The following is a 144,179-nucleotide window of genomic DNA, read 5'->3' as shown; positions in this document are numbered from 1 at the left end:
GGAATAAAAGAAAACTCTGTACAAATAATGAAGTCCAATGAAATGTAGTCATATTTGAAAATTGAATGCAAAGAAATTATTCTAAATATAGTTTCTAATACTTTGAGAAGATTCCATAGAAGCTGACTATTTTGCATGACTTTGCTTGAAGTACATCATGAGGAAAAAAGAAAGATAAAGTACAAAATTTCCTATCTTTTTGATACTACTAATGCATTACTTTAAGTAACATCACTTATAAACTTCTAATTTTCTGAACTAGAAAAAAATACAGAAATGGGTTTTAAAATGTGCAGCAGTATCTTTCTATACTCTGTGAAACTTACTGGAATTACAGCTTCATAGGAACTGCCTCACCAATTTCAAAGCCCTAACCTTTCCTTCTTGAGAAGATATTAGTAGTATTAATCCAGTGATAGAAAGGAGACTGCAATGTAATGTAACAATTCTGATTATAATTTTCTTATGGAATTTAAAAGCTTATTTTCTAGCTGTAGCTTTTGTCTTTGTCAGTAAAATTAACATGAAAGAAATAAGAACTTTGGCATTTAAGTATATTTCTGTTGTGGTTGTTGTTAATGGAAGCATAGAATAAACTAAATGTAATCACACCCATTAATCTCAGAGTTTTAGACTTCTGGAATTTAAAAACAACCATTTTTGCACTGTTGATTGAGTAATCAGAGTGCTTATTGAGTACTTAGAAGATATTAATGAAAAGCCAGCATGTGAAAAACTGAACTAACCTTTCACTAATTAGTTTTGCTGACCTATATGACATTCACTAAGAGAATAAAAGCAAAGCATATAGTAACAAATGCCTTCTTTTTCATTGGATAGTGCTTGATCTATGTATTTTTGCTTTAAACTTTCTTAGACTTCCAGAAAATCCACCAAAATAAAGAATAATTTGCAAATATACAACTTGGTCATTAACAGTTCTTAATAATCTTAAAATAGGCAAAGTCCTATGTTACTTAAAAAACTAGACTGAAAATTCTAAGTTTATAGTGACTATCAAGGGCAAAGTAAACTAGTGTCACCTAAGACTTTTATCAGGTAGGTGAGTTGAGTGACTTATAGAATTGGGTACATCTTACCCAGAGATAACCATGATTCTTTTTTTTATCACCATTGTGGACAGATCTAAAAATATTACTTTTCAAAAGTTATGTTTTAAACTGCTAATAGTTCTTGTACTTTTCCTCTATAGTTGATTCAAGTTTTCATAATGTTTTTAGTATATATATTCACACATATAAAATTCTATCCAATGATGACACAAAGCTCAAGTGAAACCAAGTGAGAGGCTCAGAAGCCTTCAGACCTTCAGAGAGTAATTTGAGATTTCTGTCTTTGTTTTCTAGCTTTCTTTTAGCTTTTTCTTCTTAATCCAAAATTATGTACACATATAACCAATCCTAAGAGAAATACCTAGACTAGATTCCATTTCCCCTACAAGATCCTATTACTTTTGTGTTTTTTCAATAGCATTAAAAAAAATTAACACACCTGCTACCTTCATATCTTCACACACTCTCACTATTACATATCCTTGTTTGTTTGTTTGCTTTTTCTGGAACTTTATCTTGATTAATTACTCTCAACATCCTAAAACTTTCTCTTTTTTGGCTTTATAACAAAACCATGTTGATTCTCTGGCCTTAAGGGTCTCTGAACTTAATTTCTTTTGGTGTCTCTACTTCTTTTGCCAATGATTGGCAACTTTGTGAGACAAAAAAAAAAAAAAGGTCAAGTTTTAGAATAGAAATCATACAAAGTATATTCTCAGGTCACAATGGAATGAACTCACAATGGAATTTCATCAGTTATGGAAAGATATCTGGAAAATCCTCAAATATTTTATTTGATTTTATTTATAAATTTATTTATTTATTTATTTATTTATTTATTTATTTATTTTATTTATTTATTTTGGCTGCATTGGGTCTTTGTTGCTGCACACGGGCCTTCTCTAGTTGCAGTGAGCAGGGGCTACTCTTCGTTATGGTGTGCAGGCTTCTCGTTGTGGTGACTTCTCTTGTTGCAGAGCACGGGATCTAGGTGCATGGGCTTCAGTAGTTGCGGCACACAGGCTCAGTAGCTGTGGCTTGCAGGCTCTAGAGTGCAGGCTCAGTAGTTTGGCACACAAGCTTAGTTGCTCCACGGCCTGTGGGATCTTACTGGACCAGGGATCGAACCTGTGTACACTGCAGTGGCAGGTGAATTCTTAACCACTGCACCACCAGGGAAGTCCCCCAAAATATTTTAAGATTAAACAAGGCACTTTGAAATAACACATGGGTCAAAGATGTGGTAAGACAAAATTTTTTAAATTACATATTTTAAATTAAATAAAGATAGAAATACAAAGAATCAAAAGAATAAACATCTAAAATCAATAATTTAACTTTGAATCTTCAGAAACTAGAAATAGGAGAGAAAACTTAATCCAGAGTAACTAGAAGAATAAAAATAAGAACTAGACCAGAAATCACTGAAATGGAAAACATGAAATCAGTAGAAAAGTTATCAAAGTAAAACATTGATTCTTTGAAAAGATAAGTTGATAAACCTCTAGTCATCAGATAACTGATGAGAGGTAAGAGAGAAATTACTAATATCAGAAATGAAAATGTGGTGACCACTACTGATCCCATGCACATTAAAAGGATAACAAAACAATATTATGGGTAACTCTATACTCACAGCTTTGATAACTTTGATGAAATGGAGCAATTTTTTGAAAGACAAAATCTCCCAAATCTCATACACAAAGAAATAGATAATCTGAATAGGTCTATATTTATTTATTAAAGGAATTTAATTCAACAAATAATGATCTTCCAAAACAGAAAGAACAGATGCAGATAGGTTCACCATAAGTGAATGCTATCAAACATTTGAGGAAGAAATGATACCAGTTCTCTTCATTGTCTTCCAAAAAATAGGAGCAGAGGGAAACTTTCTAACTCATTATGAGTCCAGCATTAACCTGAAACTTAAACCAGAGAAAGAGATTACAAAATAGGAAACTAAAGACTGAAATCTTTTGTAAGCATATATGTAAAAATACTCTTCAAAATTTTAGCAAATAGAATCCAATAATGTCTAAAAGAATTATACACAATGATCATTGAGATTTTTGTTTTGTTTTGTTTTTTTAATTTTTTTTTAATTTTTTTTATTTTTATTTTTTTTGGGGAGTACACCAGGTTCAATCATCTGTTTTTATATACATATCCCCGTATTCCCTCCCTTCCTTGACTCCCCCCCTCGAATCCCCCCCCACCCTCCCTGCCCCAGTCCTCTAAGGCATCTTCCATCCTCAAGTTGGACTCCCTTTGATCATTGAGATTTATTTCAGGTATGCAAAGCAGTTTCAACATGTGAAAATCAATTAATGTAATCTATCATATCAACAAGCTAAAAAAGAAAAATTGAATAATCATATCAATAAATGAAAAAAAGAAAAGCATTTGGCAAATTCAGTACCCATTCATGATAAAAGCTCTCAGCAAATGAGGATTAAAGGGGAATTTCCTCAACTTGATGAAGAAAACCTACAAAAAAACCCAAAACCAAACCAAAACAAAACAAAAAAACTGCAGCTAACTTCATACTTAATGTTAAGAAACCAGATACCTTCTCCCTAAAATTGATAACAAGACAAAGATGTTCTTCTTATCACCATTATTCCACATCTTACTGGAAGCCCTAGCTAATGCAATAAGACAGATAAAGGAAATAAAATGTGTACAGATTAGAAAGGGAGAAATAAAACTCTTTGTTTACAAAAGACATGATTGTCTCTTTAGAAAAATTCTAAAGATCAACAGTAAAAATTGATCCCTGAACTCATGATATAGCAAGGTACTGGATACAAAGTTAATATACAAAATGAATTGCTTTACTGTATGCCAGCAGTGAACATTTGGAAATTAAAAACACAGTACCATGTACATTAGCACCAAAAATTAAAATATTTAGGTGTAAATATAGTAAATGAAATATATGTACAAGACCTGTATAAGGATGACAATGAAACTGATGAAAGGAATTGAAGACCTAAATAAATGAAGAGATATTCAACATTCATGGAGAGCATTCCATGCTTGTATTGAGGAGGACTCAATTTTTCCAAGATGTCAGTTCTTCCCAACTTGACCAATAATTCAACATAATCTCAAGGAAGATCCCAGTGAGTTATTTGGTGATATCACCAATCCAATTCCAGAGTTTATACAGAAAGGCAAAAGATCCAGAACAGACACAACACTGAAGAAAATAAGTCAGAAGATGACTGCCACAACCTGTTTTCAAGACTTACTATAAATCTACAATCATAAAGACTGTGATATTGGCAGAAGAATAGACAGAATAAATGAGACAAAAACAGAATACAGAGCTCAGACATAGACCCATACAAACATAGTCAGTTGATTTTTGACAAAGTAACAAAGACAATTAAATGGAAAAAGAATATTCCTTTCATCTATCCAGGTGAACATTTGAATACACACATGCAAAATAAAATATTTTAGACAGAAGTAGAAATTAAAATCTCTAAAATGTTCTTGAGAACTTCAGGCCCATGAAATCTACTAATTGCCTCTCCACTATGTTAAAGTCACTAAATGATAAAAATGCTACCATTTAATTTGTGTACTTTTAATTAAAAAAAAAAACCAAAAGATGGGTAACTCTTGGACCTGCAAATCACTGATTTATGGTAAAAAGTTTTCAAGATTGTCAAATGAGTACCTCCCCCCATTCCCTGGATAAGAATTTCACAGTAAAAAATAGGTCATTTCTTCCCTTTTCTAACTTTACTTTTTTGGTAAAAAATGATTTCACATAAGAATGTAGAATGTTGTTTGAGGTCACATATAAAATTCGAGTCCATTTTGTTAAATCAGGATCCATTTACTCAAGATTACCCTGTCTTTAGACTAGGGAATATTACCATCTTGTCCTACTTTACCTTATAAAACCAAGACACATAGTAAAATGAGTATAGTTTCTTTTCTCCACAGATATCATGTAATGAAATAAGAAAATATATGACATTGGCCAAAACAGCTCAATTATAGAGCATTTTTCAATTGGAAAACTGCAGGACATTTACCTTATTACTTAATAGCATAGTACTCTACAGCTGCCCTAAAAATAAATGATTGGCATGTTGTACAGATGAATACTGCCCAACTATAACAAAAAACCCATTTAAGTAAAACTACAGATTTTTGATGACTTTGCATCTCATCTATTAATTGATTCAACATTTGGACTGTGCTACATACCAACAGGAAATCTGTTGGGACTGGGGTAAGAAGATAAATAAGAGTTATTTGCCATAGGCACTTGATGGTGTTACAGTTAAAAGAAAAGAATCATACATAATTATAATAATTCATATAATATGCAAAATGTTACCGGTTTCCAATTGTGCCTGAGTAACAATTGGACTATCACTTCTCCTATACACATGCATGAGCAGAAAAGAATATTATTCCACAAAATTTGAAAAACTTTTAAATATCTGGGTGCATAAAAGAAAATGTATTCAGTGTGGCTGGAACACTAAGTTTAAGAGGGATGACAGCAATTAGTAAATTGAGGCCAGATTATAAAAGTATTTATATCTGGCTACCACTGAGTCATTTCTATAAGACTTAGGGATCCCAAAAATGAACCATAAAAAAATAGTGGCTATATACATATAGCCTCTGAAAATTCAATAAGCTGTACAGTTGGCCCTGTATCCAGATTTTGTTATCTGTGAGGATTCCTGGACCCAAACTCCTGAAGATACTGAGGGACAACTCTACTTACAAAGAGTTTGAAGAAGATTCTAAAATATTACCCATATGGCTAAATGCATAAGCAATATTTTTATATCAAAATAACATGAGTTCAAAAGAATCATACTTAAAAGCTATGTGTGCTTTAAAATTCTTCTTTTTTCAAATATTTTGAAACTTTTTGTTTGCTCATTTGTTTTTAGTAACTATCTGCATAATTTCCCAAGCCCTATCTATTATCCATCATTCTTGAATGTCATGGTCTGCTGCCTCCTTATGAAAATGAAATCCATACTGTAATACTCAAAGTATTGACCCTACTAATATATTCAAAAGAGGATGCTGCAGTTTTTGTAGGTAATTTTATCCCAAAAGGGGTGGTGATGGTGAAAATATTATCATTGTAAAATGTTTTAGATCCCTGCCTATTCCAATTTCAAAAGTTAGAGAACCAGTTACATGTTTAACAGCTGATATATGTGCTTAGTAGCAAAATAAGGCAACAGTGGCCTTAAATGACACAATAGACCAGTTGGAGTTAATAGATTTCTATAGGACATTACATCCAAAAACAGCAGATTACACATTCTTTTCAAATGCACAAGGAATGTTCTCCAAGGTAGATCACATGCTAGGCTACAAAACAAATCTCAGCAAATTTAAAGTGGATATAAAAATTTTATCAATCATGTATTCCAATCAAAATGGTATGAAACTAGAAATCAAAATAAGAGAAATGGGAAGAGGAAACGTGAAGTCTGAACATGCTACTAAAAAAAACAATGGATCAAAGAAGAAATCAAACAATGGGTCAATGAAGAAATCAAACAATGGGTCAACGAAGGAAATACCTCAAGACAAAAGAAAATGGAAACACAATTTTCCTAAATCTACGGGATGCAGCAAAAACAGCTCTAAAGGGGAAGTTTATAGTGATACAAGCCTTCCCAAGAAACAAGAAAAATATCAAATAACCTAATCTACCATCTAAAAGAATTAGAAAAAGAAGAACAAGCAAAGCCTAAAGTGAGCAGAAGGAAGAAAATAAAAAAGATCAGAGGGGAAATAAATAAAATATATACCAAAAATATATATAGAGAGAAATTTTCTCCTGTGTCCTTGCTTTTATATTCTTATTGTATTTGGATTTCCCTAATAACTCCTCTATAGATAGAGTCTGCATCTTGCTGCTCTTTCAGGTGTGGTCATAGGTGTGAGAGTAAGGGAGGGTTCTATAATTTAATGATTCAATCTCAACAAATGTTTCTTAGTTTTTTCCCTGTAGAGAAAATTAGACTAGAAAGGGCTAGAGTAAGACAGATGCCTCTCCCCCTTTGTGGCATAAAACTGTGATAAAATCTTTTTCCCCGGAGAATAGAACTTTTATAGAAAATGCTCTGGGTATACTTCACAATGACTACTTCTACCCTTCCTCCATCCTTAGCTCTTTATTATAAGGAACTGGTAGATTGCCTGGAGATAAAAATCATGAAAGTGTGTCCCTCCCCCACCCCCTCACCCAAGAAAGTAACACTCCAGGAGTTTGCCATTTTCAAGCTAACCCACACCTAGCCTCCAGCAATTTATCACACTTACCGTGTCAGTGCTCAAACCACTGTATGGCTCCAGTGGCTTTTCTCCAGTTAATCAGATATTGGCTGTGACTCTTGGATCATCCTGTCTTTCCAGATGTGGGGCAGCAGTGGTCCTGCAACTTCAATTCTCTGATGGTACTAAGAAAAATTCTTGATTTTCACTTTGTACAGCTTTTTTCTTATGACAGTGATGATTTCCAAGATCTTTAGATGTCAGCACTGAAATCAGAAGTTGTATGTAACCTTTGAGACTGAGTTTTTTCATTTAACATAATGTCTCCAAGATTCATCTATGTTGTGGTGTGTATTAATAATGGTATCTTCTTGCTACATAGTATTCCATAATGTGGATGAGGCACACATTGTTTAACCATTTACCTGTTGAAAGGTATTTGGGTAGTCTTCCATCTGGGACATTATAAATAAGCCTGCTATGGACATTGTGCACAAGCTTTTCTGTGAATATGAGTTTTCATTTCTTTGGAATAAAGTCCAAGGCTACAATAGCTAAGTTGCATGGTAATTGTTTAGTTTTGTATCTTTTAACACACTGGGAACAGGGTGTGTGAGACTGAGAAACAATGTGCTCTTAACTCACAAATAAATTTTTCAGAAAATAAAAGTTGGACATAAATTCTATATATATATATATATATATATATATATATATATATATATATATATAGGATAGTCAAAGAAAGCAACTCTATATGATGACATTTGAGAAGAAAACTGGGATCAAGATGGTGGAGTAGGAGGACGTGCACTCACTCCCTCTTGCAAGAGCACTGGAATTACAACTACCTGCTGAACAACCATCAGCAGAAAGACACTGGAACTCACCAAAAAAAACCACCCCACATCCAGAGACAAAGGAGAAGCCACAATGAGATGGTAGGAGGGGTGCAATCACACTAAAATCAAATCCCATAAATGCTGGGTGGGTGACTCACAAGCTGAAGAACAGTTATACCGCAGAAGTCCTGAGGGTTCTGAGTCCCACATCAGGCTTCCTAACCTGGGGATCGAGCAATGGGAAGAGCAATCTCCAGAGAATCACACTTTGAAAGCCAGCAGGATTTGATTGCAGGACCTGCACAGGACTGGGGAAAATGGAGACTCCACTCTTAGAGGGCACACAAAAAAGTGTGCTCACCAGGACCCAAGGGGAAGGAGCAGTGACCCCATAGGAGACTGAACCAGACCTACCTGCTGGTATTGGAGGGTTGCCTGCAGAGGTGGGGTCAGCTGTGGCTCACTGAGGAGACAGGAGCACTGGCAGCAGGGGTTCTGAGAAGTACTCATTGGTGTGAGCCCTTCCAGAGTCCACCATTAGCCCCACTAAAGAGCCTGTAAGCTCCAGTGCCGGGTCACCTCAGGCCAAATGACCAGCAGGATGGAAACACAGCCCCACCCATTAGCAGACAAGCAGATTAAAGTGTCACTGAGCTCCACCCACCAAATCAGATTAAAGTTTTACTGAGCTCCACCCACCAAGCCCAACCCACCATCAGTCCCTCCCATCAAGAAGCACCCACGAGCCTCCTAGAAAGCTTCCTCCACAAGAGGGCAGACAGCAGAATCAAGCAGTATCAGCAGTATTTCATCTTGTGGAACTGAAAATCACAGCCACAGAAAGACAGAGAAAATGAGAAGGCAAAAGACTTTGTACCAGATGAAGGGACAAGATAAAACACCAGAAAAACAGCTAAATGAAGAGGAGATAGGCACTCATCCAGAAAAAGAATTCAGAACACTGATGGTGAAGATGATCCAGGACTTTGAAAAAAGACTGGATGCAAAGATCGAAAAGTTGCAAGAAAAGTTTACCAAAGGCCTAGAAGAATTAAAGAACAAACAGAGATATGCAACACAATAACTGAAATGAAAAATACACTAGAAAGAACCAATAGCAGATTAACTGAGGCAGAAGGGCAAATCAGTGACCTAGAAGACAGAACAGTGAAAATCACTGAGGTGGAAAAGAAGAAGGAAAAAAGAATGGAAAGAACTGAAGACAGCCTAAGAGACCTCTGGGACAACATTAAACACATGAACATTCACATTATAGGGGTCCCTGAAGGAGAAGAGAGAGAAAAGGACCTGAGAAAATACTGGAAGAGATTATAGTTGAAAACTTTCCTAACATGGAAAAGGAAATAGCTACCCAAGCACAGGAAGCACAGAGAGTCCCAGGCAGGATAAACCCAAGGAGAAACACGCCAAGATATATAGTAGTCAAACTGATAAAAATTCAAGACAGAGAAAACTTATGAAAAGCAACAAGGGAAAAATGACAATTAATATACAAGGGAACTCCCATGAGGGTAACAGCAGATTTCTCAGCAGGAACTCTGCAGGCCAGAAGGGAGTGGCACAATATATTTAAAGTGATGAAAAGGAAGAATGTACAACCCAGAATACTCTACCCAGCAAGGATCTTATTCAGATTCGACAGGAAAATCAAAAGCTTTCCAGACAAGCAACAGCTAAGAGAATTCAGCACCACCAAACCAGCCCTACAACAAATGCTAAAGGAACTTCTCTAAGCAAGAAACATAAGAGAAGAAAAGGACCCACAGAAACAACAACAAAACAATTAAGAAAATGGTAATAGGAACATACATCTCAATAATTACCTTGAATGTAAATGGACTAAATGAATCAACCAAAAGACACAGACAGGCTGAATGGATACAAAAGCAAGACCCATATATCTGCTGTCTACAAGAGACCCACTTCAGACCTAGGGACACATACAGACGGAAAGTGAGGGGATGGAAAAAGATATTCCTTGCAAATGGAAATCAGAAGAAAGCTGGAGTAGTGATACTCATATCTGATAAAATAGACTTTAAAATAAAAAAAAAATGTTACAAGAGACAAGAAAGGACACTACATAAAGATTGAGGGATCCATCCAAGAAGAAGAGAGAACAATTATAAATATATATGCACCCAATACAGGAGCCCCTCAACACAGAAGGCAAATGCTAACAACTATGAACGAGGAAATTGACAGTAACACAATCATAGTGAGGGACTTTAACACCTCACTTACACCAATGGACACATCATCCACACAGAAAATTAATAAGGAAACACAAGCTTTAAATGACACAATAAATCAGCTGGATTCAATAGATATCTATAGGACATTACATCCAAAAACAGCAGGTTACACATTCTTCTCCAGTGCACATGGAACATTCTCCAGGATAGATCACATTTCAGGTCATAAATCAAGCCTGGGTAAATTCAAGAAAATTGAAATCATGTCAAGCATCTTTTCTGACCACAATGCTATGAGATTAGAAATCAATTACAGGAAAAAAAACTGTAAAAATCACAAACACATGGAGGCTAAACAGTATGCTACTAAATAACCAGCAGATCACTGAAGAAATCAAAGAGGAGATCAAAAAATACCTAGAGACAAATGACAATGAAAACACAATGATCCAATACCTATAGGATACAGCAAAGGCAGTTCTAAGAGGGAATTTTATAGCAATACAATCCTACATCAAGAAACAAGAAACATCCCAAATAAACAATCTAACCTTACACCTAAAGAAACTAGAGAAAGAACAGCAAACAAAACCCAAAGTTAGTAGACAGAGAGAAATCATAAAGATCAGAGCAGAAATAAATGAAATAGAGACAAAGAAAACAATAGCAAAAATCAATAAAACTAAAAGCTGGTTCTTTGAAAAGACAGATAAATAAAATTGATAAACCTCTAGCAAGACTCATCAAGAAAAAGAGGGAGAGGACTCAAATTGATAAAATTAGAAATGAAACAGGAGAAGTTACAATGGACACCGCAGTAATAAAAAGCACCACAAGAGATTACTACAAGCATCTATATGCCAATAAAATGGACAACCTGGATGAAATGGACAGATTCTCAGGTATAACCTTCCAAGACTGAATCAGGAAGAAATAGAAAATATGAATAGACCAATCACAAGCAATGAGATTGAAACTGTGATTAAAAATCTCCCAAAAACAAAAGTCCAGAACCAGATGGATTCACAGGTGAATTTTATCAAAAATTTAGAGAAGAGCTAACACCAATCCTTCTCAAACTCTTCCAAAAAATTGCAGAGGAAGGAACACTCCCAAATTCATTTTATGAAGCCACCATCACCCTGATACCAAAACCAAAGATAATACAAAAAAAACAAAATTACAGACCAATATCACTGATGAATTTAGATGCAAAAATCCTCAACAAAATACTAGCCAACAGAATCCAACAACACATTCAAAGGATCATACACCATGATCAACTGGGGTTTATCCCCGGAATGCAAGGATTCTTCAATATATGCCAATCAATGTGATATACCATACTAACAAATTGAAGGATAAAAATGATCATCTCCATAGATGCAGGAAAAGCTTTTGACAAAATTCAACACCCATTTATGATAAAAACTCTCCAGAAGGTGGGCATAGAGGGAACCTACCTCAACATAATAAAGGCCATATACATCAAACCCACAGCAAACATCATTCTCAATGGTGAAAAACTGGAAGCATTCCCTCTAAGATCAGGAACAAGACAAGGATGTCCACTCTCGCCACTACTATTCAACATAGTTTTGGAAGTCCTTGCCACAGCAATCAGAGAAGAAAAAGAAATAAAAGGAATGCAAATTGGAAAAGAAGAAGTAAAACCGTCACTGTTTGCAGATGACATGATACTATACATAGAAAATCCTAAAGAGGCCATCAGAAAACTACTTGAGCTAATCAATGAATTTGGTAAAGTAGCAGGATACAAAATGAACACACAGATATCTCTTGCATTTCTATACACTAACAATGAAAGATGAGAAAGAGAAATTAAGGAAACAATCCCATTCACCATTGCAACAAAAAGAATAAAATACCTAGGAATAAACCTAACCAAGGAGGTAAAAGACCTGTACTCAGAAAACTATAAGACACTCATGAACGAAATCAAAGATGACACAAACAGACGAAGGGACATACCATGTTCTTGGATTGGAAGAATCAACATTGTGAAAATGACTATGTTATCAAAAACAATCTACAGATTCAATGCAATCCTGATCATATTACCAATGGCATTTTTCACAGATCTAGAATGAGAAATTTTACAATTTGTATGGAGACACAAAAGACCTCAAATAGCCAAAGCAATCTTGAGAAGGAAAGCCGGAGTTGGTGGAATCAGGCTTCCTGATTTCAGGCTATACTACAAGACTACAGTGATCAAGACAGTATGGTACTGGCACAAAAACAGAAATATAGATCAATGGAACAGGATAGAAAGCCCAGAGGTAAACTATGGTCAACTAATCTATGACAAAGGAGGCAAGGATATACAATGGAGAAAAGGCAGCCTCTTCAATAAGTGGTGCTGGGAAAACTTGACAGCTACATGTCAAAGAATGAAATTAGAACAATTCCTAACGCCATACACAAAAATAAACTCCAAATGGATTAAAGACCTAAACATAAGACCAGACACTATAAAACTCCTAGAGGAAAACATAGGAAGAACACTCTTTGACATAAATAACAGCAAGATCTTTTAGATCCACCCCCTAGAATAATGGAAATAAAAACAATAAATAAGTGGGACCTAATGAAACTTCAAAGCTTCTGCACAGAAAAGGAAGCTATAAGCAAGATGAAAAGACAACCCTTAGAATGGGAGAAAATATTTGCAAACAAATCAACAGACAAAGGATTAATCTCCAAAATATATAAACAGCTCATGCAGCTCAATATCAAAAAAACAAACAACCCAATCAAAAAAATGGGCAGAAGACCTAAGTAGGCATTTCTCCAAAGAAGACATATGGATGGCCAAGAGGCACATGAAAAGCTGCTCAACATCACTCATTATTAGAGAAATGCAAATCAAAACGGCAATGAGGTATCACCTCACACGGGTTAGAATGGGCATCATCAGAAAATCTACAAACAGTAAATGCTGGGGAGAGTGTGGAGAAAAGGGAACGCTCTTGCACTGCTGGTGGGAATGTAAATTGATACAACCACTATGGAGAACAGTATGTAGCTTCCTTGCAAATCTAAAAATAGAGTTACCATATGACACAGCAATCTCACTCCTGGGCATATACCTAGAGAACACCATAATTCAGAAAGACACGTGCCCTGCAGTGTTCATTGCAGAACTATTTACAATAGCCAGGACATGGAAGCAACCTAAATGTCCATCAACAGATGAATGGATAAAGAAGATGTGGTACATACATACAATGGAATATTACTCAGGTGTGAAAAGCAATGAAACTGGGACATTTGTAGAGACATGGATGGACCTAGAGACTGTCATACAGAGTGAAGTGAGTCAGAAAGAGGAAAACAAATATTGTATATTAACACATATATGTGGACTGTAGAAAAATGGTACAAATCAACCAGTTTGCAAGGCAGAAATAGAGACACAGATGTAGAGAACAAACATATGGACACCAAGTGGGGAAAGCGGGGAGGGTTGGGGGGGGAATGAATTGGGAGATTGGGATACCAAATTGTACACTCTAAATATATGCAGTTTATTGTAAAAAATTAAAAAAATTAAAAAAGAAAAGAAAACTGGGAGTTAAGCACCTTTTTAAATTTTATTTGATTTAGAGAAATAATTCTGCCTGATGTTTGGAAGGTACATTGTGGTGCAGCCATGTTATAAAAGGAGAAATCAGTTAGAAGTGTTTTTTAAACAACTCCATAGAAGATGATGGCAGCTTGGATTGGTGTGGTAACAGATGAGATGGAGAAAAGTTGACAGTGTAATGGATGTTGCGAGGGTAGTTGTACTGATGGCTTACATATGGTGGTTGAGGGAAAATGAGACAGTTTTTTGAAATGACAAATATTTTGACAGAGCAAATGAGAGGAGGAGTGGTGCAATTTACTGCAATGTGATATTTGTGGTATGAATGGGGTTCTTATTAAATAAGTCAATATCACTGAATAGATTTTTTTTATGGTCAGCCAAATATTTATTTTAATTTCACATGCAGGAGTTATGATTATACCTGTTGGTCAAGTGAATCTCCCAGGTCATAGCACTGTGTCTATTAAATGGTTTTTATATAACAGAAGCTCCTAAAATATTTGTGGTACCAACTGCATAAAGTAGCCTCATTACTGTATGACATAAGAATGTAGTAAATATATCCCCAGGTAAAATATTTCTCTGGCAAAAACTTCAATGTTAAAATTCAAATTTAGAAGAAAATTAATATTAAGCTAGGTTATGACAGGAAGTAAGAAGGCCAGTGGATGTAGTAACAGTGTTGAGGAAATTTTTTAGAGAATCAGGGAATAATGCTTACATTCTAGGTGGATGATGTTAAGAGAAAGAAAACGTAGAATACATAAGAAATGAGAAGTAAAAAGAGAATGAAAGCAAACATCAGGAAATTAACAGCCATTAGAAAGAGAAAGAAACTCATGATAAATTGTACAGGGAGGGCTTCCTAGGTGGCGCAGTGGTTAAGAATCTGCCTGCCAATGTAGGGGACACGGGTTCGATCCCTGCTCCAGGAAGTTCCCACATGCTGCGGAGCAACTAAGCCCGTGTGCCACAACTATTGAGACTGTGCTTTAGAGCCCGTGAGCCACAGCTATTGAGCCCACGTGCTGCAGCTACTGAAGCCCACCTGTCTAGAGCCCGTGCTCTGCAACATGAGAAGCCAAGGCAATGAGTAGCCCCCACTCACTGCAACTAAAGAAAGCCTGCGCACAGCAGAAAAAGACCCAACACAGCCAATAAAATAATCTATTAAAAATAAAAAATTGTACAGGGAGCCCTTAAAACTGAAACTTCAGAACATTGCCTTACTGGGCCTTCTTCCCCACTGCAGCCCACAATTTTCCTGCCAGACACCTTGACATCACCATCAATAGGAGAATGAAAGTAATTGGAAGTTTAAAAGTCTTTTCCATAGCCTATCAATTTCTCTTCTGTTAAATGAGAACATCAAACATGGGGTTTTATTAGAAGTCTGATGTGAGGAGTACCTAAACTAAAGTAGATCCTCTCTGTTGTACAGAATTTGAAAAAAAATTATGCAAGTTTTCCATATGATTAAATTATCAGAAGTTAGTGTTCACAATTTGGTAGATTAGAGATGAGTGTAGTTTGCAGACAAGATGTAAATAATGTTGAATATTTAGTGTTTTACAACCATTGTTTTGTGTTGTTGTTAAATATGAGAGAATAGTTGAAGGTTTAAGACATTTAAATCTTTAAAATATTATTACAAAACATATCATTTTCATCAAATGAATACCATTGGAAATTATTCAGTCTAATTACACAAAAATTACTAAACTATCATTTTTAAACTTCATTTTAAAAAGAATTTCAAGTGTTATACCACATGAAGACATTTATTTAAACATTAATAATGACCCTTTTGATTATGATATATGAAATGAAATGTCAAATGAACACTGTGCTTAAAAAATAAAATAAAATTTAAAAAGAAAATTACATTGTGTTTTTACTGTTATGATGATAAACAGAAGGAAGAAGAACTTTTTACTTTGATCTGAGTTACAGCCTCAGATATACATAGAAATGGAATCCATATGCCTCGTACCTGGAACCACAGGGCAAGTAACAGGGATGCTATTTTGAACACCAACAGATTGTGCCTACAGTCATTTCTGCATAAAGCCTTTTCTAACAGCTCTCAAATAGACTCCCACATTTTATACTTCAGTGAACTCAGTTTGAACAATGTAGCTATACCATGACCTGAAGCTAAAAATACTGTAAACCAAACAAAAAAATTATTGACTATACTTCTTTAAATTCATGTTAATGAATATTCATTTCAAATAGCTTCTGAATAAAATAAAACAAAGGTGCTAGCACACCAGATAATTTATTAACGATAAACCTAATCTAAGAAATGTCTAAGATGCTTAAAAGAAAGTCTTGTACTTTAGAGATTTTTTTCCCCCTTATACAATAAAACATATTTAGAGTTGATTCTAAGCATGGGATTTATTGGGTTTAGTGGTTTTCATTAAATTAAATCCTAAAAGACTGATTAAGTATCTTTCAAAATTACTCACAACCTAGCAGTGTACCAGGTGTTTAGTGGAACAAGAGGTCCTCAGTTCAGAATTTGCTGTTTGGTGGAGGAGCCAAAAGAGCATAAAGCAGAATGTAACAAGGGGAACACATGGTAAAGATAGCTACATTCTCTTCCCCAGCATACCTATCACACTTTACAGTTAAAAAAGAAACATATATATACATATATATACTTCCATATGTATATGGAAGTAAATGTTAGAATACTTTTATTTTCCTTGAACAATATAGGAAAGACTTATTGTTTTACCAACTCCTCTCAAAAAATGCAACCTACAATAATGTTCTAGTCACTCACATCATTCCTAACACTCAAACTTCAAATGAATACCAGGTACATTCCTGCAGTGCTATTATTTAATATAAAGCTAAAATGTAATAAGATTTCCTGGTTCATATTTCTTGAATAATGACAGGTAACAGAAGCCTTACTTGAAATGGGAGAAATTATATAATTCTCCCATTAATTCTAAGATATTAATTTAAAAAGTCATAAAAGTTTCCCATTAAGATAGTAGTTTGTGGAAGAAAAAAAGAAATACAAAAAGATGTGTATGTGTTCACATATTTACTTTGAAACTTCCTACCTGTTATCACTTTCTTTGTCATAAAAAGAGAAGAGCCTAAGAGAAAAAAGAAATATTGTAAGTTATCAAGAAAATATTAACCCATTTCATATTAACAGAAAAAAAAAAGATATTTAGGTGATATAATTTTATGAGTCCACAGGCTTTTGAAAGTTAAAAATGCTCTTAGTCTTTATTTTATATCAAGTTATGAGTGTTAAAATGTGCTTATTCTATTGCCTTTGTTTCTGAATGATCTTATTATTTGAGATATTTTCTTAATAGCAGTGTATTTGACCTAATTTGAGAAAAGAACAATGGATCTCACGTTTATGGGATATATTAATAGATAAATTTCTTGCATTTGACAGATAGTGGACAATTTCATATCATACTTCAAATATTTTTATTCAAAGATACTATTTTTACTCAGTTAATTATAAACATTACTGAAATGGCCACTATAAACGAAGTATATCATCTACATCAGAATAGTTTGTTTCTAGTTTAGGACATTTTGTTAGCTTGTATTTTGGGACTAGAATTTGTTTTGGATAGTTTATGAAATTACTAAATTTTTTATGTCCCTAAAATATATAAATCAGTTTTATTTTTTAATTCTCTCTGTCACACGTTTACTTGTATCTATAGCAGTAAAGTGTTTGTAGTTTGTTTAATATGTATGTCTATTGAATCTTTAAATATTTAATAATGACTAACAATTAAAATGTCTTTAATATAAAATTCTCTTAAAGCTCAAAATATCTTAGTCCCTCTACCACAGCTACCATCATCTCTCACCAGGCCATTGCACTGGCTTTTAAACAAATCTGCTTATGTCTACTTTCATTTCATTGCAGTCAATTTTGTATGTTGCTAAAATTATCTTTTTAAAAATTCTATCACATAACGTCACCCTGACTCATTCAGAATATAATAAATTATTACATGCCTGCTATGAGAAGTCCCACCAATCATCTGATCCCTTTTCATCTATCTCTTCTTCTTCTCCCACTATCCTCTGCCTGCCTGCCTATTTAGCTGACTAATCCTGGCAGTGTTGGCTGCTTTGTTGTTTATTACTGGATTACTCCAAGTTTGTTCCTGCTTCAGTACTCTGGCACTTTTTGTACCCTATGCCCTGAATATCCCTCTCACATATCTTCATATCTTTGTATAGTTTAATCTTTGCTAAATTTAATTCTGAGAGAATTACTTTCTGAACATCTTTCTAAAATTCTCACCACTCAGTCACTTTCTATTGCCTTACCCTGCTGGGTTTTTTTTTTTTTCCATCATAACAGTTATCTTAAAGATGAATTAATAAATGATGTCAAATGAATAAGTGTGGAGAGAGTTTAAAGTAGGAAGTAGAAGCAGCGTCATAAGTCTCAGATCAATTAAAATAAGGAATACAGTAATCATTGACCTTAGAACTGCAGAGTCCAATGATGACAAAAGCAGCAACATTTTCAATGGATTTTTTTTTTTTTTTTTTTTTAGGAAAGGCAAAATGCAGTAAGAGAAGCAATGAAAAGAAATGAGGAAATGGAGAGTATATGTGTGACTCTCATTGCTATTGTTGGTTGGTTGGTTTGTTGGTTAGTTGGTTGGTTAGTTGGCTGGTTTTATTTTATAAATATGTTTTGAGCATATTTTAAGCATGTTTGTAAGTTGGGGGACTATGACTAGAAAGAGAATAGTTTATTACACATAGGAGCCTGAAGAGATTGTGGTGAGCTATGTATCTAAGGAAACTAGAAAGGAAACATGTGCAGGCATGGACACAATGGCTGTGAGAAGGAGGCACTCTTCATCCTTGAAGCTGTGAAAAAGCATGAAGGTTGTGAAAAGATACAGAGGGTGAGATATCTTCCACAAGACGTCATGCCTAAGTGTTGAAAGTTATTTGGGGTCCAGTGATATGGAGGTCATAATTTGTTACTTACCATCTTGGTGCTGTGATTTTTTTCCTTGTAGAATTTAGCTCTCAAGGACAGAAAAGAGAAGGAAAATTGAGAGGTTGATTCATAGTTTGGATTTTACAAGGTAAAGAGGTTTGTGAAAAGCAGGAAGAGGGAATTAACTTGGTATGGACTATGAAGGAGTAGAAAAGGGGCCAGAAATAGGTCTAATATACTCCCTCAGTTTGCAGGGAACAAAATTACATATTGTGCAGGAAATAGAATATAGAGAGGTAAACATTTAGGTTTTAAATCTACAATCATTATTATTATTATTTTAATAGCCTTTTTGTTTTAAAGAAAAAATACAAAAAATAGTAAGAAAATTACCATATACTTCATACCTACTTTCACCAGCTATTACATCTTACCTCTACTATGGAACATAATACAAAAGATACATGAAGTCAAAACAACGCATCACTTTTGATGATGCTGTTGACCATCTGGCTGAGGTAATGCTTCTCATATTTTTCTGCTGTAACATTAGTCTTTTTCTCCCTTTCCATAATCTTCTCTGTGAAGGAATTCATTGTGCAGTCCACACTTGAATGGGGCATTACAGTCAACTTCCTTGAGTGTAGAGAATAAATTACTGCTGACGCTTGAACAACACAGCTTTGAACTTCACAAGTCCACTTATATGTGGATTTTTTCAATAAATGCATATTACAGTAACACACAATCCCGTGGTTGATTGAATCAGCTGATGCTGAACCCCATGTAAGGGGGGCTAGCTATAGAGTTTTATGCAGATTTTCAACTGCATGGGGTAGTGGTTGCTTGCAGACCCCCTAATTGTTCAAGGGTCAACTGCGATGGACTATAATCCAATACAAACTTATTTAATTTTTGCTTAAATTATTCAGACTTTGACCATTGAGAGCTCTTTCAGTTGGTTCCTATGTCCCATTAATGTATTCATATCATTGTAGTGGGTTTTTTTCTTTTTCTTTTTTTTTTTTTTTGGTTGCTTTTGTTTGTTTTGGCTCTTTCTTACTTTCCAGAACTGCAAGATATCTAGGCCCATCTTGTATGTTCCCACGATCCTAGAATCATTGATTTTTCCAAGAATCCTTTGTTCTCATATTGGAGAGTGTTATTGGAGACCAAGATATGGGCACTAGGTATATTTGTTGCTACTGGAGTATCATTGTTTTTGGACATTTTATCTTAGAGGGCAAGGAAACATATGTGTTTTCTAACCAGTGTATATACAAGTGTTTATAGTTATTTCTATCTTTAACCATCTGTATCTATGTTTAGCCAAATATGAGCTCATATTGATATTTCCAACTCTAGTCCATTACCTCCTGCATGGTTCTAGCCTCTTCTCCTTGCTTATGTGTAACCTACTACTCCATCAGTTAGAAACATTTCTCCCACAATCCAACATCCATTTACTTAGTTGCTCAGTTCCAATATACATGTTTACTTTGGCTTCAGAATTGTTAACCCGTATCCCCATGGAAAACTAGTCTATCACATAAAATACAGTGCTTATATACCATGCCTTTGTCTTTAGTCTACAGACTACCATAATATCCAAAGTGACTTAGAGCAGCACCATTTCTCCCGCTCCTAGCAAGGAGTCTTTTCCATACCTTTTTAAAACATTATTTTTTATAGTTTCCTATGTGTACTGTTATTCTCTGATCCCCTAATTGATTTTCTAAAATTCCAATATCACACATTAGGGTTCACTGTGTTCTGTATGGTTCTAAGGGTTTGGAAAAATGTATAATGTCATGTTTCCACTATTTACCATGCAAAAAAATGCATGCACTTTGCCTTTTACACTGCCATTTATATATCATAAAGAATAGTTTCAGTGCCGTAAAAAATTCCTTGTACTTTACCTATGCAACCCTTCCCTTTGTCCAAATCCCCCACAACCATTGATCTACTGTCTGTCTCAATAGTTCTGTCTTTCCCAGAAAGTGTAAATGTTATTATTCACAATGTAGCCTTTACAGAGTGATGCGTTTGAGTCATTCAAGTGTGTGTAAGTTGATAGTTCATTTATGTTTGTCACTGAATAGCATTCCACTGTATGGATGCACCAGAGTTGTTTTATCCACTCACTGGAAGCAAATAGAGAGTCCAGAAATGAACCAATGCTTATGTGATCAATTAATCTATGACAAAGGAGGCAGGAATATACAATGGGGGAAAGACAACCTCTTCTTAAATGATGTTGGGAAAACTAGTAGCTGCATTCGAAAGAATCATACTGGGTGGGAGAGGGGCTTTAGGTTGAATCAATCACGAATGGCCAGTGAGTTCATCGATCCTGCCTATGTAACGAAGCTTCCATAAAAATCCAAAAGGAAGGGTTTGGAGCACTTCCAGGTTGGGGAAACCAAACACTTCCATGTGCTACCATGCTAGGCCCCAAACTCCATGAGAGCAGAAGCTCCCCAGTTTGGGACCTCACCCTAAGTTTTTTAAATGTGTCTATTGATTCCTACCTTTTAATATGTTTTGTAAGAATAATAAATTGGTAATCTAGGGAGTAAATGAGTTCCTTGAGTTCTGTGGGCCTCTCTAGCAAATTAATCAAACCCAAGGAGGGACTGTTGGAACATCTGATTCATAGGCAATTGGTGGAAGTACAGGTAGCAGCCTTGACTTAAACTGACATCCTGAGTTGGAGAGTTTTTTAGAAACTTGAACTTGTAACCAGTCCATCAGAAGCAGAGATAACAACCTGGGCTTGTGATTGGCATATGAAATGGAGGGCAGTATTTTGGGACTGAGCCTGTGGAATGGGATGCTATCTCTGGGTGGGGTGGGACTGAAAGTTCCAACTCCCTAATTTATGGTAACAGACCCCATCCTCATGTGCTTTCTAAAAGTCACCTTTATTAACACTAACCAAATTCTGGTAGGAAGGGGCTTGTCATGAATCACAAGACACCTTTATGGCTCTAAAGCATTTTCAGAACTGAGGACAAGAGACCAATTTTATGACAAAAGATGCTCCCATTAGTCTTATTGCTCAGGAAATTCCAATGATTGGGGAGCTATGAGCCAGGAACTGTGGAAGAAGACCAAATATAGTATAGGAGAGAGGCATGCGAGATCGTAGTTCTCCGACCAGGTATTAAACCTGTGCCCCATGCAGCGAAAGGATGGAATCCTAACCACTGGACAGCCTGGGAATTCCTGACAATTATTTTTTAAAAGATTAAAACCTCATATTAGTTTGCTAGGGCAGCCATAACAAAATATTACAGACTGTGTGGCTTAAACAACAGAAATTCATTCTCTCCCAGTTCTGGGGGCCAGAAGTTTGATGTCAAGGTGTTAGCAGGTTTGATTTCTCCTGAGGCTTTTCTCTTTGGCTTGCAGAGATGGCCATCTTCTCAATGTATCCTCACATGGCCCTCTCTATGTGTTCAGATATCTGGTATCTCTCTGTGTCTTAATCTCCTCTTATAAGTGCACCAGTCACATAAGATTAGGACCCACAATAATGAAACCATTTTAATTCAGTTACCTCTTAAAAAGACCTACCTCCAAATACAATCACATTCTGAGGAGCCAAGGGCTAGGGTTTCAACATATGAATTTAGGGGGAACATAAATCAGCCCGTAATAGACTCTCTCTCAAGAAAATGTCATTTCTTTATAATTTTTTTCAAAGAGCCATCATCAATTTTATCTGTATAATTGTTCAGTCTTCAATAAATTCATAGTCATATCAGTATAAATCGATTCTCCCCAGCCTATTTTCCCAGAACATTTTACTTCTCCCTGTTCCAAATAGCAGTGTTCACCATTTGCATTATGATTCTATGCCTGTCTTCCCCTTAGATTACCTACACCCTAGGAAGAAAATCACTCTGCTTTATTCATCTTTACATATCAAAACACAACACAGACTTCTACTCACAGGAGGTTTTCAGCCAAGGTGTGAATAAGCTTTAAATGTGAAGGCAGTACCAAAAACAAACAAATAAAATGAAGTAAAATCGTGTATTATACTACTGTATGTCAATAATATCTAGTACAGTGGTTAATAAAAAAAGTAACTGTGATATATTAGGTAAAATTATACATATACCTTTATACACACATTATAGGTGTATATATAATTTAAGAAAAAGTATGCTTGCTTTTTGATATTCTAGTTTTTGGTCCTGAGTTTCAAAGCACTTAACACTAAGAAGGATAACTTGAGTTACACTTTTTCACAATGTTTATTTTAACATTTTTGTGGCTTATTTAGCTCTCTCTGCTTCCAGCAGTGTTTGAGGTTTATATATCTCAAATGATCTTTGGTTTAATATTACATTAAATTACTGTAATTTAGCAATATTGTTCCATACATTTATGGATTGTTTTTGAAAATATTGCCATTAAAGCTATTGACAGTGTTAAATATATATGTACAAGACTGTAAAAGAAATAAAAAGTAAGTTTAATGTGAACAGGGAGAATAATTCCTTCCCCTTTTTTCCACACTGTAGACAGCAATTAACTGGATTGTTATCTACCTGTTTTGTGCTTTGGGGTAATCCTTATTTCTTCTACGGAAGGCAGTGCATGGATGAAGTAGGTCTGTTATTCATGTGAAATATTTCAATCAACACAGGAGAACACATAATTAAATTGAATCTGACATTAAACTAATGAATTAGCATGTCATTAAAAAGTTTTACACCATTGACAACTTTCTTCTAGTTATTATAAAATAATTTTCACCTAAGATTCTTAATCATTAAACAAAACAGGATGGTGAGTCATTTTTGATAAAGTGGGAAACTAAGCCAAAAGATCAAGAGCCATACAAAAAGGGACACCAGAGAAGATTAAAAGAGACAGTGTTGGTAGAATAGGTTTAAAAGATTAAAAGCTGAATGGAATAGAATATTTAGATAAAAAGAAAACCACAAAGAGACATCAGAAATATGACAACAAAGATGCAGTATAAGGCATAGTCAAAAATTAAATGAAAATGAAGGTGAATGCATTTTTTTACAAAAGCCCAAAGAAAGAGAACAAAGAAATAAATGCCAGTAAAGAGAAGAGAAAGATCAAAGATAGTCATATTAGATATACAAGAGACATTAAGGAGAAAATTCAACTTAATTCTGTCAAAACAAGATACTTGAATGCAGGCGAGTATGCCAGATCACTTCGGAAGTTTTCTAAAAAGAATATAAGTATTCTTTAAAAATAGAGTGTGTGCATGTGTGTGTAATATAAAATATATATATAAATAGGTTTTGTTTGTGAGCTTTTTTTTTTTTTTTGGAGGGCGAGTGGGTGATGCTGAGCCACACAGCTTGCAGGATCTCAGTTCCCCATCCAGGGATGGAACCAGGGCCACAGCAGTGAAAGTCCAGAATCCTAACCACCAGGCCACTAGGGAACTCCATTTTTGCTTTTTTAAGTTTTTTTTTTTTTAAATGTTTATTTTTTTATTTTATTGTGGTAAGAACACTTGACATGAGATCTACTCTCTCAGCAAATATTTAAGTGTATGAAGTTATGTTGTTAACGGTAGGCCTTATGTTGCACAGCAGATCTCTAGAACTTATTTGTCTAGCATAATGAAACATTATGCCTATTAGACAAATCTCCATTTCTTCCTCCTCCCAGCCCCTGGAAACCACCATTCTACTTCCTACTTCTCTGAGTGAGCATTTTAGATACCTCACAGAAGTAGAATTTAATGCAGTTCTGAACCCAACAATGTTTTGTTTTTTGTTTTTGTTTTTGTTTTGTTTCCATTGGGGACTGCATAACTTGATCACAAGATTTGTATGGAAGAAAATTGTCAAGAATAGCCAAAACAATAATAAAGATGAAAAACAAGAGGGGACTGGTCCTACAGATACCAATAGGGCCAATCTGGTAATATGAAAATTAAAGTAGCATGGCAAGATGCAAGAATTGTCACAGTGACTGAGGAACAGAATAGAATTAGAAACAGACTGAAGAGAAGAGGAGATTCATGGAATACTGGAGTGAGGGTTAATTAGGCATTTTGTAGGGCAATTTGGTGATATCAGTAAAGCTGGATCTTTCTCTAGAACACAGCAGTTCTACTTTCCTCCCTGGGAAGAGAAAGAGTTGGTCTGTGTTTCTGTCGGGAGAAAAGGAAAATCCCCCCTCTACCCCTCTTGAGTTCATGTGGCTGGACTAACAATAAAATTGACACAAGAAAGATTAACAGGAGAAAAAGAAACAGATTTTGAGCCACATGCATGGAAGGCTCATAGAAAGGGGACCTAAGAAGTGGCCAAAGCAGGCAGCTTTTATACTTCTTAGACAAAAAAATAATAAATTTATAAGGAATTGACAAGACAAAGCAAATTAGGCTTTGGATGCTTAATTAGTGAAGACTCTAAACAGTTTGGGCTTGGGGTAGTAAATTAAAGAAGTAACAAGGTTTGTTTGAACAGGCTTCTTGGCTCTGAATTCCCTATCTCTGGTAATAAGGGTGTCCTTCTACTTCTAAATGCAAGGAGTACACCTTTCAGATAAGAGATGTATTTCCTGCTTTCAGGGGAACAGAGGAGAGTTGGAGTTTCTTTCCTGCATTGGCTGCTTCTCAAGCAACTTCAACTCAAAACATTCCATATGCTACTGTGGCGTATTTTGGGGTGGTCCATCCTAAACCTCAAGACTTCCAACACCTCAGCTTTTCTAGGGGCTACTCAAAGGACTGATTTCTGCCTTGCCAATCTCAAAGTGCTGATAGGACTCAGCAGAACCTAGACCCCTGGGCGCTGGTAAGAACAGAGACAGAGCTTTGGGGTGGAACTCACCATACCCACTCCCACCACTCGGCACAAGCAATTGGATGATTAAACCAAAGCTCCCGTCTTCTCCCTGGGGAGAGGAAGAGTTGCATCATATGTCCAAGTGCCCCAACTTTTCTGGAACTGCCCCGAAGACTGGCTTTTGTGTTGCTTATCTTAGAATGCTAAGGGGACCTGGCATACTTAACCTCATTAATTATCTGAGAAATGCAATCAGAATCATAATGTGATACCATTTCATACCTGTTATAATGGTTATTATCTAAGAAAAAGAGAGATGTGTTGACAAGGATGTGGAGAAATTAGACCCCTAGTTGGTAGGAATGTAAAATGGTGCAGCCACTATGGAAAATATAGTATGAGGTTCCTCAAAATAAAATAATAATAATATTGCTGTATGATCCAGCAATCCCACTTCTATTTACTGAAAATGATTGAAATCAGAATCTTGAAGAGATATTAGCCCTCTCATGTTCATTAAAGCACTATGCACAATAGCCAAGATGCTAAAACAACCTTAACTTGTTTTACCTTAACTTAAAACATAAGAAAGTGTGAAATATACATATAATGGAATATTATTGTCTTAAAAAAAGAAGGAAATTCTGCAATACGTGACAGTTTGGGCAAACCTTGAGGTTTTATGTGAAGTGAAATAAGGCAGTCACAGAAGGATAAGTACTGCATGATTCCACTCCTAAAATAATGAAACTCATAGAATCAGGGAGTGGAATGGTGGGTGCCAGGAATTCAAGGGAAGCGGAAATGGAGAATTGCTAGTCAATGGGCATAAAGTCTCTGTTTTGCAAGATGAATAAGTTCTAGAGATCTTCTGTGCTACATTGTTCCTATAGTTAATAATAATGTATTATGCCCTTAAAAATTTGTTTATAGGGTAGATCTCATGTTAAGTGTTTTTACCACAATAAAAGAAATTTAAAAAAATCTAAGATCAAACTTTTCCAACAAAGAGAGAAACTATGTTGACTCTTCAGGAGACTTTATTAGTACAATATAACAAAACGTTAATTGCAATTTTAGGTATCAAACTTAAATTTCCTTCACAACTGAAAAGAAATAAACAAATTTATTGAATTCATACTTTATTTCTGACAGTCTCCTAAGCATTAGATATACAAAAAAAATATGCACCATCTCTTCTCTCATGTAAGTTAGTGTCTACCTTGAAAGATTTTATTTTCCAGAACTACCAAATATTTCTGTTCACCTAACATTTTCCCCAGGCTTCCTTCACCTCAGCTGGAAAATTCCACTTGGGCTCAAGTAACGTTGCTGAAAAATAACTACTCATACAATTCTCAAGGGAACTACAAGGGTTCCTACCAAACTTTTCCTTTTTTTTCCCCTCTTGTCAACAGAGGTCATATTTTCTTATAAACTTGTATGCCTGAGAACTTGAAATTTTGTGTGTATTTTTTTGTTGTTATTTTTATTCTCAGATTGTTTGCTATATACCTTCAGAGTACCTCTGTTTCCCCAGAACACTATAAAAATCGTTTTCTGCTTAATCACTTTGAAGCAGTTTCTGTAGAGGTTATCTTCTCTGCTTCAGTTCAGCTAATAAAGAGTGACTTTTCATTTCTTCAGATCTCCTTGTTTATTTCAACAATAATCATGGGTCTTCCACATTATTCATTTAGTACTTTAAACACTTTTTTTTTATCAACTCTAAAATATCATGGATTGTAACACCTGCCCTATTTCAAGAACCATTATAAAAGAAAAAATACTGTCAACATATTATTTCATATAATTTAGAAATTTAAAGTCACTGAAATAACTCAGAATTATTATAAATTTTATTTTAATTTTACACATATAAAAAGGATAATGTAAGCAAAGTGTATTTGCTAAGATATTCTTAATGCTTTTGCACATGAAACTTGACTCAGGGATCATCTTTTGACTTAGAGACATTGCTATGTATGTTATGCATGGGGAATAATTTGCTATGCAGCACTGATGATGCACCGTTTCCTATAATAGGGCTTTTCTCTTGAGATATTTTCCAAGACACTGTCATCCTATCTGCATATTTTGATGCTATTGCTCACTTGATCTTACTGGAAGGTTTAATAAAATGTTTTCAGACAACAAGTGAGATTCATATTCTTTCCCTGAAGTGTTTCTTTAATAATCTCTTGACTTTTATAACAAGGAGTTGCAATTATACTCATGCCAGCAGGACAAACAATCAAGTGCATTCATGTACAGGCAATGAAAATTCCGTGACTGCTGTCTGACCAACAGCAACTTTAAGATAGGTACCAAGAACAATGCACTCTGACTTTAGATATGTTACGTGTGTGGGGGGCGGGGGGCGAGGGGAGGAAGGCTTTTTAGGACTTTCTGCTCACTGTTTCTAGCATTCTGAACCTCTTACTCCTTACTAGTCTGCATTGCTGTCATTCAGTAGCTACACTGACGTCCTCTAGGGACAAAATTGAAGGCTAAAGCAATTTGACATCTATTTGCTGCTACTTATTACTAAGTTTCAAGTCTGTTCTCTGCTATTGATATTGTTTTGGCTCTTTTTAATTACAATGTGATTCATGTTATTTAGCATGTGTTCTGTGTAAAAAATGGCCCTCACACGTGGTTAATCATGCCTCTCATGTAATTACTACTAGAATCATACACAGAAGACAGTTCTTTTAGTACTGTTGACCTCTGTGATGATCTCTCAGTTTTAGGTTTCACCAGAGGCCACATGGAATTTACTAATAGGCACTCGGAAGTGAACTTGATCAGTGATTACCACCCTCATCTAAGTGTTTGGGTTTTCTTCCTTAGAGGCAAGTCCCTGCTCAGAAATTATTGGCAGACATGTTCTCCTTTCTTTTTAAAACTCATAGTCTCCATGCCCAAGGAGACTGAAAACTTCCCAAAGTCTGCTGTGCTGTTTGCTTCTCTAAGCAAACCTAAGATGTTCTCTTACAAAGAAGAGTAACCTGATAGCTCAGAATTTCCTGAAGCCTAAATATTTAGATTACTGTCATTCCTCTTTCCCTGGAGCCTCATAGTCTACATATCTAGATTTATGCCTTCCTGTGATGTTTATATGTTGATCTTCTCTTTTTATCTCCTTCTGTTTATTAGGATTCTCCTATAACAAGACTGTTACTGCATATAATTGTATCTATGTTCAGGAAAAGGAAATAGTTTCTACTACTGTACTTAGTTTCCTATTCTGAAGACATTAATTAATCTGTCTTCTAAGCTCCCTTTTTCTCTCTCTTCTCTTTCTCCTGCTTTTTCCCTTCCTATTTTACATGTTTTTCTTTTTCCTTTTGCCCCAACATATCTGAATTCTTTTCCTTCCTTATTTTCAGCCATTCACTCCATTTTTTTGCTACTTCAGTTTGCCGCTCTGTGTACTCTGCTCCTTGGGGAGCTTGCATCAATCTACATGTTTCTATAACTCAGACTACAACACTTTTGGAACATCAACATTAACATTTGTCTAAAGTCCAAGGTCAAGCTGAATTTACTTTTAAAAAAGAGACATTTACTGAAGAAAAAGTTTATTGCCCCTTTTTAGCCACTAAGAAAGAAAATTATTTCAGGAGGAAAGGAAGGAATGGCAGATGGCCTGCATACAGCATAGCTTTAGAACAATGGATAAAACAAACTCAGCAGGTAGCTAGACCATTTGTCAGGGAACAAAGATAGGAAAAAGCATGCATTGACCAAGATGGACTGTTTAGTATGTGCCTTCAGATGGAAACAAAATAAAAAGCTAAAAGAAACACATGGTTTTCAAAATGTTTTTTTTTGTTTTTTTCCCTGAAGAAGGTAATACTTTCCTACTTATTGATATTGAAGAAGATATTTCCAGATTTATGGAAGTATTTACATTGATCTATCCACATTTACTTACCTCTGATGAGACATTAACAAATATACATTTTGAAATAACCTACAGATAGTACTGTACACTGTGGTCATTGAGAACAAATCCAGATTTAAGTTGCTCCTGTGGATAATGAGCCCTTGTTGTGGTGTAATTATTGTAATGTTCTATGCCCTTAGGTAAGAGGTGCATTGACACAAGCACAATTTACACACTCAATTCAGCATGTTTTTTTATCCAGAAGCATGAGTGCATGCACAAGAGACTTTTTTTTTAATTCTCCAACCTGTAATAATTAATTGATTATTAACTCAGTCTAGTTACTTCTCTGGCCAATTAGCTCTCATAGGAAGACTATCTTGTGGAGGTCTATGCTCACTCACCCAATATGTATGATCATTGATACTATTGTTATAGATTTTATTACAAGTCATCCAATTACACTAGTATTATACCATATAGAAGCTGCTTTATGAGTTAGACTAAGATAATTACAAAAGAAATTCATTACAAATGCAGTGCAATTGTCTTAGGCTTCCCTTCAAAGTAAATCTTGAACATAAACCAAATGTCATAATAGATTGGGGCATAAGTGAGGATCTAAGTCTCTCTTAGTTTTGGTTTCCAAGTTTCTCATTTTATAATACAAGGTTGTACCGACATAGGTTCCTACTGACCATTATGCTTTAATGTGGAAGATAGAGGTGTAGTATTTGATAAGCAATCTTAATATATGGTTGGGCATGAATATCACATTTTGTAATTGAAATACCACAAAGGTAAGAATTTTAAAAATTATATATTTAAAAAATCTTAAGTCTGGAGAAAATGTTAGATTATGGATATTTAGATCAATTATATATTTAACACAAAATTATTATTGAGTTATATATAAATATATATATAGTACAATACATGGAAATACAGCCATTGTTTTGTAATAACTTTTAATGGAGTATAATTTATAAAATAATGAATCAGTATATTGAACACCTGAAAATAGTACATATAATATTGTAAATTAACTATACGTCAAATAAGAAAAAAAGAATCTTCTAGAAACCATGGGTCACATAAATGGCAAATCAAAAAAAAAATGGATAGGCTTGAAAATGATGTTTCTGTATACAAAGGATTTTTTCCATTGAATTGATTATTTAAAATCAATCTAAAATCAAATTTAATCAAAAATTATACTTCTGTTTCTGAAAAATATCTTTACCATGTTTGTTATTATTCACATGTAAACGAAACAACAAATTGTTACTGCATGCAAATAGTTTTTATGTTTTATTATTGTGTAGAAGAAAGTGCTTGAAAAAAAATCTGAAGTTTCAAAATTTAAAGTTGAGCTGCAGGCTGTTTTCTTTTAGGGAAGAACAAACATATTTCAATATCATAATTCTAGTAGTATGCTATCATCACTTTTTAATATATTTTATAATTTCACATTTAATGTTTACAGAGTCACCAAGAGGTTGTTATTGCATAAGAAAAGATTAATGCATTTTATTAATGTTCACTGAAAATAAATACTTTGTAGAGTAGGCATAAATTTTGAAATATATAACTAATTTATGAAAAGTATATCACTTACAATCTTAATTTTATTAAGGTAGTTTACTCAACAGACAAGATTCTTGTCTGGAAAGAATAAAGCATGTCTTTATTTTTAGCTCTATACCTTTTTCTACTTTTATCACAAATTTGATATCATGGTGGTAGCTACCAGGGAGAGAAAAGCAGTAATCTCTAGGAGGTAGAGAATTACAGTGGTCTTCAAGCCCTAGCAATTCATCTTTCTAGAAAGTAATCTGGTTTTAATACCGGGACAGCCAAAGAAGAGCAATGAGGACTTTTTTTTTAAGCTACCAAATAGTCAGTGGGATGCAAACAGGCCAAAATCTATGTGAAAAAAAGTTCTGCTGGGAAAAGTTCTGCAAAATAAGTTATTCTTTATTAAGTGATGTCAATAATACATCGGAGCTCACTAGAAATCTGTATTTGATGCTATTAAGTGGGTCAGGAAACAAAAGCTAGGAGATTACCACCATTGTTCCTAATAAAATAGTCTAAGAAATGTGGCAGTATCATCACCAAAAGCTGGTTCTTTAAATAGTCACTTTCTTCAAAAAATTTTTGGCAATCTTACGTCTTTTCATATAAATACATTTATTTTTCATCTGGCTTTTCTTTTGCTTTTTAACATTCAATATAGCCATGTAACTTTTCACTTAAGTTATTTCATGACTGGCTTCCTTAAGAAGAAATGTAGAAATCAAATGTTTTTTCCTAGAGAAAGTAAAATTGAACAATTAATATTTTATATTTTTACTTATTACAGAAATATGCCAAAAGAAATAGATCCAGTGACAAAGGAAAACGGAATTGAAATATGATCTATTCATAATATATCCACTGATTTGTGCCTGAAAACCACAATAATATAGTTCACTCCTAAACCAGTATATAGTCAAGAATTTACCTCTAATCTTAAAATTGTAAGACTAGAGTTCCTTAAAGTTGAATTACTAGAATTACTCCATTATTGAGCAATTCAGCTGGCTGCAAGTTCATTTTAGTTACATTGAGATCTTTCTTTCTTGATCACAGGATATACAAAGATAAATAGCTTTTCCAAATATACATCCACTTATTTTGTGAGACTCAAGCACTTGTACAATGACATATTGTAAAATAAATCTATTTCCTTAAATGCTACTCATTTTGCTTTTATTTATTTATTTACTTTCCTTCCAGTTTTATTGAGATATGATTGACATACAGTAATATATAAGTTTAAGGTGTACAACATAATGATTTGACATATAATTCATGAAATGCTGACCACAATAAGTTTAGTGAACATCCATTACCTCATATAAATATAAAAGAAAAAGAAAAAAAAATACTTTCTTTGTGATGAGAACTCAGAATTTGCTCTCTTAACTTCCGTGTATAACATACAGTATTGTTAATTATATTTATCGTGTGGTACGTTACATTCTTATTTATCTTATAACCGGGGATTCATACTTTTTGACCACCTTCATCCAATTCCCCATCCCCCCACCATCCGCCTCTGGTAACCACAAATCTGATCACTTATTCTATGAGTTTGTTTTCGAAGTATTATTGACCTATGACACTATTGGTTCCTGGTGTACAACATAGTGATTCAGCTATTTCTGTACATTTCAAAATAATCAACATGATAAATCTAGATACCTTCTGTCACCATACAAAGAGATTACACTGTTGTTGACCACATTTACCTTCTTGTACATTCCATACCTGTGATTCATTTATTTTGTAATGGAATTTTTGTACCTCTTAATCTACCTCACCTATTTATCTCATTCCCCCACCCCCTTCCCCTCAGCAACCACATGTTTGTCCTCTGTATTTATAACTCCTTTTCTATTTTGTTATGTTTGTTCATTTGTTTTGTGTTTTAGATCCCATGTATGAGTGAAATCATACAGTATTTGTCTTTCTTTGTCTGACTTACTTCACCTTGCATAACACCCACTAAGTCCGCCCATGTTTTTGCAAATAGCAAGATTTCATTCTATTTTTTGGCTGAGTAATATTTCTGTGTGTGTGTGTGTGTGTGTGTGTGTGTGAGTATGTATGCGGGGATTGTTCTTTGTTTCAGTGCTTGCCCAGGCTTGGGAACAAGTAAAAGTTCAAGGATATGTAACTAAAGCTTAGTCAAGACAAAACAGAATGTTAAGAAATTGGCATTTGTGAACACTTGATTAAACAGTAAATTAATTTGTGAATTCTAATGTTTTTAACAAATTTCCTTCACCAGCATTTTTTTAAGAAGTTTTATTGAGATACAGTTAACAGACAATAAACAGCATATATTTAGAGTGTACAATTTGGTATCCCAATCTCCCAATTCATTCCCCCCTCCAAACCTCCCCACTTTCCCCACTTGGTGTCCATGTGTTTGTTCTCTACATCTGTGTCTCTATTTCTGCCTTGCATTTCCTCTTTCATAGTTGTTAGCATTTGCCTTATGCATTGAGGGGCTCCTATATTGGGTGCATATATATTTATAATTGTTATCTCCTCTTCTTGGATGGATCCCTTGATCTTTATGTAGTGTCCTTTCTTGTCTCTTGTAACATTTTTTATTTGAAAGTCTATTTTATCTGATATGAGTATCACTACTCCAGCTTTCTTTTGATTTCCATTTGCATGGAGTATCTTTTTCCATCCCCTCACTTTCCATCTGTATGTGTCCCTAGGTCTGAAGGGAGTATCTTGGAAACAGCATATATATGGGTCTTGTTGTTGTATCCATTCAGCCAGTATGTGTCTTTTGGTTGGTGCACTTAGTCCATTTACATTCAAGGTGATTATCAATCTGTATGTCCCTATTACCATTTTCTTAATTGTTTTGTTGTTGTTTCTGTGGGTCCTTTTCTTCTCTTATGTTTCCCACTTAGAGAAGTTCCTTTAACATTTGTTGTAGGGCTGGTTTGGTGTTGCTGAATTCTCTTAGCTGTTGCTTGTCTGGAAAGCTTTTGATTTTCCTGTTGAATCTGAATGAGATCCTTGCTGGGTAGAGTACTCCTGGTTGTAGGTTCTTCCCTGTCATCACTTGAAATATATCTTGCCACTCCCTTCTGGCTTGCAGAGTTTCTGCAGAGAAATCAGCTGTTACCCTGATGGGAGTTCCCTTGTATGTTATTTGTCGTTTTTCCCTTGTTGCTTTTAATAACATTTCTCTGTCTTTAATTTTTGTCAATTTGACTACTATATGTCTTGGCATGTTTCTCCTTGAGTTTCTCCTGCCTGGGACTCTCTGTGCTTCCTGTGCTTGGGTAGCTATTTCCTTTCCCATGTGAGGGAAGTTTTCAACTATAATCTCTTCCAATATTTTCTCGGGTCCTTTCTCTATCTCTTCTCCTTCTGGGACACCTATAATGCGAATGTTGGTGCGTTCAACATTATTCCAGAGTTCTCTTAGGCTGTCTTCAGTTCTTTTCATTCTTTTTTCCTTATTCTTTTCCACATCAGTGATTATCACCATTCTGTCTTCCAGGTCACTTATTCTCCCTTCTGCCTCAGCTAATCTGCTATTGGTTCCTTCTAGTGTATTTTTCATTTCAGTTATTGTGTTGCATATCTCTGTTTGTTTGTTCTTTAATTCTTCTAAGTCTTTGGTAAACTTTTCAATCTTTGCATCCAGTCTTTTTTCAAAGTCCTGGATCATCTTCACCATCATTATTCTGAATTCTTTTCCTGGAAGGGTGCCTATCTCCTCTTCATTTAGTTGTTTTTCTGGGGTTTTATCCTGTCCCTTCATCTGGTACAAAGTGCTCTGCTTTTTCATTTTCTCCATCTTTCTGTGGCTGTGGTTTTCAGTTCCACAAGACGAAATACTGCTGATACTGCTTGATTCTGCTGTCTGCCCTCTTGTGGAAGAAGCTATCTAGGAGGCTCATTTGTGCTTCCTGATGGGAGAGACTGATGATGGGTAGGGCTGGGTGGGCGGAGCTCAGTAAGACTTTAATCTGATTTGGTGGGCAGAGCTCATTAAAACTTTAATCTGCTTGTCTGCTAATGGGTTGGGCTGTGTTCACACCTTGTTGGGTGTTTGGCCTGAGGCTACTTAGCACTGGAGCTTACAGGCTCTTTGGTGGGGCTAATGGTGGACTCTGGGAGGGTTCACACCAATGAGCTCTTCCCAGAACCCCTCTGCCAGTGCCCCTGTCTCCTCAGTGAGCCACAGCTGCCCCCCACCTCTGCAGGCAACCCTCCAATACCAGCAGATAGGTTTGGTTCAGTATCCTATGGGGTCAGTGCTCCTTCCCCCTGGGTCCTGGTGAGCACACTTTTTTGTGTGCCCTCCAAGAGTGGAGTCTCTGTTTCCCACAGTCTTGTGGAGGTCCTGCAATCAAATCCTGCTGGCTTTCAAATTCTGATTCTCTAGGGATTCCTCCTCCTGTTGCTGGACTCCCAGGTTGGGAAGCCTGACATGAGGCTCAGAACCCTCACTTAGTGGGTGGACTTCTGCAGTATAACTGTTTTCCAGTTTGTGAGTCACCCACCCAGCATTTATGGGATTTTAGTTTAATGCTATTGCACCCCTCCTGCCATCTCATTGCAGCTTCTCCTTTGTCTCTGGATGTGGGGTGTCTTTTTTGGTGAGTTCCAGTGTCTTTCTGTTGATGATTGTTCAGCATTTAGTTGTAATCCCGGTGCTCTTGCAAGAGGGAGTGAACGCACCCCTTCACCAGCATTTTTTAGCTGGACATTTTACATGCCAAATATGATAGGTTTTAACGAGGGTGAATTAGTAAATCTTAAGATATATGCACCATAGTTATGCAAAGAAAATTGCAGCAGTCTTGCAATTTATTCTCTGTCTTTACAAAGGGGATAAACCCAGGAAACAAAGAAAGAAGGTGACCTGGTTGAATCTCCTTATAAAAATACCAAAGACAGACCTCTTGCAAATACAATGATGATATTTGCCAGCAGGAATTATTATAATTTTTGATATCTCTGGAATTACTTATGGTCAATAAATCTAGAATCCATGGGTTATTAAGTGTCCTTGGAAAACATCTTGAAAATTACATAACTATTGGAATAAATAGTGGAGATAGTTCATAAGTGAAATAGTTGCTTTACTATATAAAAGCTGTGCTGTCATCCAGCACTCAGAGACCTCAGATAACAGATCTTGGCCAGCTTACATTCTAATGTGGCAAGTGCTAGCAAACTTCAACTTCTCTCAGGTTTCCTTGCCTTGCAATTATTTATATCCTTAAGATTATTTATAGAGCTTAATAGTGAATCCGATCTCTAGTTCCTATGGCTTTCATTGGAAAATACAATTCTACATGTTACTTTAGCTTAATTCATATTTTCATTGTAAAGAATTTTTGACTAAATGTTTAAATTAATAGTTGAAGCACATTTTATTCACTATGATGTCTTTGTTTCTCTGAAAACATATGATACAAATTGAAGGCTAGCTTTAAAATATGTTTGGCATCCCCAATGAAATATGTGGAAGAGAAATACTTTCTCTAATTAAATAATATATGCTAATGAAACAAGAACAAATTGACATGGAAATGCAGGTGGAATGCATAAGAAAAGGGTAAAGGAAAAGGAAAAAATGGAATAAAGCATTAATCTTCATGTTAAGTGACATACAGCAGAAATCACACTGTGGAATGCTGAAAAAGGAGCAAAAAGGCCGAAGTTGAGTTACTTGCTTAGATTGCAGAGGAAATGAGATGGGTATTCTCAGCTCCTGAAAGTCACCTCCATTTCATGGCTCATGCTCCCCATTCTTCCATCTTCAAAGCCAGCAATGGTCCTTCTCATGCTGTGAATCTCTCTAATCTCCCTTCTACTACTTTGCACAGAAGGAAAGGCACCTATGAGCAGATTGAACCACCAGGATAATCCAGAATCGTATCTGATCTCAAGGTCCCTGACCTTATTCACATTTGGAAAATTCCTTTTGCCATTTAACATAATATATCCACTGATTCCAAGAATTAGTATGTGAGCATCTTTGGGGGACGATTATTCTATATACCACAGTTTGCTAGAAGGTAAATCATTTGGCCTCTATGTCACAGTTTTTGCAGATGTGAAATGGGGATGACATTAATGCCTCATTCATAGTTGTTTTAACTATGAATAAAATATATTACTTAAGCAAAATAATTACAACAAAGTATTGCATATAGTGAGAATTATATAAGGGTTCTTTATTACTTTTAACATATAGCAAAAATATGAAGTCATCCCATTTTGTAATATTGTGAGAAAAATCCACGTGATAGGCACCATACAATCAATGCAATGATTATCAAAGATTTATAATTTTGTGTAAAAATGATTTGTTATGTTAATCAGTTAAAAATAACAGAGATAAGATGGGTATATGAAGATGATAGATGATTAACAGCTAGCTAGCTAGATGATTGATAGATAGATAGATATATTGATAGATAGATAGACTCAAGAAACTGAATCACCTAAACATAATTGAAAGATATATTCCAACATTTTGACATTGTCTGCCACTTGGAAAATTAGTTTTCTATTATTTTTGGTTTTTCGTGCATAATAATTCTAGAATATGTTGCTTTCATAATTAAAAACAATATTTAAATGAATTGCCTATGATAGGCCTGAGTCTTTCCCCCCTTTCTTCTACTGATACAAGGTAAAATAAACTATTGAATTTGCTTCCTTTATGGATAGTGAATACTGATCACCTCTTTCATAACATGGCTTCAGTGGATCATCACAGTTTGATCTTAGCCAGTGAAGCCTCAGCAGATGTCATTCTTTATTGCACCTACAGAAGCTTATTCCCTGGCTCTTCTCTTTCAGCAGAGTGATAGAGAGCAGAGAGCCTTCAGTAGAAGTATGTGTGTAAAATAGTCTCCCTTTTTTTCTACTTGTTCCATCTTTCTTTGAGCCAATGGATTTTATTCAATTTCTCAATTTACAAAAGAAAAATAAATTAGTAAACTTCAATAAGTTTGATTGTCCGGAACAAATTATCTAACAAACTGATTCTCTAATGATGATTTTTCATCCTTAGTCAGTGCTTTAAACATATCATATATTTTACATATGTGATAAATATTTAGATGATGTCTAGTAATGCCTTGACAGTAATAGACATTCATAATCATTTCTCTGATAATTATGTTAACCAAAAACCAATTAATCCAACTACAAGAGCAATTTCTTAGTCTTACCCAGCACTAGTCCTCCTCCACAACTGTTAACAAAACCAAATTTATTTCATTAATTGATGAATACAATTTGCATTTTGTATAAAACTATTGTTTACAACAGTTTTCCACTGTTTATAACAATTTCCCAAATATTTGTAACATTTTCCACAGCTATAAAATTTATACAATTTTTCTCATATTTGGTTTTTGGGAAAGCAAATAAAAACTCTGTTACTATACTGTTTGTGAGAGCCTGCTGTTCTGGTTAAGAGGCCATATGCTTTATTTAACATATCAATGGATCATAAAGGTGAAAGAAATGTGTTTATGCTAGTCTTGGATATTGATAATAAAGGAAAAATGGTTACTCTTAGTTAGTGGCCAATTTTTATCAAACACCAGTTGTGCTTAGTGATGTTTAGATTTTCTACTTTTATGTTATCCACATGAAAGTTTTATTATTGAAATATCCTCAGGAAAATTATTTTTATAACTTTAAAACATACTAGATTCTTCACAGCAAGATCTCTTTTGATCCACACCCTAGAGTAATGGAAATAAAAACAAAAATAAATAAGTAGGACCTAAAGAAACTTCAAAGCTTCTGCACAGCAAAGGAAACTATAAGCAAGATGAAAAGACAACCTTCAGAATGGGAGAAAATATTTGCAAATGAATCAACAGACAAAGGATTAATCTCCAAAATATATAAACAGCTCATGCAGCTCAATATCAAAAAAACAAACAACCCAATAAAAAAAATGGACAGAAAACCTAAATAGGCATTTCTCCAAAGAAGACATACGGATGGCCAAGAGGCACATGAAAAGCTGCTCAACATCACTCATTATTAGAGAAATGCAAATCAAAATGACAATGAGGTATCACCTCACACGGGTTAGAATGGGCATCATTGTAAAATCTACAAACAGTAAATGCTGGAGAGGGTGTGGAGAAAAGGGAACGCTCTTGCACTGTTGGTGGGAATGTAAATTGATACAGCCACTATGGAGAACAGTATGGAGGTTCCTTGAAAAACTAAAAATAGAGTTACCATATGAATCAGCAATCTCACTCCTGGGCATATACCCAGAGAACACCATAATTCAAAAAGATACATGCACTCCAGTGTTCATTGCAGCACTATTTACAATAGCCAGGACATGGAAGAAACCTAAATGTCCATCAACAGATGAATGGATAAAAAAGATGTAGTATATATATACACTCAGCTGTAAAATGGAATGAAACTGGGACATTTGTAGAGACATGGATGGACCTAGAGACTGTCATACAGAGTGAAGTGAGTTAGAAAGAGAAAAACAAATATCTTATATTAACACATATGCAGAATATAGAAAAATGGTACAAATCAACCAGTTTGCAAGGCAGAAATAGAGACACAGATGTAAAGAAAAAACATATGGACACCAAGTGGGGAAAGCGGGGAGGGTTGGGGGGGAATGAATTGGGAGAATGGGATTGCCATGTATACATTACTAATAAGAAAAAAAAATACCAAATTTTACACTCTAAATATATGCAGCTTATTGTCTGTTAACTGTATCTCAATAAAAGTTTTTAAAAACAAAAAATGCTAGATTCTAAACCATTTTTAATCACTAAATCAATTATTTTAATAATGCCATATTTTATAACAATGTGTTTCTTTGGAATGAAACTAGCATGGTACCTTAGAAAAAGGTCTGCCTAGTTTCTTCTACATCTGGATACTTTACTAGTTCTTATGTGTCCTTTAAGGAACTTACTCAGTTTTAGAAGATGAAATAGTGTTCTATGTTTAGGTTAGCATTATATATTTTTATAAGTAGGTAGCATTATATATTTTTATAAGTAGGTAGCATTATACATTTTCAGTGATCCTAACACCTAAATACTTGCCAGAATCCCAGCATATGACAAGTCTACAGATTATGCCACTATGCTCTGTGCATCTTATATCCTGGTGTCTGTGTATTTCCATTATATCTGTAGTACACCGTTCAGCCCTTTTCCCTGCAATCCGGAAATAATTCTCATATCTGGAATCCGAACTAATTTCATTAACCCTACCACTGTCTCAGCTCCCATTTTACTATAATATACCCACCATAATTATGTATAAAATGGTAGATAAAGAAAGTAACATCATATATGGAGCAAAATCTTATAGAAGTAGCATTCAATAAGATTTTTATTTGAGAAGATTATTTTATCTCTAGATGTAATTGAAATATTTGAGAGATTCAAATTAATACAGTGAGATACCACAACACATCTATTAGAATGACTGAAATTCAGAACACTAAAAATGTCAATTCCTGGCAAAAATGCAGAGCAACAGGAACTCCCCTTCATTCTTATTTGTAATGCAAGATGGAATACCAGTTCGCACAAAATATGTCAGTTTCTTACAAAGCTAAAACATGTTTTCTGTGATCCAGCAATTGTGCTCCTAGGTATTTAGTCAACTGATTTAGAAACTTAGGTCCACACAGAAACCTGCATGCTAATGTTTATAGAAGTTTTATTCATAATTGCCGAAATCTGGAAGCAATCAAGTTGTCCTTCAATATGTGATGGATGAACAAATGGTGGAAATAAGCTAACAAGTGATGAAAAGACATGGATAAATGCTTAGTTCTAAGAGAAAGAAGCCATTCTGAAAGAATTACATACTTTATGATTCCAATTAGTTGACATTCTGTAAAAGGCAGAACTAGAGATATGCTAAAATGATCAGTGAGGTTTTGGAATTGGTGCTAGGCAAAAGTGATGAATGGGTGAGTAACAGGAAATGCTTTACAGTGGTGAAATTATTCTGTATGATTCTATTATGGTGGGTATAAGACAGTACACATTGAATTTGTTAAAACCTGTAGAGCCTTATAGCACAAAGAGTGAATTCTTAATCCATGAAAGTTTATTAAAAATCATTTAAAAGTCAGCAGATCACAGGATGGAATACAGACTATGATAAAACAATATAATTGTATTGCAAATGTATGAAATAATCTTATTAATAGGGTGGGGAAAAAACTGCTGCTGACCTAGGTATCTTTGGAAATCAGTGGAATCTGAAAGACTGAATATAAGTATACTGTACATAATACGTGCTCTGTAGTTGATAAAGTTGTTTCCCATGGGGTATGAATTAACAATTTTGATATCACTAAACATGTATATTGGAACTAAACAGTTACATAAATGGATGGAAGCTAAGTTTCTAAATGTTGAAGTGAGAGGTTAGAAATGAACAAAGGGAGGAGGCTAGAATAATCTATGTAATGATTTAGAGTTTCAGACATCAGTATGAACTTACATTTACCTTAATATTGATACAGCTGGCTATATATATATGTGCGTGTGTGTATATATATATAGACTAGTATACACACATATTTCCTTCTTTGATTACCTGACAGCTGTTAAGCAATGACACACCAGTAGCAATGAGCACACCTGGCACTCATACCTTGGTCTCTAGTACCATTCTCCAGTGAAAGGAACCAGAGCTTCCTGGAGGAATGGCTGATTCTAGGGGAAAATAAATGTAATGAGACTAGAGCATTTTGTAGTGTCAGAAAGTAAGTGCTCAGCACACACACACACACACACACACACACACGTACACACAGAGTGTCGTGTCAAAGGGAAACAGGGGCCAACTGAAGTCCTAGTGGCCAAAACTGGAACAATTTGAACTACAAAAGAAATAAAGTAATACTGCATTATAACTGGAAGAACAAAATAAATATACATGAGTCTGTGCTGGTAAAAATAAATTATTGAGTAACTAAATGACTAACTAGGGGAGAATAGACAAAAATCCTCCCATGCAAAAGAATTGCAAACAACTTGTCTTTATACTCTGCCTCCAAGGTGATAGAACATAATTCCCCATTTATTCAAAAAGTATGTTTTGAAAAGCTCCAAACAAGAGTAACTTTGCAATGGAGAACTTGAAAAACTCCATCTTGACCAGGTCAAGGTCAATACAACAGTGACAAATCCTGTTGATAATATGCACCCTTGATATAATGTGATGAAAATGGCACTTAATCTTGGTGGATTCTCAGTTATCACACCCAATAATTGTAGTCTAATCATGAGCCATACGTTAGACAAATCCAAGATTGGGGGCCATTTTATACCTAACCAGTATTTCTCAAAACCCTAAAGGTCATAAAAATCAAGTAGAATCTAAGAAACTGTCACAGCCAAAAGTAACTATTTTTGGTGTATATCTTTTTTGTTATAAGGCTTGCATGAGTTATAGAAGAGTAGTATGAAATTAATCTTTTAGATGGTGATATTTGTAACATTAAAAATTTGCCTATGAAACTATGAAGCTTAAAAAATAAACCATTGGTAAATTAAGTTGCCTACTCTTACCCATTGGAAAATAGGTTAAAAAATTATCCTCTTTATATAAATGTTCTAATCACTTGTAGTTATGTAATTTTAATATTTTGATAGTCTTTTAAAAGATGGATTTAAAATATTTTACTTGTTTCTAATGCATTGCTGTTTTGGGGACTTATTTATTCATTCATTTACCATATATTAACATATTTATTGAACATCTACCATATGCCAAGCACTGGGCAAGGCACTGTGAAGACATAAATACAGAGTTCCAATATGGTCCCCATTCTTTTGGATCTCAGACACTTGAAGAAAATAGATATCAAACAGATTTAAAATCATAACAACTGACAATGAAGAAACATAGCATTTCTGTTTTAATGCACAACCTCTTTTGTGGGGTCAGAAAAGTTTTTCTGAATAAAAAGTTATATTAATGTGTAGAGTGAGAGAATGAGCAAGATTTGGCAAGGATAAGTAATTTAAATCACTTCAGATAGAAAATAATGAAAAAACAAAACAGCAACCAAAAAATATTTGAAGTTGCTATTGTAATTTAAGGAACTCTACTGGTTTCAGTGACTCAGAGAAAGTTAGAATAGCTAGGGCTCAGATTCTAACGGGAAGAGAATAAGAGCATTCTAGATGAGGTAGGGACTAGAACTTGGGAGTCTTGGAAGCCACAGTAGTGCTGTTGGATTTATCAAAAGTCAAACAAAAAACAACAAGAAAACATAGGAAGCCACTGTTGGATTTCAAACAAGAGAGTGCAAGCATTAAAACTAAAAATTTAAATCAATCAATTTAGATATCTCAGATGAATGGAATGAAGGAGTCTAATGGGGATGCAGATTGATAATTACTCATCATTTCAGAGCAAAGATGTGTATCCTCCAGTGATGCTTAGCCACCAGGTGGTTCAGTTATAATTCTGTGTTCAGATAGATTATGTGTTGACCTGTGGATCAGGATAATGTTTTGTTTAGTCTGCAACTACTACTTATCTCTTTGATGTAACAAGGTGGAAGTCCTTCTTTGTAAGAAACCTGAAATAATCAAAGAAAAACATTGTTCTGGAACTACCAATGATAAGTAATTATACCCATTCCTCTGTTGATGGACATTTAGGTTGCTTCCATGTCCTGGCTATTGAAAACAGTGCTGCAATGAACATTGGGGTGCATGTATCTTTTGGAATTATGGTTTTCTCTGGGTATATGTCTAGGAGTGGGATTGCTGGGTCATATGGTAATTCTATTTTTAGTTTTTTACAGAACCTCCCTACAGTTCTCCATAGTGGCTGTACCAATTTACATTCCCAGCAACAGTGTAGGAGGGTTCTTTTTTCTCCACACCCTCTCCAGCATTTTTGTTTATAGATTTATTTGATGATGGCCATTCTGACCCCTGTGAGGTGATACCTCAATGTAGTTTTGATTTGCCTTTCTCTAATAATGAGTGATGTTGAGCATCTTTTCACCTGCTTTTTGGTCATCTGTATGTCTTCTTTGGAGAAGTGTCTATTTAGATCTTCCACCCATTTTTTGATTGAGTTGTTTGTTTTTTTGATATTGAGCTGTATGAGCTGTTTGTATATCTTGGAGATTAATCCCTTGTCAGTTGCTTAAATGTCCATCAACAGAGCAATGGATAAAGAAGATGTGGGCAATGGAATATCACTCAACCATAAAAAAGAACAAAATAATGCCATTTGCAGCAACATGGAAGGGCCTAGAGACTGTCATACAGATTGAAGTAAGTCAGACACAGACAAATATCATATGATATTGTTTATATGGAATCTAAAAAAAAAGGTACAAATAAACTTACTTACAAAGCAGAAGTAGTCACAGATGTAGAAAACAAACATATGGATATCAGGGGATGTGGGGAGGGATAAATTGGAAGATTGGGATTGACATATACAAACTACTATATATAAAATGGATAACTAATAAGTACCTACTGTATAGTAGGTGGAACTCTACTCAATACTCTGTAATGGCCTATATGGGAAAGGAATCTAAAAAAAAAGTGAATATATGTATATGTATAACTTACTCACTTTGCTATACACCTGAAACTAACACAACATGGTAAATCAACTATACTCCAATAAAAATTTTTAAAAATAAAATTAAATAAAATGATACCATCAAAAAATGGAGTGCTTAAAATAGTGCCTGAAGAATAAACAAACAAACAAAACTCTTTCTTGAATTTGTATCTCCCTTTAGCTAATAATCCATATACTTACCCGTGCAGAAGCTGTCTATATTTACTGTGTGTAATATCTCACTTTATTTTTTAAACCCATCATAATCTGATCTTAAGTCATTAGTGACTGTCACTTTTCTGTATCCAAATTTCATTCTCAGATGTCATTTTACTTGACACACCATTGAATGAGTCTGCCAAAAGATCTTGTAAATATAAATTACAAATATATAAGTGTATGTCTAAAATGGCATTTTACATATTTATCCTTCTAATTGTACCATATTTGTGGAAAACAAATAAATATACATTGACTTTCACCCTAAAATAAAAAAAGCAATTATAGCAAGGTTGGAGGTACATGGCATATATACAAAAATCAGTTCCTTTTCTATATACCAACAGTGAACAGTTGGATTTTTTTTTTTAAGGTCAGGCTTACCTGCTGAGACTTTGAACTCCTCTGCCACTCACCAGAGGAGGCCTGGGACAAGTCAACCTCTGCATCTTACTCCCTTCCGAGACCTCCCTGGTCTCATAGGTGCCTTGGAGGGTTCCTGTACCTGGAATTTTACAATAAAAACATAACACTATTTATATTAGCACTCCCAAACATTAAATACTTATGTATAAATCTCAAAAATATGTGCAACATATGAGAACAACTACAAAACTCCGAAGAAAGATATAAAACAAAGACTAAGTAAATACAGAGATATTCCATGTTCACGTATAGGAAGACTCAATTTTGCCAAGATGTCATTTCTTCCAAGCTTGATCTATAGATTCAATGTAATTCCAGTCAAAATTCCAGCAGATTATTTTGTAGATATCAATAAACTGGTTCTAAATATACATGGACAGTCAAAAGACCCAGAATAATGTACACAATATTGAAAGAGAACAAAGTTGGAAGACTGACACTACCTGACTTTGTGTCTTATTATAAAGCTATAGAAATCAAGGCAGTATAGTATCGGCAAAAGAATAGATGAAGAGATCAGTGGAACAAATAAGGAACCTAGAAACAGATCTATATAAATATAATAAATTGATCTTTAACAAAGGAGCAAAAACAATGAAACAAAGATAATCTCCAGAAAATGGTACTGGAACAACTGGATACCCACATGTGGAAAGAAGAAGAAGAAGAAGGATAAGGAGAAGGAGAAGGAGAAGAGGAAGAGGAAGAGGAAGAAGAAGAAGAGGAGGAAAAGGAGGAGGAGGAGGGAGAGAGAGAGGGAGAGGGAGAAGAAGAAGAAGAGTTGGAGCAGGGAAAGAAGAGGGGGAAGGGGGACAAGGAGGAAGAGAAGAAGGGGGAGGAAAGAAAGAAGTGAAATGAATTGAATCTAGTCACAGACTTTATACTACTTCATAAAAAATAACTCAAAAATGGATCACAGACCTAAATATAATATGCAAAACTATAAACCTCCTAGAAGATAACATAAGAGAAAACCTAGATGACCTTGGGTGTGGTGATGACTAGATACAAATCAAACTAATGAGCCATAAAATAAATAATTGATCAGTTAGATTTCATTAAAATTAAAAACTCTGCTAAAGTCAATGCCAAGAGAAAGAGGAGACAAGCCAGACTGGGAGAAAATATTTGCAGACACAGATGATAAGGAACTGCTCTTAAAAAATATACAAAGAACTCTCAAAACTCAGCAACAAGAAAACAAACAAGATTAAAAAATTGAGCCAAAGACCTTAATAGACATCTCACCAAAGAAGATATACAGATGGAAAATAAGCATGTGAGAAGATCCTCCCCATCTTTTGTCATTAGGGAAATACAAATTAAAAAAAACAATGAGATACCACCACACAACTATTAGTATGGCCAAATTCCTGAACATTGCCATCAAATACTGGCAAGGATATGCAGCAACAGGAACTCTCATTTGTTGCTGAGGAGAAGGCAAACTTGTACAGCCACTTTGGAAGACAGTGTAGCAGATTCTCACAACACTAAATGTACTCTTACCGTATAATCCATCAATCATGCTCCTTGTTATAATCCCAAAGGAGTTAAAAACTTACATTCATACAAAAACAGTACATGTGTGTTTATAGCAGTTTTATTCATAGTTTCCTATACCTCGAAGCATCCAAGATAACCTTTAGGACATGAATGAATTCAGAAACTCTGGCTGGTACTTCCAGACAATGGAATATTATTCAGTGCTAACAAGCTATTAGAAGACATGGGGGAAACTTAAGTGCAAATCACAAAATGAAAGAAGCCAATCTGAAAAGTCTACCTACTGTGTGATTCCACCTCTATGGTGTTCTGGAAAAAGCAAAACTATGTAGACAGTAAAAATATCAGTAGTTGCTGTGGGGGGTGGTGTATTATGAATAGGTGCAGCACGATGGTATTTTAGGGCAGTGGAACTATTCTGAATGACGTTATAGTAGTGGATACATATCATTACACATTTGTCTAAATCCATAGAATGTACAATACCAAGAGTGAATAGTAATGCAAACTACGGAGGTTGGGTGAAAATTAGATGTCAGTGTAAGTTGGTCAATTGTAATGTACCACCCTGGTGGGGGACAATGATAATGGGAGAGGCTATGCATGAGTGGAGGCAGGAAGTGTATATAAAAACCTCCGTACCTTCTGCTCAATTTGCTGTCAACCAATAACTATTCTATAAAGTAAATTCTATGAGGAAAAAGTAAATTAGAGAAAAATATGCTGGTCTCACCTATACTCCAGAATTGAATAAAGGTTTTAATTTCTTTCTCAGTTGCAATGATTTTTATATCAAGACCCTTGCAAATGTACATAATAAAATGTATAACAATGTTAATGGTATCATTTATGTAACAGCAAACAACAGAATAGTCTTAAGTGTGTATTCCAATGCTAAGCATATGCAGCATACGTATTTAATGCATTTCTATTGAGCAATAAAAAGGAATGTGTTAGAGTCATGTGTTTTATAAGTTTATAATTGGATGGTTCTTACAGTGTCAACTATAAAAATACTTTAAAAGGAAAAGACAGAATAATTATATATGTACACAGTTTGATAATCATTTGTAGGTGTAATCATTCATAAGGAAATATAAAGAAATTCAAGGAGAATGATAATGTCTTTTTTAGGAAATTAAGAGGGTAATGTAATTGGAAAGGGATTCATAGTATTGCTAATAATTTTTCTTGTGTTGGCTGTTAGATACAACTGTTTTTGTTGTATTGTACTTTGCATCTTATATCATTTATAATTGTTGTAAACTGTTTTAAGATAAATGTTTTTAGTTTTATTGTAATGTTTCTTTTAATGTGGGTTGGCTTAACTGAAAATCATGTCTAAAAAAATAAAAAATCAGAAACAAATATAGAAATTCCAAGATGAAAAGCGCACAAAAATTTCCAAGAGAAAGGTGGAAGTAGAAGGTGGGAGAGAGAGAAAAAAAAGGGGGGGAGAGAGAAAAGGGACAGAGAGAGAAAATCCTGAAACATTAAGCAATAGTATCCTCATTAATGACAGAAAAAGACAATTTACTACTTGAAAGGATTTCCTTAAGGGAAGTCTTGCATGAAACAAACATGTTTAATTGGAATTGCCAGAATCAATGCAAAGGGATAAAACAGTTACAATCCTGACAGAACCAAAATTGCAAAGCTAAAGTTAAAATCCTTAGCTGTAAAATAGTAAAATGGTACAGTAGTAAGCCATTATGCAAAGACTATGTTATTCTGAAGCAATGGAATGGGAAATTGGTGCCAAGGAAAGACTAAAAGGATCATTGCATACAACCTATTTTGGCTTTGAAAAGTGCATTAAAGTACTGCTGCAAAAAATCTAAATAAAAATACAAAGTTTTTTAAATTACATAAGCAGTTTTCAAATGGAAAAAAAAAATCCAAACTCAGCATGAATACCTAAAATTGCAATATATGAGTCAGGTCAAATAATATTGCATCTCCTGAATGCATTTGGAATGGCATGCATTAAAATGAGTTTTCACTACCCTCCTGTTCTAATTCAAGAGGATTGAGTTTAGTTTTAGGCTGCCCTAGAACTGAAGGTTGGATTGAGGCAATAGAAAGCATGCCTACTGGAGTGTGCTCTCCTTTATTGTTGGCAACCCCAAGAAGTTGAGATCCAAAGCACCTTTAGAATGAAAAACGTGTACAACTGAAGTATAAAAATGCAGATGGTTTAACCCTGAATGTCAACCCGCACTACATATAATCTTAACCAAAGGATGATCTTAGGATCAGCTTTCTAAGATGGGTAATTGTGTACGTATTTGTGTGAGTGTGTTTAAATTTGGACTAAATGAATTGGACTCATATCATGGAAGCACAGATCAGTTTAGAATTATAAGAACCTTAATTCTCCCTGTTGAAAATAAGGGATGGGACTTTCTCACTTTCCCTTTTCTTAGAGCACTTACCATAGAAAATTATGTTTTTGTAAGTTTTTTTTCTATATCTTTTATCAGTATATAAATATTTTTAGAAGCTAAATAAGCCTCTCGCAGCTTTAAGGAATGTCTCTCTCAAGGATTTGGGAGCCCTCTTTTTCTTGAAATATAATCATAAGGAAGATAATGCCCCATCTTTCAGTTTCTGTGGGAGAGTAGGAGCCTACTTCAGCGGGACCTCACTCCAAGTAGCAAAACTACCTCTTGTCATAAACAAAGGACAAGTTAATTTTTCTTTGGATAAGGCCAATTAGCTAACGCACGTGGTCACTGCAATTATCAAGTGAATATAGGATGAACTATCTGTAACAACTGGTGCTTTATGTCCTTTTACTTGAGGACTAGTTACTGTTTACCTTGAGATCAAGTGGATGATGGGTTATATCTACTTGGGTATATGAAACTGTGAGCTTTCTGTCTTTGCAGTCTCTTAGCAGGTTGCCTGTGTTGCACATCACCTACTGGCTTAATGTTTATTCAATAACAAAACTGTTTCCTTTCTCTTCTACCTCTGTGGAGAGATTTTCTGGGCTGAGAAAGATTTTGTTTTTAATTATATTTCCCCAATGGTCACCACTATCAAGTATACCATCTGCAATTAATTGAAAAATTAAAAAAAAAAACTCCAATAGTCAAATTTCTAGTTCTAATACTTATTGTGAACATTAAGTATGAAACAAAATTTAAGCATGACATTTCCTGTAATACCACAGGGCACTGACCTAGGAGGCACTTGTTAAAAAGCCTTTTATTTAAATCCATCTTATAAATACTTCTAGCTTATGAAAGTTACAAATTACCTTTTTTAAAGTGAGTCATGTAATATTTCAAAAAAATTACGTTCTTTAATCAGAAACCAGTGAATGTCTTCCTTTCACAATGTCCATGACAGGAAAACAACTAGGACTAAAGCTGATGTGTCACGTTTTGTTCTCAGGCTCTATTCAGAATGACCATAAACTATTAAGAAGCTGCTCTCTCTAATGCTGCAGAATTGTAGGCTGCTGCTTATTTGATTTTAACTGTGTTTATTCTTCTGGGTATATGCTGCATAAAAGAAGAATATTACTCCTCATCACTGGTCATGAGAATTTGGAAAGAGAATGGAAAAGCAGACATGAATATTCCACTATGGGATGAAAGGGATATATGCTGGTGCTTCAGTGCTCAACTGTCTCCAGAGAATGGCTATAATGATTAGAAATTTTTTATAAGACTATGTATCTGATTGCCCAAGCTCCATCTAAATATATTTTGGTTGCTTAAATTTAGGGCATTCTATCAACTGCTAATGCAACGTAAAGTATCAAATTATAAATAAAAAATCTGAACTTGCTGCCATTCCCCTATTAATTCCCCCTATTCAAATTACTTTTAAATGATTTCACCCATTTATAATTATTTCAATCTCTGCATAATAAAAATAGTAAAACCACAGATCCATGGTGCAAAAAGGAATTACATGGTTTATTTCTCGAATGTTAAAAGATAGTCTCTTCATATAAAAATAGCAAGGAAAATAGAAGCAAATATAAATGTATCATGATAAACAATTGTTTTTGATTTTCATAGTTTATGAAATTTGGGGGGAAATTATATTTATTCACAGGAATCTGAGACACTAATTTTTTAAACAAATTACCTACAATGCAATTGTGTGACTAGAATATTTGTACTCAAAAATCCTGAAATGCCTAAAATAATATCTAAAATGAGAAGCTATATTAAATCACCTCTATTCCTTTAACCTATGTTGTGTGTTATCAAACAGCATATAGAAAACCAGATGCCTCTCATTTTTATTGCCTTATGACACAGCAAGTTCTCTAAACTATATCTGAACATTACTTATTTTCCTCCCAAGCAGTTGTATCAATTCAGAATGAAGTACATTTCTCATACATCTATATGGGAACAGCTGTACAACTTAGGTGCTAAATTCTTGCATTTATTTTTAGCCATGTAGTAAAATGAATAGCTTGTATTTTTTTTATGATTTTTCCCCCTTGGCCTCATCTAAGAATACCTTTATACAAAATAAAAGTGTTGGTCAAATTTTATAAAAGTAAATCCGTATAAATATATTTACTTTTAAATCATAGGGGAGGCTTAGTTAAGATAGATAATAAAAATTGTATATAAAATAGCAAAATAACACTCTTTTCAATTTAAAAGCCTATCTGCCATTAACATTGCCAATACCAAAATATATTATAGAAGGATTAAAAGACCAGCACTTCATTTTTTTAAGTAAATGATTTTTGTTATAAATCTCAGAAAATTATAGTGATCATAAAACTTAAAAACTTGTTTAAAGATTCTGATCAGTTAACAGAAGACACAGTAACAATAACATTTATAACAGTTTCACTATTATTTTTACATTATATAAACATACATAGACATATATACATCCTTATTTATTTTGATATGTAATGCATACATTTGTGGTAAAATTAATACATCCTCTACATTCAAGCACTGTGCTGGATATGAAGCTTGCAATTTTAAAATGAACTTTAAAACATTAATATTGAGACCCAGAGGCACATGAAGTTTTCTTAGTTGTTTTATGAATTATAGTTCCCTGGTTTTCTCTACCACTCTGAGACTCATACTCTTTGCATTTAAAAATGATGTATGCTAGGTATCTGTACACATCAGAATTTTAACTCTGACACAGAGATCCTGTTTACAGAGATGTCATATCACCTCAGGATATAGCAGTATGTTCATTCATTAATTTATTTAACAAATATAAACAAAATAAAAACCTCCAGACACACTAAGTCTGGGCCCTGCCATAGGAAAGGTTTTTAATCCTGCCCTCAAATAATTAAAAGTCTGTGTTCTGTGGTTTAGTGAATCTATAAGAGCAACAAAAGGGCTAGTCCCAGTTTAAAATACAGACTAGCTGAAATACAGACTAGCCTGACAGAAGAAGAAGCATACCTTTTACTGGAGTAATACTTCCTTCAGTTTCTATACACAATAGTTTCTTTGCATACAGTTGCTGATATTTAATTTTTTAAAAAAACTTTCAAGACATAGAAGAGGGAAGACAGCTTGACACATTGTCAAGAGATCACATATTTGAAAGAACCAGACTCAGAGATCTTGCATATGTTAGAATGATCACACAAGGATTTTTTAGTGTAAAAAGTTTTGTTAACTGATATAGTGGGATATGCATGCAAAATTTGTGAACAAGTGCGAGATTTCAGAATAAAGATAGAAACTATTAAAAGAAGCCTAATAGAAGTGAAGAAGTTGTGGTAACAGAAATAAAGATTATCATAATGGACTTATCAGAAGACTGAAAGAAGCAGAGAAAATAATTAGTTTGTGGACAAGTCAGTGGAATTTATCCACACTGATGCAAGAAGGAAAAAAAATTAAAAAAAGAAAGAAAACAGTACATGCCATCTGTAAATCAAGGTCAAACGGTCAAACATATATGTAATTGGAGAAGAGAGGAGAAAGAGAAAATATAAGGGAGAATGACTGGTGCAGCATAAATATTTAAAGAGATGATGTTTTCACAATTGCTGAAGAAGTTCCTTTTATACTGACTCACATAATAACTGTAAACTCTGGATAGAAATCCAATCAATAAATCAATAAAATACATTTTAAAAATCAATCTTATAATAATCAGAAATTTTTAATGTTAATATAGCCATATTTATCAACATTTACCTTTAAGTCGTTGCTTTTGTGTGCTGTTTAGGAAATTTTTCTCACATCTAGGTTATAAAAATATTTTCATATAATATCTCTCCATGCTGTGTTAACTTTTAGGCATGTTGTGAAAGTGAAGTCTATATTTTTATATATGGATGCCTATTTGTTTCAACTACATTTATTTAAATATGCATATTTTGCCAATTGTTCTGTTTTGCCATAAATATTATTATGCCATGGCACACAAAAATCTGTGCCATTTTACCAAAATATTATGTTTATATATTCATGAAACTCTTTTCAGATTTTCTATTTGGTTCCATTGGTTGGCTGCCTTGTATTTTGTGCCAGTACCATACTATTTTAAATATTGTGCTTATGTTATATCTATCATTGCATTTCCATATGAATTATATAAGCAATTCAATACTGTCAATTTTAATAGCAACAACAACAAAAACTCATGGGATCTGGATTTGGATTTCATTGCATCTAAAGATCAATATGGAGGAGAGCTGATATCTCTACAACACTGGTTGTAACTCTGAATGGATTAAAAAAGGAGAAAAAAGCAGATAGAATTATTGAGCCAGAATGATTATAAATTGTATAAAATAGAAAGAGATGTTTAAATTTTAGGTCACAGATTTGGAACAACCATCAGTGATGACACATCCTGGATATGGTTGTTGGAAGGAGTGCATATGATGAAATTCAGGTAAAGGTAGTTAAAATTCAGGACTACCAAAAAGAGGGAAAGAGGGAGAGGAAGAGAGAATTTGAGGCACTAAGTGGAATATACATTATGAATACTTTGGCAAAGGAAGGTAGAAAATGGAAGACCTGTTTGGGAAGCACTTGAACCAATTTCAATATCTTCAGCAAAGGCAAGGCTAGATTGAGATATTTATCCTTTGTGGTTACAAGACATGTTAGAAAGAGGATGACGTTGGTCTCAAAGCAAAATGATGTTTCAGAGAAAGGGAAAGGAGTATTTGGATGTAAGAAGGACAGTGAGTATCAGCTGAATGTAGAGTGTGAGGGAAAGAGTAACAATTCCTTCAAAACCTGATTCCTCTCTCAGCAAGGCAAAGAGATGAAGGAACTATTTAGTTAAACATCCTAAGAGGTAGAATAGGTTTACCATGAAACAAAGGGTACAATGAAAGTATTGTTAGAGGGTGGAGTAGTGTGAGAGTGGGTCAGAAGACTAGAAACAGTTGATAATAAGAGTATGAAACAAGGGAGACAGTAACCTGTGTTGGAGAACAGAATATCAGCAAAGTTTGATATCTAGGGTTGAGTTGGCATGAACTTTCTGGACCATGTGGATTTTGTTGCGGCTGGGTTCATCTGTGATTCTGAGAAAGCTCTATTTTCAGTGAGCAGATGAGAAACTGGATAAGTTGTACCCCAGGAATAATATCAAATTAAAAGAAAATCTGAAGCTGTTTGCTAAATTTAAGTTGTAAGCCTTGCAGTGTTATTTTTTTAAAGGAAGATTGTTTTGTTTATACATTTTTCTAAAGGTGAAATACTAAACAGAAATTTGCTTCTATTTCTCAGAAAGTATGCTTGAGTATGTGTGAATTTTAAATAAAAAACTTGGATTCCAAGCTGAGGTTTCATAAGGTAAAATGGTATATTCAAACTACACATTGCCCATCATAATTGAAAATTATAAAAAGTGTTCTTTCAATGAATGCTGGGCTGTTAACAACTCTTAGTAGAACTAGCAATTTGTGCTGCTAACAAGCTTGAAGTTGTTGAAGCCCAAACTAAAAATAAAACTAGTGCATCATTGTACACATTGAAAAATAAAGAGAGACATAAGGAAGAACTAGAGAGAGAAAAGTAGATTAAATATATTTTAACTCTGAGCCTTTTCTTGAACAATAGAATAATTAAAATAAAATAATTTGAGAATAAAATATACTAAGGGGAAACAAGAAAAGAACATGGAGGGAAGTTTAGAAGAAATAATGGAAAAAATGATGAGAATAGGTTTTGAAATAAGAAGGTTTAATAAAAGGAGAGAAAAAACAAGAAGACAAAAGCATTGCTTATATGAAGAAAAGGTTGTTTTAAATACAGGGAGTCATTAAAATGAATCCATAAAACAGGATTATGCTGGAGAGGTGATAATTAGAAATGGACTCTTCATTTTTTTCCCTATTAATTCAGATACCAGCATTGTCCTCATTTGCACGTTTATGAATTTCTAGTCATTTAACCTAAGTTCTGCCTGGTTTGATCTTTAGTTCTTTTATCAAAAACTTTTGGTTCATTGAGATTTTAAAGTAAATGTGTACAGACACACATACACAAACACACACAATGCTTGCACATTTAGAGTTCTAAAATTGTATTGATTAATTTCAGACCACCATATTAGAGGTATAAGATAGAACATATGATGAAAATATGCATTTTTTTCAAATATTTTTCTTTTTTTTAAATTGATTTTTGGCAGTTAAATCCCTGCATCATTTTTTTTCCTTTAAGAACTTTTATTGAGATGCAATTGACATACAATAAACTGCATATATTCAAAGTATACAATTTGATATTTTTTTTCTTATTAGTAATGTATGTATGGCAATCCCAATCTCCCAGTTCATCCCACCCTTTCATATATTTTTCAATGTAGGATTATAATTACCTAAATTAAAGAACTCACATATGAAGAACATGGATTATAAGATAATTCTATTTATACAAGTTTAACCATGCACTTGATAAAGAAAGCAAATATGAAAGACAGAGAAAAAGGTTAAAGTGTGTAAGATGACAATATTTAACTCAATAAATTGATGTTCAAATGGAATATGAGGTGAGACCTGGAACTGCCACTCTCACAATTAGTCTCAATTGCTTTGTTCCTCTAATACCACCTACCAAAAACTCTGTTGTCTAAATATGTCTGGTTGTGTTACAAGAGATTCTTAAATGGAAGACAGTTTCATCTGGCACTCAATCAAAGAAACGGGCATAACAGGATAATGTTGATTATGTGCTGACCTGTTAGTTAATACTTAATTCAGATGTGGGCCCATGGTTCGTAATAGAATAAATCAAGTGTTTGCTTCATGTCCATTTTTTCTTTTCTGTCTTCAATATAACTTTTAACTATCTAAGAATGAAACATTATTCAAACCATACCAGGTCGTTATATCACCATCATGATGACCATGGTGCTTTTATTGACTATTCCAAGAATTCTGAGGGTCCATTGAGTAGCCTCCAGCCACCACAGGAAAAATAGGAAGACAGAGAAGATGTGATTCTTATTTTTCTGTATACCTGCTTCTTGCAGAGTACTTTCTCTTTCATATTTTCATATTTCCTTTATTTTCAACTTTGTTCTTTTTTTAAGGGTTATTTCTACATAGCAAAAAAAAATTGAAAAAGTGGAAAGAGAAGCAGACATTTAATGAGGCCTGTTTTTTTGAATTGGTCTAGATTTTCTAAATATATAGATTTTCTAACAATATTTATTTTTAAATTTAGAAGTGAATAAACAAGTGATTTTACTTTCCATATATAACTTCATGTTTGTTTGTAAGTAGTGTGAGGGCAACTCTTTCTATATTCCTCTGACTTACTTTTTCAGAGGTTTAATGTCTACTTTTATCTACATGTAACTAGGAAAACTTCTATGGTACCTGAATCTCTGTCTCCACTTTCCTCACACCATCATAAAGCAGCTACTTGTCCTTACCTGCCAGGTCTGTCTTCAGCCTTTATTTCAGGGAACAAACTCTTCAGTTTCAAAAAATCAAAGAGCTCTGGATTAATAATTTCACTTTCCCAGGGTTTTTGCCTCTTTCCTGTTTTTTTCATTCTCTTACAAATTCATAGAGCCCATGCATTTGTCTTTGTAATACATTCCCAGCATACTCCCATTTTAGTAGCTTTTCCCTTCTTACTGTCTAATCCCTAAATTTATCATATTGGTAAATATTCCACTCTTTGTTAAGTGGGTATATTGACAATGAATTTTGTTCCTTTAAGTTCATCCTGAAAAGCTGAACTAGGTTCTTGCACCATATACCTGCAGAATTTTATGTATATCCCTATTACTTATTGTGAAGACTGGCTTTACTGCTGCTTTCACTGTCTGCCTGTTAATATCCTTACCAACTGTGGTTCCTAATACTTTGTGCTTTCAAGTACACAGAGCAAGTTGGAATCCAATAACAAGAGACAATGCCAAACTCAATCTGCCAGCAATCTGGATAGCATACTTTGAAAATCTGTACAGAATGCTACTCTCCAACCTTAATTTGTTACCACCTACACCTAACCTACCATTTATGTTTGTGCCTGAATTACTATAATAGCCTCTTAAATGGAAAAACTCAGTTTTACTTCTTCTGTATAGGGGGAAAACCCAGTTCTTTCCTCCCGTGTTCCTTTATTTTGTGAATCTTTATTTTCACACAGAACACTCACTTCTGACACTTCTAGTCACCAAATGTGGGTGGATTTTTCCTCACAATAGCAAGCAAGTCTCAGACATCAGCTGGGTGTCTATGATTTAACTCAGTTCTGATCTACCCAGAGATAGTACCATGTTCCACAGCTAAGGATTCACTCTCACAGTCTGTCCCCAAACCCCCACTTTGTATGCCGGTCACAAAATCAACTGGCTATAAATGTGAGGTTCCAGCGACCCTCTCCTCAGATTCAATTCATTTGTTAGGGCAACTCAAAACTCTGAAATACTGAAGTTTACCAGTTTATTAGAGGATAAGACAAAGGATACAGATGAACAACCAGATGAAGAGATACATAAGGTGAAGTCTTGGAGGGTCCCAAGTGCAAGAGCTTCTGTCCCTGTGGAGTTGAGGCATGTCACCCTCCCAGTATGGATATGTTTGCCAACCTGGATGCTGTCAGAAACCCATACTTTGGGGATTTTATAGAAGCTTCTCATGTAGGTGTGATCAATTATTGATTCCATTTCCAACCCATCTCCCCTCTTATAGCCTGCTTTTTCTGGTGACCGACCCTCATCCAGGAGCTGTCCAGGAGCCCACCCAGAGGCACCTCATTAGAACAAAAGATACTCCTAGTGCTCCTGTAACTTAGAAAAGTACAAGGGTTTTAGAAGTTCTGTGCTGGAAACCAAGGACACACATACACATATACATATACATATACACATATACATAATCATATATACTTTTATATTTTTCCTATGATCTCACACCTCTTAACTGGTCTTCCTGCTGCTACTCTTGCACCATAGTTTTTCACAGCACAATCTCCAGAGAGATCCCGTTGTAGGCCAGATGGTATCAGTCTTCTGTGTAAAGCTCTCCATTGTCTTCCCATCTTACTCAAAGGAAAAGTCCGAGTTCCCTAAAGTGATTTATGATCTGGATCCCCTGTTAGCTCTCTGAATTCATCTCTCCTGTTTCCTCAACCACCTGCTACAGCCACACTGGCCTCTAACTCTTTCCCAAATCTGCCAGTCATTCTCTTCAATGAGTTCCTTGAGTGGGAAAAAGTTAACATGTTTTCATATTGCTCTAAGGAGGTGCATCTTATAAGATAATAACATAGCTAAGTTGACTCAATTTTCCAACACATGATTCACCCACTTTCAGTAAGGAAAACTAAAAATGATTCCAGTTTAAGGCCACACCATATGAACTTTTGACCTTCAATTTTCTCCTGTCAGTTGACAAATATTTTGAGTATTAAAATTAATTTAATTTACACCAGCAAATTAATTTATTATAATTAATTTAATTTTAATAAATTAAACAAAGTGTAATTAAAGTATTGTCTGTTGCTAAAGAAAAAACTACAAAATCCATTTCATAGAAATTATTTTTGTATTAGCTGCTGTCAGACTAATTCCAATCACTCATTTGAACTGAAGTAAGATGAGAATGAATTACAAGTATAATTACTTCAATGCTCCATTTTATTATTTCCATATAGATAAAATCAGTATTAGATAGATTGCAGTAACTATTTAGTAACTGATTTTGTTAACATTCATAGATAAGACATTAATTTTCCATTTTCTGTGTTATTCAACTAAGAAGTAAATGAAAGTAGAGAGTTCACAAGCTTTGTGGGAAATCTTTCTAATTCTTTTGAGAAATGGTGATTCTCTTCCATTACAAATGAAGAGAATTACTTTTGTCAAAATGAAAAATCCTTTGTCTATTTTCTACAAGGGTTTTCAATGTCACTGAATGTATAGAATTATCTACTTATAACAGGGAATTTATTTTATCAGAAGGTTATTAATAGTAATAATTTTATTTTAAAACTGTTCCTTTATTATGTGTGTTGCTTTCAATAAGGTATTTAAAATATATTTAGAAATTCATATTAAGACATAAGAATATTGTTTATGAAATACTTTTCTTCCTAAAATTTCTATCCTATTGCTCCAGGGAGTTAATGAAGAGTGTCAGAGGGCAGAAAAAAATTTTTATAGATGCCATGCTATCTAAATGACCAAGAAAAAATGTATTCCAACCAAAAATGAAGGCTTTTACTCTGTAGCAGTTTTGTACCTCTTGTGACCCATCACATACTACCCTGAATTAAAGATGTGGAACAGATTGTTTTCAAATAATAATCTATCCACATTATAACTCATTATTTCATAGTGGCACAATATTCTACTAGGTAAATATGCCCTTATTTATTTAAAACCATTTCTCAATTGATGGACAAGTAAGCTGCTACCTATATTTTTGCTAGGTAAATAATTCTACACTGAGCATGTGTGTGTGTGTATATATATACACATATATACACACACACACAAACATAGTTTTAGAATAAGCATTACAAATCAGAGATGATACAGATTTTACAGTTTGATACCTACATCTGAACTGCCTTCCTAAAGGATGTAACTATTTTTACTCTCCTGAGCAATGAATGGTATGAGCTTCCAGTTCTCTGGCACTTTGTCTAAGTTTTATCTTTTTATGGATTATTCTTAGCGTGAATATCTTATATTTTTCTTTGTCAGTATGTTCATCTTTTTTTAACTATCCCTTAAGAATTAATCATCACTATTCAAAAACTTGTTATTATATATGCTAACACTTTTTGTTATATGTATTGCAAACATTTAATTCTGGTGACCCACTATTTTTAAAAATATGTTTATGGTGTCTTGCATCTTACATTTTTTATATTGTCTCTTGCCTTATAGGTGTATTAATTTATTCAATTTTGTGTAATAAAATTGCCTCAAAACTTAGTAGCTTAAAACAAGGCAGAAAAAAAAAACCTATCAGTTTCCATGGGTCAGGAATTTGGACACAGCTCAGTTAGGTTCACTGACTCAGGGTATTATACAAGGTTGAAATCAAGTTGATAGCTAGGGTTGCAGCCTTATTTTCAAGAAAAACTCCAAGAGAACCCACTTCCAAGCTCTCTAGTGAGGTTGTTAGCAAGGTGCAGTTCTCCCCAGGTTTTTGGATTGAGGCTCTTTGTTTCTCATTGGCTGTTGACCGGAGGCCATGACTCTGGTTCCATGCCACATGGCTCTCTCCAGAGCACAGCTTACTGCATGGCAGTTGGCTTCCATTTGAGAGTGCAAGTGAGAAGGGAAGAGATCACGAGCAAGCAGAAGCCAGAATCTTTTTGTAGCCTAACCTCGAAGGTGATATTTCATCACTTTTGCCGTATTCGGTTCCTTTGAAGCAAGACGGTAGGACCAACTCACATTGACAGGGAGGGGATGATACAAGGGGGTGGAGAAGAGGAGGCAGGGATCTCTTTGAGAAGCATCAGAAGTTGTGTGCCCTGGATGTTCAAAATTTTCCCTAGACAAATTTTTCTAAATTTTCTTTTACTGTTTATAACTTTGACAGAAAGAAATGGTTTGTGACTTGTTTACAGTTGCTTTACTATGACAAGAATAATGTTTGGAATGTAATACTGATGAAATATTTGTTGAATAAATGCATGAATAGGCAGGAATGATATTAAAAATATTGAGTGTGTTCTAAAATAATTGATTTAGTGCACTATATGATAGAATGAAACGATAACCATAATTTCAACATCCTCTTATGCTCATGTCATTTGCAATGTGAATTCATAGATTCTTCCATCAACACCCAGAACGCGGGTTGGTCTTATGATTTGCCTTTGCAGACACGATGTGACATCACTGACAGTGCGCCACCTCTGAGTTAGGGACTAAAGAGATTGTATGCTTCTATACTCTTTTAACTTTACTGCTACCATGTGATCAAGTCTGAGCTAACTTGCTGAAAAATTAGAAAATGTGTAAAAAAGACACACATTGTCCACTTTCAGTAATTCACTACCGACCAGAGCAAGCAGACACCTGTTTATCAGAAAGTGATTACAAATACAAAACTGTGCCCAGCCAAACTATATATAAGAACCTCCAGCTGAACCTGACTTAAATTGTTGAACCACAGAATTGCGAGCCAAATAAGTGTTGCTTTGAGGTGGTTTATTAAACAGCAAAATCTAAGTATATTTTTGATTTTAAAAAAAGGATTCATTTGGTAGAATTCACCTGTGAAGCCATCCAGTCCTGGGCTTTTCTGTGTTGGGAGGTTTTTTATTAATTATTCATTCTCCTTACTTATTATTGGTCTGTTCAGATTTTCTCCATGATTTCAGTCTTAGTAGGTTGTATGTTTCTAAAAATTTATCCATTTCTCCTAGGTTGTTCAATTTGCTGGCATGAATAAATTTTTAGAAGCATAAAACCTACCAAGACTATAGTATCAGTAGCAATGTTCTCTCTTTCATTTCTGATTGTATTTACATATATAAAATTCTCTGTACATATTTTCTTTCCTTGTTTAAAAATGCTACAACATTGTTGTTTTGCTTTATATGCCATATATTGTTGTTTACTTTGTATTTATATGTTGTAAAAAGACTGAAGCTAGGTGTATTATTTTACCTTTATAAGTTATTTGATCTTTTGTCTGGATACTGTGAGGATTTAATCTTTATCTTTGATATTTAATAGGTTTACTAAAATATGTCATATAGTTGATTATTCTGGAATAATTTTTTTCAGTCAACCAGTGAGATCTTTCTGCAGCTTCAATAATACAAGTCATATTCCTTCTTTCACTATCTGCCATGTTCATTAATTCCCTCTAACCATTTTCATTTCTTGATGTCATTTTTCTCTCTTGGTCTTTTTTTTTTTACCTTTTTATAATATTCTTTATTTAATGTATTTAAATTTACTCTCCATTGGTTTGCTTGTAATATAATATTCATTTATGAGATAATTTTGTCTTTTTTTTCATCTCTTTCTCTTGTCCATTTCTACTTTTAGTTTCAATTTCTAACTAGGCAGTTTTTCATAACTCAAATGCTTTTTTTGACTACATATGTAAATTTTAGGAGTGATAAGTTTTCTCAGTTTTCTTCTGCTTCATGGATCTTTTATATTTTTTATAACATTTATAGGATGACTTTCCTTTTTTTGCATCAATATTTTTATTGAAATATAATTGCCGTACAATACTGTATAAGTTACAGGTGTATAATACAGTGATTCACAATTTTTAAAGGTTATACTTCATTTATAGTTAGTATAAGATATTGGCTATATTTCCTGTGTTGTACAGTATATCCTTATAGCTTATTTTATACCTAATAGATTATACTCCTTCATCCCCTACCTATTGCCCTTCCCCCTTTTCTTCTCCATGCTGGCAACCACTAGATATATCTGTGAGTCTGTTTCTTTTTGTTATATTCACTAGTTTGTTGTATTTTTTAGATTCCACATAAAAGTGATATGATACAATATTTGTCTTTCTCTGCGTGACTTTTCTCACTTAGTATAATACCTCCAAGTCCATCCATGTTTTTGTAAATGGCAAAATTTACTCTGTTATATGGCTGAGTAGTATCCTGTTATGTCGATGTGCCATGTTTTCTTTATTCATTCATCTATTGATGGGCACTTAGGTTGTTTCCGTGTCTTGACAATTGTAAATAATGCTGCTATGAACATTGGGGACGTATCTTTTCAAATTAGTGTTTTTGTTTTTTCCAGATATATATCTAGGAGTGGAATTGCTGGGTCATATGGTAGTTCTATTTTTATTTGTTTATTTTTTGAGAAAACTCCATACTGTTTTCCACAGTGGCTGCACTAATTTATACTTCCACCAATAGTGTATAAGGGTTCCTTTTCTCCACATCCTCACCAACATTTGTTATTTGTGTTCTTTTTGATGGTAGCCATTCTATCAGATGTGAGGTGATACCTCATTGTGGTTTTGATTTGCATTTCCCTCATGGTTAGTGATGTTTAATATCTTTTCATGTGTCTGTTGTCCATCTGCATGTCCCCTTTGGAACAATGTCTATTCAGGTCTTCCGCCCATTTTTCAATCAGATTTTTTTTGTTTGTTTTTTGTTTTGTTTTATGTTGAGTTATAGGAACTGTTTAAATATTTTGGATAAAATGATCTGACCACTGGATCAATTTCTTCAGTTGAAAAGTGTAAAACTTTGTTTCATGATTTTCCAAAATAGTTTGCTAATGACTCTAGTTTCTTTTTGTTAATTTTGTGATATTGTGGTAATTTGCATGAGTTTTTTGTTTGTTAAACTTTGCCCAATTATATCCCTTTTTACACACAATTATTTTGGCTTCAGCATTCTCTGTCTTCAAATAGTATTTATGATGTGATTTTATGTAGAATTTTTATTGATGTGGGATTTTTTTTTTCTCATTTGAAGAGGAAATTTTGGAAGGTGTTCATATAGTACCAACATTGTCTACAGCTACCCAGAATCCCTACCACAAATATTTCACATTTATTTTTGACTTTTTATCTTTCTTATTAAATCAGAGTTTATTATTAGTATCAATTTTCTCAAATTATAAAAATAAATTTGTGTTTATTATACAGAGACATTCTTTATATCCTTGAAAATTTAAGCAACAGTACAATATACCTGAAAACTTTACTACAGCTTTAGGAAACACTATTTATTTTACTAGATATAAATGTCTAAAATTTTGATAATTGTTTTCGGGAGCATTTTGTTAAGGGTTTAAAAGTAAGTGAATATTGCTATCTTTGCTGCCCATGAAAGCAAATATTCCTTTTAAAAATATGAAACAGTAAGAAAATCAAGTTAGTGTATTACAAAAATCACAAAATCATCAATCTGGGAATAACCACGTGAAATATTTCATAGTATGATTCCCAAGCTCAACTACCTCCAAGTAGTATGTGCCATTAACATACAATTTAACAACTCATATATAAAGACTCTTAAAATCCAAATGTACTTTCAAATATTTTACCTAAAATTTTACCTTGTAATTTAAAAGCAGTTTAAGATGTACAATAGAATTAAGGAAAAGTTATTCTAATTCATGTATAAATAAAAAAAATTTAGGTATCCTGTAATGCCTTGTGCAAAATGAGGGTAAAATAAATACTATAGGTAGTATTTTACTTTCTTTAATAACAAAGCACTTTATTTTGTGAAATAAGTCATGGGCCCATGATTAGATAATTTAGATTATAAAAATTTGAAATATGAACATTGAATTGTGATCTCCTGATATTAAATATTGTATCCCTGAGTTTCACATTTGTTTATCAGATAATGGGACCAATAATCACAGTCTGAGGTTAAAAAAATACAAGCAAGTCCCACTGGGGAAGATTTAATGTACTGTTCAAATCGGATCATGAAAAATAGGTTGGGGTTAGAGAAAGAAAGGAATAGGAAGAATATGCCTCATATGAGAAACAATTTGTCAATGGTTGAGAGGACTATGTTTCTTTTAAAATCATTGTATTTTTTCTCTATGGTATAAAACTATAGATGGCCATACAGTCACCCATATTGAAATTACTCTTTAAGCCTTTCTTTCAGGATAAATGCAGCCATATTACTAACTTCTTGTCAATGAGTAAACAGAAGTGAAATATGACATTATCAGTTTTAGCCTGTTGCTAGGTATGGGCTTCTCCATATTCTTTTCTCTTTCCTTAATTAAGATGTTGTAAACTCTGGTGTAACTAAGAAGATGAGGACCAAAACCCTAGAAAATTGTGGAGGTCCAAGGTGGAAGGAACCTGCTTTGTTGCGTGACTCTAGAGTAGAGATGTCCAGCCAGTCCAGACTACTTACCTTGAGTCAAGTACGTGAAAGAAATAGATTTTTAGCATCTTTAAACCACTGTGCTTTGAGGTTCTCATTTTTACAATATTTTAAACTCTTAATTAACATTAACTAATGTTACCTAATCTTAACTAATACAGTGAACACAAGTACATAGAGACAAAGCACCATAAGGCTTAATGTTCCAGGACTTGAATAGTTAACCATAATTTTGAAAAAAAATAATGTGACTGAGGTGAATATATATAAATAATCTCTTCCATCACTTCTGAGAAAGATCCTTAGAAAAGAGAGATGTGCAAGTTGAATTTTCTAATTATGAAAAGGCTGTTTAGGAGCAGGAGATCAAGAAGACATACAAATTCCAAAATGTGCAGTCTCTTAATATAAGACTGTGCATTCTGGAATTTCCCCCTTCAGACTTTGGTTCATAAACCCTCAGGCATAAGTGAGGGAGGTGGGGTGTAGTTTGCAAATTAGATATGAAGACTTCACCTTCATTTCTATAAATTAACAAATGTGACACTTTTGTTTAAACAATAACATTATCAATCTGTTTTTCTTCTTTTTCCCTTTTTGGATATGAACATAATTACAGGAAACATTTCACTTTATTCCTTACTTGTCTTAAGGAAAACAACAATGAACATTGTACTGTGAATAACAATTGACACGCAGTCTTACTGTGGAGGAGATAATAGCAAAGTTCATATTCCATCCACAGTGGGTAGCTGTCTATTAATACCAGATGACTCTTGCCAACTAGGAATCCAGGTTTAATTTTCTGGATCTTCTGTCATTCTTTTCTTCCAAGAAAAGCCAGGATATGGGCTTTCAAACATAAATTTTCTTATCTTAAATGTTGGCAGCAATTAGTATCTTATAGTGTACTGAGCTGACCCTTACTGTGAGAACCAACAGTGACCATGTCTGTAGGCCATATTTGGCCCATAGTCTACCAGCCTATGATTTTTGAGAATATTTCAGCAAGTAAGAAACAATGAAAATAATATCTTAAAAAGAGTAACCCAAAATTGATATGCAGGTAATTTAGAACAAACAGATATTGTTTATATTGGGGAAAAAAGAAATAAAATAATATTTCTTGAACTCAAAATATTTATTATGTAAAATGTTTCACATTATTTATTTCATTATGCTCACAAAAATCCTGTAGTTCAATATTTTATCTCCTTTTTTTATGATACATAAACTGAACCTTAGAGAAGTTAAATAACTTGACTATTTTAGGTTGAGTAACCCGAAAAGCAGAGTCTGAATAAATATGTTTGAGTGCAAATAGTTTATTTGGGAAGTAATTCCATAAAGCACTGGAAGGCAAGTGAAGAAATAAGACAGAAGAGGAAAGAAAAGGAAGTCTATATAGAATGGGTTAATGAACATATCACTTGTGTGTCCAACTGGGATAGTCTATGTAGACTATAAGGTGCCTCAGATTTGTTACCCCTGTCAGGAGATAGTCCTCAGGCAGAGTGTTGCAGGTGTTCACGGAAGAAAGCTACAGGTATGTGTGGATACCTCGAGTATCAAGGTGATATGAAGTCCCAACCACATCTGCTACACTTGACCAAATTTGCTTAAGTGTTTAAGCCAAGGATGAGATCAGAAACTGGAGGAGGAGCAAGTGAGGGAAATAAACAGGAAACATTAAGATTCTAGATAAAAACCAGAACAGTACTGCATTGTAGAATTCAAGTGTGGGTGAAATGATAGATTTATAAAAATTAATAGCATAAATAAATTATCTATTACTATGTGAAATGCATTATATTCTCTTTGGGAAACTAAAATATTTTAGACCCACAATGAAATTCGGAATACCAATTAAATGATAACTTTTGTCCTCATAAAACTTGAAGTTGTGTGAAAACATGGTCAATGTAAGACAATTATAGATTTCCCCACTCTTAACAATCTAGCTCTGGATTTTAAACATTCCAAGATAACTTTATTTTCCTCAATAGGGTATCAGGGTCTAATCTGATTTGAAATTTTTAGGTACTGTTCAAGCTCATGTTCAATCCAAACTGACCTAGCCTATGTGTTACTCATCATCTCACACATATACACAGATTTATTTAGCATCCCTTTTCAATATTCACATCTGCTTAGGTAAGATTTCTTTGTGAAGTCCACTGACTGCTGACTCTCCTTGTTTTTTTTTTGGTTTTGTTTTTATTTTTAATAAATTTATTTATTGGCTGCATTGGGTCTTTGTTGCTATATATGGGCTTTCTCTAGTTGAAGTGAGCGGAGGCTATTCTTCACTGTGCATGGGCTCCTCATTGTGGTGGCTTCCCTTGTTGTGGAGCATGGGCTCTAGGCATGTTGGCTTCAGTAGTTGCAGACATGGGCTCAATAGTTGTAGCACATGGGCTTAGTTGCTCCATGACATGTGGTATCTTCCTGGAGCAGGGATCAAATCTGTGTCCCCTGCATTAGCAGGCAGATTCTTAACCACTGTACCACCTAGGAAGTCCCTCTCCCTGTTATTTTCTGCAAATGTTTCTGGAAATTTGGGGGGGTTAATTTTATTTGTTTATTTTTTACTTAAGGAGTCAGGTGAGAGAGGAAGTATTGCTAGATCTATATTGCTACTATGGTAATCACCATAACATTCAAATATAAATAAAACTAATTTTCCCAAGTCAACTTCAGAAACACAGAACCATCTAGGTTTTGGAAGCAGAGTCTGCTTGCACATTGTTAACTAACAAGAAGGACATATATCTTGCCAAGCAACAAAACAACTTTCTATCTTTGTGCTCCCTAGAGGGAAAAGGTGTCATTGACTTAGAACACATACAAGGTCACAATATGAAAAATATCTAGTTAGTTCACACCCAAATCAGAGCAATTACAGAGATTTGCATGGTCTCCCACATTTTGCTACTTAAAAGGTAGACAGTGTAGTACTTTTGGTCAACTTTATAAACCTAGCAGATTTTTTAGTTTCTTAAGTTTCAAATTTTTATGTCATTCGAAACAGCTTTCAATCAAACAGAAACAAAAAACAAAAAACAAAACTTTGTCCCAAGTCTTGGTTACATGACCCATGAAAAAATTAAAGGAATACTGGATCTGCCAGAGAGAGAGAGAGAAAGCACTGTAGCTTAGTAGCACATGCAGCAATTTCACTTTAGAAAAGAAAGATATAGTTATAGGTGGAGCTGGATTTCCCAGAGAAGCAGTTTACACCATGCTCTGCAAAGTATTTATCTGGCAGTCAATAAATAACAGTGATGATGATGATCTGTTGGACTTGAGCACCTGGAGAAACTATCAAGCCTGACTGATAAACTGAGAAAAAATACTGAGAAATAGAATTGGGACCATGAGAGCTTCACTTGATAAATTGCTCAAAGTTCAGAGTCCATGAAAAAATATTGTAGTTACTATTGGGGATTGATTAATTGGCAATGTCAAATAATCCCAGAATTCATAAATTTTTACCATCCTGCTAAATAGATACTGCCTGATGAACCCTTTTTGCTTCTCAAAATATTTACTGTTATTTAAGAAATAATAAGGAAAAAATTTTACCAAAGGCCAACTCACCTTAACATAAAATGTTACCAACGTAAAATGACCAAAACCACTTTGTTAAGACATTACATAATAAGATGTTTTAAAATGATGATGGTAGATGAAAAATAAAAACTTAAAACCAAAAACCAAGATTCCTGGAAGAGTGGAAATCAATGTTAAGTCAGGATTGATGGTGACAATCTTTACATATCAGGATGGAATGCATGACCTATCATTTTATCCCAAGGTTTGCCATCAGAGCTACCCAGAGATATGCTACCCTCCCTGGTGTGAGACCTCATCACTCTGCAACTCAGTGAGTGCTACATTAAATTCAGCAGCTCAATGGAAAGAAAAAGGAAAACTCTCACAAAGTCAAATCATACAGAACTTCACCAGGGAAAAGAAAGTGAAACAAGTTCAGGATAAGGCAAAGAGCTCAGGGAACATAGTTGAGAAGAGTTTCATCTATAAATAAAAGCAGCAATGTTACATTGCCCCAATTTTTTTTTGAAGACACTATTCTTTGAAGATTGCCCATACAGCGGTACCTAGGTTTGACTCCTAATAGATTTACAGAGCATGCTTTCACACTTGCTCTATTCTCTGTTTAATAGCTGAATTTCAAGCTGCTGGATAACCTAGCGGAGTGCATTGCCATGGATACAGTGAGGTGTGATAGTTAAAATAGAGTAGGAATTTTATTTTTCTAAGTATTAATTCTGAACACTTGTTTACAGTTCTTTTTATTTTCAATTTATTCATATAGTACCATTTTGGCTTTCTGATTTCCTTTGTTTTTACCACTTATGCTAAAGTAGAGGTTAAACTATTACAACTGAAATTGCTACATTCAAAATGGATGCTCTAAGTACTATCACTGACATTAGCCACCTTCTTTTACTTTACTAAGGTAATAGATAATTATTATCAAAACAGGTATATCAAGTTAAGGAAAGGTATGCATCATGAAACACATTAACTATTTTAATATACTTTTTATTGTTATAATATTGCACTAATTATAGAAATGTAGACCTCAGTAGCAAGATGGTAGTAGTAGGTATATTTAATGTACTTTGGAAAACATAGCCTCAAGGTAAACTCCTCTAAATTCCCCTGAACCTGGCACAAAAAGCACTGAAATATTAGAAGAGTGGCTGCTTAATAATGAGGTACTATAATCTCTTTATATTTTTTCACCAAACTATTTTCAAAATGGTTTGCTTTGTTTTCTTGTTTTTTGTCAAATTAAGTAATCTCCACAGAGGTTGAACTTCAATCTTCAGCTTCTAGTGTAACATTTGTAAAAAGTCAAGCACATAAAATAGGTCAATGTCGATTTCTTGAATGAATGAATGGTTGAATGGCTATCTGAGTGCCTGCTTGGCTGGATGACTGCATTTTTTTTTCTTTATGTCTTGGGATCTTGGTATTTGAAATTATTATTGGATTTTCTAAAATGAACAATGAAAACTAAGGAATTCTTCACTTCATCTACAGCAGTGATACTCAAATTTTAGAATGTATAACAGTCATCTAGACTGACAGTTAAATTACTAATTTCTGGACTCATATAAGAATTCAATGTGTTTAGGTTTGGACCAGGAATCTGCATTTTAACACACACAAATTTGTACTAATGCAGGCTGTCTGTGGATTATGTTTTAAGACATACTCATATAATATATACATTTGATAGGTTTGATCTTTGATTAGAACAGACCCAGTTAAAAACTCTAGAGCAAATCTAAGATAAGATGATCAAACTTCAGAGTCCACACTTCTTGAAGTACTAAGTAGATCTCTGAACCCCTGGCCGAAGTCTCGCAAAGCCAGTAAGTATTACTATAAACACAACAATAAAAATAAGAAACATGTCTTGAACATTTGACATGTACAAGGCTTTGGAGTGTAAGGTATAGCTCTTGATTCAAATACCAGGTTTAAAGTCCTGGCTCTCACCTTTAGAAGTTGGATCTCCTTAGGCACATTGCTTAACTTCATTTTATTTGTAGAGGTAGAAAAAATAGCATCCCTTTTTTTCAATTTTTCATTAACATAAAGCATTTAAAAGAATAGCTGGCACTTTATAAGCTCTTAATCAGTAACATTTTCTCCTCAAAAATCTGTGTTCTTCTCTTCCATTTCCCTAATACCCTTGGGATGCTATCATAAGAGATTCATAGAAAATTTAAAGCTTAATAGGACTTCAGGATTGATTAGCAAACCCTCTTCATTTTATAAATAAAATAAAATCAACTACAGAGTTTGAGAGCCTTGTCAAGATTACACAACTACCCTGAGAGAAATAGGACTAAAGTTCTAAACATTTTATGATTCCTCTTTATGTTTATTTTTCAAAATACCTTTTTCAGCCATACAGAATGCATGGGCTCATACCCAGAGCTATGAGATTTTTTTTTCCCTTTGGTGAGGTGGCGATTGTAGAATCCACACATTCATTGTTTGAGAGTTTTTTGTTTGATTTTATATTTTCTTTTTTAAAAATTTTTATTGGGGTATAGTTGATTTACAATGTTGTGTTAGTTTCAGGTGTACAGCAAAGTGAATCAATTATACATATACATAAATCCATTCTTTTTTTAGATTCTTTTCCCATTTACACCATTACAAAGTATTGAGTAGAGTTCCCTGTGCTATACAGTAGGTCCTTATTAGTTATCTGTTTTATATATACTAGTGTGCATATGTCTATCTCAATCTCCCAATTTATCCCCCCTCCCCCGCTTACCTCCTGGGAACCATAAGTTTGTTTACTATAATTGTGCCTGGCCAGGGCAAATGGTTTTGAACAGTGGTTCCCTAACAGGGCTGTTAATATTCTTTGATTGAAACAAATGCAAAATTTATCTTTAACCATTAATTGACAAGATAATACTAGTATTAAAATTAAATCTTTTCACCACTTTTCAACATAAGGGTATTTTTCATTTTCAAAATGTAATAATGACTTATTCCAAAGTTTATATTGGAAAGCAAAAGACCAATAATAACAAGCACAATATTAATGGAGAAACAAAGGCAGATGACTGACACTACTGAACTTCAAGCTGCAGTGATAAAGATACAGCAGTATTAGCAAAAACATAAACAAATAATTAGGTGAACAAAATAGAGAGCCCAGAGATAAACCCATATAAATAAAAGCATCTCCTCTTTGACAAAGGAGCAAAGGCAATTACATGGAGAAAGGATATTCTTTTTAATAAATGGCTCTGGAACAACTGGACAGCCACATGCAAAAAAATAAATCTTACACCTTTCACAAGATTAATGCAAAATGTATTATAGACATAAATGCAAAATGCAAAACTGTGAGTCTCAGAAGATAAAATGAGATAGAATTTAGATGACCTTGAATTTGCTGATGATTTTTTAGATTTAGCATTGTCCAAGAAAGAAAAAAACTCAATAAGTTGGACTTAATTAATACTAAAAAGTACTGCTGTGCAATAAGCTTTATTAAGAGAATGAAAAGATAAGCCACAGACTTGGAGAACACATTTGCAAATATATGTATATGTTATAGGACTTTCATCCAAAATATACAAAGAGCTCTTAAAACTCAATAATAAGAAAACAAACAACCCAATTAAAAAATGGATGAAAGTTATTAACAAAAACTTTATCAAAGAAAATATATATGTGGGGAATAATTATATTAAAATTATGCTCAACATCACATATCATTAGGTTATAGCAAATTAAAGCAACAATGTGATGCCATTGTAAACTTACCAGAATGTCTGAAATCCAACACCAAATACTGGTGAGGATGTGAAACAAAAGTAAACATCCTCTTTGGAAGATAGGTTGGCATTTTGTTACAAAACTAAACATGTATTTACCATAGGATCCAGCAAGTGCATTCCTTGGTATTTACCCAAAAGAGCTGAAAATATGTGTCCACAAGAATCCTGCACATGGATGTTTATAGAAGCTTTATTCATAATTGCAAAATTTGGAAACAATCAAGATGTCCTTCATTCAGTATGTGAATTGATAAATAAATGTGCAAATGTGTTACATCCATACAACAGAAAGTTATCAGGACTGAAAGGAGATGGGTTATCAAAGCATTAAAAGACATGGGGGAAACTTAAATGCATATGACTAAGGGAAATAATCCCATCTGAAAAAGCTGCGTAGTGTGATTTGAACTATTTGACATTCATGAAAATGCAAAAGTATTGAGTCAGAAAAAAAAAAATCTGTGATAGCCAAGGATTTGGGTGTAGGAGGAAACACAGGGAATTTTTTGGACAGTAAAACTATTCTACATGATACACAAATGGTAGATGTGTCATTATAAATTTATCCAGACCTTTAGAGTATGCAACACAGAGTGAACCTTAATGAAAACTAAGACAACTAGTTAGTAATAATGTATCATATAATGTAATACTGGCTCCTCTATTGTAACAAATGTTCCATACTGATGAAGGAATGCTAATAATAGGGGAAATTTGGGAAGGGGTGGTGTCCAGAGGTATATATGCACTCTTTGTACTTTCCACTCAGTTTTTCTATAAACTTAAAAGTGCTCTGAAATAATTAACTAAAGAAATAAATAATAAAAATAGTATAAGACCCATTTTACCCATTTTAAAAAAGAACAAACCAAAATATTTTAATCATAAATTATCCTTTTTACTAAATTTATTTAATCATTATCATTAAAATTTAAACAAAAAATATTAAGGAAACCAGTTTAAACCACAAAAATTGTTCCCAGAACCTCTTGAAACCTACAGTAAAGAATTTTAGAATTTGGAAAACCACATACACACAGGCACATAAACTAATATAACAACACTGAAGAGTTATGCATTTGGGGAATTTTTAAACTTTACTGAAATAGAAAGTAATAAATATATTCTGAACACCAGTAGAGTAGTTTGAAAGGATTAGTATAATTAATCATGCTTAATCACTGTTAGAAACTTAAAACTCACCATGCCTCCAAAGACCTAGCTAAATTGAGATATATTGTTGTGTTCTTTTCCTCTATTAATAAATCTGTTTTGACAAGAGAGCAGACAGCAGTATCAAGCAGTATCAGCAGTATTTCATCTTGTGGAACTGAAAACCACAGCCACAGAAAGATAGAGAAAATGAAAAAGCAGAGGACTTTGTACCAGATGAAGGGACAGGATAAAAACCCAGAAAACAACTCAGAGAAGAGGAGATACGCACCCTTCCAGAAAAAGAATTCAGAATAATGATGGTGAAGATGATCCAGGACTTTGAAAAAAGACTGGATGCAAAGATTGAAAAGTTTACCAAAGACATAGAAGAATTAAAGAGCAAACAAGCAGAGATATGCAACACAATAACTGAAATGAAAAATACACTAGAAGGAACCAATAGCAGATTAACTGAGGCAGAAGAGCGAATAAGTGACCTGGAAAACAGAATGGTGATAATCACTGATGCAGAAAAGAATAAGGAAAAAAGAATGAAAAGAACTGAAGACAGCCTAAGAGGCCTCTGGGACAATGTTAAACACACCAACATTCGCATTATAGGTGTCCCAGAAGGAGAAGAGAGAGCGAAAGGACCCGAGAAAATATTGGAAGAGATTATAGCTGAAAACTTCCCTAACATGGGAAAGGAAATAGCTACCCAAGCACAGGAATTGCAGAGCCTCCCAGGCATGATAAACCCAAGGAGAAACATGCCAAGACATAGATAGTAGTCAAACTGACAAAAATTAAAGACAGAGAAAAGTTATTAAAAGCAACAAGGGAAAAACAACAAATAACATACAAGGAAACTCCCATAAGGGTAACAGCTGATTTCTCTGCAGAAACTCTGCAAGCCAGAAGGGAGTGGCAAGATATATTTAAAGTGATGACAGGGAAGAACCTACAACCACGAGTACTCTACCCAGCAAGGATCTCATTCAGATTTGACAGAGAAATCAAAAGCTTTCCAGACAAGCAACAGCTAAGAGAATTCAGCACCACCAAACCAGCCTTACAACAAATGCTAAAGGAACTTCTCTGAGTGGGAAACATAAGAGAAGAAAAGGACCTACAAAAACAAACACAAAACAGTTAAGAAAATGGTAATAGGAACATACGTCTCAATAATTACCTTGAATGTAAATGGACTCAATGCACCAACCTAAAGACACAGACTGGCTGAATGGATACAACAACAAGACCCATATATATGCTGTCTACAAGAGACCCCCTTCAGACCTAGGGACACATACAGACAGAAAGTGAGGAGATGGAAAAAGTTATTCCATGCAAATGAAAATCAAAAGAAAGCTGGAGTAGTGATACTCATATCAGATCAAATAGACTTGAAAATAAAAAATGTTACAAGAGACAAGAAAGGACACTACATAAAGATCACGGGATTAATCCAAGAAGAGGAGATAACAATTACTAATATATATGCACCCAATATAGGAGCACCTCAATACATAAGGCAAATGCTAACAGCTATGAAAGAGGAAATGCAGGGCAGAAATAGAGACACAGATGTAGAGAACAAACATATGGACACCAAGTGGGGAAAGCAGGGAGGGTTGGGGGGGAATGAATTGGGAGATTGGGATACCAAATTGTACACTCTAAATATATGCTGTTTATTGTCTGTTAACTGTATCTCAATAAAAGTTCTTAAAAAAAATTAAATTCTAGCCTCCAAGCACACTATGCCTCTCCTGATACACGCCAAGTTCCTTGTTACACTGTAATTCACATTCCGCGTCTTCTGTTGATCATTCCATCTGCCTTTTTCGCTATCTGAACACATTCTTCTCAAGTTTCCCAAGTTTCTCTGTATATGGTCATGCATTTTACCTCTCTCTTATGTTCCCTCATCCCTCTCTCATCTCACATCAATTTACAAACACTCTCCAAAATTTTTTTCCTTGGTTTCTCATTTGATTTTTTATTTTTCTGCCTATGTGGATACATGAATGATATGGGGATATACATTTTGCTCAATATGGTAATATCCATACATCTTTTCCTTCAATATTTTCCAATCTCAGAAATGTTTGATATTAAATTAAATCAAATATTTTACACGTATGAAGGATAATTGTTTTCAGTCACTGGCCTCATTCTTCTAATCCACCAAGTCTCATAATTCTTTCAATATCTTTTTCAGAGCAAAGCAAAGGAACAAAATGTGGTGCTGAAGGTAATAAACAAAATCTATTTTAATAAAAAGCAAATTTTTAGGGAATTACCAGTCTTAGTTAAGTTTAATTAATAAAGATTTCCTCTTGCTCTGGGCAAACCAATATTCCCTTTTTCTAGGATAAGACTCTCACTGGATATGATCCTAAATAATGCCTTTAAAAGTTACTTCTGAAAATGTTCTTTCCTCCTCCATGTTTTAACTTAAAAATAAATTCTTTAGATTTAAAGTTTATCATTTTCATTCCAGTTCTTTGGAAATCCGAAGTGTTAGTTTTCCATAGTTTCTACCTTTGAATTCTGGGTCCAACCAGGCTCTGCCAGTTTCAGTATTTTGGTGGTTTGAATGTTTTTTGACCTGAGGGTCATGGCAATGTGGTTTTAGTTCTTTACAGACCAATATGTAGTACAATTATAATGCCTTTAGAGCAGAAAATAAACAATGTATATCTAGTTCATTACTTTTACTGTTTGAAAATATAGTTCAACTGACTTCAAACTCATTAATTTTCTGTGCCTCTTCAATGAAATGGTGTCTCATATAACACCTGAACAAGAGTGAATTATTTTACTTCAGAAGATGAAAAGAAAGACTTATGCCCTATTGAAATTTTAATATAAACCGACTGCTCCTTGAAATGCTCAATGATTATAGAAAAGACCCATAGGGAGCTTCCAGACTTGATCTCTCTTAGAAGAATAAATTAAAAAGACAAATAATTAAAAGCAAATTCAGTTCTTGGTTCCACTGCTTAGTATGTGTGCTCACTAAAGTTTAGCAGATCAGAAGTAGGAATGCAGAACACTAAGCTGGTGATAGAGTTTGCCATGAGAAATCCAAACTGCATATTTCTTTGTGAAAATCTCAGCAATGGAAAATCATCAACTGACAATCCAATACAAAAGCTGATCTACTCAACAACTAAATTTCATAATAGATGTAAATTAAAATGATATGAAACTGTGTGACAGTGAGTGTGTTTGTATGTTGAACTGCTTCTTATTTGCAGGAAGTAGCTTCATGCATAAAAAGTCAGATATTTCCTGGGGCAAATTTTGAAGATTAGCCCTCTTCTTTTTAATTTTTCTACTGTAATTCTATGTACTAGGAATTTAAAATTTAAACTTGCAGACTGTAAATGGAAAATTCAGTTAGAAGCTTTGTTTTTCTCCATTCCAATCTTCACGTGAAGTTAGAGAAAGTAAATATTTTGTTTTCTGAAAATATTTATATAGCAAGATGTAGTTTGTATTACTTGTCAAAATTTCACATTCCAATAGTTTAATATTGAATAAAACAGCTGATTTGTTTCTAATTATGCAAATTCCTTTTTACATATTGTAGTTGTGATGAATAGGTACAGTAAGTTGTAACACGAGTTTTTTTTTTTAATTGAACAGATGCTAAGATCGCAAAACTTGCTAATAGTAAAATATTTGGGAAAAACATGGACTATGCAAATAGAGTCTACCACAAAGACTATTGAAAAACTGGAAGGACCATCATACCAAAATGTTTAAGAATATAAGAAAATGTTTAAGAAGATAAAGTTGATCTATTTTGAGATATCCTTCCCAGGTGATACCTCTGAGAATGTCTTTATATATACTTAATTTTAAGTGAGTAGTAAGTAAACAAATACAACAATGATTCAGGAATGGCTCAAGATGTTAAGGGGAGAACTGAGTTATAAAAAGTGAAAAGAAAACTTTACAACATTTATAAATCTACTTGCTGGTAGAAACAGCTTCTATTTTTTTAACTTCTTTTTCCATTTTCAGATGGTAATGCTATTTGAATATTGTGACTATTTGGCAGATAATAAAAAAGTAACAGTAAAGTTTAATGCAGGACCATATTCCAACTAAATAAGGAAATGATCTCTGCTTTAATTTAGTTCTCACTACTCACTGTTCACATTGCAGGCTATGGACTTGGAGCCTGCCTTTTCTCATTATATTTTGAGGACCATAGAGTCAAACCAGGCTTCACAACCACCTGAAAATCCTTTTAAGCCCCCAATCATGGTTGATTTTCTATTCCAAACACTTTTCCAATCCTATTAATTGCTGTCTAATTCTCTCACTTTCAGATGATCTTTCTTCTTATTTCAGAGAGAAAATAAAATGCATTATATAGGAACTAGATCAAGTTCCTCTGAAAGACAAAAGACGAGAGAGAGAGAAAGAGAAGGAAGGGAGGGAGGGAGGGGAGGAGAGGGGAAAGGAGGGAGAAAAAAAGTAAAATAAAATGTAAATGGATAATGGTTTCTCCAGTAACCAAAATGGATTCTGCCCAGATTCTATGCTCTTCCATCTTTCTAGAGATTCTTTTAACCACACATTCTCATCCTTACCTACTTCTCTTCTGGATTTATTCATAAGTATTTAAAAATATTCAGGCTGCTCTCATGTTAAAAAATACATAAATACTGTCCCTTCCTAGATAACTACCTATCCACCAACCCCCTGCCCCATATGTAACCTGACAACACTCCCACCTTCATTTTATGGCTGCTTTGCAGTATGTTACAGTTTACTACACTGGCCATGTTTAATATTCTTTCTATGCCTTAGGTCACACACACACACACACACACACACACACACACACACATACACAATGCACACCTGCTTTCTCTGTTACATCTCTAGCCATTCTTGCAGAGACACTCTTTTTAAAACCCCTTTCCCTTTCCCAATCATCAATTTGTATTGCTCAAATGTCTCGCCTAAGCCTTCATCTCTCCTAATGCTACGAGTTTCCCCAGAACTGTCTCACTGATTTCTATGGCTTCAATTTTCATCTATCCTTTAATTCTTCCAAAACCTACCTTTGTAGCCTGGTTTCTCCTAGACTTCAACAACACATTGTACACAATTCCTTGGATATAAGGCAGGAACCTCAAACTCGGCATGTTCACAACTGAAATCTGCAGCTTCCCTCCCCAGGGCTAGTCTCCTTTGCCTCCTGGCTCATAACAGGGTCTTGCAAAAACTGGCCCTGCTATTATCCCTGATAGGATGTTTTACAATTAGCTAAAGTCACTGATTTAGAAAAAATACACATAATATTTGATCAATGTGATGGTCTCTCCTTTCTGATAATCTATCAATTTAAATTAATTGTTTATTTTTATTTTTAATTATCTCATGTTGGCTAAAATGAAAAAAATTTTCATTAGTCTTGTGGTGGAATAAATATCATTTTCCCCTGTTAGTAGAGCTAATATTTAGTCAGCCTGGTTATCTTTTTTAAAATTTTATACCAAGAATTGAATATTTAAATAGTTTTTTTAAGAAACTTACATAACAGTATAAATCATGCTATTTATATGTATAATACCATTCATTACTGCATACGCCAGCAAATGTATTTTTAATCTTGGTCATGCATTATTTGATACACATATCCTTTACATGTAAATATGAACTAAATAAAATTAATATCCATGAATCCACCCTGAAAGATAATCAGCAGTAATGTTTAATCATCTGTGAAATGCTTGTACTTTTTCCTGATCTTCTATTGGCTATTTGTATTCTTTTACTTATTGGTTTGTTACAGTGGTTCTGAATACTATGCTTTTATGTATTATTTTCATTGCTTATTATTTCTCCCCATTTTTGCCTTGCCTTTTAACTTATTACAAGATGTTTCTAATAAACATAAATTTTATACACTAAACATTAACATTGCTTTAAGTTATTTTTTCATGCTATAGTAAAATAAAATCTATCATCTATCAATCACTTAATCACCTCTGTCTGATGAGTTTTCTAAGTCCTGTCTTCTCTTGCATAAAATGTGTACTTAGGATGATCACACATGGCAAGACCATTTAGTGTTCTGTAAAAGCCTAATTGGTTGATTAAACCTCAGTTATATTTATTATTATGTTCCTTAATTTTTTAATTGATTGTTCAATAACAATAAAATTGGCATCAAATGTGAGGTGGAGTATCAGAGAAAAGCAAGAGAACAGATAAAGCAACTCCCCCTTCCCCCCCCAAAAAAGTGAAAGAATGATTAAGAGAAATACTTCTGTGTTCTAGGTTATAGAAAATCCAGAATACTCATGTGTACTAGTAAACTTCTTCTTTTATTGATAAGGATTAAATACTCTGTACTTGGATGACACTTGCAGTGTATTTGCACAGATACATACAAGTTAAACTTCATTAAATTTTGATTTAAAAGTAGTAGCCAGGCTTCCTAGGTGGTGCAGTGATTGAGAATCCGCCTGCCAATGCAGGGTACACGGGTTCGATCCCTGCCCCAGGAAGACCCCACATGCCGCAGAGTAACTAAGCCCATGCGCCACAACTACTGAGCCTGCGCTTTAGAGCCCGTGAGCCACACTGTTGAACCCATGTGCTGCAACTACTGAAGCCCACGCGCCTAAAGACCTTGCTCCGCAACAAGAGAAACCATGGCAATGAGGAGCCCGCGCACCACAACAAAGAATAGCCCCCACTCACCACAACTAAAAAGAAAGCCCACGCACAGCAAAAAAGACCCAACACAACCAATAAAATAAATAAATAAATAAATAAATAAATAAATAAATAAATAAATTTATTTTAAAAAAAGTAGTAGCCACCATATATCTTGCAGTTTATTTTATCAAATTTGTAATAAGAACAGAAATAATATCTTTATTATGTTTGGCATTAAACATGCTAAAGCATATTCCCTAAAATAAGATGTAATCATTGTTGCTGTCCTAACAGTATAATCACATAAAGCGTTCAATCAAATTTGTAGAACAGATTGTATTAAAGGATGTTAGTGGTACCTACTCTCCCTTAAGTGTATGAAATCCTCCAAAACTTTCTGACAAGTGATCTTACTATCTCAAATTGAACAATTACGCAAATTAGTAAAGTATTTCCTGATGTAGCTATCATGTTAATATTGTCTATGTCATCTTGAATTGAAATCCACTACCCTTTAAATATTATTCATTGATCTTTACCATACTTCAACTATCGGAAGCCTGCTATAATGAATTTCAGGGGGAAAAATCACATAATGACTCCCATTGTGAAGAGTCCTACAATTTTCCATCAATATCCACGCCGAGAGTGATTATCTTCTCTCCGTATATGTTTTTGCTTCAAATATGAAATATAACTACTATTTTTGGCCTCATTTTCATAAATCTAGATAGAAAGACTCTGTAAGAAATGTTTCTGTACTTTTTTCACTAAATATATTTTGTGTGTGTCTGGGTAAACTTGGGAAGGATTACTACAAAATTATTTATCTGTATGACAAAATTAATTCCCAAAATTAAAATTAAATCGTTGCCCAGTATATTTATGCTATTATACTTTTGAGACTGTTTGAACTTTGCATATTCTGCACTTGATGAGGCCACTGTCATTTGGTTAGTTTTTTATTTATTTGAACATATTTCTTTAGGTATTTAAATATTATGTACAATTATTAAATTGTGCAAATAATAAATTTAGTGACATACTTCATCTTTATTAGCACTTTGATCTAAGTTGCTAAAATATTTTAGATAAATGTTTGACTGTCTAAGTGTAGACTTTTCCTTACTAAAAGAAAAAGAAAAATCATTTAGCCCTTATTTTGTTCCAGGGACTGTTCCAAAGCTTTCACCTATGATAATCCATTTAATGCTGACGAGAAATGTGTAAGGTAGATAGTATTCTTTTCCTGTTTTATAGACTAGAAACTGAGACAGAGAAGCTAAATGACTTGCCTTTAGGGGGTAATTAGTATAGGGAGACCCGTAGCAGTCCACTTCAATATCTAAGCCATGATTGCTTCACTACACTAAAGGCTTTACAGTCTTGTAGAAAAACAGACATGACCATTTTATGGTTTCTTCCCTTTTTTCCTTCTAATTGTTTTGAATTCAAAAGGAATTTATTTAATTAATAAGTTAATTTGATATTTTTATAATAAATGGGTACTAAGAAATTAATAATTCCTGAAAATAGAAAACCTTCTGTACAAACATAGCCAGTATATCATGAACTTTTTATTTACCTATTATTTTCTCCAATAGAGTTTGTCACATAAATTTTTAAAAAATACCCTGTATGGGCTTCCTAGGTGGCACAGTGGTTAAGAATCTGCCTGCCAATGCAGGGGACATGGGTTTGATCTCCAGGAAGATCCCACATGCCGCGGAGCAACTAAGTCTGTGTGCCACAACTATTGAGCCTGTGCTTTAGAGCCCGTGAGCCACAACTATTGAGCCCATGTGTTGCAACTACTGAAGCCCATGTGCCTAGAGCCCGTGCTCTGCAACAACAGAAGCCACAGCAATGAGGAGTCCGCGCACCACAATGAAAAGTAGCCCCCACTCACTGCAACTAAAGAAAGCCCGCGCACAGCAAAAAAAAAAAAAAAAGACCCAACACAGCCAACAAAATAAATTAATTAAAATAAATAAATAAATAAATAAAAAATAAATAAAAATACCCTGTATCAATATACATCTGCCTGACAGTTTCAAAGAAAGGTTAATGTATTTCTGACAGTGAAAACACAGGAGAGGGGCAAGCACATTCTACTCTGAGTACCAAGTATAAAAGTGAAATATTTATAAACTACAGTGGATCTGTATTATTTAGATCAAAGTCAAAAATAATGTTCTAACAATGAATTTCCAAGTCTAATTGAAGATTTTAGGAAATAAAGATAAAAACATTGACACTATTAAAAATCTTAGTATCTGTTGTCTGGATTCTGCCAGATTCCTAATGGAATATATCTTGTTTGTAGGATAAATGTAACTATTTAAACTGAAGATTTAATATAGTTAACACTGACCTAGAGGTTTTGTATTTTTATACTCTTGATATGATCAGTCACAACTCTTATTTTCTATCCTCTATTACAGGGAAGAACCACTGTTTATAGCCTTTAATATTAACCAATTATATAAATTGTATGTTAGAATTACCTCAAATGATTTTCATGGTAGACAGTACAAACTCTTTTTAACATTTTTCATATTGTCTTTTGATGAGAAGCTTTTAAGTTTGTTGAAGTCTAATTTATCTTCTTATTTTCTTTTATAATTATTTCTTTTTTTAAGAACTTTTATTGAGATATATTTGACATACAATAAACTGCATATATTTAAAGTGTAAAATTTGATATTTTTTTCTTATTAGTAATGTATATATGGCAATCCCAATCTCCCAATTCATCCCACCCAAACCACCCACCCCACTTTCCCCCCTTGGTGTCCATATGTTTGTTCTCTACATCTGTGTTAGAAAATGGTTAACCTATACCATTTTTTTAGATTCCAAATATATTCATTAATATACAATATTTGTTTTTCTCTTTCTGACTTACTTCACTCTGTGTGACAGTTTTTACATCATCTATGTCTCTACAAATAACCAAGTTTAGTTCCTTTTAATGACTAAGTAATATTCCTTTGTATATATGTACCATGTCTTCTTTTTCCTTTTGTCTGTTGATGGACATTCAGGTTGTTTTCATGACCTGGCTATTGTAAACAGTGCCGCAATGAACACTTGGGTGCATGTGTCTTTCTGAATTATGGTTTTCTCTGGGTATATCCCCAGTAGTGGGATTGCTGGGACATATGTTAATTCTATTTTCAGTTTTTAAGTCACCTCCATACTGTTATCCATAGTGACTATGTCAATTTACATTCCCACCAACAGTGCAAACATAGTTATGTTGCTTTGATGTCTATTATTATTATTATTATTATCTCCTAAGCTCTTTATTGGAATATAATTGCTTTACACTCTGGTACCAGCTTTTGAGGTACACCAAAGTGAATCAGCTGTATTTATACATATATCTCCATATACACTCCCTCCCGCAACTCCCTCCAGCTCTCCCTGTCCTGGCCCTTTAAGGCATCACCCAACATCGAGTTGATCGACCTTCGTTATACAGCAACTTCCCACTAGCTATCTATTTTACACTTAGTAGTGTATATATGTCTATGCTACTCTCTCACTTTGTCCCAGATTCCCCTTCAGCCCCTGCGCCCCCAACCCCATGTCCTCCAATCCATCTGCATCCTTATTCTTGCCCTGTCACTGGGTTCATCAGTACCATTTTTTTTTTTTAGATTCCATATAGATGAGTTAGCATACAGTATTTGTTTTTCTCTTTCTGGCTTACTTCACTCTGTATGACAGACCCTAGGTCTATCCACCTCATGACATATAGCTCCATTTCATTCCTTTCGATAGCTGAGTAATATTCCATTGTATATATATATGCCATATCTTTTTTATCCATTCATCTGTGGATGGGCATTTAGGTTGTTTCCACATCCTGACTATTGTGAATACTGCTGCAATAAAGATTATAGTACATGTTTCTTTTTGGATTATGGTTTTCTCTGGGTATATGCCCAGTAGTGGGATTACTGGATCATATGGTAGTTCTAGTTTTAGTTTTTTAAGGAACCTCCAAACTGTTTTCCATAGTGGCTGTACCAACTTACATTCCCACCAACAGTGCAGGAGAGTTCCCTTTTCTCCACACCCTCTCCAACATTTGTTGTTTCTCGATGTTTTGATGATGGCCATTCTGACTGGTGTGAGGTGATACCTCATTGTGGCTTTGACTGGTATTTCTCTAATGATTAGTGATGTTGAGCATCTTCTCATGTGTTTGTTGGCCATCTGTATGTCTTCTTTGGAGAAATGTCTATCCAGGTCTTCCGCCCATTTGTGGATTGGGTTATTTTCTTTTTTGGTATTAAGCTGCATGAGCTGCTTGTGTATTTTGGAGATTAATCATTTGTCAGTTGCTTCGTTGGCAAGCATTTTCTCCCATTCTGAGGGTTGTCTTCTTGTCTTGTTTATGGTTTCTTTCGCTGTGCAAAAGCTTTTAAGTTTCATGAGGTCCCATTTGTTTATTCTTGATTTTATTTCCATGATTCTAGGAGGTGGGTCCAAAAGGATCTTGCTTTGATGTATGTCATAGAGTGTTCTGCCTATGTTTTCCTCTAAGAGTTTTATAGTGTCTGGCCTTACATTTAAGTCTTTAATCCATTTTGAGTTTATTTTTGTGTATGGTGTTAGGAAGTGTTCTAATTTCATTCTTTTGCATGTTGCTGTCCAATTTTCCCAGTACCACTTATTGAAGAGGCTGTCTTTTTTCCATTCTGTATTCTTGCCTCCTTTGTAAAAGATAAGGTGCACATATGTGCCTGGGTGTACCTCTGGGTTCTCTATTCTGTTCCATTGATCTTCCTTTCTATTTCTGTGCCAGTACCATACTCTCTTGATCACTGTGACCTTGTAATATAGTTTGAAGTTAGGAAGCCTGATTCCACCAACTCCATTTTTCCTTCTCAAGATTGATTTGGCTATTTGGGGTCTTTTGCATTTCCATACAAATCGTAAGATTTCTTGTTCTAGTTCTGTGAAAAATGCCATTGGTAATTTGATAGGGATTGCAATGAATCTGTAAATTGCTTTAAGTAGTACAGTCATTTTCACGATGTTGATTCTTCCAATCCAAGAACATGGTATGTCTCTCCATCTGCTTGTATCGTCTTTGATTTCTTTCATGAGTGTCTTATAGTTTTCTGCATACATGTCTTTTGCCTCCTTAGGCAGGTTTATTCCTAGGTATTTTGTTCTTTTGGTTGCAATGATAAATGGGAGAATTTCCTTAATTTCTCTTTCTGCTTTTTTGTTGTTAGTGTATAGGAATGCAAGACATTTCTGCACATTAATTTTGTATCCTGCTACTTGACTAAATTCATCTATTAGTGCTAGCAGTTTTCCTAACCTTACACCTAAAACAATTAGAGAGAGAAGAACAAAGAAACCCCAAAGTGAGCAGAAGGAAAAAAATCATAAAGATCAGATCAGAAATAAATGAAAAAGACAGGAAGGAAACAATAGCAAAGATCACTGAAACTAAAAGCTGGTTCTTTGAGAAGATAAACAAAATTGATAAACCATTAGCCAGACTCATCAGGACAAAAAGGGAGAAGACACAAATCAACAGAATTAGAAATGAAAAAGAAGAAGTAACAACTGACACTGCAGAAATACAAAAGTTCATAGGAGACTACTACAAGCAACTATATGCCAATACATTGGATAACCTGCAAGAAATGGATAAATTCTTTGAAAAGTACAATCTTCCAAGACTGTACCAGGAAGACATAGAAAATATGAACAGACCAATCACAAGTACGGAAATTGAGACTGTGATTAATAACCTCCCAACAAACACAAACCCAGGGACAGATGGATTCACTGGTGAATTCTATGAAACTTTTAGGGAAGAGCTAACAATTATCCTTCTCAAACTCTTCCAAAATATAGCAGAAGGAGGAAAACTCCCAAACTCATTCTATGAGGTCACCATCACTGATACAAAAACCAGGAAAAGATGTCACAGAAAAGGAAAATTACAGGCCAATATCACTGATGAATATAGATGCAAAAATCCTCAACAAAATACTAGTTAACAGACTCCAACAGCACATTAAAAAAATCATACACCATGATCAAGTGGGATTTATCCATGACATGCAAGGATTCTTCAATATAGGCAGATCAATCAATGTGATGCATCATATCAACAAACTGAAGGATAAAAACCATATGATAATCTCAATAGATGCGGAAAAAGCCTTTGACAAAGTTCAACATCCATTTATGATAAAAACTCTCCAGGAAATGGGCATAGAAGGAAATTACCTCAACATAATAAAAGCCATATATGACAAACCAAAAGCCAACATCATTCTAAATGGTGAAAAACTGAAAGAATTCCCTCTAAGAACAGGAACAAGACAAGGGTGCCCATTCTCACCATTTTTATTCAACATAGTTTTGGAAGTTTTAGCCACAGTAATCAGAGAAGGAAATGAAGAAGTAAAATTTTCACTCTTTGCAGATGACATGATATTATACATAGAAAACCCTAAAGACTCTAGCATAGTTATGTTTTAAGACAAAACAACAGTTAACCTGTGTAATAAAGAAGTCAATTAACACATAAATAAAGGCTTAGGATATATTTCTTTTGGGAAGGTGGATATGTGTATACTTAAAATCTGAATTTGCCTTGTTAAAGCTGTTAGTGGACCAAGTAATTGAATATTCAAATTTTACACGTCTGCATTTCAGAGTAGATATATGGTTATAATAAAAACTCTGCAGTTGTAAAATAGTATAATATGGGTCTTCAAAATAGAAATATAAAAATGATTGAAATTACAAACATTTTTTGCTTCTGTAGCTGTCAATTCAGTGTACATGCATGTATGTGTTTAGGTGTAGACATACACAGACAAAACCACACAAGCACATGCAAAATATACATTCAAGGGCTTTATGGCATCAGAATAAAAATAAAAATAGGAACACTGACTTTGAAGTACTTAGTTAAGACATGTCTCTTTAACAATTTTAAAAGGTTATTTTAATTCAGAAATATCTAAGAACAAAATACTGAAAAACTAAAATAAAAAAGCATTGAAGAATGAAAAAGATAGCATCTGCTAATGCTTAAGTTATGCATATGCATTTTCATATGAACCTACATATATAGTAAATTACAGTAAGTATGTATTTATAAGTAGTGTGTGTGACTGACTTGATTAAAAAGCCTTTTTTCCAACTAATATACTGGTGAAACCTGCCTGATCAACCCTGGCAACTCCATACTCACCATAGAGGGGCAGCAACATAATTGGGAGGAAGGCCCAGTAGTTGGTTTGGCCTAAAACTGTGTTTGTAGAGGCGGCAACCATGGAGGCGTCCGACAACGACGACGCGGGTGGCGCGGCGGGCGGTGCAGGGGACCAGGGTGGCCAGGGTGGTCCTGGTGGCCCTGAGGGTCAGGCCGGTGCGGGCGCAGGCGGTGGTGGTGGTGGTGGTGGTGCGATTCCGAGGCGAGGGCCAGGCGGAGAAGCGGCGCCTGCGGCCGGATGGCCCCCAGCCCATCCGAATGAGTTGCGTCCTAAGAGTGCCGTTCCTGTGTCCCATAGAGGCGGAGGCGGCGCGGCGGGCCCTGGCTGCTTATGAGGAGCCTCACCTGCAGGGCGTTCAGAAGGAGCTGTCGGTGGACGGCAGCTTCCTGATTGTGAGATGGACTGCTGAAGATAGTCGCTGCCTTCAAATTTCCTTCAGGCCCTTTGTTGACGACCTTGCCCTGGTGCAGCAGGTCATGCAGCACTTTGGGCCCCTGTTTCCCCCTATGTCTCTACCAGGAAAAGGGGGCTGAGGCCCAGCCTTCTGCCCCATGCCAGGCGATGCTTCCTTTACTGAGGCATGGCTTCCTGTAGTAGATGCCACTTCATTCTTGGAGCCTACTGTTGTTTTTTGGGTGCTCGGGGCCCACTTGTTTCGTTTCCTGGTTGCTGGAGGAGGGAGATGATTAAATGGTTCTTATTGCATGAAATAAAACTGAACTACTGTTCTGCAAAAAAAAAAAAAAAAAAAAAAAAAAACTGTGTTTGTAGAGCATACAAACACCTTTTAATAAGGTTACAGGGTTATTTGTAGTGACTCTGGAATGTGAAGCGCAATAAAGTTCCATTTGGGGATGTGTAACATCCACCAGCAACACCACTCTTTCTCTACTGCTTAAAAACCACCTATTTTGCAGCCATTTCAGACAAGTGGAGCCAGAAATTTTCCTCATTCTGATTGAAATTCTTTCTTACTTCTCATACTTTTACCATTTCCTTCTGGATCCATTCTGTTTTGATTATTCCTAATCTTGGTGGTAATATTTTGCATTATTCTCTATTTACAACTATAACACTTCACAGGTTAGTTCTTAAAGTTTTACAAACTTCAGTAATCATATTTCTAATGCTATAGCTATTTCAATTTTCAACTTAGATATTTTACAAATCTTTGAAAGAACAACTTCCAAAGATTTATTTCAAACTCAACAAGCACTTGTTGATCTGCTTTCTGTGGAGGGCAGTCTTTTTATATTATTTCAGTCTTCATATCACTCTATGACACAGGCATTGATCAATCATATTTCTCATGTTAGATGTGACCCTACTGCCCTGAATTCTAACTCCATCTGAAAATCTGTGAGTACTCACTATTGTGATGTTGTATTTATGTGGCTTTATGATTGAAAGGGGGATTTCCCAAGTTAACCACTGCACAAAAATAGCTACTCCATTACTGGAATGCTTCTTTCTAGATAGTTTGCTAAGTAACTCTTGCAACAAATTGTTCTACTGCAAATGAATTGTCTAGCCTGGGGCTATTATATTCCTAATACCAGCACTGTACTGATAATGCTAAGTATTATGCATTCCTAGTGTCTCCCTCTGTAATTGCTTTGCTAGGTTTCCCTACTTAATTATGGTATACTCTTACCACGTGTGGAAACATTTTCCTCTTGCATGCATGCACACACATCCACAAACATGAAAAGACATGCACATACATGCACACATATATGTACAAACACATACACACACACTTGTTTTGATCAAAAGATTTGGATGTAATGAACTGGATTAGGAAAAATCCTGTCTACTTTGGATAAAACTTGGCAGGTACTTGAAAGTACATTTAATTAAGTTCAAATTGTTCTTGTTTAAAGAAAGTAAACCTTGGTGAAGAGGCAGGTTGATATGTACTATGATAAAATTTAAGTCAACATTTAGTTTAAAATGGAACATACTCCATACAGTTGGAGCTTATATCCAACAGAGCCATAATACGCCATATTCCAGATTTCTGGCCAACTAAAATTTAGCTGACATCTTGTAGGGGGAAAAAAGTAAATAATCGCTATAAATCTTACTGACTTTAAACCAGAGAAAAGGCATCATTTATTAAAATGCTGCAAAGTTGATAATGATATGATGATAAGCAGAATGGATAACAGTCTCTGGAATTTTGGAGACCTTCCACCTACACTTTCTGCATGAGTAAAGAGAAAAGCAAGCATCTGGCATACCAGATGGCTTATATTTGTGATGCCTAAGGAAATAAACAAGAGTATGGAAGACAGAAAGACATGTTCCTACTGATACTAATAGTTTAGTATTCAAATTATGCTACAAGCATTTTTTCTCTATAGGAGATTAATGTTACTATGCATCAAAAAGAAATTTTAAAAATGAACTCTTAAGGAAAGAAGCAGACTGAATTCAAATGTATTTTCCTTTGTAGAAAATTGAATCCCTAATCATCTGAGGCATTTAACCAGTTCTAACAGTGTTATTTTTCCCAGCTTCTGGCTTAGTCTTCACCCCGTAGGTGTTTCTTTCTGATTCAAAACATGACAAGTTGAATGTACCCTGTGTTGACTTATTTTAATGCTTGTCTAAAGAAGAATGGTCCCAAAAAATATATAGGGTACTATGTTCTCCAGCATGTATTCAGTTCAGGGCATAGCTTAATGTAAGTCCTATCTTTTAGCACCTTTTGCAGTGTGTAGGGTTTCACTAAGGATTTTGTCAAACAATGAGCTAATTAACTACCAATCACTTATGCCTTTCAAGAAACAAGTGATCATGTGTGATAAAATGGATTATAAGATTCTCTTAAACATTTGATGAGAAGAAACTGAAAAGAAAATTGACTGAATTTGGTGAAGCTCAAACTGGACCTACTGTGGTATTGAAGCCTGAATAACTCAAATTTTGGAACAAACATAAATATTAGATCATTGCATGATTATTTGGTTGAGGAAATATTACTAGAACATCATGAGTGGTGGTCAGTTTTCCTCCCAAAAAACAAACAAACAAACAAACAAAAATAAAAACAAAAAACAAAAAAACAAAGTCAGCAGTCAATAATCCAAGACTTTAAGGGGTCAAGACTGAGGCAGAAAAAAAAGTGACCAAAAGGTGGGTTTAGTTTTAGGGGCAGTTTGGACTAGACTCTCAGATATAGAATAATCTGGGGTAATTTTGAAATGAGGGACTAGATTATCCTGAGTTACATGGAGATGAGTCATGATTAAAGTAATAAGCTGGTCTTGAAAGAGTCCACAGAGAATTAGTAAATCTGTATTACTTACTGCATGGTCCTTTCCTTCCATCCTCTCAAGTCTTGAAAATACTTTTAACCCAGTCCTTGCTGTCTGTGTCTGTTCTGCACTTGGAACTAAGTGAATACGTCTCTTCTTCTTCCACATAATGTGATTTATTTGTTAGAGTCTTTTTTTTTTTTCAAGTATTTCCTTCAGATGAGTTACTTGGGTCAGATGTTCTCTGACTTTTTGATGATTGCATATATCTTTCATTCATTGTGATAAACATATGGTATTTTGACTGGATATAAGATTCTGGGGTTGCAGTCATTTTTCCCAATAGTGTGTAGATTCTACTATATTTTCATCTAGCCTTCATGGATTGAAGATAAGAAGTGCAATCATCTTTTTTCTTATTGTACAAAAAATTTTTCTTCTGGCATAAGGAATATAAGGTTTTATATTTTTCCTTAGAAATAAAGAATCTTAACCAGAAAATGCCTAAATAAAATATTTGTTCTTAAAAATGCATCTTATGACTGTATAAAGTCTTTAATTTCCCAAGCACAGATCTGCCCTCTTCTCAGGAATATTTCACCCAGTATTTTTTTTCCTCACCTTTAGTCTGCTCACTTTTTTTTTTCCTTTTGAAAAACTTGTTTTTAACAAGTGGGATTTCTTAGATTTATTGGCCACACGACTATCCCTTTTCTCCTAATTTCCTCTTTTTCTTTTTCATGCTTTTTGAGATTAAAATTTCCAAAGATGTTTGCCTTCAACAAGAGTTCAAGTAGATGAACACTCCCCGATATTTCTGCCACCAGCTTTTATTACCCAGAGAGAGCAACAGCCATCCTCTGCCTCCACAAGAGACACCCCAAGACCAGCAGTGGACAAATCTGGAAGACGCCATATTAACCAAGTGATTAAAAGTTTACATCAATAGTAATGGGACAAATCAACATCACGTGCCACCTGATGTGAGAAGAATAGAGCACCACTTCTCAAGAAGGGAAAAAAAAAGATCGCATGCCCTCAAGGAGTTGAAGACTTCATTAAATTATCAGGGAATCTAGAGAGTTTAAGAAGACTTTCTTCTAAGGCAACAGGCCCCCTTTCCCCAAAACCAAGCTCTGCTCTGGGGCAGAGTTCCATGAAATAGTCCACTGACCTAGTGAAGCAGCACCACCTCAAAGATTAAGTTCCAATTCTCCAGTCCTACTCCAGACAGAGTGAACCAGAATCTCCAGAGGATCCCACAACTGAAGAGCTTGTTCTGTTATCAGGCAACAGGAAAAAGCCTTCCAGGAACTATGACCTTCAGACAATTGAGAAACTTGAGGCATTTCTTCAGGACCTCAATGAGAATCTTACTGCTGAAGATCTAGTTCAGTTATCAGGCAACAGCAAAGAGGCTTCCACAAATTCTTTCTTTCCAACACTTAAGGACATTGAAGAGTTTCTCCAGGATGTCAAGACATATACAAAGCAAGAACCCAAGCTGCAGCACAGCCAGAGCTCTATGACCTCTGACTGCCCATGATGAGGATGGCCAAAAGGAGTCAATGCAGAACCAGGTGACCTCCTTTGATGAGAAAAACCCTGCAGTAGCATTCCAGATGACAGATGGCAGTGACATCCCCAAGACATTGATCACTGATTACCAAGCAGCAGCAGCCAATGCAAACAAGATGACAATTCCCAATGAAGGTAGCCAAATGAAGACCCTCAATGATGACCAGATGACCTTCAATGAGGGCCAGACCCACTTTTTGGGTCAGATGAAGACACTCAATGATGAGGACACTCCCCATGGAGGCCATATGATGCCACATTCCTCGTCATCATTGCCACATTCTAGATTTCTGTACATTTCTAGTTCCTGTTTGATCCAAGGACAACCCCTAGAAAAGCAGGATTAGAATCTCAAGATTCAGAGATGTCCGTTACAGAAGAATTATAACACTTTGAAGCCCTATATCTGCACGTACCAGGACTGTGGGAAATCATATTCAAAATCTTCCCACCTGCAAATCCATGAGTGCCTACACACTGGAGAGAAGCCCTACAACATGAGGAGATGAACGTGTGCATTCTCCTGTTCGGATGAGCTAAACCTACACATGAGAAGGCACACTGGAGAGCGGTCCTACCTGTGTACTAAATGCAATAGGAACTTTGTTCAGTCCGATCACTTAAAGCTGCATCAGAGAGTCCACAGATAAATTTCTCCTGTTATGACAAACCCATTGGCCTGTGAGGAAATGAGTTGAGCTGAAAGATTCTCCCTGCTAAGACTTTGCTTGGTACCTTGCACTGTGTCAGCACATAGTAGATACTTAATATTAGTTGTAAACTTTTAAGGATTTTTTCATTTTTATTCTGCAACATACTGAAATACATGACACATGTATGTATTTCAATAGAATCAGAAGCACTCTTCATTCACTTCTCTCTCTGAGGTGAGTGCTTTCATCAGTGTTCTATGAATCCTTGTAGATTGATGTCTATTTACTTCTATGTGTACATGTAAAGATGTTTATATGTAGGTGACTGGAATGTATGCATAGTTCAGATGTGTAAAGAATGTAGCATTTCAGGGACTTCCCTGGTGGCACAGTGGTTAAGAATCCTCCAGCCAATGCAAGGAACACAGGTTTGATCCCTGGTCTGGGAAAATTCCACATGCCACAGAGCAACTAAGCCCATGCACCACAACTACTAAGCCTGCGCTGTAGAGCCCATGAGCCACTACTATTGATCCCATGTGCCACAACTGCTGAAGCCCATGTGCCTAGAGCCTGTGCTCTGCAACAAGAGAAGCCACCACAATGAGAAGCCCACACACCACAATGAACAGTAACCCCGCTTGCCGCAACTAGAGAAAGCCCTTGCAGCAACAAAGATCCAGTGCAGCCAAAAAATAAATTAATTAATTTAAAAAGAATTTCCATATATTAAAAAAAAGGTAGCATTTCATATCTGAACTCATCTGTCTTTGGAAGTCCATTTCTATTGAGTTAACAGGAGAGGGACACGATCACTTCCAGTGTCATGTGGTCTTGGATTAAATGCAACTCATTTGGATGAACTAAACATTAAAAAGTTGAACCTCCAAAATAAAATAAAATAAAATTTCCTATTTCATTGATTTTTTCTTCTGATTTTAATGAGATGTAATTGACATACAGCACTGTGTAAGTTTAAGGTGTATAAATTTGACTTACATACATCATGAAATGATTACTATACTAAGTGTAGTGAACATCCATCATCTCTCATAGATATAACACAAATTAAATAGAATTTTTTTTCCTTCTAATGAGAACTCAGGATTTACTCTCTTAACAACTTTCATATATAAGGTACTGCAGTTACATTATATTTATCATGTTTTACATTATAGCATTAGCACATATTTATTTTATTACTGAAAGTTTGTACCTTTTGACTACCTTCGTTTAACACCCCTTCCCCCACCTCCCACCTCTGGTAACTACAAATCTAATCTTTTTTTCTATGAGTTTGTTTCTTTTTGAAACATACTTGACCTACAACACTATGTTAGTTCCTGGCACACAGTGCAGTGATTAGATTTTTCTATACTTTTCAGGATGATCACCATGATAAGTCTAGTTATCGTCTGTCACCATTCAAAGACATTAAATAATTGTCAACTCTATTGCCAACACTATACGTTTCATACCTGTTGACATTTATTTTGTAAGTGAAAGTTTATACCTCTTAACCTCCTCATCTGTTTCTATCCTCCCCCCATGCCCTTCCCCTCTGGCAACTACTTTTTTGTTCTATCTATGACTGTTTCTGTTTTGTTATGTTTGTTCATTTGTTTTGTTGTTTAGATTCCACATATAAGTGAAATCATACAGTATTTGTCTTTCTCTAACTTATTTCACTTAGCATAATACTCTCTCAGTCCAGCCATGTAGTTGCAAATGAAAGGATTTCATTCAAAAAGAATGACAAAATTTCATTCAAAAAGAATAAAAAATATTGTCGAAGGATCTCGCATTGCAGATGTGTGTGTGCATGTGTATATATATATATATATCACATCTTCTTTATCCATTCATCTATCGATGGGCACTTAGGTTGTTTCCACATATCAGTTATTCTAAAAATTGCTGCAATAAACATGGTAATAAGTAAATATATCTTTCCTAATTAGCATTTTTGTTTCCTTCAAATAAATACCCAGGAGTGGAATTGCTGGATCATATGATACTTCTATTTTTAACTTTTTGAGGAACCTCCATACTGTTTTCCACAGTGGCTGCACCAATTTACATTCCCACCAGTAGTGAAGGAGGGTTTCCTTTTCTCTACATCCTCACCAACATTTGTTATTTGTTGTTGATTTTTAATAAGAGCCATTCTGATAGCTGTGAAGTGTATTTCATTGTGGTTCTGATTTTCATTTCCCTGATAATTTGTAACACTGAGCATGTTTTCATATGCCTATGGGCCATTTGTATGTCTCCTCTGGAAAAATACCTCTTTAGGTCCTCTTTCCATTTTTTAATCTGGTTGTTTTTTTGATGCTGAGTATATAAGATATGTCCTCTGCAAATATCTTCTCCCATTTAGTAGATGCCTTTTCATTTTGTTGGTAGTTTCCTTAGCTGTGCAAAAGCTTTTTAGCTTTTTGTGTTCCCGTTTATTTTTTCTTTTGTTTTCCTTGCCTGAGAAGACAGCCAAAAAAATATTGCTTAGACTAATGTCAAAGGTCGCTTCCTGTGTAGTCTTCTAGAAGTTATGTGATTTCCAGTCTTATATTTAAGTCTTTAGTCTATTTTGCATTTATTTTTGTATATGGTGTCAAAAAGTAGTCCAGCTTGATTCTTTTGCATGTAGCTGTCCTGTTTTCCCAACACCATTTATTGAAGAGGTTGTCTTTTCTCCATTGTCATAGATAAATTGCTCATATAAGTATGGGTTCATTTCTGGGAGTTCTAGTCTATGTGTCTGTTTTTGTGCCAGTAACATACTGTTTTGATTACTGTAGCTTTGTAGTAAAATTTCCTATTTCAGATAATTAGTTCTAGTTTTAACAGTGTACATGTTTATTTTTTGTTAAATTACAGACTTTTTTTTTAAATATTGAACGTATGTTCTTAACTTTCAAAACTTTTCTCCCCTGGGTATAAATCTTCATAAATGACATGTATATGTACCTATGTTTTTCATGCAAAAATTCTATGTCATTGATTTTGCATTTCAAAGTTCATTTGATCTCCGTAGCCATTGTTTATCTCTCTTAGCTTGATGGAGTACACACATCTTGGTTGGGCACTCGTAAGACTGGGATTGCCATTGATGGTGAGAGGAAAAAATGATTTCTGCTCCTACTATGAACCTTTGGTGTAAAGACAAGCTATTGGGCTTGTGAAGGGCTTCTCTTGGGTAGAAGGAGAAAAATCAACCAAAACCATTAATTCAAGCTTCATTTAAAAAGTTTTAATATGGAAAATGTCAAGATGAGTATTGCTCAAGAAACCAGTTGCTTAAAGTATCAATGGGATAGATTGGGGAAAGTCAAAGTTCAGTTTTGTTCCAAGCTTTGTTCAGTGTTGAATTCATTGAAAGTATGGGAAAACTAAAATTGTGTTTATTGTGGTATGGAAGCATAAACAGTAAGCCCAGGGTCACAATTTTGCTAAGGTTAATTTAGACTTATAGGAGGGTAGGGGAGGTGTACTTGATGCTAAGATCTTTTGTGCATTGGAAGAATGTTTCTGTTTTTTTATTTTTTAACTTTTGACCATGTTTCACACCTGATTCCCTTCACAATTGCAACATTAGGGCAGGAATTGCTCAGGCCACACCTTCAGCACCATTCTGATCTTTTGGACGTTAAGGTCCAAGAGGACATTCAAGGTGCTACTTAATCTTCCTCTGAGTGACTAGTGGTCCCTAAATACCAACTCTTCCTGGGATACCATTTCTTGCTCCTGGGTTCTGTGGCTCTTCTACATGAATATCCTAGCCCCTATCAGTTCTCTCCACAGAGATCTCAACAAAATTTCTATTCACATTCATTCTCCTGGATTAAAATTGGCAAGTGTTTTGAAGATTGGTGTGATGAGAAGGAAGGCTTCTATTCAGTTTCCAAGTTTCACAATCCTTTTATTTTATTTATCTGATAAGAAGTTTGACAATTCCCTGCAACTGTTTCCTTTTTGTTAATAATTATAATTTAAAGAACATTCATTATAAGTTGGCATCACATATGCCAAATGTTTGATTATATAAATAAATTAATAGTGACAACATGCTAGCTATTTTGAACTGACAGGAAAATGTGGTCTTGTCAAAAATCCTATTTTTCATTAAGCAATCCTATGAGTTGTGTTTTCTTGGCCTTGTGAAAACATATGTATACTCATTTTAATAAAGTGCATTACTTAAAAACCAAAGATATCAATTTTCACAATGGTGTCAAAGGTCCTAAAGATAACAGCTAAATTTAAGCCATGGGAAGAGGAAAAAAAGATGAGTAACAAAATAAAGTAAAATAAAATCCATCTACAGTACTTATTTGTACTAAAGATGGTTAGTATTCAGTTTATGACACTTCTTATTTTGTCACATTAATGTAAAGTTGTTTTTAATGAAATGCAGAGCTCTATCATAATGGATTTATTCTTTTTGTAAATGGATGTCCAAAAGCTTTTATAATTTGAATGAATTTTTTACAAGAACAAATATACTACTTACCTGTACAAAAAAAGAGATAAATATTTACCAGACTTGAATTAGCTACAATGAATCACTTTAAAGAGTCACAGAATATTACAAGGTTTTGTCTTTGACTTGACAATTAATTATTAATATTATGTTATCAGTAAATATACTGATATTATGGGATAATACAAAATTACAGTGAGCATTGAAAGTCATCTTAGTAACTTTTCAAATATTTCAGTGTCAGCCTATCATTTTAGTTAAGTTTACAGATTTTAATAGAGTTAAGGCTATACAGTTAATATTGTTTAGGTAGTCAGCAATAAAATGTTTTGCCATTCTACACTAAGCCTTACAGATATTCCTGAGGAATACAAGTAATGACCTTAAATAGACCAAAGTAAGTAGGTCACTACACATTCACTGCATATGAGTATGTGATCTGTTGTAGGTTGTTTCTTGGTTATTTGTTACTAGTATTTTATCTATTTCAAATTAGATTATATGGTTGGGGGGGCAGTAGTAAATATTGTTATACATTTTCTCTTCCCAACACTTCTGTTCTCTGCAAATGTTATAACCTTTTGTAGCAGGCTTAATAGAGGCCCCCAAAGATAAACAGGTTGTAATCCACAGAGTCTGGGGAAGGTACTTTACAGATATTAAGATAATGAGAATATTATTTGATTGGGCTCAGAATGTAATCATAAGTGTTCTTAAAAGAGGGAAAGGGAAACAGAGGAAGAATTAAATGTAGTAGAGAAGAAGGCCGTATGACAGAAACAGAAGCATTGTCAAAGAGAGATGATGCTATGCTACTGACTTTGAGGATACAGGAAGAAGCCCCACACCAGGGAATACCAATGGGGCCACTAGAGGCTGAAAAAGGCAAGGAGACAGATTATTCGTTAAAGACTCCAGAAAGAGAGCAGTCCTGTCAGCATCTTCTCTTGGTCCAATGAAATCCATTTAGACCTCTGGCCTTTAGAATTGTAAGAGAATAAACTGTTGTTTAAACCCATCAAGTTTGTGGTAATTTGTTGCAGCAGCAACAGAAAACTAATAAACCTCTATCAACATATGTTGTTGAAATAGTGATCAGAAGTAATAAATTACATTATATTTCTAAATAATGCGTACTTCCTTGGCTTAGCTCAGATTGCCATTACAACCCCTATTTGCAACTGAATAGCTCTAAGGTCCTGTTTTACAGATCCGAGCACTACAACAGCCTTTCTTCATTTTATCCCATGTGAATCCCTTTCAGCTCAAACTGTCAGTGTTTCCTCTTGATAAACCTGTAGTCTCTTTATTGAGTAATAGTCCAGCAACATCCTTGGCGTTCTCTTCAGAACACATTTTCTGTGGACAGGCTAAGAATTTTCCCAGTCTTTAAGTTTTGATTCCCTTTTGTTTAACAACTCCCTTTCCAATTCATTTCTATCCTCTTACATTTTACTATATGCAGTCAGGAAGACTCAAGCCACTCCTTCAACACTTTGCTTAGAAATCTCCTTAGCTAAATATCCAGTTTCATTATTTGCAAGTTCTACCCTCCACAAAAATGCTAGAACACAGCTCAGCAAAGTTCTTTGTCATTTTATAACAAAGATTGTCTTTCCTTCAATTTCCAATAACATGTTTCTCCTCTCCATCTGAGAACTTTGGATTCAAATGTTCATCTTGTCTGGAAACACCCTCACAGACTTACCCCAAAATAATACTTGGCCAAATGACTGAGCACCCTGTGGTCCAGTGTAACTAGCACATAAAATCAACCATCATAGTCCTATTTTCAGTTTTTAAACGATGCATGCTTATCATAAAAAAAAAAAGAAAACCGAGAATAAATAAGGGAAAAAATGGAAATCTGCCAATCAGTAGTAAATATTTTTAATATCTTAATTTAAAAGTGATTTTGATAAGTAAATATAAATACATGCAGATATAATTTTATTAATTGCATTATCTTCCTTTTGTTGTTTTTTCTATAGCTTGATAAATTACCTCCACAGTATAACACCTGTTCAGCTTCTTACAAAATAAACATAATTCTTCTTAAGTACTCCATGATATTATTTACCATCATTTACTTGCTTTGTAAAACCACAACAGTGAAGTTAAGATGATATATATCAGGAAAGAGAGAGAAAAAGATGGCAGCAAAGTAGAGGGACGTGGAATGCATCCCTCTCCACAGATGCATTGGGAATGCACCGAAGGACGCAATAATTCCCACAGAGAACCAGCTGAACACCAGCAGACGGCCTCGGACACCAGAAAGGACCGCAAGGAGCCCAACATAACCAGTAGGGAGGCATCTACGACGGCTCAAAGAGGGTGAAGCAGCGGAGCTGTGGCAGACGGGAGGGAGTGAGAAACATACGGAGGGTCCACAGCGCAGCTCAGCGTTCCCGGACCGAGACGTCGATTCACAGCTGAACAGAGGGTCCGGGAGCGGGAGCTTGGGAACTGGAGAGCTGGTTCAGGGTGAGGAAGATTGTTGCCAGTAAGGTGATGGACCGAGAGGACAGGAGGGAAGAGGTCAGTGGCGAGGAGTGCCCGTGCCTGAGAGCTGCCCGGCCATGATGGCGGCTGGAGGCTGCGGGCTCACAGGCAAGGGGGAGGGGCCATGCACATAGCCTCTCTCTCTCTTTCGGCACCTCTGCAACAGGCAGTGGAGAGACGCCCGTGGGCCACCTAAGGGCTCAGGGATAACAAGCACCCTCAGGCACTCGGGCGGGGCTAGATTAAAACCCCTTGGAACTCCGGCAGCAGGGAGGCTGCCGAGAAAAAAAAAAACCCCGAGAGAGGCCCAACTCTGAGACTCTCTGTATACACCTGAGCCACCAGCGTCCCTCTGCAACAGGCACCTCCAAGCCCGACTGAAACAACAGTGCGCCACTGCTCACTCACTCCCAGGGGAGGGAGCCACTATTGTACCCACTCCCTCCCCACACCAGCGCTTACAGACGAACAATAAAGGAAGCTCTGCTGGTCACAGAATAATGCAAAAAAACCCAAGGCGAGGAGAAGGACACTTACAGCTGAGACTCTAAGGAAACAGAAATATTAGTATCAATCCTATTGAACTGGTCCATTCTGGGATCAGTTCTGGATTTCTTTTTTCTTTTTTTCTCTCTCTTTTTTTTTCTTTATTAATTATGATCTTAGTCCTAAGGAATCTACAAGTTTTATTACATAATTTTTTAATGATATTTTTTATTCTTTTTTTTTTTTGCCTTTTTATATACTTCTATATCTAGCTAAGTTTTCGGTAGTATGGACAATATATCTCTCATACTTTCCTTTCATCCCTATCTTTTATACATTTCTATTCCTTTCTTTTTATTTGCATATTTCCAACCACACTATGCTCTTCTGTTCCCCTTTCTTCCAGCCATTTTTAGTTTATTTTATCTTAACATACTTATAAGCAACACTATCGATCTGCTCAGACTCCTCGCTCTATTCTCCAGATGACGCACCACCTTGGTATTTAATATTAGGTTTTTGTCTTTATCTTAGTTCTTAGTACAGTTGTCTAATTTCATTCTGAGAATCTCCATTCTCTCTGATGGTACTCTGGCACCTTTCTGTATTTGATCCTAGCTTACAAAATCTCCCTGGATGAATGGTTGTATGTGTAAGGTGTTATTTGTTTGTTTGTTTGCTTTTGCTTTTGTCTCTGATTTTTTCTGTTTCAGTTGTCAATTTCATTTGGGTTTCTCTTTGAATATCTGATAGCACACTGGGGTTCTGTCAGGACTTTCTAGAGCCTTATGTCCTAATGGATTCAGTAATTGTGTGTCTTATACATGTATGTGTTTCCTAAACTTAACATTTGTTTAATCCAATACTTGGACATTAGTCTGAGGCTTGGACAGTCTTCTATAAACACCTCTATCGCCAGGACAAGCAACCCCAAAAGTTTGGACAACCATGAGGAAACAAAGAAACACCATGCAGGCAAAGGAGCAGCAAAAAAACCCACAAGACCAAATAAATGAAGAGGAAATAGGAAAAATGCCTGAAAAAGAATTTAGAGTAATGATAGTAAAAATGATACAAAATCTTGATAACAAAATAGAGAAAGTACAAGAAACAGTTCATAAGAACTCAGAAAAACAAACAGCAATGGATAACAAAATAACTGAAATTAAAAATACTCTAGATGCTCTAACCAGCAGAATGACTGAGGCAGAAGAACGAATAAGTGAGTTGGAAGATAGAATGGGGGAAATAACTGCCACAGAGCAGGAAAATGAAAAAAGAATAAAAAGAATGGAAGACAGTCTCAGAGACCTCAGTGATAACATTAAGCATACCCACATTTGAATTATAGGCATCCCAGAAGAAGAAGAAAACAAGAAAGGGTCTGAGAAAATATTTGAAGAGGTTATACTGGAAAACTTCCCTAACAGGGGAAAGGAAATAATAAATCAAGTCCAAGAAGCACAGAGAGTCCCATACAGAATAAACCCAAGGAGAAATACACCAAGACACATATTAATCAAACTAATGACAATTAAACACAAAGAAAAAATATTAAAAGCAGCAAGAGAAAAGCAACAAATAACATATAAGGGAAAACCCATAAGGATAACAGCTGACCTTTCTACAGAAACTCTGCAGGCCAGAAGGGAATGGCAGGATATACTGAAAGTCCTAAAAGACAAAAACCTACAGCCAAGAATACTCTACCCAGCAAGAATCTCATTCAGATTTGAGGGAGAAATCAAAAGCTTTCCAGACAAGCAAAAGTTAAGAGAATTCAGCACCACCAAACCAGCCTTACAACAAGTGCTAAAGGAACTTCTCTAAGTAGGACACACAAGAAAAGGAAAACACCTACAAATACAAACCCAAAACAATTAAGAAAATGGTAATTGGAACACACATGTCAATAATCACCTTAAATGTAAATGGATTAAATGCTCCAACCAAAAGACACAGACTGGCTGAATGGATACAAAAACAAGACCCTTCTATATGCTGCCTACAAGAAACCCACTTCAGACCAAGGGATACATATAGACTGAAAGTCAAGGGATGGAAAAAGATATTCCATGCAAATGGAAGTCAAAAGAAAGCTGGAGTAGCAATACTCATATCAGACATATTAGACTTGAAAGTAAAGATTATTACAAGAGACAAGGAAGGACACTACATAATGATCAAGGGATCCATTCAAGAAGAACATATCACAATGGTAAATATCTATGCCCCCAATATAGGAGCACCTCAATACATAAGGCAAATGCTAACAGCTATAAAAGGGGACATCGACAGTAACACAATAATAGTGGGAGACTTGAACACCCCACTTACATCAATGAACAGATCATCCAAACAGAAAATCAATAAAGACATAGAAGCTTTAAATGACAAATTAGACCATCTCGACTTAATTGATATTTATAGGACATTCCATCCAAAAACGACAGAATACACTTTCTTCTCAAGTGCACATGGAACATTTTCCAGGATAGATCACATCTTGGGTCACAAATCAAACCTCAGCAAATTCAAGAAAATTGAAATCATATCAAGCATCTTCTCAGACCACAACGCCATGAGACTAGATATCAATTACAGGAAAAAAACTGCAAAAAATACAAACACATGGAGGCTAAACAATTCACTCTTAAACAACCAAGAAATCACTAAAAAAATCAAAGAGGAAATCAAAAAATATCTAGAAAGAAACGACAATGAAAACACAACAACCCAAAACCTATGGGACACAGCAAAAGCAGTTCTAAGAGGGAAGTTTATAGCGATACAGTCCTACCTTAAGAAACAAGAAAATGATCGAATAAACAACCTAACCTTACACCTAAAACAACTAGAGAAAGAAGAACAAAGAAACCCCAAAGTGAGCAGAAGGAAAGAAATCATAAAGATCAGAGCAGAAATAAATGAAAAAGAAAGGAAGGAAACCATAGCAAAAATAAATAAAACTAAAAGCTGGTTCTTTGAGAAGATTAACAAAATTGATAAACCATTAGCCAGACTCATCAAGAAAAAAAGGGAGAAGATGCGAATCAACAGAATTAGAAATGAAAAAGGAGAAGTAACAACGGACACCTCAGAAATACAAAAGATCATGAGAGACTACTACAAGCAACTATATGCCAATCAATTGGATAACCTGGAAGAAATGGATACATTCTTAGAAAAATACAATCTTCCAAGACTGAACCAGAAAAAAATAGAAACCATGAACAGACCAATCACAAGTATGGCAATTGAGGCAGTGATTAAAAATCTCCTAACACACAAAAGCCCAGGACCAGATGGGTTCAAGGGCGAATTCTATCAAACATTTCTAGAAGAGCTAACACCTATCCTTCTCAAACTCTTCCAAAATATTGCACAAGACAGAACACTCCCAAAATCATTCTATGAGGCTACCATCACCCTGATACCAAAACCAGGCAAAGATGTCACAAAAAAAGAGAACTACAGACCAATATCACTGATAAATATAGATGCAAAAATCCTCAACAAAATACTAGCTAACAGACTCCAACAGCACATTAAAAAAATTATACACCATGATCCAGTGGGGTTTATCCCTGGGATGCAAGGATTCTTCAATATATGCAAATCAATCAATGTGATGCATCATATCAACAAATTGTAGCATAAAAACCATATGATCATCTCAATAGATGCAGAAAAACCTTTTGACAAAGTTCAACATCCATTTATGATAAAAGCTCTCCAGAAAATGGGCATAGAAGGAAATTACCTCAACATCATAAAAGCCATATATGAGAAACCAAAAGCCAACATCGTTCTCAATGGGGAAAAACTGGAAGAATTCCCTCTAAGAACAGGAACAAGACAAGGGTGTCCACTCTCACCACTATTATTCAACATAGTTTTGGAAGTTTTAGCCACAGCAATCAGAGAAGAAAAAGAAATAAAAGGAATCCAAAATAGAAAAGAAGAAATAAAGTTGTCACTCTTTGCAGATGACATGATATTATATATAGAAAACCCTAAAGACTCTACCAGAAAACTGCTAGCACTAATTGATGAGTTTAGTCAAGTAGCAGGATACAAAATTAATGCACAGAAATCTCTTGCATTCCTATACACTAACAACAAAAAAGCAGAAAGAGAAATTAAGGAAACTCTCCCATTCACCATTGCAACAAAAAGAATAAAATACCTAGGAATAAACCTGCCTAAGGAGGCAAAAGATCTGTATGCAGAAAACATTAAGACATTGATGAAAGAAATCAAAGACGACACAAACAGATGGAGGGACATACCATGTTCTTGGATTGGAAGAATCAACATCGTGAAAATGTCTCTACTACCCAAAGCAATTTACAGATTCAATGCAATCCCGATCAAAGAACTAGAGCAAGAAATCTTACGATTTGTATGGAAACACAAAAGACCCCGAATAGCCAAAGCAATCTTGAGAAGGAAAAATGGAGTTGGTGGAATCAGGCTTCCTGACTTCAAACTATACTACAAGGCCATAGTGATCAAGACAGTATGGTATTGGCCCAAAAAGAGAAAGGAAGATCAATGGAATAGAATAGAGAACTCAGAAGTAAGCCCAAACACATATGGGCACCTTATCTTTGACAAAGGAGGCATGAGTATACAATGGAAAAAAGACAGCCTCTTCAATAAGTGGTGGTGGGAAAATTGGACAGCAACATGTAAAAGAATGAAATTAGAACACTTCCTAACACCATACACAAAAATAAACTCCCACTGGATTAAAGACCTGCATGTAAGGCCAGACACTATAAAACTCCTAGAGGAAAACATAGGCAGAACACTCTATGACATACATCAAAGCAAGATCCTTTTTGACCCACCTCCTAGAATCATGGAAATAAAATCAAGAATAAACAAATGGGACCTCATGAAACTTAAAAGCTTTTGCACAGCAAAAGAAACCATAAACAAGACTAAAAGGCAACCCTCAGAATGGGAAGAAATAATTGCCTATGAAACAACGAACAAAGGATTAACCTCCAAAATATACAAGCAGCTCATGCAGCTTAATACCAAAAAAGCAAATAACCCAATCCACAAATGGGCAGAAGACCTAAAGAGACATTTCTCCAAAGAAGACATACAGATGGCCAACAAACACATGAAAAGATGCTCAACATCACTAATCATCAGAGAAATGCAAGTCAAAGCCACAATGGGGTATCACCTCACACCAATCAGAATGGCCATCATCACAAAATCGGGAAACAACAAATGTTGGAGAGGGTGTGGAGAAAAGGGAACTCTCCTGCACTGTTGGTGGGACTGTAAGTTGGTACAGCCACTATGGAAAACAATTTGGAGGTTCCTTCAAAAACTACAAATAGAACTACCATATGATCCAGTAATCCCACTCCTGGGCATATACCCAAAGAAAACCATAATCCCAAAAGAAACATGTACCATAATGTTTATTGCAGCACTATTTACAATAGCCAGGACATGGAAGCAACCTAAATGCCCATCAACAAATGAATGGATACAGAAGATGTGGCATATATATACAATGGAATATTACTCAGCTATAAAAAGGGGTGAGATGGAGCTATATGTAATGAGGTGGATAGAACTACAGTCTGTCATACAGAGTGATGTAAGTCAGAAAGAGAAGGACAAATATTGTATGCTAACTCACATATACGGAATCTAAAAGTGGTACTGATAAACTCAGTGACAAGACAAGAACAAGGACACAGATACACAGAATGGCCTGGAGAACTCGAGGTTTGGGAGGGGGCAGGGGTGAAGGGGAAGCTGAGACAAAGCGAGAGAGTAGCACAGACAAATATATACTACCAACTGTAAAATAGATAGTGGGAAGTTGTTGTGTAACAAAGGGAGTCCAACTCGAGGACGGAAGATGCCTTAGAGGACTGGGGTGGGGAGGGTGGGGGGGAACTCGAGGGGGGGGAGTCAAGGAAGGGAGGGAATACGGGGATATGTGTATAAAAACAGATGATTGAACTTGGTGTACCCCCAAAAAAATAATAAATAAATAAATAAAATATTAAAAGAAAAGATGATATATATCAGGAAAGAGAGATGAGCCATATCGAGAGGTAAAGCTGAGGCCAAAGATATGACCAGTGGTTTTGGTAAAAATTGGTTGCTAGTAAGGTTTTGTTTGTTTGTGGTTGTTTACATTAATACTTCTCTTTTATTGCCAAATAATTTGCCATTGTATGGACATATCACATTTTGTTTTTCTATTCATCAGTTGATGGAAATTTGCATTGTTCCAGGTTGCTAGCAAGTTTGATAAAAGCAGTTCAGTTCAGTGGGCTGATACAAAGATGGATGACTATGGATTATAAAGAGAATTTAGGTGAGGAAATGAGGACAGCTAAAGTTAGATTTATTAAGAAGCTAATGAAGCTTAAATTTTAAGGCTCTACTCATGGGTGGCCCATGCCTATACTAGCTATCTGCAGATACCCCCCAAAAGAAAAAAATATCCATTTATCTTTTGGATAACTTATGATACTATTCAAATCAAATTGCTGACATTACAGCATCAGGTAAACAGCTAAAAGTTATGTTTTCATCCTTAAAACTTTTCCCAGTAAAGCTTTGAACATAAGGTTTTATAGAGAGTGCCATTTTTTTAAATACATCTAGTCAGGTAATGTAGCATTACCCTGATTTTTAGCACCCTGAGTTGTATGACCACTGTGTATTTTATGTCTTTTTTTTTTCAGTGATAACAGTTGGCCCTGAAAGCCTGCCTAATGACATGTAACTCTTTCAGAGAAAAATTGTAAATGTTGAACTCAAAACTGCTGAGCTGCTTTTCAAATCACATTTGACATTTTAAAATGCTATTGTATTTTTAAAATAAACCTATTGAAATAAATTAACCTCTAAATTCTATGTAAAATGTATCTGATAATTAAAATATATTCAATTATAATGCAGAAAACAAATTTAACACTAGTCATTCAGCTCATACATCTTAAAATAAGTGTGACAGTGCCACATTACTACTTACTAGTGTGTCACATCTGTCCAGGAAAATCTCAAACTATACTAGTTGTGTTATCCATGGCTCCAAATACTCTGACTAGTGATATGATATATTATATATAAATTGTTGGTACATATAAAATTTATTAGACTCCAATGAGGTTTTGAGCAAGCTCTTTGAGTTCTTTAAGAAGTGAATCTGTAGAAAAAATTAGAGAAAGGAAAAGACGTAAGTATGACATATTCATGTTTTATTCAGTGTAATCCAAACAGCATTTAACCGGTATGACTGGTATGTGGCATCATTTGAGGCACTTTGGTGTTATTGTACATGCTTTCTCTCTGACTGAAGAAAACCAGTAACAGCAACCGCTTATTTTTTCCTATATAAACTAAGCAGAATGACATCTTTTTTGGTTCTTCAATCCATGGATCTGTTTCCCTTTTCAAGCCAATTATGAAACTAAAAGCAAAGAAAATAAGGCAAATTTAGGATTATGGAGCCATTTGAAGAAATCATGTCAACATAAATATACACATACAAACATAACTACATAAATTCTTATTCTGATATTTTCTTATTCTTGGAAAAATTAATATGTGAGAGAAAGACTGAATTCCAAGGAAGAAAACATGCCTTTTATTCCTAAAGCCTGTGTGCGTTTATTAGACATATGAGATACATCACACACAGCTTTGGTAAATGCTTTTTTAACTAAAGTATAGCATCTCAGTACTTCTTTTACTGCAAAATAATTTATTTTACCATCTGTAAAGTAACATTATATTAATATCTATAGTTATTTGCAATATCTCCAGTATTTAAAATAATTCTAAGAACCTTATTAAAATCTCCCTTTAAAAATACAAAAATATAAAACAATATAAAAAGCTTAAAAGAATTGAAACAAAATAATGTATGTTTTATATTTGAACATTGTGTGTTAATATCCACATGATATCATCTGCACATGTCTATAAAGTATTAGAGTAATGTGCCCAGTCTAATCTATTATTAGACTAGTATGCATGATTTTAATCCATGGCTTCTGACCATTTTTGTAATTCAGGGGAGATCTAATAACTTTAATGTTGTAAAATAATATGGTACTAGATATAAGAAAAAGCCATATATAAGGTTAGAAGTCTCATGGTCTCTGTTTGAAGCATCTGATTAGCAAACTTACTTCCTCTTCAACTCCTTTCAGAGAAGTTTTGCAGAGGACTGGTTCTTTCTTTGCTTTTACTTTTTATACAACCTCTATGCCTTCCATGTTGGAATTAGAGTCTTCACACTTTGTTTCTCCTAACAGTTTTCCCCTGTGGACCAAAGCTCTCTTGCATCTTTTTCTGTCTAGATCCAAATGACAGTGGACTTCTAAGCATCCTCATTAACGCTTATTTCACACTCATTCATGCTGAATAAGGTTTAATACTAAAGAACAACGTGCTTCAGATGGAATGCATACAATTGTTTTATCAGCCAGGTTATGCAAGCAGTGCTCCATAAGCTTGAGAACCATGTCAAAATCGGTGATCTCTGGCTTCCATGTAATGCAATAGTTAAGCTCTCTCTTCACTGCCATAGTGTTCTATTTCCCATTTCAAGCAGCATTGCAACAGCTGCAGCACCACTGGCCTTTTTGTAGAAATGATGGGAATCCAAATTTGAAGTTCTTTTCTTTTTGACTCTTAGTGAAGAATCTGTCTTAAAAACACCAGATGCAAGAAACATGATGGTTGACACATTAATTTGAACTACTTCTCAATGCAGTTTACAGTTATTCTTTACTTGGAACATCCCAGTTAAGGTAAACTGTATTTATTTTAGTAAACTTTGCCGAATACTTTGTCTACCTATTTCCTAAAACTGGTGAATGCTTATGTACCTGTTATAGAACACACGCTGTGCTCTTTCACATTGCCATTGGCATCTGGGTGCAGTTTAGCAATAAATTCCATATCTTTAGTATGTATGCAGCCAGAGTCAAGGTAGTAGAGTCACAGATAGACCAGAGGGACTGCAAAGCATTTAGTTATTTTGTTGCAACATGGTTTTAACTTTTCCATTTGATCCCAACAGCAAACACACAGACATGCACACACACATTTTCAAATTGTACGCCATCATAGCGAAAAGTAAACAAAACAAATTTCACCTTCTTATTTCTTCTAAGGGAGATGTAAAGATTTACCTGTTACCACCTTGATGTATCTAAGGCATTATAATGTATTACTGACAAAAACCTAAAGAAATCTCTAAGATCTCTATTCCTCCTCCATCTTCTTATTTTTGAGAATCTGGGTTTTAGTATTGATCAGCTTCTCAACATCTTCTCAGGTTTGCTGGTGTATTGTCATTTATTCTCCCACACTGAGTTTACTCAGAAACTGAAACACATTCTTAAATCACCACTGACAACTTACTTGTTGAATGCTTTTATATATATATTCTTGTGGGGAAAAGATGGTTTCGATTGAGTTGCTAAGTTTACTGGTTCTGCTGCTGATCTGGGCTCTTTATGCTTTTTTTTGGGGGGGGGGTCTGCTTCAGATACCCCTACAAGAAAAGCAAGATAGATTAAAATTTTCAATACTTCAAAAACATATATAGGACACATAGGTCTCTGAATGTGTAGAGAAGTCACTATATTTAGGACACAGCTGGTCTTCAACTTTTCTAGAATACTTGCAAAATGATTTTTATTGTTTCTCCCACTTACTGGTTTTTTGTTTTCATCTCTAGAATCACCTTTTCTTGGTCATTTTTTAAAGACAAAATATAAATGTGTTTCTTAAAAGTTCTCCACTGACCTACCACAATTAGCTCATCAGAGTAGCTGCTCTACCTCGCCTCCTTTCTATCCTAACACTTTATATGACTCACAAAGAGCATAATGGGAAGGACTAACCTCTCTACCTTGACAGTTCCATCAGCATTTTAGAACACTAACTAAAATAAGAGATTTAGTGTACTGAAGCTGTGTGGTCATAGTTTCTTGTACTGGCATGCATATTGACTATGTGGGGAAGCCAGACAATTGTTTCTTTGGAAACCTAAAGTAGCTAACTTAGCAAATGTGTTTCTAATTTGATACCATTATAATAAGTGTGTGTGTGTGTGTGTGTGTGTGTAAATTTAACACGGCTTATAGTAACAGAAATGCTAGGAAGAAATATTTGACATCTTCCTATCCCTACCTCTAGGTACTGAGTCATTTTATTAATCCCATTAAGTTAAAGCAACTTCTGGATCATCTTCCAAAGCAAATTGATAAGAACTTTGATCCTTTTTCAAATTTAGGGTATGCCTCATGCATATGTACTGCCTAGCTTCCTGCTGTGCTTCTGTAGAGCATTGGACAGATATCAGTATGACACTGAAAACTTTAAAATAATCTGCTCACTTTCTCCTCGATTTCATAACCTGCCTGGATCCCCTGTAAATCCTTATCTCTTAAGGCTTCAAACTAGGCTTGAAGTTAGCCCCCTCAGGCACTGCTTTAAATCACGTCCAATGCTACATTTTTCCATTCCTTATTGAAATTGATTCTCCCTGAAGCTGTGGGAGGAGAGTGTCCTTTTTGTCTTTGTTTCCTGAGTGTGTCTTTAGTGTCTCTAAAAGAGAAATAGAGAAGCTTAAAGAAAGTCATGTCTACTTTGCACTGAGTGTTCCTTGACCTTAAAACACCCAATGTGGGATAACAAATTATAACTTGCAGGTCCTTCTTATTCATGACTACTCATCTTGTAGTTTAAAATGTCTTACAGTTTTCAGTGTAGAAGTGTTTTACCTCAATTAAACTTTTTCCTAGGTATTTTATTCTTTTTGTTGCAATTGTAAGTGGCATTTTTCCTTAATTTCTTTTTCCACCAGCTCATTATTATAGAAATATAAATATAGAAATGTAACAGATTTTTTGTCATACTCCTTGATTCAGATAGAATTTTATTTATTTTTCTTTTCTGATCCCTATCTTTCTTGAATGTATTTGATGGAGACCTATTGAAAAAAGCTTGAAATTGAGTGCGAATTTTTCTTGTGTTCAGGACTCCCAGTTATTCAAAATTGATATGCTTCCCATAATCAGATCTAAAGTATTCATTAAAACTTCGCTTATTTATTTTTACAGGCTTATGTGGTGGTCACCACATCGTTCCGTACCTGCCCAAAGTAGAAGTTTGTATATCTTATTTCTCCTTGAAGTAACTTGTTAACTTTTAGAATCCATGGTTGCTTCATAACCTGAGCTTTGTCGTGAGCTTGAGACACTTTTTAGATCATCAGGCATTTACTTGCTGTTTTTTGATTGGAAACAAGGTTCTTATGTGGCTTTCCTCACCTTAATGAAAAGCAGAACTACTTTTTTTCCTTTTATTAAATGAGTAACAAAGGTGATTGACTACATTGATGGATGATTAAACAAGATTTTTAAACTACAGGATGGGTAGTCATGAATAAGAAGACATTGTTGAAATAAACTGAGGAAGACACAAATAAATGGAAAGATATTCTGTACTTATGGATTGGAAGAATTAACATTGTTAAAATGTCCATATTACCCAGAGCAATTTACAGAGTCAATGCAATTCCTATCAGAATCCCAAGGACATTTTTCACAGAAATAGAACAAAAATATTCAAAAATTTATATGGAACCACAGAAGATCCCAAATGGCCAAAGCAATCCTGAGAAAAAAGAACCAAACTGGAGGTATCACACTCCTTGATTTCAAACTACCTTACAAGTTCATAATAATCAAAACAGCACAGTATTGACAGAAAAACAGATACATCAGTGGAACAGAATTGAGAGCCCAGAAGTAAATGCACACATATTTGGACAATTAATTTTACAACAAAGGAGCAAAGAACATATAGTGGTGAAAGGATAGTCTCATCAATAAATGGTTCTGGGAAAACGGGGCAGCCAATGTCAAAAAATGAAACTAGACCATTGTTTCACCTATCCCAAATAAATAGGACTACAACAAATTAAAAAGCTTCTGCAGATCAAATGAAACTATCAACAAAACAGAAAGACAACCTACTGAATGGAAAAAGATACTTACAAATGACATATCCAATAAGGAGTCAATATCCAAAATATATAAAGAACTCATACAACTTAACAACAACAACAAAAACCAGCCTGCTTTATAAACAATAGCCCAGATTTGAAAACCATTTAAGTGCCCATCAACAGATGAATGAATAAAGAAGATGTGGTGTATATTTATAGTAATCCACAATGGACTACTACTCAGTCAAAGGAAAAGATGAAATCTTGCCCATCTACAACAACACAAATGGACCTTGAAGGTATTATGCTAAGTGAAATAAATCAGAAGAAGAAAGACAAATAATGTATGATTTCACTCATGTGTGGAATATTAGAAACAAACAAATTAACACTCAAAATAAATGAACAAGCTAAGCAAAATAAAAACAAGCATAGCTACAGAGAACAGGGTAGGGTTACCAGATGGGAAGGGGTGGGGAAAGGGTGAAATGGGTAAAGGGGGTGAGCTGTATGGTAACAGATAGAAACAGTTTTTAGTGATGAACACAGTGTAGCATATACAAAAGTAGAATTATAATGTTGTACCCATGAAATTTATATAGTATTATAAACCAAGATTACCTCAATAAAAAATTTTTAATTAATTCTAAAATTATAAAAAAAGAAGAAGAGGGGATGAAACTCTCCTGTCCTCAAACCCAAAGATACACTGCTGTGGGAAAAGGAGTAGAAGCAACTTCCATCTGCCACTTTTGGAAAGACATGAAATGTTTTTGAGCCCAAGTTTCTGCCCTAAAAGACTAAGTCTGCTACCACCAGGAATAAGCAGTAAAATCTTTCCATACAGCAAGAAGATATAATAATTATAAGCATTTATGCAGCTAATGACAGATGAAGCAAAAACTGAGAGAACTACAGGAAGAAACAGGCATTTCTAAATAATAGTTGGAGATTTCAATATCACACTTGCAATAATGAATGGAACAAACAGACAGAAGATAAATTAAAAAATAGAAAACTTAAATAACATAATAAATTATCTAACAGACATATACAGAATACTTTACCCCCAAACAACAGCATTTACATTTTTTCTCAAGTGCACAGGGGCATTTTTCAGGATAGATTATATGTTAGGTCACAAATTAAGTCTCAATAGATTTAAAAGGATAGATATTATACAAAATATATTTTCTGACCACAACAGGATGAAGTTATAAATCAGTAACAGATGTAAAACTGGAAATTTCACAAATCTATGGAAATTAAAGAACACACTCTTAAACAACCAATGTGTCAAGGAAGAAGTCACACCCTGGAAAATTAGAAAACACTTAGAGATGAATGAAAACAAAAACAGAACATACCAAAATGTATATGATACAGCAAAAATGGTATTAAGGAGGTTATAGTTAAGCTATAAATGCTTATATTAGAAATATAAGAAAGATCTCAAATCAACAACATAACTTTTCAATTTAAGGGGGTTGAAAAAGAAGAGCAAACTAAAGCTTACAGCTGGCTGAAGGAAGCATATAATAAGTATTAGAGCAAAGATAACTGAAATAGAGAAAGATAAATGATAGAGAAAACTAGTGAAACCAAAAGTTAGTTCTATGAAAGATCAAGACGATTGACAAACATTTAGCTCCATGCACTATGAAAAAAAAAAAGAAGATAAATTTACTAAAATCAGAAAGGATCTATAACAAGTATTGGTGAGGATGTGAAAATTGGAACCCTTGTGCCTTGTTGGCAAGAATGTAAAATGGCATAGCTGCTGTGGGAAACAGTATGGCGGTCCCTCAAAAACTCAAAAATAGTCATTACCATATAATCCAGCAATTCTGCTTCTGGGTACAAAATAACTGAAAGTAGAGTTTGGAGGAGATATTCATACACCAGTATTAATAGCAGCATTATTCACAATAGCTTAAATTTGAAGCAACCCCAGTGAATTGATAAGCAAAATGTAGTATGTACTTGCAATGGAAAACTATTCAGTCTTAAAAAGGAAACGAAATTCTAATGCATTACTACATGGATGCATCTTGAGAACATTACGCTAAGGGAAACTGAGTCCCAAAAGACAAATACTGTATGATTCCACTTATATGAGGTACTTAGAGTAGTCAAAATCATAGAGACAGAAAGTAGAATGGTAATTGTCAGGGGCTGGGAAGGAATGGGGAGTTATTGTTTAATGAGAGTAAAGTTTCAGTTTTACAAGATGAAAAAAATTTTTGCAAATGGATGGTGGTGATGGTTACGCAACATTATGAATGTGTTTACTGTTACTGAACTGTGCACTTAAAATGGTTAGTATGGTAAATTTCATGTTCCAAGTATTTACCACAATTTTTAAAAATTGAAAAAAAAAATCTGTGGGACATTATCATAGTGTCTCTCACACGTGTATTAGAGTCCTAAAAGCAAAAGGGTGAAAGAATAAAGCAGTGCGTTCAGGGAAACTTGGAGCATTAAAATCTTGTATATTAGAAAAGAAAATATATTTCCAGTCACTAATATAAGATTCCACCTTTTGAGACTAGAACAGTCTTATTCTGTGCTGATCCTAAGTGCATCCAGATTGTAGAGGCTGGTTTAAAATATTTATTACCTCTTCTCATGAGTTAAATTTTCAGCCTCTCTGCAGTTAGTCTCAGGAGACATCTAGGAAATTACTGTTTCCTTTATCTCCCTGACCCCTTCCTTTTCCAGTATACTAGGTGTTCTAACCAGGAATTATCACTTGGAGTGCCTTTCTGAGAAAGCAATGGGGATCTTCAGGGTAGATAGCTCCTTACACTTATCACTGTGAGTCAGGGTAGAGTTTTCTGTCTTCAGAGCATAGTATCTAGAGAAAAGTATTTTTATTTGCTTCTGTTATTTTTGCAATATCATTTTATGTGCTAATTCAAGCTCTATTGATTTTTACTTTGTATCAGGTGCACTCGTATTATTAATGGACATTAACTAATTTTTTTTCTAGTTAATATCAATTATTCAGCATCTCGACTCTCTTTATAAACAAGAAAAGAACTTTACCATGTTTTACCTAATAAGTATGCGCTCCATTCTCCCAAAATACATTGTATCTTATAAAAGCTTAATTCTAAAGCATTTCTACAAAAAATATTTTTATTATCAATTTATAATTACATACATCTATTTAGTTTATGTGTAATGATTTTTTTTCCTTGTATCTCATAGCTTTTTCTATGTTCATTTTTTTTAAATTCTGGATTTTATAGTCTGGTAGTAGTTTCAACAAATAATAATAAAACATATTAGTGCAAATTTCTGAAAAATTTATTTTACCCTCATTATTGACTTGCAGTGTACGTAGGTATCTAAATCTATGGTGACAATGTATTTCCCTTACATGATTTGTTCCTATTACTCCACTGTATCCTCAGATCTAGTGTACTGGTGAGTATCAGCACATATTCTTTATTGTAAACAGTCAGGTTCTCCAACCTTGTAGCTTTCTTATTTTTCATTCAACTTTTCCTTTGACTTAAATTGGTGAGTTCCCAATTGTCTTTGCCCATGTCAAATCTTATAGTTTATCCTTTTCAGGGCATATTTTTTCCAATGATTATAAATGTTCTATTACTTAGAGGGTTTCAAATAGGCTCTTTTTCACATCACCTTCTCTTATTTTATATCTGCTTGTTATTGTTTCATAATTTTTCTTTTTTTAGAACTGTCATTCTCTATTTCTTTGAAAATTTCAAATTACTCTGTCATTTTTTTATGAATCATCCCTCAATATTTTTTTACTGTAATGCTTGCATCAGATTTTCTCAAAAGACTTCCATGTATTGACTAGTTGATTTATTTTCATTGTTTTCAAGCTTTCTGAATAGAGAACTTCTCTATTCATCTCTCGATCACTGGTTATTTTACAGTAACTTCCATTTGGACAGCCCAGGTTCCAAAAGCTGAATCAAGTCTTACACTGGTGGATTAGGGATGCATCCTTTATGTGATCTGACTCTTTACAGTTACTTGGTCCAGGTCTTTTCTGCAACCCTGTGCTTGGTTACATTCTTTTCACCAGATAGGAAGCTTCAAGTAAGTTATATTTCCTTCTGATCTGAGTTCATTTCATGGGTAAACAAGCCTGAACAAATTGTCTGTACTTGGCCAGCAAGACTGACGCATGCCTTCCATCTGAGTAACCATTTTCAGTAATTTACCAGAGAGCAAGTATTCCAGCTGCCATGACTGCCTCTAATTTTTTTTGTTTCTTTCACATCTCTGTTCTGTGAATTTTTTATCTTTATTTAAATAGGTGTAAACCTAATTTTTCTTTTAATATTTTGTCTATCACTGATATGAACTTGGAGCAGAAGAGTCCCTTTTAAAGTGTGGATGTAAAATATCTACCTATACAAAATTCCTTATTTTCTTAAACATTTCTTTGACACATATATATTATAAAAAATATTAGCTCACCAAATAATTCATATATCCACTCAATTTTCCAAAAAATGCCAGAATGTGGCTTGGCAATTGTTTAATTATTGAAATTTTCTGGAAAGTCAAGGATGTTTTCTCCTTATCCTTCACTACCTGTTATAACCAGTACTGCTTTTAAAACACAGAAAAACAAACAAACAAAAAGCTATCAAAGACTATTTCCATACTAGACAATATATAATATGTCTGCAAGAAGTTGTAGAGTGTGATACTGTGCAGTCTTGGTCCCTTTGTGCATTTTTTTTCCCATATTTTATATACATTTCCCTTTTTTTCCTGGATTTCTTGCACACAGTAGTAATTAGAGATTTCTGTAAAAAATCACAAGCATGGTTTATAATGCCACTTATTATTAGGGTGTTTTACTATGTCCCCTTATACTACCTCCAAACAGAAGAACCTTTCCAGATTAACATATGGCATAATTTTCAGTTTTTACATAGCCCTTTTCCTAATTATTTTTAGTTTGCAATGTTTTTTCAAGATGGCTTATAATTTTTCAGAACCCCATGAAATCCCTTCATGAAGACCGTCTTTACTGGGATCTTTTTGTGGAATATTACTCTCTCCCTGTGTTCCTAAGCTGCTTTTGCCTTTTGAACTACACCTTCAGTTGGGTCTTACTTTTTCTTTCATAGAGCATGAGCTTGGATTCTCTTTCCTATGTTCCTGGCAGAGGTCCCCATCCAACCTGATATTATTGGCCCATAAGAGGCTACATAAGCAGATATTTTGGTTTATATGTAAATAATAAAATTAAAAATGTACAGGACACACATGACATGAGCTCATATACTCCCAATGACAAAATGCCTGAGTAGCATTAACAATGGAACATACCGTGTAGAATTGACAATGCTTTCCTCAAATCACTATTTTTCCTATGAGTATACAGGAAGTTTTCCTGATCTTCTTGCATTTAAATGTGATCATGATGCACATCCTCTGAAAGACTAACATTAAAAGATTCTGCTCAGTTTTTCACACTTGTGACTGAGAGCAAGGGATTCCCATATAGTGGAATAACATGGGAAAAACAGCCTCAAAACCTCTAATGAGAGAGAGTCATCTAGAAGCACTTCTTCTGTGTGTGTGTGTGCGTGCCTTTTTTTTTTTTTCTTTAAAGTTCTTTATAGGAATTTAATTGCTCCACAGTGTTGTGCCAGTTTCTGCTGTACAACAAAGTGAATCGGCTATATCTATACATATATCCCCATATCCCTTCCCACCCGCGACTCCCTCTCACCCTCCTTATCCCAGCCCTCTAAGTCATCAGGCATCATCAAGTTGATCTCCCTGTTTTATGCAGCAGCTTCCTACCAGCTATCTATTTTATATTTGGTAGTGTATATATGTCAGTGCTACTCTCTCACTTCATCCCAGCTTCCCCTTCACCCCCACCTCAAGTCCTCAAGTCCATTCTCTACATACACATCTTTATTCTTGCCCTGTCACTGGGTTCATCAGTACCATTTTTTTTAGATTCCATATATACAAGTTAGCATACGGTATTTGTTTTTCTCTTTCTGGCTTACTCACTCTGTATGACAGACTCTAGGTCCATCCACCTCACTACAAATAACTCAGTTTCATTCCTTTTTATGGCTGAGTAATATTCCATTGTATATATGCCACATCTTCTTTATCTATTCATCAGGAGCACTTCCTGAACTTCAAGAGTCTGTGATATAAGCGAGAATTTTTTTGTTTGAGTCACTGCGACTTGCTTGTTATATAACTATCATTAATTTCTACAATTACTATATTGTTAAATATTACATATATTATCAAAGGCAGTCATGAGTCATAAACTAGATGTTTTTACTATTATCCATTTTTTAATGGGAGCAGTATTTACAGAACACTATACTTTAAGGGTTAATTCACTTTTTCTTTGCTGAATCAAAGAACATACAAAGAAGTAAAAGCCCAACTGTCTATTCCATGGGCTTCCCTCAGAGAAATCACTACAAAGAACAAAATAATCTAGGTTTGCATCCTGATTTTGAGACTAATTGTCTGGCCATCTGATTTAAGATGCAATATAAAAGATATTTGAATTAAACTTTCTGACTGGCTACTAATCTTACTGTAGCCAGTCAGAAAGTTTAATTCAAACATCTGCAAATCTTTTTAAGCCATTCAGTGGTATGTTGGCATTCTCCTTAAATACTGCTTTTTTAAGTTTATTATAGATATAATATTAAAATTTTTAAATATATAACTAGTATAAATTGTGAAGTTTCTAAAATATACTTTTTAAAATAAAAATTCAAGTCCTCAATTTTATTATGTTTTTTCTAGAAATGTAGCCTCAATGTCATATCTTAGTTGCCAAATATTTCCAAATATGCTTTTGCTCTTATCTCTTTATATATTTCTCTGAAAATATATGCAACTATATAGTTGAATAATCAGTGCCTGGTGTATCATTCTGTATGCTATCTTGGCTTACCTGAATTATTCCATTGTGAAAGAGAAATAGTTGAAAAAGTCACTTTGCCTGAAGAAATACAATTTGTAGGGCAGTGGGAGTTCAAGATTGACACTACTAAAAGAGCAGCAAGCAAAACATTAAAGAATACTTCTTGTCAAATGTTCCTTGAAAATAAACTCTATAGGATACATGGGGATGTAGTTAAACAAAGAGATGCTAAGGGTAATTTAGCAGACTCTTTGAAGGAATGAGAAGTAGGCACCATACTTGCTTTGTCAATTGTGTGGAAGAACATTTAACTTGGGCCCCTGCTGGAAATAAAACTATTTAATTACACTTGAGAGAAAGAGAGAGAAGGTTCTTCCTTTGAAGTTGTAGTTTTTCTATTTTGTTTAGAAGACTAAAATTGAGGGCGTTGGTAGGATAAAGAAAAGGGAAAACATTTCTAAAACAAAACGAATCAGTTGAAAAAATTACATGTAATTAAATAATTTGAAAAAAACAGACAAATAGTATTAAAGTAGGAAGGTGGAAAATACACTATGGAAAAATATTTTAAACTAAAACTCATAAAATATTGTCAATTCTAACTCAGACTCAATATCTGCTAAATTTTGAGAGCATTGTAAACTTTTTAAAATGTCTTTTTTTGTTGTTTTCCAACCTTATGATACTACCCAATTGATTATAAAAAAAAATTCACATTTCTTATCTTGGCAAGTAGGATTCTGACAGGTATAATTTGTAGTAGTAATATTATCTAATGTGTGTCATTATATTACAGAACCCTTGTGCTATAACTAATGTTAGTGCAGTCACTAAGACAAAATAGAGCTTATATTTTACCACCCCTACGTTTTGGCTCAAACTTCCAACTTTCTATGAATAGCTATGCACTTAATGCATATACATACTTGGCATTCAGTACACTTATTCCTTACTTAATTACTTTAATTCACTCCCAAAAATGTTGATGCTAAATCAAAAGTAGTTAAATGAAAAAAAATGCTTTATGGCTTTTCATTAATTTTAATAGGAAAAAAAATCTCCATTTCATAACAAACCAAGATATAAGCAAGTAATTTTCAAATATTGAGAATTATGTTTATTGGATAATGAAAAAGAACAATTTTAAAGTAAATATAAACAATTTGTTTATAAAACACAATGTAATAAAAAATTTTGTTGTATTTGCAAAAAGAGGAGACAGTGGTTGGTGATTAAAGGACAATGGGTAAGTGAATTAATTATTTTTTATAAGATGCATTCTTTTTTAGGCACTATATTCTTCATTAATGTTACAATTTGTGATGCTCATGGCTCCCTTGTACTCAAATTGCACTTTAAAAAAAAAGCTTCAAATTCTGCACCCCCAAATACTCCAGTATTTGGATGTGATGAAGATGAGAAAGTCCAAATCAAAGGAGTTTTGAAGAAATTGACATTGATAGGAGTAAAACCAGGAGTGCAAAAAAATGCATAACTTTGTATGCAAAGAGGATTTTTAGGAAATCCAAGGTAATAAATTGTCTTGGTGAGGTTGGTTTTATTTCCATAGAGCTTATTTTACAGACAGTGAAGAAAAATAAAAGGGATAAGTTTTAAAGAATCTTTAGAAAAATGTCTAGTGGAAAAATTTTGCTTCCCTAAAAATGTAATGTCAAAGTAATACATTTATAGAGCATATTTTAGTGTGTTCTTACTCATTTCAAATTAATTGATAATTTTCCAGTTTTCCTTTCATTATTGATTTCTAGTTTTAGTCCCTTGTGGTCAAAAAGATACTTGATTTCAGTCTTCTTATAAATTCAGTCTTAAATTTGTTAAGATTTGTTTTGTTACCTAACACAATATATGCTAGATAATGATCTGTGTATTCAAAGGAGAAATCAAAAGCTTTCCAGACAAGCAAAAATTGAGAGAATTCAGCACCATCAAACCAGTCTTACAACAAGTGCTAAAGGAACTTCTCTAAGTAGGAAACACAAGGAAAGGAAAACACCTACAAATACAAACCCAAAACAGAAAATGGTAATCAGAACACACATGTCAATAATCACCTTAAATGCCAATGGATTAAATGCTCCAACCAAAAGACACAGACTGGCTGAATGGATACAAAAACAAGACCTTTATATATGCTGCCTACAAGAAACCCACTTCAGACCAGGGATACAAATAGACTGAAAGTCAAGGGATGGAAGAAGATATTCCATGCAAATGGAAGTCAAAAGAAAGCTGGAGTAGCAATACTCATATCAGACCAATTAGACTTGAAAGTAAAGACTATTACAAGAGACAATGAAGGACACTACATAATGATAAAGGGATCCATCCAAGAAGAACATATAACAACTGTAAATATGTATGCACCCAACATAGGAGCACCTCAATACATAAGGCAAATGCTAACAACCATAAAAGGGGACATCGACAGGAACACAATAATAGTAGGAGACTTTAACAACCCACTTACATCAATGGACAGATCATCCAAACAGAAAATAAATATGGAAACACAAGGTTTAAATGACACATTAGATAATCTGGACTTAATTGATATTTATAGGACATTTCATCCAAAAACGACAGACTACACTTTCTTCTCAAGTGCACATGGAACATTTTCCAGGATAGAGCACATCTTGGGTCACAAATCAAGCCTCAGTAAATTCAAGAAAATTGAAATCATATCAAGCATCTTCTCTGACTGCAAGGCCATGAGATTAGCTATCAATTACCGGAAAAAAACTGCCAAAAATACAAACACATGGAGGCTAAACAATACACTCTTCAACAACCAAGGAATCACTAAAGAAATCAAAGAGGAAATCAAAAAATATCTAGAATCAAATGGCAATAAAAATACAACAACCCAAAACCTATGTGATGCAGCAAAAGCAGTTCTAAGAGGGAAGTTTATAGCAATACAGTCCTACCTCAGGAAACAAGAAAAATATCAAATAAAGAACCTAACCTTACACCTAAAACAATTAGAGAAAGAACAACAACAAAAAAAACCCAAAGTGAGCAGAAGGAAAGAAATCATAAAGATCAGATCAGAAATAAATGAAAAAGAAAGGAAGGAAACAATAGCAAATGAAACTAAAAGCTGGTTCTTTGAGAAGATAAACAAAATTGATAAACCATTAGCCAGACTCATCAGGAAAAACAGGGAGAGGATTCAAATCAACAGAATCAGAAATGAAAAAGGAGAAGTAACAACGGACACCACAAAAATACAAAACATCATGAGAGACTACTACAAGAATCTATATGCCAATAAATTGGATAACCTGGAAGAGATGGATACATTCTTAGAAAAGTACAATCTTCCAAGACTGAACTAGGAAGACATAGAAAATATGAACAGACCTATCACATGTACGGAAATTGAGACTGTGATTAATAATCTCCCAACACACAAAAGCCCAGGGCCAGATGGGTTCACGGGCGAATTCTATCAAACATTTCGAGAAGAGTTAACACCTATCTTTCTCAAACTCTTCCAAAATATAGCAGAAGGAGGAAAACTCCCAAACTCTTTCTACGAGGCCACCATCACCCTGATACCAAAGCCAGGCAAAGATGTCACAAAAAAAGAAAATTATAGGCCAATATCACTGAAGAATATAGATGCAAAAATCCTCAACAAAATACTAGCTAACAGAGTCCAAAAGCACATTAAAAAGATCATACACCATGATCAAGTGGGGTTTATCCCTGGGATGCAAGGATTCTTCAATATATGCAAATCTATCAATGTGATACATCATATCAACAAATTGAAGGATAAAAACCATATGATAATCTCAATAGATGCAGAAAATATTTTGACAAAATTCAACATCCATTTATGATAAAAACTCTCCAGAAAATGGGCATAGAAGGAAATTACCTCAACATAATAAAAGCCATATATGAGAAACCAAAAGCCAGCATCATTCTAAATGGTGAAAAACTGAAAGAATTCCCTCTAAGAACAGGAACAAGACAAGGGTGCCCACTATCACCAGTATTATTCAACATGGTTTTGGAATTTTTAGCCACGGCAATCAGAGAAGAAAATGAAATAAGGGGAGTCCAAATAGGAAAAGAAGAAGTAAAATTGTCACTCTTTGCAGATGACATAATATTACATAGAAAACCCTAAAGATTTTACCAGAAAACTGCTAGCGGTAATTGATGAATTTACTAAAGTAGCAGGATACAAAATTAATGCACAGAAATCTCTTGCATTCCTATATGCTAACAATGAAAAAGCAGAAAGTAAAATTAAGGAAACTCTCCCATTCACCATTGCAACAAAAAAGAATAAAGTATCTAGGAAGAAACCTATCTAAGGAGCCAAAAGACCTGTATGCAGAAAACTATAAGACACTGATGAAAGAAAGCAAAGACAAAACAAACAGATGGAGAGACATACCATATCCTTGGATTGGAAGAATCAACATTATGAAAATGACTATACTACCTAAAGCAATTTACAGATTCAACGCAATCCCTATCAAATTACCAACAGCATTTTTCACAGAACTAGAACAAGAAATCTTATGATCTATATGGAAACGCAAAAGACCCCGAATAGCCAAAGCAATCTTGAGAAGGAGAGGCGGAGTTGGTGGAATTAGGCTTCCTGACTTCAAACTATACTACAAGGTTACAGTGATCAAGAGAGTACAGTACTGGCACAAAAATAGAAAGGAAGATCAATGGAACAGAATAGAGAACCCAGAGGTACACCCAAGCACATATGGGCACCTTATCTTTGACAGAGGAGGCAAGAATATATAATGGAGAAAAGACAGCCTCTTCAATAAGTGGTGCTGGGAAATTGGACAGCAACATGTAAAAGAATAAAATGAGACCACTTCCTAACACCATACACAAAAATAAACTCCAAATGGATTAAAGACTTAAATGTAAGGCCAGAAACTATAAAACTCTTAGAGGAAAACATAGGCAGAACACTCTATAACATATATCAAGGCAAGATCCTTTTTGATCCACCTGCTGGAATAATGGAAATAAAATCAAGAATAAACAAATGGGACCTACTGAAACTTAAAAGCTTTTGCACAGCGCAACAAACCATAAACAAGACAAGAAGACAACCCTCAGAAAGGAGAAAATACTTGCCAATGAAGCAACAGACAAATGATTAATCTCCAAAATATACAAGCATCTCATGCAGCTTAATACCAAAAAAGAAAATAACCCAATCCACAAATGGGCAGAAGACCTAAATAGACATTTCTCCAAAGAAGACATACAGATGGCCAACAAACACATGAAAAGATGCTCAACATCACTAATCATTAGAGAAATACCAGTCAAAGCCACAATGAGGTATCACCTCACACCAGTCAGAATGGCCATCATCAAAACATCGAGAAACAACAAATGTTGGAGAGGATGTGGAGAAAAGGGAACTCTCCTGCACTGTTGGTGGGAATGTAAGCTGGTACAGCCACTATGAAAAAACTAAAACTAGAACTCCCATATGATCCAGTAATCCCACTACTGGGCATATACCCAGAGAAAACCATAATCCAAAAAGAAACATGTACTATAATGTTTATTGCAGCACTATTTACAATAGCCAAGACATGGAAGCCACCTAAATGCCCATCCACAGATGAATGGATAAAGAAGATGTGGCATATATACACAATGGAATATTACTCAGCCATCAAAAGGAATGAAATGGAGCTATATGTAATGAGATGGATGGACCTAGAGTCTGTCATACAGAGTGAAGTAAGCCAGAAAGAGAAAAACAAATACTGTATGCTAACTCATGTGTATGGAACCAAAAAAAAAAAAATGGTATTGACGAACTCAGTGACAAGGCAAAAATAAGGATGCAGATGCATAGAATGGACTGGAGGACATGGGGTCAATGGAGCAGGGGGCGAAGGGGAAGCTGGGACGATGAGAGAGAGTATCATAGACATATATATACTACCAACTGTAAAATAGCTAGTGGGAAATTTCTGTATAATAAAGGGTGATCAACTCGATGATGGGTGATGCCTTTGAGGACTAGGACAGGGATAGCGGGAGGGAGTCGTGGGAGGGAGGGGGTATGGGCATATATGTATAAATACAGCTGATTCACTTTGGTGTACCTCAAAGGCTGGTACAAGAGTATAAAGCAATTATATTCCAATAAAGAGCTTTAAAAAAAAAGTACATCTGAATAAAATATTTCTAAAAAAAAAAAAGCTAACGGCGTTTTTTACAGAAATATAAAATTTAACTCTCAAATTCATATGAAATCACAATAGATCCCGAACAGACATTGAGTCATAGCACAACACTTGATCTGGGCTGGCCACGACCAGGGGAGAGCATCACCTTGGAATACAAAGGTGACCTGGTCTTTGGGCAGAGCTTGGGTGGGTTGGTGGCAGCCATTGTTGGTCCTCACTCAAGCAGCACAACAGAAGCAGCCCAGATTTGTCATGGGGGCCACTTCAGCACAGTTCACCCCTCACATCCATACCCAGAGGTCATGCTGGGACCTGCCTGCTTTGTGGAGTGATTCTAGCATCTGGGCTGGGATGACTGAGATACTGGGCATAGCCAGGGCTGTCCACAGGAGTATATACTTATGGGCTTTCCATGTGACTTGAAGTTCCTCAGCGCATGGCTGCCTCAAGTCAGTCATATATCTTACATTATGCCTCAGACCTCTACAGTATTCTAGAGAGCAAGGAGGAAGCTGCTTGCTTTTTATGACCTAGCCCCAGAAGGTACACAGCAGTCTTTCTGCTCTTTTCCATTGGTTGATGCAGTCATAAGCCTGCCCAGTTTCAAGGAGGGGGAAAATAGAACTCATCTTTCTGTGGGGCCATTATAATGAAAAGTCTGCAACTGACTAATTACACAAGATGTATCTGAATTTATATAGACAGTACCATCATCTGGAAATAAATTAGTGTGTATGTGTGTCTGTGTGTGAGTGTATATGAAAATAGCATCAAATATGCACTATTTTAAGGTAATAAGTATTTTTACATTGCAACATTTCATCCATTTATTTATCCTTTGCACACTTATTTAGTGAGCACAGACCAGGTTCTGTGGTAAGTTCTAGCAATACATAGATGGGCATGACAAGTGCATTCTCTATGTTACTTGATCTTATAAATCAAATGAAAACTAATAGTGCACAGCACTAAAAACTAAAGTGACAAATCCCAAAATTCAAAAAATAGATATAAGAACTGAGTCCTGGAGTCCATAAGACAATAATGGAGGAAATACACAGTACATAGGTCACAAATTTGATGGAAGGATAGAAGGAGCAAAAACTAAGACAGTGTAATACTTGGAGATCAGAAGCACCTCATGTCCCTGGGATGAGCCTGCACCTGTCACTGTGCTGTTAACATTGATTTGGGAACTTCTGAACAGAGATTGCCTTTTCTGTCACTGATACTACTGAAAAAAAGAGAGGGTTCCTGCTGGGTTGCTGCAGTCTGGAGTCATTCCTGCTGCCACATCAGAAACAGCCAGCGGCTACCAACATCTCTGATCTGCCTGAACCTCTTCTGATTTTGAAGTACCTCTGAAAAGCAGAAATTAATATCAAAATCATAAGTGAGGGATCGGGGAAAAGTTTGCAGACTGTCATCCTTAGACATACAGATTGGAGAAAGGTAAGTATGGAGCTGAGAGATAACAGGAAAATTACCAGTATGAAATGAATGCTCTAGAATAGGATTTAAAGTCCAAGTCTTGAAGCAGTAGAGTTCAGAGCAATAATACAGGGAGACAAGGTCTTCAATCAGATGTAGTAAAGGAACACGTACATTAATTTTTCTTAACCCACCTCCTTCTCTTTCCTGCCTGTGTAAAATCAGCTGTAGGAAAAACAAATCCTGCACCCAGGCTGGGAATTTTCTAAAGACTCTAAATTCTCAGTTTGATGCTGTTTTCCTCTCCTGATTTTACTCAAATATTTCTGACTTCTTCTCATCACCTTTGCCTGAGATTTCCTCAACTTTCTGGTCTTGAAATGTTACAGAGCTTCAAAGTTCTGACCCAGACCTTTCTATCTACACTCAGCCTAGTAATCTCATGCAGTTTCATGGCTTTAATCACTATTGATATGCTGATATATCTTCAATTTATATTTTCAAACAGAAACTCTGCCCCAGGCTCCAGACCTATATTTTCAACTTCCTGTTTGAAAGCTTCCCTGGATGTATTGTAGGCATCTAAATATATAATATATATAATATATCCAAAATTAAACCCCTCTTACTCCTCCCCTAAGCATTATGCTCTGCTTTTTCTCTTATAATTATTGGAAACTCCAATGACTTCATAATCTTGGTGTCATCCTTGACTTTACTCTTCTCATACATTACACTCAGTGCTCCAGAAATTTTGGTTGTTTAAACCCAGAATGTGACCCCTTTCTATCAATCCTATGGCCACAACTCTAGTCCAAGATACTATATTTTCTCATATTAATTCTTGAACTAGTTCTTAGCCCATCTGTTTGTTTTTACCCTTGTCTCCTACAGTTTAATAACAGCATAGTGGGCAGAGTGATCCTGTGAAACCAAAAGTCAGATCATACCTCCCCTCTCCTCAAAATCTTTTAATGTGTCCCCAGATTACTTGAAGTAAAATAAAAATAATAATAATTTATGTGTTCCTGCCTTATCTGGTTCCCTGTGGCTTATTTGACATTGTCTATTTGACATTATCTCATACTACTCAAGCCTGATTCTATTCTATTAGTCCTTGAAAATGCCATCCACAGTCTTTTCTCAGAGCTTTTACAGCTGGGGCACTCTCTACCTCAAATACTCTCCTTTTAGATAGCCACATGGCCATTCCCTTCACTGTTTTCTCATCTTTGTTTAAAATTCATGCTTTCATTGAGGTTTTCTTGACTATCTAAAATCTCCACTCTCCCTTTTGGTAATTTTCTTCCTTAGTTTATTTTATTTCCTATCACTTATCACCCATTAACATGTTGTTTATTTGTTTATTTTAATTATCTATCATTTTCTTTGTCTTCCCCACTAGGTACAAGTTCCACAGTTTTAGGTAGTTGCTGTTTTTCCTACTAAGTCTCCAGCTCCTAAAACAGTTCCTAGCACATCATAGCTTCCCCACATTTGTTGAATAAATAAATATATTGAAATATGACAAAGCAGGAGTGGGATGTAATAGGCTTGAAACTTCAGAAAAAGGAGATACTTTAGATTAATCCTTAGGGAGGGTTTTATGGGGACACATGGGGGAAGAAGACCAGTCCCTGCCCTTTGCATCTGTGTCTTGGTTTCTTTCTGGGAAGAAGCAGGCTTTCCTGTTTACTGGCTAAATTGAGGTGAATTCCCACATGTTTATGAAACCAAATCATCCAGATATTTTAAAGCCATAAAGCCAGGCAGGAATTAGATGTGGGCAAATTCAGAGCCTTCTTATAGCATTAAGCAGCACATGTTCTCTTGTTATTCATACTCTCTTATGCTGTCTTATACCCAAATGTCTTATGCACAAATATACATCCCATTTTTATGCATAACCCAGGATCCTGGATTCCATATCTTGGAGCTGTAGAATTTTTTATATGTAAAACCCAGTGGGTCTGATTAAACAAGAGTTGATAATTTAGTGATATGGAGGAATTGTTAACATAATAAATACATATAAGTTTAAATCTATAATTGGATGATTAGTTGCTGAGAAAGAAAGTCTAATACTCAGGTTTCTAGGTTGGGCAAGAGGAAGGATAAATGTAATTCAGGGGAAAAAATAGGATTGGTTAGATAAGGGAAGATGTTGAGTTTAATCTTGCAAATATCCAGTGGATCATTTTATTAACAGAACTGGTATTTAGAATAAAGAGATAGGCTAGTGATCTCTATTTATGAGTCATTGGGTTAATCAGATATTTGAATCATTAGAGTAGATGAGATCTCCCTGTGGTAGCTAGAGAAAGAAGGAAATGTAAGCTAGAACACTGAGGATTCCTACATTTAAATCATTTTTAGAAGAAGACAACATATTCAGGAGCCTGGGGAAGAGCTCCTGAAATGTAGGGGAAAATGGGAAAATATGAATTAATAGAGGCCCAGGAAATATGGCATTTTAAGAAGGAAGGAGGTCTTAATCATAGTAGAGAGGACAGACGGATGAAGTTAAAATACATTGATTTTGTAAGCAAAAGCATTACTTGCAATCTTGTTAAGAGTATTTTTAATTCATTGTTTGAGGACAATGGCATATTTGAGCCTAATCTGAATAGTAATTGATTTTACAAATTTAGTCCTGGCTGCGTGCTCACCACTGCACACAAGAGGTGAAGAGTAGAAGGGAAGCTGAAGAAACCATGATAGAATTTAGAAGGCCTGGGGATGTAGATGAAGCATCGTCAAAAATGACTTGCAGGAAGAAAAAATGCTCTAGATCTGCCAGCACACCGATAGAACTTGATGAGGCTTGAACTGAGTGGGACAGGACTGGAAGCTGCATCCTCAGAGCAGCATGGTTTCTGGGGGAGATTTTGTATACAGTGAAGGGGAGGAAGTTTTTTGAAAGGTGTCATTAAAGGGGGGGAGGAAAGCAAGAAAGGAACTTAAAGAATCCTGGAGAAACAAAAGTTAGAAAGACATTCCAACCTTTCCCCTTCCTTCCAATGCCAACACACTACAGTGCAATTAAAAAAAAATACACACACACACACACACATATATATATATGAAAGAAGACAGAAGAGGGAATTTTCAAACTTAGAACCTCATCTTCAAAGTGAGTAGAAATAGAAAAAGTTAGATCACACTCATACAAAACTACTGTATAAACAGAAAGTACACTTCACCTGTGGAAGAATCTCACCTGATAAACAAACATGAAGCTGAAGAAATCTGTAACAAAAGACTCTAATTGAGGGATTAAAAGCATAAAAACTTTCAATCAGAAATACAAAAAGTAACAACAAATATAGACTTAAAAAAAAAGAAGAAATGAGACAAGAGCTGACTGAACTCAGGAAAGAAATTGAAGTAAAAACAAAATCATATGAGAGGATTAAACTATAAGGTAAACAAAGTAGAATATATTAAAATAAAATGTAGGGACTTACTAGGTGGCACAGCAGTTAAGAATCCACCTGCCAATGCAAGGGACATGGGTTCAATCCCTGCTCCAGCAAGATCCCACATACCAAGGAGCAACCAAGCCCTTGCAACACAACTGTTGAGACTGAGCTCTAGAGCCTGTGAGCCACAACTATTGAGCCTGTGTGCCGCAACTACTGAAGCCTGTATGCCTAGAGCCTGTGCTCCACAAGAGAAGCCACCACAATGAGGACACTGCGCATCACAATGAAGAGTAGCCCCCACTTGCTGCAACTAGAGAAAGCCCGTGTGCAGCATCGAAGACCCAACACAGCCAATAAATAAATTTAATTAAAAAAAGTAATAAAATACATTGGAATGAAACAAGAAAACAACCATGAGGGGAAAAGAATGACATAAAGAAGTAAAATGTTTTGGATATATGCAGTTTATTGTATGCCAATTGTATCTTAATAATGGTTCTTAAAAAAAAAGTAAAATGGATTAGAGGGAAACTTCTGAAACCTCAGAAACCTTTTTGGAAGTAAAGGATGTCTGATTTCCACACTGAAAGGCTCACCAACTACCAAGAATAATTGACCCAGAATGATTAATCCTGAGATAAATTCTATAAAAGTTAATATATTTTAAACATAAAGACAAAAATATTCAGAGCTCAGAGGCAAAAAAGAGAAAATGACTTACAAAAGCAAGAGAATTAGAATAGCATTGGACTTCTCACAAAAAGAAAATATAGCCAAGGCAAAAGTGACACATCATGTTTTAGACGTCTAAGGTGAACCAAGGATATTATATCTATCCACATTGTCCTTCAAGTAAAAAGGTTAGAAACACCTTTTTAAACATTCATGATTACTGAACACGTGTCCTTAGAGCAAGGGTCAGCAAACTTTTTCTGCAAAGGTCAGATAATAAAAATGTTTGACCGTGTGGGCCATCTAATTTCCTCCTCCACCTCCTTCATCACCTCTTCTCACTCTTAGTGCTTCTCCTTCTCCTCCTCATCTTCCGTTTTCTTCTTCCATTCATTAAAATGTAAAACAGACAAACAAACAAACTTAGCTTGTGGGCTAAGATAACAACAGCAACAAAAAGATGTGTAGTTTGCCAAGCCCTCTACTAGAGGAAAGGCTTCATCCAACCAAAAGATGACTGCAAAAGTTTTGGCAAAAAGATAGATGGTGAGAATTACATTTATTTAATTGCAAAATGAAGACTAAAACAAGGACGGAGCTATAGGTAGAGGAATACTATGTAAGTGTTTTCTGTTCTGACAGATTAGAAATCTGCAATTAAATACAAGGGGTAGAAAAATTGGAAATGCAATGAAATCACTGGTAACAGGTGGTATAAATAATAACTGGGATTCAAAGTATATCATTTAAAATAGATAAAACATAGTAAAAGATTATATTTAAAAAAAGAAGCAAGAAATGAAGAATGAAAACAGAAGTATTGATATATTGATGTAAGGTAAATACTAGAATAAAATTAACAACTTCTACCAAAAAATTAAAAAATAGAAATTACATAATATAAAAGGTTACAGAACATTGAATAGGTGATACTCTCTTGAAAATAATTAATGTTTAAAGGTAATATTTCATAGTGATTTTGTGTTTTGTTAGCTCAGTGACCTAGTAACTATTTGATAAAATAAGCAAAACACATGAATTCTTTCCTTTTTAATGCTTTATCTTTAAACATTTCTTTCTATATTCTCAGGGTTATTCCTACAGTCCCCTTAATATGAATAAGTTGGATTAGGGTGTTTAAATATATTTTGGGCAGTGAAAGTAAAGAATCAGAGTATACTTGACATTTTTGTACAAAATAGTTCAATATGATTGAACTTGAATTAAAATGCAACATCTAAGAAGTATAACTTTAAAACACATGAATATTGATTCATCTCTAAGCACTGTGGATCACGTAGTACCTCAGCAAGATCTCCATTTTATAGATATGCAGAGATGAATGGATGGAAATAAAAAGAAAATGAATTCCTTCCTAGGGATATTTAATGAATATGAAAGATACTTTTTGCTGTTAGCAGCTATTAGAGTTTATTAAAATTTCTTCGAAGACATTTCTACTCTTCCTTAATTTACATATGTTCCCCAAAGGTCCCTTGAATTCTAGTAATAAAACATTTTTCAAGAGCTTCACCCAAACAATCACATATTTAGGAGAAGAAATCCAATGTGGCATATACAAATCATCAAATAACTATCTAGCATCAATATTTATATAAATTTTATGTTTCTATGTCCACTGAACAAAATTCTATTTTATCATATATAAAAATATTATCAGTTGCATAAAATGTTAGCTAGCATATCATAGCTATAAATAGGCTGCCTAGGCAAATATATTCTTTTAGAATACAGAATGCTCAACATCCATACATAATAATACTAAAAGGAGAGTCTAAAAAAAAATTAAGCCAAATAGTATTGTTGAGATTCATTCAAAGAAATAATTTAATTCATTCATGTAAGTCAAGCTGTTTCACATATGACTGAGTTAATGCTAAACCCAGTAGGCCCCCATTCTTTGGCTATCTTTGGAATGAAAGGTAATATTTCAGTTATGCTCTGGACAGAGTCTTAAAGACTTTTCATTCTAAGTCTGTCTTTTTTTACAACAGAAAAATCAGACACTGATGAAATAAAGTCCATTCAGTGTTGTACAGCTATTTTGAGTCATGGTCATATGTATTAATAATATTTTATTTTTGTGTAGAAATCTATTGTTTATAAAATACCTCCATGTTATTAAATCTGAGCCTCCCACTAAGTCTATTCAATATCTAGATATAATCACTTTTAAGAGACTCATTACAGTCAAAGATTCTATGCCTTAGCGAGTCAAATTACTTGGAATAAGTGGCCTCATAACATATAAAAGTACCAGGACTTGAACTCCAGTCTTCTAGTGCAATGTTCTATTCTTTAAGAAGCATTCCAGTGCCTTGAAACAAAAAGGACATTGAATTGAGTTTGCTGTCAGACAAATACAGATTCATGTTCAGAGATGACTATGAGAAGAAAGGAGTATATCAATCATGGCACAGGAGCTGTAAGCGATCATTTCCTCCTCAGTTTGACACAGATAATTCCAAAAGTTACTATGATAATTAAGGTAAAAAATAACAATTATTTCAAGTAAATAGTCCACTATTCACTCCCTTTTGCCACTGTACAGACTGTCTGTGGTCCCCTGCCTCCCAAGAGGTAGTCTTTTTTCATACCAGGTTTTTGCCTAGAAGAATGATAAATAGGCTTTAAGAATTGGTGACTTAATAAGAAAATGTAATTAAATGTTTTGTAAAATACCATAGCTGTTTGGAGGTGACTTGTATTTTTATCATGGAAAAAATAGACTTTTTATATATACAGAAATTTTAAAGTTCTTGATAAAACTAGAATTTCATTGCACAGAGACCAGCAAAGAAGTTTGCTAACCCACAAGGTAGTTTTATGCAACTGAGAACACCAGGGTTTACAGAATCATGCATTCTCTTTAAGTCCCATTTTGTAACAACTTTAAATGGAGTATATTCTATAAAAATACTGAATCACTGTTGTACATGTGAAACTAATATAATACTGTAAATCAACTGTGTCAATGTAAATTAATTAATTTTAAAAAAGAATTTCATTTAAAAAAATCCTGATGCATGAAAAAGAAAAAGCCTCTGAGGTAGCTCCAAGACTCCTGAACAAATCAGAGAAGATTCCAATTCCTGGAGATTCTGGGCAAAGAGTATTACTCATTCTATAGAAGAGAATTTTCCCGAGGTCTAATTGTTCAAATGAAGGAGAGATGCTGATATGGCAATAAAAACTATCTGAAATGATAGCAAATAGCATGTCTGAGCACTGGATATTTAATATATGAAGACAAATATTTTGTGGATGTAAGATATTATCAACACAATCAAGATGCAAATGAAGCACGTGGAAATAATATATGTGCATTTATGTACATACTAATATTCTTAATGTATAATTGTGTACTGAGATTTTATAAATGTTAGAAATATTTTCTCAATAAAAAGAGGTCTTAAAATAATCCAAATAGCAAAAAATAAGTAGATTAAAATGTTCTAAGTCATAGGATATTATATCATCATTAAATAATGTTTTTAAGAACACTCATTATACAGAGAATTTTAATGATAGGATACTAGGTAAATAAAGCATCACAAAATACACTCTTTGGTGTATTATATCCAAAAATACAGTATGCATGTGTGTTTGTACATAAGTGCATATGCATGAATACATGCACATTACTGAGAAGAAACACAAAAATGTTCCTAACATTCACTTCTGTATGTTAATTTGTGGATGTTTTGTATTTTCCTCATACTTTAAATTTTTGATTGAAAAATCAATCAAAACTGGAGGTGTGGGTAATTTTCAAATATTTTACAATAAGCAGATGATAGTCTTTACTAAGAAATATGCAAATTGTTGAAATACATGAAAAACATATGACATAGCTTAAATATAGATTGTTTTCCCATTCTAAATGGTATTACTTTTGTTTAACACAATTAAATAAAATGAGAGAAATGATTATCTGTGACACTGTCTTGTGACATTATTCTAGGATATTTTGAATTTATAAATGATAGACTATTACATATTTTAAACTAGCCTTGCAGACTAGTGGTTATACATTACTATAAGCTAATAATTAGGAAGATTTCCTAAGTATTGCTATTTTATCTAAGTGCATTAGATAACAATTATTTGATGGTTAAGAAAAATAACTTCAAAAGAATCTAATGTTATAAGACAATCACAAAATAATAGTTTAGGAATTTTAGAAATAAAGAAGAACCAAGACTAAAAGAAATTAAAGGGAAAACAGGTAAACTAACATAACCAAAAATGCTTCAATACTAACAGTTACATTTTTCTTTCTTAGAGGTCTCTTCAATTCTGAAAGATGACACACTGTTAGAGGGAACAGATTCCTGGGATGCCACTAAATACAATTAGAGCAACTCGGAGTGGAGCTGAGCAAATCACGTGATTGGATCTTTGGTGCATGAATTGTAACTATGCTGCTACCATTATATGCACAAGAATGGAATTTAAGCCCAAGACAATTTGTATGCAAATTCATATATAAAAAGTAAATTGTCCTAGATTATGCATTTTGTTTCAAAATGGGTTTAGTACTATGTATTAAAACATTGCGATACCCATGTCAAAAAGTGACCTCTTGTAAAGTGATCTCTGCCCCTTACAAGCATGAAATTTACTTTATCATCATCTATCAGTCTTTCTATATCTACCATGTACTTTGAAGAAAAATAGTTTAACTGATCTATTTGTGAAATAATATGCTGGAAATTTGCATTCAAAGTAAAACAGGAACTCAGAGTCATTATTTTGCTTTTGTGTGTATGTAGCATGTTTGCAGATTCCGTGCCATGTATCACACTAAAAGTATTTAGGTATTGTTTCTACACAGCACTCTGCCTTCATTTCTATCACTGCTGTTACTATGACCCTCCCTATATATAAATAAAAATAAACCAAAGATCAGAAAGTTTAAGTCACATTGCCAGGACAAATTAAAAATAAGAGCATAATGTGGGTATCATCTCATGCCAGTCAGAATGGCTATCATCAAAAAGTCTACAAATAATAAATGCTGGAGAGGATGTGGAGAAAAGGGAACCCTCGTACACTGTTGGTGGCAATGTAAATTGGTGCAGCCACTATGGAGAACAGTATTGTGGAATCTAAAAAATAATACCAACAAATCTATATACCAAACAGACATAGATAGATATAGAAAACAAATTTATGGTTACCAAAGGGAAAGGGAGGTGGGAGGGATAAATTAGGAGTATGGGATTAACAGATACAAACTACTACACATAAAATAGATAAGCAAGAAGGAGTTACTGCATAGTACAGGGAACTATGTTCAATATTTTGTAATAACCTATAATGGAAAATAATCTGAAATATATATATATATATATATATATATATGAATCTCTGCTGTACACCTGACACTGACATAATATTATAAATCAACTATACTGCAATTTAAAAAAAAATGAGCTAATTTTGCCTGTTGCAAATAAGAGAAGTGGCCCTCTTCCTTTTTCTTAGAACATGTATTTTATAAACTTGCAATTATAAGTTCTTTATCCCTTAGAAATAAATATAAATCTTTTTAAAAGCCCAATAAGCCTCTTGCCACATTTACGATCAAGGAGTGTCTTTCTCTTGGACTTGAGAACAATGTCTTTGTAATGTTATCATCAAGGAAGACAGCACCCTTATCTCCCAGTTTCTGTAGGAGGGTTGGATCCTAAACTCAGAGGGTGCCTTATTCAAGTTTCACAACTACTCCCTGTCATAAAGGCATGAGACGTTTATTTTTCCTTTGACTGAACCTAATTAGCTAGCATAGATAGTCAACTACCGAGTCAATTTAGGATGAACTATGTATGATAAATAGGGTTTCATGTTCCCTTATGTGAGGACTAGTTGGTTGCTATTTATCTTTTTTAATGTTTATTTTTATTTCAAGGTTCACTCACTTTATGTTCTCCCCTAGATTTCAATGCAATATAGTCAACTTTGGTCAGTGTAGCTAGGTGTCTAACTTTAGTTAGAGAATAATCATCCACCTGCTTATTTTAGACTGCCTTAGAAATAAATTAAAAAGGTGGGCTCTAGCTTTTCTTTTTTTTTTAAGGACTTTTATTGAGATATAATTTGACATACAATAAACTATATATTTAAAGTATATGGAAGGTGCCTTAGAGGACTGGGATGGGGAGGGTGGGGGTGACTCGAGGCGGGGGAGTTGAGGGAGGGAGGGAATATGGGGATATGTGTATAAAAACAGATGATTGAACTTGGTGTACTCCCCAGAAAATAATAAATAAATTTAAAAAAAACATTAACAAGCTCTATTTTAACAGTCAACTTTACATGATTCCTTTTCCTTCTAGAGCTTATATTTCCAATCCGCTTCCCCATAGAATTTTATCATAATGTAAATTTTATGCTTGAATGTATTTTATTGATCACCCTATCATAATTCTCTGCAACAAAATAAATTAGTGAAAATGCATTTAAAAAACATAAAGTATACAATTTGATATTTTTTATTAGTATTAATGTATATATGGCAATCCCAATCTCCAGCTTTTCTTATTGAAGACATCCATCAGAAAGATGAGATTAGTTTTAGTTCATTAAAGTCTTTACATTTAATGAAATACAATGCAGACTTATTTTCATAGTTTGAAGGGAATCATGCTGACACATCTTGATTTTGGTTTTAAAATAGTTCCAGCCTGACAATCAAGCCCTGTTCCCAATGTAGAGCTACTAATTATTTTGAAGACATCTAGATATTGGGTTTTATCTGCTTGGCTTTATAAAACAGTGACGTTTCTTTCTATTTTGCAGTCTCTTACAGGAGTGCCTGTTGTGCACATCACATTCTGGCATAATGCTTATCCAATAATAACATTGTTTTCTTCCTTTTGACCTTTGTGGAGAGGTTTTCTGCGTTTGAAGGAGATTTTGTTTTTAAGTATTTTTCCCCAAAAAATCCAGGGCTCAAGTCTAGTCATTCCCTGCAAGCAATTATCTTTCATCAGCTTTTGGCTAGCTGCCCTATGACCTAAATATTCAAATGGGAACAAGACACATAATGAACTTACTGTTTGTCTTTTTCTTTTTTTTTAATAATTTTATGTATTTATTTATTTATTTAAATTTATTGGCTGCGTTGGGTCTTCGTTGCTGCACGCGGGCTTTCTCTAGATGCAGCCAGCAGAGGCTACTCTTTGTTGTGGTGCGTGGGCTTCTTATTGCGGTGGCTTCTCTTGTTGCAGAGTATTGGCTATAGGCACACAGGCTTCAGTAGTTGAGGTGCATGGGCTCAGTAGTTGTGGTTCGTGGGCTCTAGAGTGCAGGCTCAGTAGCTGTGGCACACGGGCTTAGCTGCCCTACCAGCATGTGAGATCTTCCCAGACCAGGGCTCAAATCTATGCCCCCTGCATTGGCAGGCAGATTCTTAACCACTACACCACCAGGGAAGCCCTGAATTTTCTTGTAATATTGCTATAATCCATATCCCAGGTCCACACCCAGCAGAAATGGGAAGTACTCTCATGGTTTTTAGATTCAATTTGTTGAGGAAGAAAGTAAGGAAACCTTTTTTTTTTTAAGTTTTAAAAAATAGAGGCTTATGCAGTTGATCCATAATGGGATTTTATAATAAAGACCTAGGAATAAAGCAAACAGAAATCCCAGGCACCTGGCCAGAATTCAGACTCTACAACCAGGCCTCACAGAAAGAAGGCATCATATAGATGTTGGTCCCAGGAGATTGTTAATGATCTGCAGTGACTTTAGGGGGAGGATGTTCTTTTTGGAACCCCAGCAACAGCGATTTACTGATCACCTATCTTTACTTGATTTCATTTCTGTCTCTGTTTTTACCTCTCCTATAAAACCACATATTCTAGTAGGTAATTTTTTGTTTTTCCTAGTTGATTTCTTTCTTTATTTAAAAAGAAAATAGCATATAAATTGGCTTACTTCTGTCCTTCCGTGGACATTGTTATGCTATTACTGTCAGCAAAACAGTCATCTTCACACCGTATCACCAGTTTAGATTTTCAGGGGATAAAAAGATATGATTGGCACAGCTAATCATATCAGCCTATTTAGACAAAGATTTTATCCAGATGATATAAAAATCTACTCCACTGTTATAGATTAACTGTTCTTAGGTAAGTGTTGCAGCCAAGAGAAACCTAGAGAATCAGTTAGGGCTTTTCTCTCAACAAGCATGAATATGGCAGTATCTCATAAAACTGGGCTAAGAACAGTAAATACTGTAAGTGCCTTCTAACATGTGCAACCAAAAATAGTGTGTTTAAAAATGCATTTTAGTTATAACCAACTGCTACATCCAAATCAAGAATTAGCTCATGTCCTCTGACTTCTCTGTACACTGCAAAGTATTATTACAGAAAATAACACTGTCTCATATCTTGACATTTCTGTCTCAAAGCAGCCATTTCTCCGTTTTCCTACATCACCACCCTTCTTTACACAAAGTCATTTCAAACGTTTCCAATCATCTCAATCCTATTCATACCAAGATCCTGTCATTTTGAAAAGATTTCATCTCCTCCTCACAGCACATAGATACAATCAGATGGGAAATTATTCAACACTAAACCTAAAAATTTTGACTGAATTCATCCTTTCCTCATTGCTCCTTACTACAATAGAATAGATAATTTTTCTAGTCCCTACACCTATTCCTTACCTCTGTACTTCATACACACTTTCCTTTTCTGACACCACGATTAATTGATTTTTCCCATTTTACTTATTTTAAACTTTGTTCACTGGTATTGTACATTTATACAAACTTAAATCTTTTCCACTAAGAAGGAAAATTTCACTTAACTGCATGGCCCCCTCCTCTCCAATACTGCATTGCCTCTTTCTAAAACTCATAGACAACTTTCTAAATGATTTAGCTTTCAATCCATGTCCATAATTCATGGCTGCTTCAGCCCTCGCAGTAATATGGATAATTTCCAGGGAAATATCTCTCACCAAGATTACTGCTCTCTTCCTTTTGACTAAATCCAATGGGTACTTCTATGCCATTATGCTATTTAAACTCTCAGGTCTATTTGATACTGTTGTACACTTTTTTCTTTTTGAATCTGGTTTGTCTCTCAATCCTTTGATACCACTTTCCAGTCTTTTCTGAGAATTTCCTTTCTATAGCTGTTCTTTATAATTGTATATTTTCCAAGAATCTTCCCTAGAATTTACTCTTCCATTAATCTAAACAGGTTTCAGGGCAATCACATCCATAATTTTATCTTTAATAACATATTATATTCGGATTGATTTTCAAGATAATATCCCATTCTGAATTTTTATTTTCTGGCATTCCCAACGCATGCAACTCCAAATTGGACAGCTTTTGGGGGGTGTCTTATAGGTGGCTGCTATAGGCTATGCTTATACCCAAACTTTGAATATTTCTCCTAAATCTCTTTCTTCTCTTTCCAAACTTAATGAATGATACTCCTAATTTATAGAATGCTTTTGATACACAAACATGTAAATTCAGCTATGTATATTTTTCATCTATTTGCTTCATAGGTTTTATTGCAAAAACACATCACTTGCTTTTTTAAAAAATATCATATAACAAACTTATGATTTAAGGTTATTCTTTCCGAAGCCTACCAGAAGAAATACATTTCGAAGGAAATTTTTAGGAATGTTTTTATTTAGAATATTTTATTTCAATATTTCTAAAAAATATATAAAATCTGCCTTCTTACTAATGAAATAATTTTCTCATTAGTAATATTAGTAATATGTTTCAATATTGTAACCTCTCATTAAAAATCGTGGCCTTCTAATAAATAAAAATATTAAATATCATAGATGCTAAGAGAAAACAGAAACATAGCATGCTAACTATGTAGACAAACGTGTATAAATTAAGTGATAAACAAGTGAAGTAAATGTATAAAAGTGATCTGAGTTTGATAACATATTTTTGTTTAATTCTCCCATAATGATTTACATATTTAAATTTAAAGGAAAAAAGGATCTGCATATGTCCAAGCAGAAAATATTATTAGCATACTAACTGTATCCTACAAAAGAGGCCAATTTCCTTTCTACATTCTTTTAAGATAATATTTGATTCAAAGAAATTGCAGAGGGGAGTATATTCCTGTGAATTTCAAAAAAGAGTCTAAAGGAAAAAATATATCTTTCTGAAATTAGGTTTGCTTTTACATGTAAGTTTTTTGTTTTTCGTTTTTTTTTTTTTTTTTGGTTTGCTTTTTGTTTGTTTTTTTAGAAATGTTCATTTGAAGTAACCTCATGTGCTCATTTTATATATCTTGTCTTTGAGATTGATATGCTGTGAATTACAAATATCTGCCAATACAGTAGACTGAGAAATCCAGCTTAGGCTTGTCTGTCACTGTAAAAGTTGGTTTGTTATCCATTGGCCTAAAACAGAAGAGTTCTCTCTTCTGAATCCATATTTTCTACCCCCCCCTTTTTTTTTTAAAAAAATAAAAAGCTGTATTTATTTTTCCAGCTTTATTATGACATAGAAAATAGAAATTGCATATATTTACAATATATTTGTGATATAAACTGTGATGTTTTGATATTTGCATACACTGTGAAATAATTACCAAAATCAAATTACGTTGATAGTCCCATTCCTCTGGGAGAAAACATTCACAACAAAAGCAGAGAGAAAATTTTTCAAAAGTACAAAGGTATCTGAAATATTGACTGGAATCTAACAGTATCACTTCATGTTGTTCATTGAATAAAACATCATCTCTTTATCCAGCTACCAGAAACCCTTCCTCCTTTCGAAATATACTTCACAGTTTTTTTTTTTCCCTGAGGTCTTTAACCATAGCTTCATCCCAGGTATCATATCCTCTTCTCAATATCTACTGAGTGTTCTAGTTCTTATATCTATTTTGTGAATCAGAAGATTAACATAGATAGATAGATAGATAGATAGATAGATAGATACAGTTGCTCAATACATTGATCTTTAGTATGCAAAAAATTTTAAATATTCTAAATACAATTAATAAAAGACTACTTCTTTAGGGCAGCAACAATACATTATCTCTTTTTATAGTTATAATGCAAAGCAATGTAAATGGTTATAAATATATGGGTGTATAATAATAACTTCAAATATACTGCTTTTCTAAGAGTCTAACAGGGAAGAAGCACTCAATAAAGTAATTGTTCAAAAAGAATCAATAATGTTTTCTGGTATTGAATAGCTCCAATGTGAAACTCAACTAATAAAATAAGTTTCCATTTGGTGAGATTTAAAAAAAAATTACTTTCATACTGTAACCCATGACACAGCTGAATTAAATTATGTCCTAGGAGTGACTGCTCATCCTAGTTCATTAGGAAGAAGCATCACTTTCTTTGGAAGATATAAGAATTAGATGAATTTCTCAAGAGATTTTCATACTGTAATGTTCTTTACAGTACAAGAATATGGTACAGACTTATGTAAATAAAAGGTATAGAGCTGTTTAATTTATTTCATTCCACAGGAGTTCAGTGAGTGCTTACTGCTAAAAACTGCCATCCCTGCTTTGAGGAACAAAACTGGAGTAACACTCTGGAGAGCCTATTCAAATCCTTATAATACTAGTTACATTAAAGGAACAATCTGTTTTCAGTAAAGGTGCTTCCCTTTTTCTGAAGAGGCAATAAATCCGCAATACATACAAGTAGAAAACATATAAATAGAACTTCAAATTCTCATTATCAAATGCAAATTTAAAATGTCAAAAAGTAAGTGATAATCAAACAATAGTCAGGGCTTTTGATAGTCTTCGAAATTGATCAGCTCAATCCATTAAATGCAACAAATGATGTCATAGTGTTTTCCCGGAATGAGAGGAGGAAAGGCCTACTTAAATATATTTGTCTGGGAAGATATTTACTAGTCCAATTATTCTATACTCTATAATTTTATATGTTTTTCCAAGTTTAGATTTCTTAGACTTGATTAGTATAATATGCAGGCACTCTAAGACTTCCATTAGGCTTGAAAACACAGTAAATATTTAAAATAACAAAACCTAGGTCAAAACCAAGGATTTATTTTTTAAATTCTTCAAAGCAATTTCAAGAAATTTTTCATAAATTTCACATCGAAACACATTTATCTCATAATACTCTGAACTATTGAATCTCACTTCATTTTTGGTAGATTTTTAAAGATTTTCTTGTAAAGATATGGTCATTTGCAATTACATATATTAAAAAATTAAAAACAAAAACCCAACTTTGAGATTTGTATAACTATATTCAAATGTCAAATCTGTAGAGACTAAATAGTCATGCATTTGTTTCTTCCCTATCTCTTTCAGAAATTCTATTAGGTCTTAAAAAGAAATTTAGGAATATGTATTTTGTATCTTAAAAACAATACTTTATCATGAAATGGATTATTCTGATCTTCCTTATAACAAATTAGAATATCTAACATAATTTTAAGTAATAGAAATAATTGAAAAATACTGATAAATTTGACTACATTAAAAATTAAAAGCTTTCTTTTTCAAAAACAGTTAAAATATTGAAAAAGCAAGCCATAGAATGGGAAAGATATGTGCAATACATTCAAACAGCAAAAGTGTTGGGTCCAAATTATATAACAGACTTTCACAGAGCACTGAAAATTTTCACACATATATAAAAACGACCTAAAATCTTGAATAATCTCAGCAACAAATAATGAAATGCCAAATAGACACTGAGGAAGAGACTCAATCCTCATTATTCATCAGGAAAGTAC

The sequence above is a fragment of the Hippopotamus amphibius genome, chromosome 6, assembly GCF_030028045.1.
Source record: "Hippopotamus amphibius kiboko isolate mHipAmp2 chromosome 6, mHipAmp2.hap2, whole genome shotgun sequence".
NCBI lineage: Eukaryota > Metazoa > Chordata > Mammalia > Artiodactyla > Hippopotamidae > Hippopotamus > Hippopotamus amphibius.
The sequence above is the reverse complement of the archived record's forward strand: the minus strand, read 5'-3'. Positions refer to the sequence as shown.